The 131,454-nt window shown below is 47.6% G+C and overlaps 2 protein-coding genes and 1 long non-coding RNA gene across 8 annotated transcripts; 1 reads left to right on the top strand and 2 right to left on the bottom strand.

Moving 5' to 3' along the window:
- Positions 1-3,646: 3,646 nt before the first annotated feature.
- On the bottom strand, positions 3,647-4,965 carry LOC125128181 (histone H1.10). The gene has a single exon (XM_047782313.1). It carries the CDS (start codon positions 4,672-4,674, stop codon positions 4,030-4,032), a length of 645 nt encoding a protein of 214 aa, XP_047638269.1. The 5' UTR covers positions 4,675-4,965; the 3' UTR covers positions 3,647-4,029.
- A 165-nt stretch (positions 4,966-5,130) lies between these two features.
- On the top strand, positions 5,131-23,051 carry LOC125128199 (uncharacterized). 4 transcript variants are annotated; one of them, XR_007135174.1, is made up of 5 exons: positions 5,483-5,617; positions 10,241-10,322; positions 20,621-20,746; positions 21,580-21,716; positions 22,737-23,051. It is a non-coding gene; the product is annotated as an uncharacterized LOC125128199 (long non-coding RNA). The 4 variants fall into 4 exon arrangements; XR_007135171.1 differs by lacking the exons at positions 5,483-5,617; positions 10,241-10,322 and adding an exon at positions 5,131-5,270 and having other exon boundaries at positions 22,737-22,958; XR_007135168.1 differs by lacking the exon at positions 10,241-10,322 and having other exon boundaries at positions 5,495-5,617; positions 22,737-22,958.
- RAB7A (RAB7A, member RAS oncogene family) lies at positions 20,576-92,882 on the bottom strand. Of its 3 annotated transcripts, XM_047782336.1 has the most exons (7): positions 92,662-92,882; positions 53,487-53,568; positions 42,163-42,223; positions 39,331-39,457; positions 26,825-27,043; positions 25,433-25,561; positions 20,576-21,989 (listed from the first exon to the last, which is right to left on the bottom strand). In XM_047782336.1, the coding sequence occupies exons 3-7, from the start codon at positions 42,213-42,215 to the stop codon at positions 21,894-21,896; spliced, it is 624 nt and encodes a 207-aa protein (XP_047638292.1). In that variant the 5' UTR covers positions 42,216-42,223; positions 53,487-53,568; positions 92,662-92,882; the 3' UTR covers positions 20,576-21,893. The 3 variants fall into 3 exon arrangements, with proteins under 3 accessions (XP_047638292.1, XP_047638283.1, XP_047638300.1); XM_047782327.1 differs by lacking the exon at positions 53,487-53,568; XM_047782344.1 differs by lacking the exons at positions 42,163-42,223; positions 53,487-53,568.
- Positions 92,883-131,454: the final 38,572 nt, after the last annotated feature.

Below are 131,454 nucleotides of genomic sequence, written 5' to 3' on the forward strand. Positions count from 1 at the left end.
GACACCTCATCCTATGGGTGGCTACGGCTGCCCGGCCTGGAAAAGGGCCTTGGCAGTGTCTGCAGAGTTGTCTGGGGCCTGGGAGGAGGAGGATCTAGGAAGCTGGAAGGCAGACCCGAGATCCTGAAGAGGGTCATAAGGAGGCAGGGACCCAGTCCTGTGAGGAGGAGAGAGTGCCGCACCCAGAGGGGGTATGGGCTGGAGGCAGGAAACCTGGAGACCCTGCTGGAGGCAGTATGTACAGACACCCCTGGTCAGCAGATGAGTAAAAGAAATCTTTCCTGCATCTCATTATAGATGAGGAGACTGAGGCTTGGGGAGAACAGTCTTACTCTGGACAAAAGACCATTTTGCAGCCAGGCCCAAAACCCAGCAGGCCCCCCACTCAACCTCAAGCCTGATCAGTGGGTGCAGGCCTGGGCTGTTTCTATGCCCCTATTTTACAGACAAGCAAATTCACCTAGTCCTTTGCCTCCTTGCTGCACTGGGGTCACCTCCCCCAAGAAGCCTTCTTCCTGGGTTTTGCAGAGTCACATGCCTTCAACATTCACCTAGAATTGAGGTTCCCTGAAGCCAAGTCTAAGAGACACAGTAAGGAATGGTGGATCCTGGGCTCCACAGCTCTGTGGGAGCTGAGTGTTGTGCTAGTGTAGAAAATACACATCCTGCATCAATAGGATGAGCTCCTCCCTGGGCTATCTGGAGACTGAGATGCCTGAAAGCCTTCCTCAGAGTGCCTGGCACAGTGAGTGTTCATGTTATGACTTCAGGATGCAGAAATCCAGCATGGAGGTACACCTTGGCTGAAGGGTCTGGGTGAGAAAGTTGGGAAGTGGAGGGGAGGGGCCCATGTGGGACCCTCGGAGAGTGGTTTTGAGGAAGAGCAATTTGAAGGGATGACAAGGTCCAGGATGTGGGCAGGTGAGGATAAAGTGAGTCAAAGGAGTGGGAGACCAGATTGCAAGTGAAAGCAACCCTAGTCAAGCTAACTTATATAAAAGGCAAGTGTCAACTCACAGGACAGCAGGTCTGACCAGCTTCAGCCATGGCTGGATCCAGACTCCATTAATGCTTAGGTATCTGTCCATTTCATGGCTCCAACTTTCTCTCTCTCTCTCTTTTTTTTTTTTTTTGTCTTTTTGCTATTTCTTTGGGCCGCTCCCGCAGCATATGGAGGTTCCCAGGCTAGGGGTCGAATCAGAGCCGTAGCCCCTGGCCTACGCCAGAGCCACAGCAATGCAGGATCCGAGCCGCGTCTGCAACCTACACCACAGCTCACGGCAACGCCGGATCCTTAACCCACTGAGCAAGGCCAGGGATAGAACCTGCAACCTCATGGTTCCTAGTCGGATTCGTTAACCACTGCGCCATGACGGGAACTCCCAACTTTCTCTCTCTTGGCTCCTTTTTCAGGTTGGCTCTCCCTGTGTGTGGACAATGATGGCCAGGGGTAGCTTGGCCCCAGGTTCCTACCCTGAGTGATCCTGGGAGAGGGAGCACCTCTTTCTCACTAGTTCCAGGAAGTCCCAGGGTTGACTCATTAAACCCACTGGGGTGAAGAACCCATTTCTGACCCAATCATTGCGGCAGAGTGAACAGACTGAACACTCTTTGGCCAGTCTTTGGTCACATGACTACCCCCCAGGACTGGAAGGGTCAGACCCCCAAAGCCTTGTGGCCTGAGAGGAGGGGAAGTTGTGTCCCCGAAAGAAAATTAATGTGGTTTTGATTATCAGAAGAATGGCAGTGCTCCATGCTGCCACAGAGGAGCCTTAGTGTGGAGAAGGCAGCAAGCAGGAACCAAGTCTTCCAAGAATGGAGGGGGTGACAAGAGAGAGGCAGGGGCAGCAGCAATCAAGTGGGAGGCTGTGGAGAGAGCCAGATGGTGTGAGTAGCAAAGGATGGATTTTGGTGGGAAATCTGGAAAGAGAGTGTGGAATAAGAGCAACCTGAAGGGCACTCTGGAGCCTTAGAGCTAACAAGGTGTCCTCAAGGTCAGAGTCAGCAGGGGCGGGAGGCTTGGTCATGGAGGGCTCTGGGAAGGGGAAGCAGAAGCACTGCTTCACTCAGTAGGAAGAGCTGGACAGGACAGAGCACTGTCCAAGTGCCCAGGTCCCTGCAGCACCTTCCCAACCCCACCCTCCCGCTTGGAATCTCAAGGCCACCAAGGAGAGGGTCACACAGCCAAGCTCCAGGACCCCAACCTGGATGCCTGATTTTCTGGTTTAGGGAAGGACAGTGGAGTCAGGACTATCTAGCTAGTTAGGTGCACCATCCCCCAGAATCCTGAGGAAGCTGAGGCTTCTCAAGGCTGCCAGCTGCTGGTGGCCTACTGGCTGGCTCTGCAGACAGCTTGGGACTGGCCTGGGCTGACATGATGGCCCTGCAGTAGGGCACTGGGCACACTGCCCCCAATCAAAACTGCAAAGTAGTTGAGGCTGTTACTGATGAGCAAATGGCCAGCACAAGGACTGGCAGGGTGGGTGAGCCCCCGGAAATCAGAACAGCCACTACCAAGTTTAGCATTCTCCCTTTCCTCTTATGCAGGTCAGGTCAGGGACCCATCTGGCTTTCAAGTGTCTCTCAACTTCTGTCAAGAGTCAATGATGTGGTGCCTCTATGCCTTGTCCTCCCCTCCTCCCTGGGCTGGGCGGGGCAGGCACCTCCCTGGGCTGGGCAGGGCAGGCACCTGTGCAGGTTTTGCCCACTGCTGTGTCCTCTGGGCCCAGGATGGGAAGGGGCAGTAACACGTTGGCACCTGGCCCTGCAGTCCCCTGCCACAGGAAGCAGTGGAGACTTTAAGAGGGACTGGCTGGCCACTTGCCCAGTGGGGGGGGGGGGGTCTGCTCTATTACCCCCCCACCCCCCCCACGAGTTGTCACAGGCAGGGTAGTGGCTGCCAGGCTTCAGTAAGGGGCACTTGCTGGCCAGAGGCGCTTCTCCAGTGGAGAGCCCCTGCCGCTCTCATCTAACCCCAACCCAGGCTTGCTTAGACTGGTCTGTACAAATGCACTATTCTAGAACGTTCCCTGGCTTCCCACCTCCACGGCTCTTCCTGTTTTGCAGGGTTGTCTCTTCATAGGAACGTTTAAGAACCAGACCTCAGAACTACTGCCCAATTGGACAAACAACTATTCCATATGCTGGACACAAGGGGGTTTGGGGGCCCTCGGCTGAGGGTCATTCCTGCCAATTTGCCTATAACCCTCGGAGTCCTGTGTGCACTGCAGATTAGCTCAGGGAGGGCCAGAACCTTGCTCATACCACACATCGGGACTGTGGTGGGTGAGCCAGAGCCAGGCTCCACTGTCCCTGTCACATCAACACGAGGTCTGATTTCTGAGTCACTAAGCTCTGTAAAGGCCCAGCTTGTGGCAACTTTGGGAGAGCTGAGCTGCCCTGCTCCACAGATCCTGCAAAGCCATTGCTCCCCACCCCCCAGGTGGTGGACCCGCCTGCCCATCTATCGAAGTATTGCACCTCCCAGACGCTCCTTTCGGGACCAGTCGGCCCGCTCTTCTCCCGGAACCCAGGTCTGAATTTCTGACGCATCGGCGGTGCCGGGGACCTCGGGAACCCACCCATGTAGCCCAAACCCCGCGGCGGCCGCGCCCAACCCCACTCCACTCGAAGAAAACAAGAGCGGTTCAAAGGTTTAAACAATTTATTGTGCCCCAAAAAAGGCGACAGGAGAAAAGAAAGCGCCGCGCGGCCCCGCGCCGAGTGCTTGTCGCGCGCCGGAAGGCGGGGAGGGCATGGGCTGGAAGGGCTGCGCGGCCAACGCGTAAGGCCGGGGCGGGCTGACGCGGCCGGCCATTGGCGCCCGGGGGCTGGTAACCATGGCGACAGGCGTTGCCAAGGGCGAGAGCCAATAGGGGAGTCGCCAGGGCCGTTTCAAAAATCTAGAGCTAACAACAACAACAAAAAAAAAGCTCTCACGCGGGGGATGGGCGGGCCGGCGCTGGCCCGGGCCCCCAGCAAAACCTACGTGCGCTCTGGGTGGAAAAGCGAGGCCCGAGGCCCCAGGGCTCACTTGCGGCCCTTGGGCACTTTGGGGACGCTGGGCTTGGCCGCCTTCTTCACCTTCTTGCCTCCCGCGGCCGCCGCCTTCTTGGCCTTGCTGCTGCTTTTGTCCTTCTTGGAGGAGGCGCCCTTTTTGTGCGAGCGCTTCTCGGGCTGCGGGCCCTTGGCGGGCTTCTTGTCCGCGCGCCGCGGGGCGGCCGCGCTCGGGGCTGTTTTCTTGGCCTTGTGAGCGGCAGGCGCCGGGGCGGTGGCGGGCGCCGGGGCTCCGCGCCGATCGCCGCCGCCCTCCAGCTTCTTGCGGTTGAGCTTGAAGGAGCCGTTGGCACCGGTGCCCTTCACCTGCAGCAGCGTGTCGTTCTGCACCAACGCCTTGATGGAGTACTTGAGGTAGGTGCGCCCGTTCTGCTGGTCGAACCACGCCACCTTCTTGGCCTCCGCGTAGATCTTGGCCAGCGACGAACCGTTGCGCTCGCCCAGCCGACGGATGGTCTCCACCACTAGCTGGCTGTACTTGCCGGGCTGGTTCTTCTTCTTGCTATTCTTTCTCTTCTTGGAGGGGGACAGCGCCGCCGAGCCGCCGGCCTTGGCCGCCTTCTTGGCTGCCCCCTCGGCGGTCGTCAGTGGTAGGGCCTCCTCGAGCTCCACAGACATGGTGGCGAGCGGGTTGGTGGCGGGCGGGGCGCGGAAGCCCGGAGGCCGCGCCGGGAAAAGAAAGGCAAGGGGCCGCGGGGGCGCCGGGGGGCTGGGGGCGCGCGGCGGCTCCAGGCGGGAGCGGCCGCGGCCGGGCCTGGGGCCGGGCGGCAGGGCTGGGGTGGGGGCCGGGCCGGCCGGAGCGGGGGTCCCGGGTTGGGACCGGGCCGAGACCGGCGCGAAGGCGGCCGGAGCGGGGCGGGAGAAAAAAAGACTGTTAACGGAGCGGAAAAGTCTGCCGAGCGAGCTCTGCTGCCGCCACCGCCGACTCCTCCGCCGGAGCTTGCTGGGCTTGCGCGCTCTGCTCTGGCGGGGAGGGCGCCCCGCTCAGCTTTTATGGCTCCACGGCGGACCACGTTGAGAACAACAACAGCCTGGTCCGGGGCCAGCGCCAACTTGTGCTTCTTGGAGCCCCTTCCCCGGCCGCTGGCTTCTCAAACAACGCCTCCCCCGCGCCGCCGCGCCCGCCGCGGTGCGCCCAGGACAGGGCCCGAGCTCGAGGCGCAGCGGAGAGACGGCTTGCGCCCAGGGAGCGCTCGGCAGAGGGGAACTGAGGGGTGAGCCCTAGGCTGCCGGAGCACGAGAGGAGGGGGGCACCCACTTTCAGGGCGAATAGCGCGGGCCCCGCGGCAAGCCCCGCGGTCCAGAGCTCGGCGGACGGCAGCCAAGAGTGCGCCACAGGTCCCCAAGCCCAGACCGCGTCCAGGGGGCCCCGGGCCTGCCTGCTGGACGCGCTTTAATTTGTTCGAACTAACACAGGGCACGCCCTCGCGCGGTGGACTGGGGCAGTGTGGAGGGAGCTGGGACGTCTAGGAGGGCGGTCTCCGCCCGAGTCCTAGGGGAGAACGGATGCAGGCGCCCTCCGTCCGCGCGCCTCCAGTCTTGTTAGGCCTCGGGGGCCTGGGTACGTTGTGGGAAGAAGCGGGGAGGACCGCAGGTGCTTCTCTTGGGACTTAGCTGTCCCGTCCCCCCACCTCCTGGCCGCTGGCGCCGCTGATGCTACAAGTGCCCCATTGTGTGGTGTGTAAGTAGCTTCCACCATTCCCCCTAAAGCCAAATGGCGGCCTCTGGGTGAGCGAGGGGAAGGCTGCGGCCCCCAGAACTGTTCCCGGAGAGGATGGGGGAGGGGAACTGCTCCCGTTCTGGGCCACACCCCTCTCCCTCTTGGGGAACGCAGTTGAGAGCTGGGGTCTCCTCTCTGGGTACCAGGCTAAGTCTTCCGCGCAGGCTTGTGCAAATCTGGTGGTCCTGCCACTGGATCCAGTATTGGCGGTGAGGAGGAAGTGCTGGACCGTCTTTCTCGTAGCCAGAGGAGCCTCTACTCGGAGAGCTGAGACCGCAGGGACCAGCTTCCGGAGGAGGGCGGATCCCTCTGGAGTGGTGATTTAGGCCCAAATCTTGGGGCCATGGCAAGGGCGACAATAAACAGTGCGCCGAGGCCCAAGCATAGAGTGGATTAGGGCTCTGAGGGTGAGAAGAGCTGGAGGCGGTGAAGTCCAATAAAGGGGAATGCGTTTCCGGCTTCTGGCCCCGCTGGCCCTGCTGAGCGTCACAGCAGTTGCCTGACTCCCTTTTCCCCTACGAAGGGCTAGGGAATAAGGCCCCAGGAGAGGAGGAAATTGAGGCTAGAAAGGTGAGGCTGGTGAGGGTTTTGAGAGAGTCACAGAAGGGCTTTGCGCCCCCCGGGGAGCAGAGCCTACACCCTGTAGGAGAGGGAGGATGGATCGCAGCCTGGGTTCCTGCAGGGAAGGCCAAGCCCTCTCCCAGGAAGGAGGACCCCTCAGTGGCTGTCCTGGCAGGGCCTGGAAAATCTGGAGGGCTTGAGATCTCAGCCCAGGTGACAAAAGACCATCTGAATTTCCTAACAGTGAGGGGGATGGCTCTTTGAGAGCTGAGCCCTGGGGGGCACTGGAGAGCAGAGGGAAGATGCATGGTATGTACAGCCTGGGGCCCAAGGAGAGAGAAGCAGCAAGATATAGTTGCTGTGCCCCCCAGGGGGGGGTCTGCTCCTAGGAGTGGGCAACAGGTGGACCAAGTTACATAGAGGTGGAGCAGGGATGGGGTTCCAGGTTGGGTCTCTGCAAGATCAAAGGGAGAGTAGAGGATGATGTTCCCAAGGGCACCTGGTATTGAAACCTGTCCTGCCACCCTGGGGGAGCAGGTCGCTGGAAATGTGAATCTGGAGCTGGCCGCAGCAGCAGGTTGGGTGAGAGGGGGAGAAGGTGGACGTGGGAGTGGCAGAAAAGAAGGCTGACCCTTTGGAGACTGAGGAAGAACGGTCAGAGAGGAAGGGGTAGACCAGGCATGGCTGGTGTCGTGGAAGTCGAGGAGGAGAGAGTTTCAAGAAAGAAGGGCTCGTCTGTCACATACAGCCCACTCAGAAAGCTGGTTGATCCTCAGGGCAGACTGGCCAGCTTCCAGCTTCTGAGACACTCTGCCTGTCTCACCCAGGGCCCAGGGTTTTACACAAATCTACATTGTTCCAGGATTAAAAAATCGGGCCATTTCAGATTAAAATGCAGTCTAGATTTCAGATTTCCCTTTAGAAAATCTCATTCAACCTGGGTGGAGCGCAGAAGGGGCGGGGCCTAAGTAGCAGGCCCTGCAGCTGATCAGGGGCTGGAGCTGCTGGTCATAGGCAATCATGGAGCCGGGGGACAGCTCTCCGCCTGGGGAAGGCCTGGCTGTACCTGGGAGAGAAGAGCTCAGAAGAGGTGGAGTCCGCACCAGCCCTGGGGGGCTCCTTGGCCTGCCAGCGGTGGTGGTGGGAGCTGCCTGTGGCTCTGTGGCCTGGGGCTCAGGGAGACTCGCTCTAGGCTTTGGGGGCTGTTTGGGACCAAGTGATTTCGTGCCACTGGTCTCATTATACAGATGAGGAGACAGCCTGGAGGGGCAAGTAGTGGCTTTGTCTAGTTCTCCAGGACTCTAGCATGGGGTCCTGAGGCCTTAAGGGATGCCCCTGAGGCACACACTCCCAGTTAGGCCCCCTGCCACCTTCTAAGGACGCCACATGTAGGGGAGGCCTTGTGTGGCCAATGGAAACATGACGAAAAAGGCACATCTGGAATCGGTCAGGGCCTGACAGAGAGGGACAGTTCTTCCCCAGGGCCGGGAGGGCAGACCCTGGGCCAGTCCTCTCTCCCTCAGCCAGCTTCTCCAGTCCTGGGGCTCCAAATACCATCCATACACTGGTGACGCCCCACCCTCTCTCTTGACTGGCAGATGCCATTCCCCTTTCCAATGGGGTGTCTAAAAAGTGCCTGGGACTTCCACAGATGATTTGAGCCAGAAAGCACAGGTTCCTGCCTGATTTCTGCTTCCCTCTCCCTGCTCTTCCAGCCACTTCTCCCCAAGCCTCCGGCCTCTCGGCACAGCAGTGGAGTGCTGCCACACTGGCCTTTTTTGCTCCTCACACACACCAGGGCTGCCACCTGAGTCTGTGGTCTGGCTCCTTTTACTCAGGAGCCTCCAGGCCGTGGGGCCCAGAGACCACCCTGGGATTCCTGTCCCATCACCCTGCTTTCTTTTCTTCATAGCACCCATCATCATCTCATCCTACTTTGCCAAGCGCAGAGCTGGGTCTGCCTTGCTCCCTTGCCAGCCCCCAACCCTGAGTACCCTGCTCAGCAACCGCAGGGAGGGAGCCTGGGAGTCAGGATCTCCTGGTTTGCCTTGGACTCTGGCTTTCCCACAAATGCCCTGGGCTCTGAGCAGACTCAGTGTGACCCTCTGTAAAATGAGTGTGTGCACAAAAGGGCAGACGAGGCACCTGTAATCTGGCGGGAAAGCCCTGGGATGGAGGCTGAGAGGGGCTGTGGGGTCACTAGCCCCTTGTGTGAGAAAGGCCCAGTTGGCTCCCGGCTGCTGGGGTAACAGTTAAGGAGGCCAAAGGGTCTGTCTCTCCAGAATCTGTTTTAAACAGAGGCTGGCACCAGCCTTGGCCTGAGCTCGGAAGAGGAGGCAGGCCCAGTTTGAGGGTTAAAATGTAAATAAGAGGCATTAAGTGTTTTTCAGTATTTAAGGGAAGACAAAGGGGAATTCACTAGACGGAGACTGTGGGAAAGGTTGCCTTTAAGATGCAAATGTGTATTGTGAAGCCGTGAATGGGGACTTGGGAGGGCCTCTGGCCCCTCGCCCCCCGCCCCCCCATCCCAGGACCTGCGGCAGCTCCGAGGGGCGGGGGTCTGACGAGCCAAGATCAAAGGAGTGGACGAGTTGTTGCTGAGGCAGAGCGGTGGTGGAACTCGGGCTGAGATGCCCTGCGCAGCTGGGACGTGGGCTGAAATGCCCTGCGTTCCAGGGGTCCGCGGAGGGAGACTGGAGGCCCCGCCCACCTGCCCTTCCCTGTGGGGTCCCCCACGCAGTCTGTGCGCAGGCGCCTCCAGTGCTGCTGGTGCTTCAGCGGTTGGTAAAGAACAGACTTAAGTGCTTCTGGGTGCGGAAGGACCGGGCCTCAGCGGGACTTGCCACGGCCTAGTGCTAAGTGCTGGGGACCACGGCTTAGGACCGTGGGTAACAATCCCCAGCCTAGAGGTGGGCCGGCCACGCTGAGAGCAGGTGCCATTCATAGATCGGAACCATCTCTTTGGATGTGAGCAGGTAGTGCATCTCCAGCGAGGGTCCTACCACCTGCCTCTGCCTTCTCCCAGAGCTGGGGTGGCAGGCTCTAGGCAGAGCAGAGGCCCTGCGCTCGGTGAGTCATGCTGCCCTTCTCCAGGCCTTTTAGTTTCCATTCCTTTCATTCTTTAAAAGCCAGGTCGTTTTTTCTCCAGAAAGTTACTCCTAGGAGGATGTCAAATGGAGACAAAGCCCCCACCTTGGCCCCGGGTGGCTCACTTGGTGGGAGCTGCGTGATGCTAACTCTGGACACCCTGGCCACGTCCAGATGGCCTGTCCTTCTGAACAGCTGTAGCAGGGCTGTTGCTCAGGTTAATTCGCTGACAGGAATGGTGGCAGGATTCACTCTGTGCCCTCCAATTGGGCTGCCTGCCTCCCCGTACTCCTACCAGTGCTCATCCCACCAGGTTTTGTCACTGCACCTGTGCTCTCCCCCCTTTCAGGTGCTGCCATCACTCTCCCCTCAGTGACCTGGCTGCCGCCTGAGGCGGCTGACCCCTCATCTTTTCTGAGCTTCAGTTACCAGCCTTTTGGGGGTTCAAAGGGCCGTGGCTTCCTGCCCCCTTCACAGTCTGGCTCTGCGGCTCTAACCTCACTTCCCAACAGAAGCCTCCAGCTCAGATGCCTGGGCCAGGTGTGGGGGGTTGGGACGCAAGGTGCTGTCCTCCAGTAACTGCTTTGCGATGAGGGGAACAGTGGATGTTAGTGGCACTGGGGGCTGGGGGGGGGGCAATTTTCTCAGACAGGGAGCTAGTGACTCTTGTAGCCCAAGAGAAGCTGTCTCCTGGGCCCAGGGCTGGCCTGCCCATGTGCCTGGGGAGGGAGCTGGTGGGGTGTGTGTGTGGGGGGTGGCAAGGCCAGAACTGTCTCCAGCCTCAGGCTGTGGTAGAGCTTGACATCTCTTCTCCAGAAGCCCCCGGGAGCCTGGGAGGGGCCTGGTGACCAGAACAAAACCTGACAGAGAAGCCATCTTCCAGTGTCCTGCAGGGCAGGTGGGTAGCCGCCTGCAGGCCAAGGAATCTTGGCTTTATCTCCCTTTCTCACAAGCAGCCTCAGTTTGTGGGGATGTTCTTCCTGGGGAGGGATGGAAAGCCATAGAGGGATCAAGAGCAGCCTGCCCGCCTGCCAGGAACCCAGCGATCCTGGGGGCCTGAGCTGCGTGTTCACCTCCACCATCCTGATGAGGAAACGGAGGCTGCAGAGAGATTAAGGTTCCCAGTGAAAAAGTCCACAAAGCATTTGCTGTTTGTGTCATTTCAACGAACCACCCCCACGTTCCTGTCCTTCATTTTATACCAGTTACCACTTTCTGAGACCTGTGTCATGCCTGTCGCCTCCACTAGAGCAGGGACCCTGTCTAACCCACTGCCGCACAGGGCTTGGCACATAGTAGGCCCTCAATAAATATTTGTTGAATGAATGAAATGGGAGTCAAACCCAGGCCAGGCTTGGCCAGTGCTAGCCCCCCCTGCACCTGGGAGCCTTCTGGGCCTGGGCTCTCTGGAGCTGGCCTCAGAGTGGTTGCTCGCCTAGTCCTGGGGGTCCGGAAATTCTAGTCAGGAATGAAATATCCGCTACCCCGGAAACCCCCTCCTGAGAAGAGGCCTGTTCTGCTCACCAAATGCCTCTATCTGGCACCTGGTGGGCTGGGCCCTGTTGCTGTCCCCCCTTCCTGGGCCCCTCCTTCCTCCCCTTTGAAGATGTGAACTGAGTTCTGGGCCTCTCTTGCTCCAGACCCCCCAGGGCTCCAGGATGGGCCTTCAGCATCCAGGTCCTGCTGACCTCTTCGACTTTATCTCCTGTTGCTCCTGCCCCCGACCCCGCCAGGCACCCCCATGCTGCCCTCATGCACCCACCCACCCCTGGCGCCTGATTCCATCAAGCCCCCTCAGTCCTGTCATCCTGATTCCTTTTCTCATAAGTCTGCTCTTAACTAAATTGTCCCTTATTTTAATACCTGTCCCCCACTCCCAAGACCTTGTCTGTTTTGTGTAGCATCGAATGATGAGAATCTAGAAGCGAATCTAACTCCTGCACCCTTGTCAGGACTCAATTATATTTGTGAAGAGGGGGAACCACCAAACCAGCACCTAATCTAGCACCTGACATAAATGGCGCTCCAAAATGAGCTCCCTTCCTTTATTTGGATATTCCTGAAAACAGTGGCCCTGGAGGTACGCTTTGGGGCTGTCGATAGGTGACCTGGCAAGGATCCTTAGACCCAGGCCTGGGGTCCCATCTGGCCTGCCCCTGACACATGGAGAAACCAAGATCCAGAGAAGAGGCAGTTCCCCCCACTGTGTATGGATTGCGCTCCAAGTCTGATTCCCAGTCCAGTGCTCCTGACCCCTCATCTGTCCAGTTAGCCAGGCATGGGGAAGGGACAGCAAGGCCACGGCCAAGCACCAGCCTTGTCTGGGTGCAGAAAACCACCCATCAGAAGACTGTCCACTTGGTCCAGGGCCCCACAGCCATGCTTCCGTGCTGCTGGACAGCCAGAGGGACTGAGTGCTGGTCTGTCAACCGCATTCTGCACCTGCTCATTTGGCACCATCTGCCCCAGAAGATAAGAAAGCCTGAGTGGGTCTCCCCTGTTGCCAGATCTTCACAAAAGCGGAAGTTTTTTTGAAGTCCCCATTGGACCCACCCATTCCTCCTCAAACAGAAGTATGATGGCCCGCTCCCGTCACACTTAGAATAAAATCCAAATGACTCCCCACATTCCCAGCTGTTTTCCTGTCCCCCCAAGTGCTGGCCCACTCCCCCAGTGCCCTTTTGCTGCTGTTCCCTCTCTTTGCAAATTCATAGGTCTGGTCCTTAGTCACGGTAATTCCATCTCCTCTGGGAAGCCTCCCAAGTAGGGTTACCCCACCCCCACCTTTCACCATCACTTTTGCATGTTTTCCTTCAAAGCACTTATCCCTACTTGTGTTTTTGCACTTATATCCTAGTTTCTCCTCCCCACCCGAAGTCAGCTTGTCTGCCTGTGGGTCTCTGAGTTGCCTGTACTTGGCACACAGTAGATGCTCAATAAACATTTGTTTGAATGATCGAGTTAGAAATGGGGTACAGAGATTCGGCCGGGTCTCTGCCCAAAGGAGCAGTCGTGGCTGCCTCCCGCGACTTCCGCGACTTCCGTTCCCAGTGGAGCAGCAAGCATTTCAGTCAAAGACAGACTAGCCCCTGCCCCCACCACCACCCCCAGCTCTGCTCATGGACAGACTCCAGAGGAGGTGGTCTTGGGGTCAGCTTTCCGTCCTGGGAGCGGGGACGGGCAGGACAAAATTTCAGTCCTAGGGTGAGGAACGACCAAGACCCAAGTCAGTCGCCCTGGGGACCTAACGGGAAAGGCCCCCCGGGTTGTACTGGAGGGACGGTCGTCTCTGCCTCAGCGCCAGCAGGAGCAGCTGCGGCGGGATCGCAGGCGGGCGTTGGGCGCGCGGCCGCCCGAGGCCCCGCCCCGTCTCCACGGAGACCGCGCGCGCCTGCCTCCCAACCGCCAACCGCTGCGGGGCCCCGAGGAGCGCGTTTACACGCCTGCCCGGCCCAGGGAGGAAGGGCCGTGGGGCCTCTGCTTAACGTGGGGCGTCTTAGGCGCGATGCTGGGGGCCGGGTTTGGGGAAGCAACCGTCCCAAGCCTTGAGTTAGGCCCCTTGGGTGCCGTCGCCTTGGCCCAGAGCCCCCTGATGACTTGCCCCGCGGGTCCGCGCTGAAGGAGGCTCAGGTCTGAGGTGGACCGTCCTCCCCCAAGGGAGGTCTTCCTGCTTTGGGGATTAGATACCCCCACATCCTGGCCAGGCTGTCGCAGAAGCTCTCTGCCAGGCTTTCTGCCCCGGAGGCTCAAAGAACATCCTCAATCCTTGTGTTCCCTCCCTCCTCAGGCCAGGTCACCTCGAAGCCTGCCGAGGAGACCCCTGCACAGATTATCCGATGTCCACGGACAGATGTGGGTCGGGCTGACGTGAAAGCTGGCTTTGGCCAAGTGACAGCTGGTACCACTTGACTTGCCACAGCACAAACCAGCAGAGCTGGCTTCTAGAGGTGACCTTTTGTCTGGTTCTCACTGACTTCCTGCTGGGCCTTCAAGTCCTGTGCAGTTGGCACCTGCTGGGCTGTGGGTCTCAGGAATCCAGGCCACCAGCCCCTCTGCTTAACTCGGTCACCGGGGAGCAGAGCTTCCCAGACTTACCAGATCATAAAACCACCACCACAGTCCCTACCTTGGTGCTTTTCCTGTCCATCCTGCCTGTTCCTCTGTCTGGGATGCTTTGATACTCACATTTTGTCCTAGGAAAGCCAAAAAATAACCAAACAAAAGAGAAGACACAAGCATTGATTTTGTCTGTACCAGGGTCCACAAAGTCACAGTGCTACCTGGCCAGGTAGAAAAGGTAAATGAAGAGGTGGTTTGTGAGGGACTGGTAATGGGATACTGAGAGCAGCCCCCACTGCTATGCCAGGCATATGGTAGGCCCAGGGCTATAGGACACTCTGAAGAGAAGTGGAAAATGACGGTTTTCTGGGTTTTTGTTTTGTTTTGTTTTCTTGTCTTTTGACTTCTTTAGGGCCACACCCGCAGCATATGGAGGTTCCCAGGCTAGGGGTCTAATCAGAGCTGTTGCTGCCAGCCTATGCCACAGCCACAGCAATGCCAGATCTGAGCCACGTCTGCAACCTACACCACAGCTCAGGGCAACACTGGATCCTTAACCCACTGAGCAAGGCCAGGGATCGAACCCGCAACCTCATGGTTCCTAGTCGAATTCGTTTCCGCTGCGCCATGACGGGAACTCTGAATGATGTTTTTTAGTATGTAATCTCTTGTTCTGTTCTTTAACCATTGGGGTATTCAAAATTCAGATTAAAAAAAAAAATTGCAAGGAATGAAACAAAGCATTTATGCAGCTCAGGGTTGGCCTGCCCAGTTAGCAATCCTGGACCTGAGTGCACTTTCAGTCCTGTCTGCCTAGGGTTTGATGGGAAATCCACTAAGCCTGCTGTGTGTGCACCCCCTGGACACCCTGCTCTGCTTGTGGCTGGTGCCACAGAGGCTCACTGGCTGGCTGTGACCCTCGCAGCCTTCTCCCAGCTTGTCCATGACCCAGCACTCTGCTCTGGCGCTCTGCTCTGGTCAGCTCAGGGTTCCATTGTTCTGGGGAGCCCACACCCCCTCTGGATCCAGGTGTGGCTTCCTCCAGGGGCCACATTCCTATGCACACAATAACGGGAGTGAGAAGAACAGATCGAAGACTTCAGACCTTGACTAAGAAAGGCCAGTGCTTGGAGTTCCCGTCGTGGCACAGTGGTTAACGAATCCGACTAGGAACCATGAGGTTGCGAGTTCAATCCCTGGCCTTGCTCAGCGGGTTGAGGATCCAGCATTGCTGTGGTGTAGGTTGGAGACGTAGCTCGGATCCAGCGTTGCTGTGGCTCTGGCGTAGGCCGGTGGCTACGGCTCTGATTGGATCCCTAGCCTGGGAATCTCCATATGCCGAGGAAGCAGCCCTAGAAAAGGCAAAAAGACAAAAAAAAAAAGAAGACAAGGCTTGCTCTGTTCCCCTTTCCTAGAACACATAAAGCAGAAATAGAACCAAGTCTCTGGGCCTTCTAATACTTGTCTCTTGCCAATCTGTCATCTTGCAGGGCTGTGGGCGCGGGGATACAGTGAGTCTAGCTTCTTTCCCAGTTCTGTAAGGAGCCTCAAGCCAAAGGCCTCTGCTATCGGGCGCAATGCAGAGTGTTGGTCCTCGTCCTAAACTACACACGCAGTCACCCGGTGAGCTTTAAAAAGTAGCAGGGAGTTCCCGTCGTGGCGCAGTGGTTAATGAATCCGACTAGGAACCATGAGGTTGCGGGTTCGGTCCCTGCCCTTGCTCAGTGGGTTAACCATCCGGCATTGCCGTGAGCTGTAGTGTAGGTTGCAGACGCAGCTCGGATCTGGCATTGCTCTGGCTGTGGTGTAGGCCGGTGACTACAGATCCGATTCGACCCCTAGCCTGGGAAACTCCATATGCCGTGGGAGCGGCCCAAAGAAATAGCAAAAAGACAAAAAAAAAAAAAAAAACAGTAGCGGGCCTGCTCCCGAACCATTACTCCATAGCACTAAAGGTAGGGCCCAGGCCTGAGGGGTTTTTTTCTGACAGCTGTACTGAGGTAGAGTTGACAGGCATGAGGATTTCCATCTGGCTCCCCTGGAGAGTGGAAATGGTGCCCTGTGGCCCAAGGGCTCCCAGTGGTGGTCAGCATGCTTCGATGGTTATGTATGTTAAGAAATGATCACCACAGTAAGTGTAGTTAACATCTGTCACCATACAGAGCTACAAAAAAGTTTTTTCTTCTCTCAGTGAAATGGTAGGTGATCCATTAAAATGCATTTCACCTGTAACCTGCCTTGATTCATCAAGCTCGTTGAACTGTTGTTACAAGGAGACTTGCCAGTCCTCCAAACAGCAGGGGTTGTTTTCCAGAACCTTGGGAGTCAGCTACCTCTAAGTGAGCTGATCTGGTTAAGGCTGGATAGGACCCTGACCCTCCGAATGGGCATGTGCCAGTGGGTGACCTTTGAGCCTGAGGAGGCCCGAAGCTTAATTCCACCTGTGCAGAACTGCAGTTATTGCACCTTTTCCCAATCACCTTGTCCCATGCACCCACGCCCCCACAGGCCCACCCCGTCCCATAAATCCCTGAGCCCCCGGCCTGAGGGAGGTCATTTTGTGGTTTGTTGTTCTTTTTGCTTGATATGTTGCAAACCCAGCATCTCACCGTTTGGCTTGTGGCGCATCAGGTAAGATACCTTCATTCGGTAACATTAGCAACTTTCAAATATACGATACAGTATTATTAGCTATAAGTCACCACACTGTATGTTACATTTCCAGGGCCAGTTTTGTAATTGGATGTTCTTCACTCTTTTTTTTTTTTTTTGTCTTTTCTAGGGCCACTCCCGCGGCATATGGGGTTCCCAGGCTAGGGGTCCAATCAGAGCTGTTGCTGCCGGCCTACGCCAGAGCCACAGCAACACCAGATCCGAGCCTCGTCTGCTACCTACACAACAGCTCACGGCAATGCCAGATCCTTAACCCACTGAGTGAGGCCAGGGATCGAACCCACAAACTCATGGTTCCTAGTCGGATTCGTTAACCACTGAGTCACGACGGGAACTCCGATGTTCTTCTCTTTTGACTCACTTCACCCATTTTATCCCTCACCCCTACCTCTGGCAGCCACCAATCTGTCCTTAGAATCTATGAGTTTGGTTTATTTATTTTTACTGTACTTTTTAGGGCCACAACTGTGGCTAAGGGTTGAATCTGAGCTGCAGCTGCTGGCCTATGCCACAGCAAGGCCAGGGAATGAACCCACATCCTCATGGATACTACTTAGGTTTGTAACCTCTGCGCCACAATGGGCACCTCCTTGGTTTATTTAGTTTTAGATTCCATGTCTTTCTCTGACTTCTCTTAGCATCCTGTCCTAAAGTTTGTCCCTGTTATCATAAATGTCAGGATTTTTTTGTTTATGGCAGTATATATGTACCACACCTTTATCCATTCCTCTGTCTATGGGCACTGAGGTTGCTTCCACGTCTTTGGCTCTTGTAAATGGTGCTGCAATGAACATGGGGGTGTAGATATCTTTTTGAGTTGTTTTCATTTCTTTTGGATAAATACTGAGTAGTAAAATTGCTGGATCAGTTGGCAGTTCTGTTTTTTTTTGGGGGGGCCACACCCGCAGCATATGGATGTTCCTGGGTCATCCATTCTGAGCGGCAGCTGCAGCAGTGCTGAATCCTTAATCTGCTGTGCCACAGTAGGAACTCCTGTTCTATTTTTAACTTTTCTGTTCTACTTTTTCACAAATGCTTTCCTCAAGGGATGGGTTAGAAGAGATGGCAGCGAGGAAGCTGCTCTGCTATGTAGGAAACCCGACCCAGAGCAGGCTGACTGCACGGTTCAGCATTGGGTTCCTCAGGAACTGCAGCACATGTTGAGTAGCTCTACTTTTTTTTGAGGAACCTCCAGATTCCCATTCCCACCAACAGTGCACAACGGTTCCTTTTTCTCCTCCTCCTCATCACTTGTTGTTTCTTATCCTTGATAAACCACCACTGTACCAAGTGTGAAGTGACACCTGTTGTGGTTTGATGTGTGTTTCCTGATGGTGAGTGAGCACCTTTCCCTGTAGGTGCAGATTGTGTGTCTTCTTTGGGAAAACGTTTATTCAGGTCCTTTGCCCTTTTTTAAAAAAAAGTTGGATCATTTGTCTGCTATTGAGTTGTATGAGTTCTTTATATATTTTGGTTATTAAGCCCTTATCAGCCCATTTAGTAGGTTGCCGTTTGTTCCTGGTTTCCTCTGCAGGAGATTTTTTTAGTTTGAATTTTTTTCAGGTGCTTTTTCTGCAACTGAGATGGTCAGGTTGGTTTTTGTCATTCTGTAAATGCAGTGTATGGATAGACTCTCCTCTGTCGAGTCATCCTTGCAACCCAGAAATACAGTCCACTTGGCCATAGTGTGTAATAAGCTTCAGTGGTCCCCTTGTTTCTGCGGAAAACAGCCAGAGAATCAAGGACACGTGGGATGTGGTGATCCAGGATGACCAGGACTGACCCCCTCAGGACAAGGAGCGAGAGGCCCTGAGGGTCCTTTCCAGGATCAGAGGGAGGACTGGAGAGAGCCAGGGTACTTTTCCAACTGACAGCCACACTCAGAAGCAACAGATACAAACCCGACTGTGGCCACCACCACGTCAGTCACCAGACCCTCCCAGGGGGTCTTTTCTTCCCCAGCCAGGCGTTTATTACACCCTTAAGTGTCCCCCCCGGCCCCCGGCGCAGAGTAGGCAGGACCTGTGCACCTGGGGCCTAGACCAGAACCTGTGGGCACCCACCCTGCGGCCCCACTTCTCCTGGAGACTCAGTAAATGGGGCACCTTTGGCCCCGAAGCACCAACTGAGGCAGGACTCTAGTCAGAGGGAGGCATGTGGTGGGCCGTGCTGACACTGGCAAGGTGGAAGCTGGTGGCGGAAGGAATGGACTGAGCCCCCAGCAGAGCTGCCCTGGGAGCCAGGCAGGCAGGTGTGAAACACAGTAGGTCCTCAGCTAGCGATCAGTGTGGGCAGCTGGAAAACAGCTTTGTGTGGTGTCTTCCAGTTAAATGCTGGTGGGATGTGTGCCGGGAAACTGGCAGGACCGAAGCCTAGTGGTGGTGGGGGCAACAGTATGTACCTAAGACCGAATTTTTTAAGGCAACATCTTCTCTCGGGAACCAACAGGGAGCCTTACACATAGTGTAGCCTATAAAATAGCTAGAAACATTTTTACACCAGTTCAATGCTGGCTGCACACTGAAATCATCTGGAGAGGTTTTAAAAGGCAGCTGGGCCCCTAGCCTAGCACCGTAAAGCCTAGTATGTGTGTGTGTGTGGCGGGGGGGATGTTCAGGCCCTCAGCTGATTCCAATACACAACAGGCTTGAGAGAAAGGGCACTTGTGCCAACCCAACTTGAGGCAAGTGCTTAACTTGTTTCAATCTCTCACAGAGGATAGTTAATAGAAGATTTTTAAGGCCTAAAACAAGTCAGCAAAGGGAAACCTGACATTATCCATTTCTAAGAAATAGCATGTAGACAGGATATGCTGGGTGCTGAACTGGGTCCCCTCTGAACACACGCGTTGGAGTGTTAACCTCTGTCCTAAGACTGGGACTGTCAAGAGGCATGCTAATGGTATGGCTGGTGTCCTCCAAGAAGAAATTAGGACAAGGTGGCATGGAAGGAACAACTGTGTGAGGATGCAGGGGAGAGGGCCATCTACAAGCCGAGAAGAGCAGCCCCAGAAAGAGCCATTCTGCTTTCATCTTGGACTTCTAGCCTCCAGAGCTAGAACGTGCAGTTTAAACTGCCCAGGCTTTGGTGAGCGTAATAGCTGCCCTAGCAAAGGAGCAGGACGCATCCCAGAAATCACCCCAGAGGGCAGGCCTGTCGGGCAGGGTCAGAGTCAGCCTCATGATCAAGCTCAGGGTGTGGCAGGTCCACAGTCATGTCACGATGGAGGGAAGAGTGAGGACAAGGATTCAGTCAGGATTCAGGTCAATTTTAATGATGATTTCAGGGTTGGGGTGGCTCAAAGTATGGAGGAGGGTCTGTGTCCAAAGGCTGGTTAAGATCAGAATTAAGGTGGAGTTCCTGTCATGGCTCAGCGGTAAGCAATCTGACCGGTGTCCATGAGGATGTGGGTTTGATCCCTGGCCTGCTCAGTGGGTTAAGGATCTAGCGTTGCCATGAGCTGTGGTGCAGATTGCAGATGTGGCTCAAATCCCAAGTGGCTCTGGTGTATGCTGGCAGCTGCAGCTCCAATTTGATCCCTAGCCCAGGAACTTCCATGTGCTGTAGGTGTGGCCCTAAAACCACACACACAAAATAATCAGGATTAAGGTAAAGCTATGAATAGGTCAGGAGTTCCCGTCGTGGCTCAGTGGTTAGCGAATCCGACTAGGAACCATGAGGTTGAGGATTCGATCCCTGGCCTTGCTCAGTGGGTTAAGGATCTGGCATTGCCGTGAGCTGTGGTGGAGGTTGCAGATGCGGCTCGGATCCCTTGTTGCTGTGGCTCTGGCGTAGGCCAGTGGCTACAACTCCAATTAGACCCCTAGCCTGGGAATCTCCATATGCCACAGGAGCGGCCCTAGACGACAAAAAAAAAAAAAAAAAAAAGAATAGGTCACTGTCAGCAGAAAATGTGCAGGATCACTATGAAGAGAAAGTAATTTTGTCAGTGTCAAGGTGTGAAGAGTTAGAGCAGTGGTCAAGGTCAAATTCAAAACAAAGGCTACAATCAGACTTAGGATTCATAACAAAACTAATTCAAATTCACTTCAAAGTTGGGCTGGTTCAAGGTAAGATTATTAGTGTCAGGAAGAGGTAAGAATTGCAAAGAATTAAGGTAAAGTTCAAGGTCAGGTCAAATCTGAGGCTAAGACATGGTCAGAACATTGGTTGGCATGAGGATGAAAGTCACCAGAGGTCTGAACAAGGCCAGGGTCAAAGGGCAGTTCAAAATCAGGACAATTGTCAGTGACAGGATGATAGCCTCAAGGTGAAATACAGATGCCGGCTCAACATGACAAGGGTCAGTGTTTGGTTTGGGGACTCTTGCTTGATGAAAGGCACTGGCTAGGACTCCTTAACGAGGTCTCTCCTGAGCCACAGTCTGGAGGAAGGAAAAAAGGGCGAAGACAGACCATCTTGTTCTTGTTACATTTTATTGGCATCACGTTCATCTCTTTACAGAAGAACCTGGCCCACACCCTTGAATGCAGGCCCATGGAGAAGGGACGTGCTCCGTTAAGCAAGCTACAACGCAGGGGCGGATCCCAGGGAGGCCAGAACTGCCCGGCTCCACACCAAAGAAACAGGGTAATCCTGGCGGGCAATACTGGGAGGCGGTGGGGAAAAGAAGGGTTTGCTAACCTAAGGACCACAACCCTGAAAGGAGCGCCTTCTAGAACAAAGGTAAGATCACCAGGACAGATCTGTTAGGACTTTCCTTTCCCGCTTGTAGGTGGGACACTGATCTAATAGGGGAGTTTCAAAGCGTGGAGCAGGGTGGGGAAAAAGGAAAAACAGGAGTTTTAAGTTCCAAAACAAACAACAGTCATTTCTCCATTGCACACACACTGTATTATGCAAATCAACCTTGTGGAAAATTTAGATACAGAAGGAACTGGACAGTTTTCCCCCTGGAGAGATGAAAAGCTTTTTGGCTCTTAAGTCTTTGATAAAAGGCGTACATAATTCTCATGTCTACTGTACAGAATACTGCCTCCAGCTGGATTTCTGAATTCGGAGTTGCTAAACACTCTGTAATCCAGACAGGGCTCAACCCTCCATCTTTACACCTGCATTACAGGACTTAAACACATAATCCAAGAATTTCTTACACTAATTTATACATTTTAATTGGTTGCATATATTAACATGTACTATAAGGTTCTTTTCTAAGAAGCATTACATAATAAATGGATACTGTAAAAAGATCTGATTAGTTAAAAGTAACAAGCATTAACAGATACATACAAAACTCAGCCTGACAGACTGGGTGTGAGCCTGTAATGAGCATGGGGCACCAGCCTTCCCAAGTGGAGCCTTCACAGGAGGGGACGGGTGGGGGTAAAAAGACCACAAGACGGTTAAAAAAATCAGGTAACTAATTAGACACAGATTAACTGTAAACAGTTCTCTCTCTCCAGTGGACAAAAAGGAAGCTTCTGATGCCGACTCCACACCGGAGGGGTTTCTACACCTGGCCCATCCTGCTGCCACAAGAGGGCTGCTGTGGGGACGCTGATGGAGCCGCCTCGGGCCTGTGCCGTGGAGTCTGTGTCAGGTATGTATGTGTATGTGTGTGTGTGTGTGTGTGTGTGTGCAGGTTGAGGGTGTAGTAGGGTGGGGTTTCTCTTGGCAGCTGGAAAGGAGAGATGAGTCTGGGGAAGGAGGGCGTGTGGTGGAAGGCCTAAGTGTGTTCTTGGATCGTGAAGGACTCTGTGCTCTGCTCACTGTCGCTTCAGCAACTGCAGCTTTCCGCCGGGGGCTTGGCCCGGTCGTTCTTGTCCAGTTTGATGGGTTCAGGGAATTCATTGTAGAGCTCCACCTCCGTCTCCTGGGCAGGGGAAAGACCGTTGATTACTCAGGGCATGTGGGCAGCAGCAGCGGAGAGCCTGGCTATCAGGCCTGAGCTGGGCAGAGTGGGGAGGGGGCGGGGGCAGGCCCAGCAGCGAAGAGGGGGCTCTGGCAGAAGGTGCTCAACCCGAAAAGGCCAAGCACGAGGAAGAGGGAAGTTCTGCAGCAAGAGCAGGAAGGACGGAGCCGAGGTGCCCTGCGTCAGAGCATCCTGGCTGCCAGGGGATGACCAGAGGTTCTGCCGACATGTAGAGTCAGAGGTCCACGGGCAACGTGGGCCAGGGTCAAGTGCTCGCTGCCCTCTCAGTCTCCTTATTTTTCTGGACTTAGGGTCTTTTTCTTGCAAAGGTTTAGGAGGATCTGTCCCCAGCGCTGCACACGGAGCCCAGCCAGGCACAGACCCTCCACCCATACCCAGCATCTGCTAGGGCTGTGGCTGGCGCCGTCACTTGTGCTCAAGCAGCGTGTTTCCTCTGAGGAACAGCTTTCTACTTCCTGGTGTGGAAAACTGAGCACCTACCTGTGTGTCAGGAGCCATTCAAGGATTTGGAGAGAGAGCAGGGAGTGCTTGTAGTCACCTAAAGTTGGTCCATTCATAACTGCCTGACAAACCTCTAGGCCTACGTATTAAAAGCTCTACTGGGGTCGACCCCGGAGCGTCCAGTCCATGCTTTCTAGTATGGTCACAAAGTCCGTGAAGAGAATAATCACCACCATCTCCTTACAGGATGTTTACAGCGCCCCCAAAACACAATCTGACCTACTGGCAGCCATTGGCGACCTGAACCCTCTGCAAACACTTTGCTCAATGGAGACGGAATTTGGTGGCACCTCAATGATGGACTACTGGCTGCTAGAAAGGAGAAAAAAATAAGCCTTGCTTCAGCCACCCAGTCTGTGGTCTCGGTTATGGCATCCAGAGCACATGAATACAACTGTCATAATACAATTATTGTCAGACTCTCAATAAGCTTGTGTCTTGGGGGAGGGTGAGGAAGGAAAAAATTGTAACTGGAATAAAACTCTTGGTCTAAATGGAAAATGCACCACAATAGCCAACCAAAAATTATAAAACCAGCGAGGGGCGGCTGGCCTTCCCAGAGGTCAGAGTACACGGGAAAGGGGAGGGTAGACAAAAAAGAGACCCCAATGTACCAGAGTATTGGCTACAAAAAAGGCAGGTAAAGTCTAGAAATTTAAAAAGGCATTCCATTTTTTTCTATGGCCAAAGGAGTTGGGGGGATCACTGCATTGCAGGTGAAGTTAATTTCAATTCATCAGTGCTTGCAAGAACAGGGCAGCCCAGCTGTAGCAGAGAAAACCCACCAGGGGGCGGTGTCAGGACCGCCCCAGGGGAGGCCTACTGCTTGCTAGCAGGGCAGGAAAAAAGAACCCCATGCTGGTAGGAAGTGAAGTATTACTGTCCCAGGGGAAAACACTGGCACCCTCCATTAAAAATACACATGTCTTGGAGTTGTCCTGGTGGCACAATGGGTTAACGACCTAGTGCTGTCACGGCTGTGGCATAGATCCCTGGCTCAGGAACTTGGGCATGCAGTGGCCAAACTAACAATCTACAAAAACTGGCTCGCAGACTTTTGCTGTCCCTTGGTATATTTTTCTTTCAGAGAAACTCCAGCAGTGATGCAGGGAGCCCCCAGTCCTTGGATCCACCCATTCCGACAGGTCCAGATGCCCTGTCAGCTGAGCACCACAGCCTGGGCAAACTTGCTGCCAAGAGCCAGCGACCTGCAGGGCCCTTCTCACTTACCATTTACTCCCCTGAGCTTTGTACCCCCACAGACACTGATGAGGCCTGGAATATGCCTGTACTCACCGGCCCCAATAGAGCGGCTGAACCAAAAAGCCTTCAATTAACACATACCAACAAGAGATCACTTACTTGGCGGTGGCAGGGGGGAGGCGGTTTATAGCTGAAGAAACAAGAAAATGCAGGCAAACTTTATCCAAGGACTAGAATTACTCAAGCTCTGGGTTAACTTTCTGGGGATCATTCAGGACAACTGAGAGTCAGTATACCTCATTTCACCTCCATTAACACCCGAAGGTTAGCAGGAGGGGCAGGGGCTCAGATATGATAAAAACTAGATCCAGCTTCCTTTTCCATTAAGTGGCTTCAGCGACCTCTAAAAATGGCTCACTATTCACTTGACCCAAAAACCCCACAAAATCATTCAAATCTTCGTAATCACTTTAGAAACACTTGTGAAACTGCCCAGGCCATTAAGGGTATGAAAAGCCACCAAACATCTCAGAGCTGTCACTTTACAGAAGCAGTGTGTGCCGTTCCATATTTTTTTGTCTTTTTAGGGACACACCTGCAGCATATGAAGGTTCCCAGGCTAGGGGACTAATCGGAGCTGTTGCTGCTGGCCTACGCCACAGTCACATCAACTTGGGATCTGAGCCGAGTTTGCGACCTACACCACAGCTCACAGCAACGCTGGATCCTTAACTCACTGAGCGAGGCCAGGGATTGAACCTACAATCTCATGGTTACTAGTTGGATTCGCTTCTGCTGTGCCATGATGGGAACTCCCCCATTCTGTCTTAACAGTGGTGGAGGTGGGAGGCCAAACAGTAGCACAGGACACAGGGTCAGTGGACTAAAGGAAGTGCTGAATTTTTTTTTTTCTTTGCTTTTTTAGGGCCATACATGCTGGCCTATACCACAGCCACAGCAACACAGGATCTGAGCCTCCTATGCAACCTACACCACAGCTCATAGCAACACCAGGTCCTTAACCCACTGAACAAGGCCAGGGATCAAACCCTATTCCTCATGGATACTAGTTGAGTTCATAACCTGTTGAGCTGCAGTGGGAACTCTGGAAGTGCTGAATTTTAATTGCGCAAACTCCAGAATGAGAAGAGCGCTGAACCTCAAGGCTCGGGTGTGCACTCTCCAGTCACTGAGCACATGCAGGGCAACAAAGCCACCCAGAAGCACCCCCCCTCCCCCGCCAACCCCACTGACACAGAGAAAGAGCACCCTGTTCTAAACCAGAAGAACAAGATATCCCGAAGAAACTGAAGAGACAAAAACTTAGAGCCTGGGAATAAATTCTGCAAAAAATAAATGCAAATAAAAGTAACAGTAACAGACAAAACCCCAACCAGATCCAATGAGAGGCAGTAGAGTTGGGACTGGAATTCAAGTTCCCTCCCTAACCAGGAAAAGGAAGCTAAAGAGGGCCCTCTAGAGGCCCGACTTCAACAGCTGCAAAGGTGCCAGTCAGACAAGGGCAGCCTTAGCTGACCTTCCCATTGCTCTCCACCACTGAAGTTACTGACCAACAAATGGCCTTCCTGAAAGCTTTAGCAGAACATGTCATTACCGTCCCAGATAATGACAGCTAGGAGAGAAGGGTAAGGACAAGACAGGCAGGGGCTGAGACCCACCTGCTTCAGCGCATTCCGAGCGATCGTCTGGAAGGCCTGCTCCACATTGATGGCCTCCTTGGCGCTGGTCTCAAAGTAAGGAATGTTGTTTTTGCTGTAGCACCAGGCCTGCGCCCGCTTCGTGGCCACCTAGAAGGAGAGGCATGTGTGCTCAAGACAGGGCTGCCCGGCATGGCTGCTATCCTGCCCAGAAGGGCCGTGATCCCCGTCCACAGGAGATGCTGGCTATGTGCCCACCGCCACCCTGGCTACAGCCACAGCTCCCAGTAAACACGCAGCAGCCCATGAAGAAAAGCCTCATCTCCTGTGGAACCTTGGGGGTCCGCAGCTTGGGAAACACCTGGAGGCTTGGTTGTCAGGCCTGAAGCCCTTTCCCTGTCACCACCCGTTATATCACCTGTGCCACATCCCCAAGGGCCCAAATCCTGCAGCTCCCACCCCACCTCCAACCCATTCTCCGCATGAAAGGAGAACTAGGTTACTGAGGGAAGATGGGAAAGCCGAGCTCTAATTAAGACATACTCTCTGTCCCCAGGGAGATGCTACTTGAAGGTAAACCAGAGCAATCCTACTCAAAACCTCAGGGACCTTTTGTATGCGTGGAGACCTAGGCAGGCTCTGAAGACAACAATATCTAAACCCCTCCTGGGGATGGGGGAACGAGGTGCAGAGGCACAGGCAGTAGGTCAGAGTCAGCCAGGGACAGTGTGGGGATGTAAGCCGGTCTCCTGGCCCTGGTCCTCAGAGGCAGCTGGCGTGGAGGCAGTGCACCCCCAGCACTCCGGGCTCGGCATAGAACGTGCCAAACTCACAAAGCCCCTCAGAAGCAGGTGGCTCTCAAAGAACACGAAAGTGACAGTGGTCCCCAGAATGTTCCTCCTGGCCAGCAGCTCCCAGCACCATCTCCAGGTCAGAAGACTCTGGCCAGATGACAGAGCCCACTCGAGAAGCATCCCCCACTTAGCAATTGTGACGTGGACTGCAGATCAGGTCTGCCTCTAAGTTCCAGAGACTGAATCCCACATGGCCTTAAGTCACGTCACTTCCCTTAGGCCAGGAGGGACAGCCAGCATGGGCAAGTCCAGAATGGACTCGCCCCTCTGTGGGCATAACTTGAAAGGGAATGCCACTGCACCCCCCTGCCAGGGGGCCAAGGCCTTTCCAAGATAAGGAAGCCTGGGGCTGGGCAGGCAGGTAACAAGGTGGTGGTCCCGCCCCTGCCCCACAAGGGGGCGCACCCAGCCCAACAGATCCTTGAGGCACCTGGCTTTTTGCTAAGGAAATCTAAAAACTTTACCAGTCACCCAAAAAGTAGCTGCCACTTTTTAAAGAAAGCCTTTTCACGATTTAGGGGCTATAATCTAAATGCCTTCCACCACCTTCAGCACTCACCTGTCTGTTTTCGAGGTCGATCTTGTTTCCCAACACAACAAAGGGGAAGTTTTCGGGATCCCGGGGACTGGCCTGGATGAGAAACTCATCTCTCCAGCTATCCAGGGTTTTGAATGTGTTGGGGGCAGTCACATCAAACACCAGAACGCAGCAGTCTGCGCCTCTGTAGAAGGCCACGCCAAGAGACTGGAACCGTTCCTGTCCGGCTGTGTCCCAGATCTGGGGAGACAAAAGGCTTATTCGTGGGGCATGTGGGAAAACTCGGCATTCCAGGGACCAGCACTTTGGGATTCGGGAAGCGGATGTCAGCACCAGCCTGTCCGAAATACCCGACCAACAGCAGGTATGTGTGCCTGAGCCCCTGCCTCACCGCCCCCCGACCCCCAAGTCTGGAGGTGCTGGAAGAGTTTTCATCTTGATCCAGGTGGTCACATGGGTGGATATTTATGTAAAATCTGCACTATAAACAAGATGTACCCCATGGCAACTTTCTGGGGGTGATGAAAATATGGAGAAGGGATTATTCACTGAATTGTACATTTAAATCTATGTATTTTACTGTATATAAAGCTGACCTGTTAAAGAAAATCAGTGTGTTTTATCTACATTACACCTCAAATAACAAAACAAAAGTGCCAAGAGAGACAGATACAGACAGACAGACAGAGATAAGCACAAACACACAGGTAAGAGACGGACATGGGGAGAGGTAGAGACAGGGACACACAAAGAGACAGAGAGAGAGACCTAAATACACAGAGACGGGGAGACAGTAAGGGGAAAAAGGCAAGGAGATCACCACAGAGCAGATGAAGGTAACTTCTGACCAAAGGAGCCCCAGGTGCTGCTGACCAGCTCAAGGAACTCCCATCATTCGTTGTCATTCAAGGTTCAAGAGCAAGGGTGGATTTCATCAATGCCCCAGATCCCAACAGTACCCAGTCGGCCTGGAGAGATGGCCAATGTTCCCAGGAAGGTTCCCAGAGCCCATCAACAGTGAGCCATAGGGTCTGAGGCTGAGGGCAGTATCTTCCAGCCGATAGGGTCTTCAACTGTAGATCCAGTGTCCATTTGCAGGAAACCACTGGGCTTGAGAACTACACAAGAATCTGGACCATTCTCATAACCCAAATAAACTCCACCTTTAATGTCCAGATCAGCAGCCAACTATCCAAAGGCCCAAGGTTTAGACCAAAATGGACTGCAGATTGCGCAGCTACACTTGAACCTCCAGAACCATGTTCTGCAAAAGGAGGGCTGCACTCCTCTGGGAAGCCCCTCTCAGGCAGCCAGCCCTGCCTCCCAAGACCCAGAGCACTTGGGGACACGTTAGCTGCCCACCCTGGCCACACACAGACTGACCTTCCAGTTCAGGCAGAAAGAACCTCATCGTACAAAAGGAGGCCATGGCGCTGGGTCAGAGGGTGTGTATACGGAGCAGGGCAGGAAGTCCAACAGGGCTGTGCTACAGGGGTGACATTTCCCTGTTACCAAGCTCATGACGCCTAAAGCCCACAACACCTCCCAAGATGCTCTCCAGGAGTCCTGAGACGGTGCGCTAACCCAGAAGGCTGGTCTGTCCTTGGGGACTGGTTCAAACAGCACCATGGCAAACGGGCACAGAGCCCAAACATAAGTGCCATCTGGAAAGCTGGGAGTGGCAGCTTCCGAAGCCCTAAAGGCAGTTCCAATAAAGCAGACAGACCACATGGGCCAAGCTACACTCAGAGTGCATGCTGGGAGGGGCTGTGTGTCACTGCCCTCTGAGGAGGGCAGTGCTGAGAAGGCCACTGAGCCTTTCTCTCCAGCGCACGTGACCTTCCACACTCAGCGCATGGCGACATGGCCAATGCTGGGTCACACACTTGGTAGCAGGGAGCCAGCCCCTGGCAGCCCATACCCTTTCAGGGAAATACTGACCAATACATGCTCCAAGTGCTCTGGGAAGGACCTCCCCAGTGGCCATGGGAAGTCAGCCTGCAGGAGTGGAGTCAAGAGCTGCTGTGAATGCCCACATGTGGCAGAAGTGCCGAGACCCCAGGTAAAGGAAGCAGCCCCTAGGAACCAGGGGAAGTGACTGCAGGGTGATGGGCAACACAAGAAAATGCAGCCCAGGCGCAGCAGGCACTTACACTGCCCGGCTCCCACAATGAGCAAAGTACCCATATGCAAGCAAAACAGGGTGTCTAGGGACAGAGGACCAGGGGTGGGTATGCCGTGCCAATCACTATGCGCTCTTCTTCTCAGAGTCCTACACTGAATACCTGTCTCCAAGTGGAAGGATGAGCCTATGAGCCTTTTCTCATTAAAGAGGACTGAGGCGGAGGGGTCAAGAACTCTGTCAGACAGTAAAATGCAAATATACAACCATTCCCGCAAAAAAGAATGTAACAAAGAAAAATTTTAAAACAGAATTTACATATAGACATGGACAAAATTTTTAAAAAGTTTTTTTTCCATTAGGAAAGCAACATTGTTGAGTTCCTTGGTGGCGCAGTAAATTAATGATCTAGTATTGGCACGGCAGTGCTGCTGTGATGTAGGTTCAATTCCTGGCCTGGTTCCATATGTCACAGGTGCAGCCCAAAAGTAAATTAATATTTTTTAAAAAGAAATGTAACACTGTTACTATATAGACATCCGGATAAGTAAAGCAAAGGCCCCCAAAGCCCTGAAACACTTGGCCTCCTCCCACACTGGGACCATCTTCATTTGCTCATGTCCTAGCTTAGGTATCCGTGCTGCAGGGGGGGACTGAGGTGAAATCCTACAGTTGCCCCACAAAACACAACTGGCAACGCCTCACATGTGTACTACTGCCCAATGACTCAGCAAACCACTTCATTCTTTTTTTAAAAATACACGGCTAGGAGTTCCCTTTCGGTCTAGCCAGTTAATGACCCAGCATTGTCTCTGTTGTGGCTCAAGTGGCTGGTGTGGCACAGGTTTGATCCCTGGCCTGGGAACTTCTGCATGCTGTGAGGATGGCCAAAACAAATAAAAAAACCCGCTGCTGCCAGTTTTTCATAGTTACAATCAACTCAGCACCAAACATTATCACAAAGGACCTTCCCCGTATTTCAGATTGCTTTTTTTTTAAGGGCATATGGAGGTTCCCAGGCTTAGGGGTCCAATCGGAGCTATAGCTGCTGGCTTTTACCACAGCTACAGCAACATCAGATCCAAGCCACATCTGCATCTGCGACCTACACTACAGCTCACGGCAGCGCCGGATCCTTAACCCACTGAGAGAGGCCAGGGATGGAACCCACAGCCTCATGGTTCCTAGTCAGATCCGTTTCTGCTGCACAAAGACGAGAATTCCCAGATTGCTTCTTTAGGACAGGATCCCAAGAGCAGAATTATTTAAGAACTTTATTATTCCTGGGTGAAACCAAAAAGTTTTGGAACTGAGATACAGAGAAGTCAAAGTAAGGAATTAAAAGTTGAAATTGGCAAGTTTTCAAAGTTAACTTAAAACTTAGAATAGTCCTGTGGCTGTGATCTTTCAAATTTTGGATATTTTAATTGAAGTATTTTATTTTCTAAATTCAAAATACACCCATATATTTATCTATCCACAACTCCAACATGACAAATATTACCCTACAAAAACGTATCACCTCTACAAATAACAAATCCTGGAGAGGGTGTACAGAAAAGGGAACCCTCCTACACTGTTGGTGGGAATGGAAATGGTATAGCCACGATGGAAAACAGTATGGAGGTTCCTCAGAAAACTAAATATAAAGCTATCTTAGAATCCAGCAATCCACACTCCTGGGCATATATCCGGACAAAACTATAATTCAAAAAGATACATGCATCCATATGTTCACAGCAGCACTTTATTCACAAGAGCCATGTCATGGAAGCAATCCAAATGTCCATCAACAGATGAATGGATTAAGAAGATGTGGTACACATACAGAATACTACTCAGCCATAAAAAAGAACAAAACAGTGCCATTTGCGGCAACATGGATGAAACTAGAGATTCTGGCAACATGGATGGAACTAGAGATTCTCATACTAAGTGAAGTAAGTCTGAAGGAGAAAGACAAATACCATATCAATTATATGTGGAATCTAAAATAGGGTGCAAATGAACCTATCTACAAAACAGAAATAGACTCAAAGCCCTCAAGAACAGATTTGTGGTTGCCAAGGAGGAGGGACCCCAAGCCCAGGAAATTCCATATGCCACAACTGCAGCCCGAAAAAGAGAAAAAAAAAATTCCTTACATTGTTCAGGAAGAAGCTAGAAATCAATCAATATTAATTAAACATTAGATGGAGTAAAGTGTGCATAAAAAATTTAAAGGTAGCTCATGAAGCCATAGTAATTTAAACAGTATGATGTTACAGAGATCCACATATCAATGAACAGACAGCACAGAAAGGGCACAACTAGCTGGACAGTGGGTAGGTGGGAAGTGGCTTTGCAGAAGAATGGGGAAAGGAGGGGCTGGGCATATAGAGGCCTGGGTTTCCCTTTGGTGGGGCGCAGCCAGAGGGTTCAAGACCTAGATGGAAAAACAAAATGAAAATCTTTAAAATGAGAATACTTTTTTTTTTTTAATTTAACTGTAGGCATTTAAAATTAAGAAAGCAGGAGTTCCCACTGTGGCTCAGGGGTAATGAAGCATATCCATTAGGATGAGGGTTCAATCCCTGGCCTCATTCAGTGGGTTAAGGATCGGGTGCTGCCGTGAGCTGTGTGTGGTGTAGGTTGAAGATGCAGCTCGGATCCTGTGTTGCTGTGTGTTGTAGGCTGGTAGCTACAGCTCCAATTCAGCCCCTAGCCTGGGAACTTCCTTGTGCCAAAGGTGCAGCCCTAAAAAGACAAAACAATAACAAATAAAATAGAGAAAGCCCAAATCTTAAAAGATTAAAGACTGATTACAGTAAATATCTGAATAACGTGATTCCATATAACTACAAGACACTAAGAGAAAATGCTTGTAACAATGCATAAGAGTATCTAGTCAGCACATGACCCAGCAGACAGCTAGGTGGAAGACCTTAACAGGCAAGTCTCAGAAGAAACCTTAAGGTCCAGTGGCCTGACTACAGGGAATTGCAAATTCATTTTTATTTTTTTCTTCTTTTTATTTTTTTGTCTTTTTAGGGTCCCACCTGTGGCACATGGAGGTTCCCAGGCTAGGGGACTAATCGGACCTGTAGCTGCTGGCCTACACCACAGCTGAAGCAACGCCGGATCCTTAACCCATTGAGCAAGGCCAGGGATTGAACCCACAACCTCAGGGTTCCTAGTCTGATTCGTTTCCGCTGCACCACGACGGGAACTCTGGGAATTGCAAATTTAAAAGGCTGACAAACTCAAGTTTTGGTTGGAAGTGTAGACTTTCAAACTGATGGTGGGAATATATCAGTCCAACCTTTCTATTATTAGTGATGATTTTTTTGTCTTTTTACGGCCACACCCACAGCATATGGAAGTTCCCAGGCTACGGACTGAATCGGGGCTGCAGCTGTCGGCTTACAACACAGCAACAGCAACGCAGGATCCAAGCCATGTCTGCATCCTAAACCACAGCTCATAGCACCCTGACCCACTTGAGTGAGGCTGGGATCAAACCCCCATCCTCATAGATAACTAGTCGGTTTATTAACTGGCTGAGCCACAATGGGAACTCCAACATACTCTTAATATTAGGATTATAATTCTACAAAGAGATCCATGCATACAATTAAATTAATCTCAGTTTATCTTCCTATCCCAAACCTTTCCAAATGAAATCACCTTCCCTCTGCCTGGAGTACATCTTTAGAATTCCTGCCAGTGGAGCTCAGGGATGTAGGTACTTTCCTTCTTGGAGGAGGGTATTTCCAGTGGGGACGGGACACTAAGGTGACAATTATCTCAGATTCTCATCATCATCCTCTCTGCTGCTCCTTTCCAGGTCATGTTTCCTTTGTCCTCAAGTTTATCTTTCTCTCTCTCTCTCTCTCTTTTTTTTTTTTTTGGCTTTTTAGGGCCACACCCATGGCATATGGAGATTCCCAGGCTAGGGGTCGAATTGGAGTTGCAGCCTCCAGCCTACACCATAGCCACAGCAACATGGAATCTGAGGCAGCAGAAACTTTCCTTTTTTTTTTTTTTTTTTGTCTTTTCTAGGGCTGCACCCGTGGCATATGGAGGTTCCCAGGCTAGGGGTCTAATTGGAGCTGTAGCTGCTGGCCAACACCAGAGCCACAGCAATGGGTGATCCGAGCTGCAAATGCGATCTACACCACAGCTCACAGCTATGCCAGATCCTTAACCCACTGAGCGAGGCCAGGTATTGAACCCACAAACTCATGGTTCCTAGTCAAATTTGTTAACCACTGAGCCACGACGGGAACTCCCCTCCTTTTTTTTTTTTTTTTTTTTGTGTCTGTGCCTGAGGGATATAGAACTTCCTGAGTCAGGGATTGAACCCACACCACAGCAGCAACCCAAGCTGCTGCAGTGACAACACCAGATCCTTAACCCAATGAGCCACAAGAAAACCTCCACATGGAGCTCCCGTCACGGCACAGCAGAAATGAATCCAACTAGAAACCATGAGGTTTCAGGTTCGATCCCTGGCCTTGTTCAGTGGGTTATGGATCCGGCGTTGCCGTGAGCCGTGGTGTAGGTTGCAGACGTGGCTCGGATCCAGCATTGCTGTGGCTCTGGCGTAGGCTGGCAGCAACAGCTCAGATTAGACCCCTAGCCTGGGAACCTCCATGTGCCTCAGGTGCGGCCCTAAAAGGACAAAAGACCAAAAAAAAAGGAAAAGAAAAAAAAAAAGAAAACCTGCACAACTGCTCACTTAAACTGTAGGTGCTATGGATCTTGGAAGTGTGGATCCCAAAGACATTCATTCCTCTCCCTTCTTCTGAAGGACAAGCAGAGGCTCTCCAAGGGAGGCCAGCCTGCCAGAATCCTGAGACAGAGCCAGGATGGCCTCAGAGGGATTGCCCAGCCTCAGTCAGCTTCCTGACCTAGAGAGCTGACAGCCAGATGGTACCAGAACCCCAAGCAGCAATGACCCATCACCCGTCACAGCTAAAGGACAAGGCTGGCTTCTTGGTGGGCCCAGCTAGTGTGCTTCCCTGGGTTGTCTCCATAACCACAGCCATCGGCTCCTGGACAGATCACATCACATTTCCAACATGTTACTGGCCTTGTTCAACTGAGCGGGTATGTTCACCAACTTGTGGGAAAATGACTCCATTCCTGTGTCCTGTTTCTAGACTTTTAACATCTCTGAGTGGCTGGGCCATGGCCCTATGGCTATTTGTGATTTGCCAGGGAGGGCCAGCCATTGCTGACAGCTCAGTGTTGGCCCGGACGGTGTATCTGCCGCAGATCCTGTTGTGTACCCTTCGATACTGCAGTGCCTACCTGGGACGTTCAAGCATGAGGGGTGAAGCAGCTCGAGGGGGAGCCTCTGGGATGCTGGCAGCATTCTCTTTCCTTTTTTTTTTCTTTTTTTTTTAGGGCCACACGTGTAGCACACAGAGGTTCCCAAGCTAGGGGTTGCATCAGAGCTGCAGCTGCTGGCCTGCACCACAGCCACAGCAACGCCAGATCCAAGCCACATCTGTGACCTACACCACAGCTCACGGCAACGTCAGATCCTCAACCCACTGAATGAGGAGGCCAGGGATCGAACCCACAACCTCATAGATTCTACCTAGTCGTGTTCGTTAACTACTGAGCCATGAAGGGAATTCCCAAGTTTGTCTCTTTAAAAAAATTTCATCTTGATTTTTCTAGACTTCTTTGTTTTTCTTGGGATTTGGGCTTCCTGAATCTATGGATTGGTGCCACATCAATTCTGGAAAATTTTCAGCAAATATTATTTTTGATCTATCCACCTGTCTGAGACTGAGGCAATGTAGTTCCTCTTTCTTCCTCTTTTCCATTTCCCAACATTCTCCTCCTTTCAGCACTCTTCTGGTGCAGCCCAACTGCTGCTAAAAACATTCTCTAAATTTACAAGTGCTGGTCAGGGCATTTCATTTTTAGAAGTTCTAAAAAAAAAAATATATATATATATATATATATATATATATATAGGAGTTCCCGTCGTGGTGCAGTGGTTAACGAATCTGACTAGGAACCATGAGGTTGCGGGTTCGGTCCCTGCCCTTGCTCAGTGGGTTAACGATCCGGCGTTGCCGTGAGCTGTGGTGTAGGTTGCAGACGGGGTTCGGATCCCACGTTGCTGTGGCTCTGGCGTAGGCTGGTGGCTACAGCTCCAATTAGACCCCTAGCCTGGGAACCTCCATATGCCGAGGGAGCGGCCTAAGAAATAGCAAAAAGACAAAAAAAAAAAAAAAGATGAACCAAAAAAAGTTCTACTGACCCACGCCACCTGCTTAGTTTTGTCTCTGCAGATACATAAGACTGCTTTATTTCTTTAAATACAAAACCCACTCTGAATTGCCAGGGAGGTTTGCACTGGTTCCTGCCTTGCTGTCTGACTTGAATTATCTTTTACTTGCAAGCTGCTAAAAGCCTGTGAAACACAGGTGAGGATTCCTCACGATCTAGGATGATGATGCCTTTGTCAGCGATGATGGTCTTCCTGTAACTTGAGTCTTTTAAACTGGCCGTGGAAGGAGAGAGGCAGCCTTTCCAACCTGAGGACCACGGTCTTTCATACACTTTCCAGACTGCGCTTGGCACCGTGGACTCCCCAGAGGTCCCAGCCTGAAGTACATGTGGGGTCTTTTAGAAGCAAGGCCCCGTGCCAGACGGGGCCAGGTCTTGCTTCTACCTCTGCCCACGTGGCTTACCAGAAGCCCACCGTAGTCCACCTGGCTCTCCTGCTACAGGAAGTAGCTCTGTCCAGCAGGGGTGGGGGGTGGGGGAAGAACTCATGCCATCCAGGCCACATTCGACCCAGCACCAAAGACATACCCCAATCCCCTCAGCTTTCTGTCGCTGCCGAGAACTCATCTGTCTGACTGCTGTCCCTTTATCTGTCTTTGCTCTCCACTTGCCTTAGGATTCTGATTTCTGGTGCTCCATAATTTTGAGTTTTCTTTGTGGTAATTGGCTCAGCTCTTAATGTTGAAGTTTACTGTTTTCTTCAGCTGTGTCTAATCTGCCATTTCACTCTTTGGTTTATTTCAATGACTGTTTTTTCACTTCCTAAAAGTTCTAAGTGTTCCATATCCTCATTTTTCACAGCGTCCCTTTCCATTACAGTTTCCATTCCTTTTGAAGAGATCGCTAGTCATCGTGAACATTTTCTGCAGTACATTATTTCCTCATGTGCCTATGAGCTCATCCTCTGCCCAGAAGCTGTAGAGCTCTCTACAGAGTGGCCTTCTCTTTATTTCTGCCAGGATGGCAGAGGCCTATGACATACAGAGTATAATGCGGGAGCCCACATACAAGCACGGTGGGACCCACAGTCTCCAAGCAGGAGACCAAGCGGCAAAGCCGGTACTTCACACACCAGCTTGGCCACTTACTCAGGCTGAGGTTTTAGTCATACTTCAGGCTGCCAGGTGACTATGTGTCTTGACATCCAGGGGGCTTGCAGTTCTACCACCCACCCCCACCAACTCGGGCTGTTCACATCTCTTGTTCATGATGGTTGACAGCGCTCTAGGCCACTTTGTTTGTTTGTTTGTTGTCTTTTTAGGCCCACACCTGAGGCATATGGAAGATCCCAGGCTAGGGGTTGAATGTGACCTGTAGCTGCTGGCCTCCACCACAGCCACAGCAACGTGGGATCCAAGCCACATTTGCGACCTACACCATGGCTCACAGCAACGTCAGATCCTTAACCCACTGAACAAGGCCAGGGATCAAACTTGAGTCCTTATGGATACTAGTTGAGTTTGTTACCAATGAGCCACAATGGGAACTCCCTCTAGCTCCTGTTTTATTTATTTATTCATTTATTTATATTTTAGGGCCACACCCACAGCATATGGAGGTTCCCAGGCTAGGGGTCTAATTGGAGCTGTAGCCGACAGCCTACGCCACAACAACGCAGGATCCGAGACGTTTCTGGAACTTACACCACAGCTCACAACACCAGATCCTTAACCCACTGAGTGAGGCCAGGGATTGAACCTGCAACCTCAAAGTTCCTAGTCGGATTCGTTTCCACTGCGCTACGACAGTACCTCTTAGCCCCTGTTTTAAATCCACAAATCACCAAGGCAGGGGCCTGAGCTTATCACTGGCATTCAGGTCCCTATCCTTTCCTATTATCTACAAATTTCCTTCTTTCAAACTTGGCTTATTTAAACTGTAGTTACACACACACAGATTATTAAAATATAGACGACTTTAGAATATTTTACTAGTTTCAGATATGTATCAAGATTTTTTTCTTTTTAGGGCCACACTCGAGGCATATGGAGGTTCCCAGCCTAGGGGTCAAATTGGAGTTGTAGCCGCCAGCCTACGCCAGAGCCACAGCAACACAGGATTTGAGCCGTGTCCGCAACCTACACCACAGCTCACAGCAATGCCAGATCCTTAACCCACTGAAAGAGGCCAGGGATGGAACCAGAATCCTCTTGGATGCTAGTCGGGTTCATTACCACTGAGCCATAATGGGAACTAAACATAGAATTGCCATATGATCTAGCAATCCCACTCCTGGGCCTGTATCTAGAGAAAACTGTAATTGGAAAAGATCCATGCACTCCCGTGTTCAGCACTATTCACAATAGCCAAGACATGAAAACAACCTAAATGTCCATCAATAGAGCCATGGATAGAAGAGATATGATATATATACACGATGTAATACACGATGTACATATACATGATGTAGCCACGAAAAAGAAGGCAATAGTGCCATTCACAGCAACATGGATGGACCTGGAGATTATCATACTAAGTGAAGTAAGTCAGAAAGGGAATGAGAAATATCATATGATATCACTTATATGTGGAATCTAAAAAAATGACACAAATGAACCTATTTACAAAACAAAATAGATAATCTACAAGGATCTACTGTATGGCACAGCAAACTCAGTAACTTGTAAAAATCTATATGGGAAAAGAATCTGAAAAGGAATGGATATATGTATAAGTGTAACTGAATCACTCTGCTGTACACCTGAAACTAACAACACTGTAAATTTTGAAAAAAAAATATTTTCCCCCTTTTTAGGGTTGAACCTGTGGCATATGGAACCTCCCAGGCTAAGGGTACAATTGGAGCTTCAGATGTCAGTCTACGCCACTGCCACAGCAATGCCAGATCCAAGCCATGCCTGCAACCTACACCACAGCTTGTGGCAACATCAGATCTCTAAGCCACTGAGCAGTACCAGGGATCAAACCCACATCTTATGGATACCAGTCAGGCTCATTACTGCTGAGCCTCAATGGGAACTCCCGAAAACATTTTTTTTAAAACGACACAAAGTTATTACAATACTATTGGCTATAGCTCCTATACTGCACATTTTATAACTGGATGTTTGTACCTCTTAGTCCCCTTGACCTATTTTTGCCCACCCCCAGTTAAGGAGTGAACACCACTGGGAATGGGGGGTCGGGGAGACCCGCCTCAGCTCCATCCTACAGGAGTAAGGTTAGGTATCAAGAAGCCTCATTCTCTGGGAGCATGACATAGCTCAAGGTCAACACATGTAAAAACTTGCACCTGTGACCTGTGCCAATCAAACATTTTGGCCAGCCTGGGGCTTGCTAGGATACCAATGGAGAAGAACCCACTTTTCTCCAGCACAGAAAGGAGGGAACACTGCTGTGGAGATAGGAGCTCCCAAAACAAAATCTGGTCTGAACGTTGGAGACTCTGGGATGAGTACAGATGTGAAAAGAGGGCCTTGATGGAAGCTGAGCCGCACAGACAGTTTTGTAAGAGCAGCATATGACAGGGAAGGACTGGGAGGAGATGAAAAAGTGAAGAAGAATTTGTGGCCAGAATGTGAAGGCTTTCAAAGAGCCATGTGAAGGAATCTGTTTTTATCCTAACTGTTGAAAGGGAGGCCCTTGAAAGCAAATTAAGCCAATATATGAAAAAACCAGAATGGCTTAACACAACTTTGGGGGATATAGACAGGACGGCTTATAAGAAACCAGAAAAGTTGGAAAACTACTTTAATGACTGCTGTAAGAACCCAGGAAAGACACAAAGATTTTTTTGGCCTAAAGCATGAGGCAAGGATATTAAGAAAGAGATGAGTTAGGCATTTTTGGAGACATAAGACAGGAATCTGCAGGATGCCACTTAGCACAAAACAACAACAGAAAACCAAAACAACAACAAAAAACAGAAAGACCAGACAAATCTGAACTTTGGAAAAAACAATGAAAAAATTTTACTATGTCTCATGCAAATTTGGGGACTAACTTGTTATCTTTCTTATATTTTATTTGGCAACCCTACCTCTAAGCCAATTACCCATGACTAAAGAACAGAGAAGGGAACAGGCAGGCACAGGAGAAAGGGTCAAGGCTGCAGGACCTGGGCATAGCTGGCCAAGCTGAGACCAGCGCTTACCTGCATTGTGACTAGTCTGTCGTCCACCATCACCTCCTTCGTCAGGAAGTCTGCTCCTATTGTCGCTTTGTACTGATTACTGAACTTCTTGTTCACATACTGGTTCATGAGTGAAGTCTTACCAACTCTGAAATTGGAGAAAAACCAGTTTCAGTCAACTAAGAAGAAACCCGCCTGTCTCAGGGGAACAAGGCCCTGCCCTGTCCCTACTCACTCCCCAGGATCACTCATTTGACCATGTGCTTTCTCCTGGGGCAAAAACACAAGGGTACAGACGTAGAAAAGCTGCTTGTGAGCTGTGGTTCAGCTGGTAGAGCTCAGTGTTATTATTTCTTTCCTTACAGAAGGATGGAAACAAATACTCTCCTCCTAAAAGAAGTGTCAGCAATAAGATCACCCCACTGCCCAAAAATACCTCAGCTGTCCTGGGTGTCTCTCCATTTAGTGCTTGGTGTTCAGTCCAAGAAAATCACAGCCAGAGGAAGCCACTGGCTTCGAGCAGACATACACCGCAGTCGGCCAGTCACTGCTTCAAAGTTCAAAACCCGAAGCAGAAAAAGGACCAATGTTCCATCAAACCAAAATCTACCTCAAAGTATGCTCCTCCAGAGATATTTTCCAGTAAGAAAACCCAACAAGAGAGACAGATAATGTGTGGTTTTTTTTTTAGTGATGAGGTAGTTAGGACAGGCTGACAATAATGCAAGCCTTCCTCACAGCCAAGAATACCTATTTTTCCACAAAGGAACATATTCATCTCATAGGCAGAGGACCTGGAAGTTCAGACACTGCGTTAGGCAGTGTTCTCCACCCCAGGCCACCTGTCCCTGAATTTCTAGGGGAAGAAGTCAGGAAATCTGTAATCAAACAAGGACCTGGAGATCTGTCTCAGGCAAGTTTGGGTAACATAGGCCTAAAATCAAGGCTTTTTTCCCCCCCTGGCCACACCCACAGCATATGGAAGTTCCCGGGCCAGGGATCAAATCTGTGCCACAGCAGTGACCTGAGCTGCTGCAGTGACAACGCCAAATCCTTAACATGCCTAAAAGCAGTCCTTTCAATTCTGACAGCATACCAGTATCACCCAGTGTGTGTGTGTGGGGGGGGGGGGGGGGGAATAGGGGGAGAGGGAGGGAGAATGTGTGTGTGTTTAAGCATTGCCAACTAGGTCCCACCCACTGGTCTGGGCAAATAATAATTTTTAATAGGCTCCTGAGGGGATTAAAAAAGCCAGCCAGGGCAGAAAAATCACTGACTTTTCCAAAGAACTTTGGAACAAGGAGGCATATCTGCACATAATACTTTAGTTTAAAAAATATGTAACCTTCAGTTGATTTAAGCTTTCACTTCAAATGCTCAGTCTGAAAAACAACCCCCTAGATTCTTAACAGCAACAAAAGAACGAGTTAGTTACTCAATCAATGACAGATCCAGGACTAGTTCCAGACTCTTAAACCAGACACAGCAGTAGTAGGACACGGGCACATGCCACTTGAGTGAGCTCTGTAGAAACTGTTTCTCGGAGTTCCCACTGTGGCACAGTGGTTAACGAATCCGACTAGGAATCATGAAGTTGCGGGTTCGTTCCCTGGCCTCGCTCAGTGGGTTAAGGATCCGGTGTTGCCGTGAGCTGTGGTGTAGGTCACAGACGCAGCTCGGATCTGGCATTGCTGTGGCTGTGGTATAGGCTGGTGGCTACAGCTCCGATTCGACCCCTAGCCTGGGAACCTCCATATGCTGTGGGAAGTAGCCCTAGAAAAGGCAAAAAAGGCAAAAAGACAAAAAAAGAAACTGTTTCTCACAGATTGAAAGTCTGTGGCAACCCTGTGCAGAGCAAGTCTGTCAGTGCTATTTTCCCAATAGCATCTGCTCATACCATGTCTGTGTCACACTTTGGTAATTCTCACTATAGCTGAAAATTTTCCGTTATTATTATATTTGTTAGGATGATCTGTGATCAGTGATCTTTAATGTTACTACTGTAAAAAGATTAAGACCCACTGAAGGCTTAAATAATGGTTAGCATTTTCTAACAGTAAAGCATTTTAAAATTAAGGGTGTGCATTGTTATCTTAGACTTAAAGCTACACTTAATAGACTATAATACAATGTAAACATGAATTTTATATGCCCTGGGAAACCAAACAGTTCATGTGACTCACTTTATCACAACATTCACTTTAGGCGGTGGTCTAGAACCAAACCTACAGTAATTCTAAGGTCCACCTGTACTGCACAGTGTGTCCCAAACCGCCTCTCATAGGCATGATGCCAATGGCAACAAATCTACACAAAAAGGACTCTCGCATTTCCTATGTGGCTCAGTGGGTTAAGGACCCGATGTGATTTCTGTGAGGATGAGAGTTTGATCCCTGGCCTCACTCAGCACTGCCACAAGCTTAGGTGCAGGTCACAGACACGGCTGGGATCCCGCATTGCTGTGGCTGTGGCATGGGCCAGCAGCTTGCAGCTCTGATTCAGCCCCTAGCCTATATGCTGCAGGCAGGTGTGGCCCTAAAAAGAAAAACAAAAAACAAACAAACAAAACAAAACAAAACAAACAAAAAAAGGACTACCTATTCCAAGCAGCTCGGGAAAAGGAATCCCATGAAACTATTATTAGCTGAGTTCAAACAGCCGCCCTTCTCCCCACATCACAGCACACACTGGGAAACAAAGGGCTAAGTAACCGGGGATCACTCAGAGAGATGGGCCCTAAAGGCACCTATCAGAGACGGGAACAGAAGATGTTGGCATGGTAGGCATGGGCTCTGGGGAGTGACGATTAAACCCAGGGCAGTCTGTTAGCTCAAGTTTAGGAGGAACACTTACCCAGAATCTCCCAGGATGATAACCTTCAGCAACACTTTCTTCCTAGAGGTCATCCTTCAAACTAGGAGAAAGGAGAAGGCATGTGAGCAGGAGGGGGAACCACCTCCCTTGGCAGCAAGAGCTTGGCCACACAGCGCAGCAGGACCACCTGCCCCAGGGAGTCTGGGGGAATGACCCCTGCATGGATGCTGGGTGGCTCTGGGGCAACACTACCCACACGCAACAGCTCCGACCCGCTTTGTTCAGGCCTCTGCTCAGACATTACTCCTTGGGTGATGGCCTCACCTAGAGCAGCACATATCTCTTTGGAAAGCTCCCACAGCTCCCCAGGAGGGACACATCCAGCACAAGAGCCACAGGTTCCATGACACCCAGGCCTGCACCCGTCAGATGCAATGCCAACCAGGAGACATCTCACCCGGGACAGAGGGTACAGTCTGCCTTTAACGCCATTCGCAGGGAAAACAGCTAGAGTTAACCAAAGGTCAAGTTCTCACTCCATCTTTACTCACACGTATTGTTTACTAATGGTGTTACTGAGTCAAAAGTATAAATATTTTGACAACTTTTGCTAATTCACTCTTTCCTGAAGGATTTCCAAATTTATACCGAAACTATGTTAGAGCCATTAGCAGCATATAGGATAGGATCTAAACAAGAAAACTGACAGTTTTACTGAAGCAAAGAAAATCTGAATAAATGAAGCAATATCTCCAAAAGGAAGCCTTAATGGAAAAATAAGAATTCTTCCCTACTTCAACAATTCCAAAGACTTTTTGGAATTTGATGAAGTAATAACTTTATTCATAAAAAAATTGCACATGAGTCCCTCCCAGAAGAGTAATGACGAGAGGACTTGCCTAATAGTCTCAGAAAGAATATTATAAAAATAGTATTAACAGTGTGGGATGGAATGGGACTAAACAAGAGACTCCAGAAATGAACAATTTAGGCATATACAGCATAATAAAAATTGGCAGAAAAAGGATGGACAATTCACTAAGTACTGAGAGAGCCAGGATAATTTTGGTGAGAATTAAGATCCCTATACCTCAGCTTACAAAGCAAATTCCCAAAGAAGTAAAGATTTAAATGTAAAAAATGCCTATGTATAAAGATGAAAGAAATACATACAGTATTAGGTTTTTCCTGGGTGGGAGGATTACAAATAATTTTCCTTTTTAATATTCACTATGATCTTTCCAGGAGCATGTTACCTTTAAACTCAAAAAGCTATTTGCAGGAGTTCCCGTCATGGCTCAGTGGGTTAGGAACCAACCAGCATCCATGAGGACATGGGTTTGATCTCTGGCCTCATTCAGTGGGTTAAAAATCCATCATTGCCGTGAGCTATGGTATAGGTCACAAATCCAGCTCATATCTGGTATTGCTGTGACTGTGGCTGGCAGCTGTAGCTTGGATTCGACCCCTAGCCTGGGAAATTCCATATGCCACGGGCATAGCCCCAAAAGACACACACACACACACACACACACACACACACACACACATACACACACACAAAGCTATTTCCATCTTGGAGGAAAATATTCACCTGTTGATTTTTCAAGTTATTTTCTGATTACAAAAACCTTCCTTGTTCACCACGACTGCACCTAAGTGCAGACTTTCATCTTCACATAGTGCTTGCTAAACATTCAAGGGTGCAGCAGATGGTACTCAACAGCCAACCCAAAGAAATCCCACATCTTGCTTCACCAGGACACTTGTTAATGTCTTAAAACTGGAAAAGCTAAGAGCTATGTTTTTGTACTTAATGTTCTTCAGGATCAAGAATGGGACACTTGTTTCTAGAAAAGAGATAAGAAAAATACAAAACCAAACCCGGAATAGAACTTCTGCCACAAGAAGTAGTGGCTTTAAAATCCTCACTGGCATTTTCTGCTTTCTGTTACTCATTTGCATAACCATCTTCCTAGATTTCTCAAGACTGGAATTACTTTTAGAAATCCTACAAAAAGTTAGAAATTTCTAACTGGAAAACCGTTCTCTAACACACAGACCACTTCCTTTTAGAGGAGAAACTGAAGCAGGCAGAAAGAACGGAAGAAAGTTGTATGAGATCCCCGATCTGTGGCTTGGAAATGAACATTTTTTCTTTTTGGTCTTTTTAGGGCCACACCCAGGCTAGGGGTCCAATCAGAGCTATAGCCGCTGGCCTACACACACAGCTCATGGCAATGCCGGATCCTTAACCTATTGAACAAGGACAGGGATCGCACCTGTGTCCTCAGGGATACCAGTCAGGTTTGTTAACCGCTGAGCCACTTCAGGAAGTCCTGGAAATGAACATTTTCAATAACATCCATTAATCCATGAATATCTCCCAAAGCCTTTCTAGAAGAAGGAATATTCAAAATACACTTCCTTCCTTCTACTATCAAACTAAACTTGATCGGTGTGCTTTGCAGTGAGTTCATGGAAGAACAAGCGTTTTTTTAAGAGCAAACACCAGCTATTCCATATGCGGAATCAACTTTCTCCCTCAAGTATAGTGTTTCTCATGTAATAAATCAAAAAGCTAGAATTTTCCCTATTAGCCTGAGGACTCTCAGTCAGCAGATGAGGAGACAGACGCTCGCAGGTGATGACGGGGGTTTCTAACAACTGGAGCCCAGGACTGATCACAAAGACTTTCATCTCAGCTACCACATGGGGCTGATCACCAGGATCAAAACAGCTCTCCATGCTTCACAACAGCCCAGAGGGTGAGCCTGGTGCCTGGACGGAGACTGGCACGAGCAGCTAAGAGGCTGAGTCAGGACGGGGGTTCCTAACTCGGCTTTCCTACTTGTGTGCACCTGTGAATCCCCCATAATAAAAAATGCAAATGCAATTCATACTTTTAATGAACTAGGAAAATCTGTAATTATCTTGGGTTACCTGTGACAGTCAGCCTCTGGTTGGAGCGCAAGCAAGAGCATCAGTTTTGCCACCATGGCAATCTGAGGTTAGAAATATCTAGCACAGATCTTCTAAACAGGAGGCCTAAGTAAAAATTATGTTAGGGTTTTGATAAGGACAGGTAACTTCTTTTAAGATGAGTTTGAGAGAGAAAGAGATAACACCAACATGAACTTGGATTTCTGTCCCAGAGGAGCTTAAGTTAGAAGGAAGGAGAAAAACTAGAATATGACCAGAATTTTCAACAATTAACACCCTCCTGCCAGCTCCAATTCCAGCAGCCTAAAGGCAATTTGCAAGCGTTCTAGCGTAGCAGGAAACAGCCACAAAATGTCACTGGGTGAATAAAAAATGACATTACCTCCAAGCCCAGGGGGTGGAAGGAAGTAATGCTGGTTACAGAAGGTGGGTTGGCTTGAGGGGCCCAAGGAACACAGATCACCATCAGTGAAGGAAGACTAGTTATCCAGAGGCTTAACCTCACACAGACCACGTGATGTATGCACCTCTCCTCACCAACTGCTTCTCTGGAAAGCTGTGTGTGCCTGCCCTCCAGGCCTGCCCTCGTCTCATCTGGGGACCCAGGACTGTTAGGACAACTTAGTGCTAAGGTGAGGTGGTTTAAGGGTGGCCAGTGAGTCTGTGAGGATGAGAGTTGAAGTATGGCTACTTAGTAATCCAAGTGTTAGCAAATCTAGGAAATATTCTACAAGAAAGAGAAAAAAAAGGATGGGTGTGACAGACTGGCTTAGGTTAAAAATAAAAATGGTGGAGTTCCCACTATGGCACAATGGAATTAGCAGCATCTCTACAGAGCCAGGATGCAGGTTTGATCCCCAGCACAGCACAGTGGGTTAAGGATCTGTCATTGCTACAGCTGCAGCTCAGATCTGATCCCTGGCCCGGGAACTCCCTATACAGTGGGGTGGCCAAAAATAAAAACGGCTTTCAAGTTCTAAGCCCAGGGCTAAGGCAAGAACAAGTATCAGTGAATAATGTTTTGAATCTACAGAATTAAAACTGCTTCCTTTTTTTGTTTTTTAGGGCCGCACCCATAGCATATAGAGGTCTAATTAGTCTACAACTGCTGGCCCACACCACAGCCACAGCAATGCCAGATGGAAGCTGTGTCTGCAACCTACACCACAGCTCACAGAAACACAGGATCCTTAAACCCACTGAAAGAAGCCAGGGATCAAACTGGCAACCTCATGGTTCTTAATTGGATTTGTTTCCGCTGTGCCATAACAGGAACTCCTAAAATTGCTTTCATTATTCTGCTTGCCTGTAGGTCACTGGCCTGGCCTGGAGCACCTTCCACTGCCCAGTTCCTAATTCCCTTTCCTTCAACACAGCTGCTGCGGGATACCCCTAAGACCTTAAATCCAGGTTCTGACCTCCCAGGGCACGAGGGTCTATGCCTAGTTGTTTGTCACTCCCTTCAAGTTAAACGCTGCTTTGCTGAGGAGCTTCCCCTGACCTCCCTAGGGCCCAAGATAGACCTAAGCCTTTGTCCACTAGTTCCCACTACACTCTCCTACACTGCCTAGGGCAGCTGGGCTCTACAAGGCCCCTGGTGGATGACATGAACCTTCAAGGGTGTCCTTCCAACGACACGGAAGCCTGCAGGCAGTGCACACCTGGACAACAGGCACCCCCCTCGGCCTCTGTCCCAAGAGGGGCTCGCTGCCGGCTAATGGCCCTCTACCAGAGCGCCCTTTCCACTATGCTATCTATCCAGCGTCCGTTTTTTTCCCAAGACACTGGAATTAACAACTCAAAAGGCATGGTCAGCTAATAATCTATATGCCAGTGTGCTCCAAGTAAGACTTTTACTATCATACCAGCAGACAAGATGCCGGGCTGCTACTCCATTTATACCTACCACCCCTGGGGGAATCTCAGTAGGAAAAAGTTATCAGAAGCCTTCAAAAAGACACTTGGAGGGTCCAGGGGACAGGGACAAACCCTCCTTCATTACACAATAAAAATATCTAGTGAGAGAGGCACATTAAGGAGTTGCCCAAACACCTTAAAATATTAACTACTGTGATCAAGACATATTAAATTGATTTTTTTTCTTTTCCTTTCTTGGCCTTACCCACAGCATGTGGACGTTCCCAGACCAGGGATCAAATCCAAGCTGTAGCTCTGACCACGCTAGATCCTTAACCTACTGCACTACGCCAGGAATTGAACCCACCTCCACTGTGCCATAGCAGGAATTACGAGACATATTAAATCAATTTTAAGGGTAATTAATTAACTTAGTTGGGAGGGTTAGGGAAGGATTCCTCGGGGAAGAAGTGACTAAACCTGGATCTGCCAAGACTTCACTGGCAGAAAGAGCACCATAAGCAAAGGTCTTGCTGCAGGAAGAAAGGAACAGCTGGAGATCCCCAGCCAAATCACATGGGCCTGGAAGGCCACAGCAGGGCCCTTACACCAGAGCAATGAGAAGCCCACCCTTTAAGGTTTTTACATAGCAGTGCCCATATTGTGAAGCCATCTACCTACCTACCACCACAGGTGGGGGGCCCTACGGTGAACACTGAAGAGGCTGCTGTAAACAGCAGGTAAGGAGGCTGCAGAGCAGTAGGGAAAGTGAGGGAGGCGGAAGCACTCACAGGGTCTCACATAAAGGGGGTGGCTTAAGCTCCTGGCTTTGGGAGAATGCTGGAAATGAGGAGGGTGGCAAGGAAGACACCCATTTTCATGTGTAATGCAACCAAGAGGATCTTAAGTCAGGGAACCCTGAAAAAGAGCCAGGTGTTTTTTGGAAGGAAATTGATTTAGACATGCTAAGTGTGAAGTGACCTTGACACACAGAAAAGATGGTCTTTTTTTTTTTTTTTTTTGGCTTTTTAGGGCCGCACCTGTGGCATATGGAGGTTCGCAGGCTAGGGGTTGAATCGGAGCTGCAGCTGCCGTCCACACCAGATCCAAGCCATATCATGGCAATACCGGCTCCTTAACCCACTGACTGAGACCAGGGGTCCAGCCTGCATCCTCATGGATACTAGCCGGGTTTGTTACTGCTAAGCCACAATAGGAACTCCCAGAAGAGATGGTCTTTAGTCAATTAAGTATGTGGTTTGGCTAATGCTCTTTAAATTGTAAATATATAATTGAGAGGACACACATAGATCAAAACACAGATGTGATAAAGGATCTGAGTAACAGCTATCTTTCACTGTAGGGAAAGCTCACTATAAGCAGAGTTACTGTGGGTAGAGCTAAGCTGTGACCAACCTGGAATGGACTCTGCCCAAAGAGGGTGCCCACACCAGGGACACAGATGACTGGGAGTTAGTGAGCTGGGCCTGGGGAATTTCTTGCCCTGCTAAATCGGTCTGTACTCTGGAAAGTTCAGGAGCCCCTGCTTTAAGTGACACAAGGACCTGGTAAGAAACATATTTTGAGATGCACATTCACACATTTCCATGTCAGAGTTTGCAGGGATTTCCAAGACAGGGAAAACTTGAGCTCAGCTGAATTTTATATTTTCCTCTTTCCCCCAGTACCAGAGGACCTGGAGCAACCCTGCAATCAGACATGTTTTTACAAGACAAGGTGGTACTTAGTTGTTACCGGAGCTCAGATTTGAGGACCCAGCCTACAGCCTGTGCTGAAATGGGCACAGCGCCCACAGCAGCTGGAGGGCCCCACTTTCCAGAGATGGGCTGTGTGATAAGACAGTCCTCACACAGGGCAGAGTGAACACAGGACCTGAGGTGTAAGGGGACAGGCAAGAGAGAGAACAACCAGCAGAAGTGCCCATCGTTTCCAGAAGCAAAACTGAAGAGCTATACACGCCATGCCTCAGAACGGGCATGTTCTGTAGTTCCCGTCATGGCACAGTGGAAATGAATCTGACTAGTATCCACGAGGATGTGGGTTTGACCCCTGGCTTCACTCAGTGGGTTGGAGATCTGGCGTTGCTGTGAGCTGTGGTGTAGGCCAGCAGCTGTAGCTCTGATTCAACCCCTAGCCTGGGAACCTCCATACGACACAGGTTCGAAAAGGGCCATCCCCTCTGCTATGCTTCATTCAATCATATTTAGACACATCCAATCACATGTTCCTATTCTCTTCAGGAACAATTGTCACTAACCATGGCCTAAGTGTGGTTCAGACACCTGCTGAGTGTCCATTAAGTGTCAGGTGCTGGGTTGGATATTGGGGTTGACCTACAGAAAACTACAAACACTTTTTGTTTCAAAAGAAGGCCATCATAATTCCCTGCAAAATGAACAAAGCATTCTGTTTTGCAGCTTTCAAATATTAAACTGGAAAGCTCATGGGCCAAACAGCTGGCTATTTCACAACTTCTTACTGGACAAGGGGTTCTATGTCTTTGTATAAACAGTGAGCCCAAGTACAGCACAAAATGAATGCACCAACACTCAACCATACTGGGTGCTCCCAAGTCACTACTGCACTAGGAGAGGCATCTCTTCCACAGCCCCGGCCTGCACACATACCCCGGTATTATCTCCCTCTGTGTAGTGCTGCACTTTCAGAGGCCACCCAACTTCTCAACTCCTCTCCATGCAATGTGACTTCTAGTTCTCTGAACTTCCTGGTTGCCTAGCTCTGACTGGATCAGACTCACTAGCCTGCCTCTCAGTTCAAGTACCATCCATTACTTACACGTGTCAATGTCATAAGAATGTCACCAAAGGACAAGGATGACTGATGGAGAATTTTACAAACCTCTAAAAACTCACTCAGCTGTGCAGTTCTTAATTCCACTCGTAGGTACTATTAGCCTTAGGAGCCACTATGATTGTCCAAGAAGTGTCCTAACATTGGGATGTCTTCACAATAAAGCCAACCCTGGCTAGTCTAGACACCCAAACAGGGGTGATATTAACAATGGCTTGTGGCCCTCAAGAAGCCACAGTATAAAAACAAATAGACACAGGAATTTCCATCAAGGCTCAGTGGTTAATGAATCTGACTAGGAACCATGAGATTGTGGGTTCGATCCCTGGCCTCACTCAGTGGGTTAAGGATCCGGTGTTGCCGTGAGCTGTGGTGTAGGTCACAGACTCAGCTTGGATCCTGCGTTGCTGTGGCTGTGGCACAGGCTGGTGGCTACAGCTCCTATTAGACCCCTAGCCTGGGAACCTCTATATGTCGTGGGTACAGCCCTGGAAAAGATAAATACATACCTACAGACAGACAGACGCAGTATATTCATGGTATTAAAAACTCACTAGGACAGAGAAACAATTAGGGGAAAAATCTTAAAAGGCCTTGGGGTCAGGGGGTGGGGGGATGTACTTGGGTTGTGGGATGGAAATCCTGTGAAACTGGATTGTGATGATCATTACACAACTACAGATGTGATAAATTCATTTGAGTAATAAAAAATTAAATTAAATTTAAAAAATTTTAAATAATAATAAATAAATAAATAAAAAGGCCTTGGGGTCAGAAGAGAGATGCAATAATGAAAAATAGTCGAGAAAGACTGGTCTAAACCTGTGCTGTTCTACACAGCAGTTATTAGCCACAGCTGGAAACTTAAATGAAACCAAATGAAATCAAATACAGTCCCTCAGCCACACTAACTGAATGGCTAGCACCTTCCACACTGCACGGTGTGGATATAGAACATTTCTATCCTCACACAAAGGTGTATTCTATGGTGCTGGTCTAAATAATCTGGAGGATTCTACTAGAACAGATGGTCCTCAAACATCTCCAACATTTGGACGCAGCTACAATATGCGAGTCCCAGGCCAGGGATCAACCCCATGCCACTGAAGTGACCTGAACCACAGCAGTGAAAATGCCAGATCCTTAATCCACTGAGCCACATGGGAACTCCTATTATTCATTTTTGTTACTAATCATTCAATCCATCTTCTTTCACTCTTGAAAACACAGTAAAGATTCTAGTTCTTCAAGGGCAAACCTGATGTATTAGTTAACATTTGAATTTTTCATTAGGATACTACAAGAAGATACTGGCTGCATCCTAACTACGTCAAAATATTTGTAACACTGGTCCAAGCAGACCAGGAGTGTCCAAACACTGTATTAGGTCCTTTGTAACCCAAGAGATGGAGGTTCGGTTAATGGTTTCAAAACAGTGAACATCAGCAACATTAAGGACCAGAAACACATCACACTGATTAACGGGAATGGTTTTGACAGATTCCTTGCCTTAGGAAGGTAAAATTACAAAAATGTCACTCAAATCTTAAAAGCCTTCTCTGATGAGGTATGGAAGTCTGACAGTGGTAGATAGTCTCACAAGGTCCTGTTTCGGAAATGAATGCAGTTTTGTCAGTACTCAAGTACTCCTTTAAGAAACATGGTGAAGTGAGGTATTTCACATGGCTAGATTTACACTCCCAAACAATTTCTTCCTGATCACTTCCCAAATCAAGATGCCAAAATAAAAGAAATCCAGTCAGGCAAGTAATCTGTCTCCACACTTGGAATTTTTTTAAAGCTCAAAGCAAGTACAGCACAGAATGCAAACAACAGTATCATGCCTGCTGAGGTTAGATGACAAGAAGTCAACTCCCACTACTCATGCGATGCCCCACCCTGAGCTCCCCCACAGGGAAACCCAGGTGCTGCGGGAGGTACCATCACTAAGGAAAAGGAGGAAAGAGGTCAAACAGGCAGATGAAGAGCCAGGGACCTTTCCCCCTAAACAGAGGAAGGCTGGAAACCAGGTGAACACAGGCACAGCCAGAGGCCACAGGAGGGTGGCCCTCCAGTCCCCATGTTACACAAGCAGTGGCCAAAGGCCAGGCTGAGAGATTGAGGCTGCTGCTGTAGCACCACCTCTCCAGCACTCCTCATCTTCTTCAACAACAAGCCCCAACCTGGACTTTCCCTGCAGGGGGGCCAACCTGCTCAACATGTAACTAGAGGGCAGAAAGGCTGCTGGCTCTCAGGGAACTTTAATTCCAAAGATGTCCCAGGTGAAGACTGGTTTGTTTCTTCTAAAAAATGAATGTCTGATTTCAACTTTTGCTCAGGTCACACCACCTCAATCTCTCTCTCTCTCCAAAGAATAAAATCAAGGGAATAAGATCAAAGAGCACTCACCTCTGACACTGCAACAGGGACGGAGGAGTTACCCAAGGGGGAATACAAGTTAGAGCAGCAAACTCTTGCCCAACATTTAAGGGTTTACAGGCATCTGTCTAAATCTTAGTATTGCTTCCAAGCTAGATACTAGGAATACAAGAATACCAGGAGCCTGCTATCTATTCAAGGACTGTCATCCTCAGGACAGATACCTGAAGCAGAAAATTGGTCAGATTTTATTTTTATTTTTTTTTTTGCTTTTTAGGGCTGCATGTGCGGCATACAGAGGTTCCCAGGCTAGGGGTCAAATCAGAGCTACAGCTGCCGGCCTACGCCACAGCCACAGCAGCACGGGATCTGAGCCGCATCTATACCACAGCTCATGGCAAGGCCAGATCCTCAACCCACTGAGCAAGGTCCAGGATTGAACCCACAACCTCATGGTTCCTAGTCGGATTCATTTCCTCTGTGCCACAACAGAAAATCCCCAAGTACATCAGCTTTAACATAACAACTACATTTCATACCATGTCATCGAAGTCTACTGAGCTTAATATGTAAGTACTGGGGCTCCAATTCACAAAGTCTTCCCACCAGAAATGTTTTTAAACAAGTGTTCAAAACCTTCAATGTGAAGAAAAAAATGTAAAGAGAACGGCATTATATAAGTGCCATATTCTGTACGGACACTTGCAATTAAAGAGTATGGGATGCCTCCAATGGGAAACAACAAATTTCTTAGACTCTGAACTCTAAGAGTACTTTCTTCTGGGCTATTTCGCTCTTGGGTTTCATTGCTTTTGACCAGCTGGATGTTGCAGAGGTGATGGCAGGACAAATGAATTCTATCTGGACAAACTGCTGTAGAAAAGCCAGTTTTGTGTGCATTTGCATGTTCTTTCAACATTACTCACCAACTAGACCAACCAGTACATCTGTTCTTCGTATTTTTTTTGAACTGGTTGGGTACTTCCCCCTGCTTTCCTCAATTAATGGAGTTAAACAAAATCTTTGACGTGCTCGTTTCACATTTAAATGAGTCATGATCTACCTTTTCTTGAAAATTATCTTTTAACAATACCTGTCACCTAGATTTAACAGCCAACATTTCCAACGTTTTAAACATTGTGGTTCATCTTCAGAGGCAGAGTGCAGGATTCAGAACTTGAAGACTGACAGCTTCCTAACAGGCTGCAGCTGTCACACAAAGGCCAGTCAGAATGCTATGGCTTCAGGGGTGATCCCAATAATTTTCCCTATAGGGCTCAGATCTGCCTGCAGTCAGATGCCAGGGCTTGAGATCTAAAGGCTCTAGTTCACGTCAGCGCTCCGAAACATACCAGTTGTGCAAGCTGAGATCAGTAATTTGTTCTCCTTGGCCCTTATACTGAATTCCCAAATCTGAAGAAGGCAGATGTGTTCCTGTGAGGATGAGAAAGAACATGTGGAGGAGCCAGAGAGCAATGACTGGTACATCAAGTGGTTGCTTATTATTGTTAAGCTCGGTGCCTATACTTCCCAAATTCCTGAAGCCACAATTGGCTCCTGGTGAAATGGAATGAGCCCCTTATTAATCCAGCACAACATTCTCCAACTCAGTGTGCTATGGCACTCTTTGTCCTCTGACCAGTAAAATCTCAGAACCTTTTTTTTTGTCTTTTAGGGCCACACCTGCAGCATATGGAACTTGCCAGGTTAGGGGTCCGATCAGAGCTGCAGCTGCTAGCCTACACCACAGCCACAGCAACATAGGATCCGAACCATGTCTGCAACCTACACTACAGCTCATGGGCACGCTGGATCCTTAACCCACTGAGCGAGGCCAGGGATCAAATCCTCATCCTCATGGATGCTAGTTGGGTTCTCTAACTGCTGAGCCACAATGGGAACTCCCTCCAAACCTATTTTAGCCTCCACCCTTCCTGCTGAGATGAGCCCCACAACTGAGTGAATCTTCCACCAAATATAGAGCCTAAAATTAAGACATACTCTTTCTTGGAGTTCCTGTTGTGGCTCAGTGGTTAAAGAACCTGACTAGTATCCATGAGGATGCAGGTTTGAAGTCTGGCCTTGCTTAGTGGGTTAAGGATCTGGTGTGGCTGTGAGTTATGGTGTATGTTGCAGACATGGCTCGGATCCCATGTTGCTGTGGCTGTTTGTGTAGGCCAGCAGCGACAACTCTGATTTGACCTCTAGCCTGGGCACTTCCACATGCTGCAAGTGAGGCCCTAAGAAGCAAAAAAAAAAAAAAAAAAAGGCAAAAGAAATGAGCTTCTACAGCAAACACAGCCCCCGGGGGCACCAATAAGCCTTAGTCAGTCCCCCTTTGCTGGAGCACAAATGGCAAATACGGGAGTTTAAACATACCCCCAAATGTGCATCGACTGATGAACACAGAACAAGTTACAAGTAAGCAATGTATTTGGTCCCTCTGGGACTAAAATATCAAAGACGGAGAGGAGATGCGAAACCCTAAGATGTCCCACTGTCACAGTGCTGGGTGGCAGGGAAGTGCTGTGAGCGCCTTGGTTTCACGTGCATCCCTACCCCTGGAGCAGCAGCTCCTCTAGCCACAGCTTTCCCACTTTTCCAACTCAGTCCCTTTCCAGCACTCCAGACAGTTCTAACTCTTGCCAGTTACATGGTTTTAAGTGGAATGACCTTCCTGCCCTTCTCACCATCTGATTCTCACACTCACTCACCTCTCCTGCCTAAGCAACGTCTTCTAAAATAAAGGAGAGCTCCCGCTGCAACACAATGGGATCAGGGGCATCTCTGCAGTGCCAGGACACAAATTTGATCCCTGGCCTGGCGTGGTGTGTTAAAGGATCTGATATTGCTGAAGCCAAGGCATAGGCTGAAAGTGTGGTTCAGATCTGAGCCCTGGCCTGGGAACTCCATATGCCATGGGCTGGCCAAAAAACAAAAATAAGTAAATAAAAATAAATAAATATAATAAAATGAAGAAGGCTCTAGGTTTTCAGTTGGCCACTCTACCTAGACATACACAAATGCAAAAATTTCACATGAACTCTGATGTGCTCCATGGAACACAGGGGCTTAAACACTGACAGCCTCAGTATACAACAAACACTTGCCTCCAGAGAACAGGATCTAGCCAGTTGTTTAAAAAGTTTCAAATCAAGGAAACTAAATCACCAGCTGTAGCATAAAGAAGGATATACCAAGAAGCACTGGGTAAACCCTGTCAGAGGAAACAGAAGACAGGTCATTCAGCTGAGCAGTTAAGTCTAAGACAACTCAATGTACCAAGAGTCCTTTCTGCAGTCATGACTTTAGAAGTTACCAAAAATGTTACAAAGTGTAAATTCTGATGAGCAAGATTATTTCATTAAAAAGTGAATGTTTCGGAGTTCCCGTCGTGGCGCAGTGGTTAATGAATCCGACTAGGAACCATGAGGTTGTAGGTTCGGTCCCTGCCCTTGCTCAGTGGGTTAACGATCCAACGTTGCCGTGAGCTGTGGTGTAGGTCGCAGACGCGGCTTGGATCCCGTGTTGCTGTGGCTCTGGCGTAGGCTGGCAGCTACAGCTCCGATTCGACCCCTAGCGTGGGAATCTCCATGTGCCATGGGAGTGGCCCAAGAAATGGCAAAAAGACAAAAAAATTAAATAAAAAAAAAAAAGAATGTTTCACATAATTCCTCACCTTAAAGTCCATAATTAGAGTAAAACAATTAGTGCCGGTTACCTTTTTTTTTTTTTTGTCTTTTGTCTTTTTAGGGCCGCACCCTCAGCATATAGAGGCTCCCAGGCTAGGGGTCTAATCGGAGCTACAGCTGCCAGCCTGCACCACAACCACAGCAACGCCAGATCCGAGCCACATCTGCGACCTACACCACAGCTCACAGCAACGCCAGATCCTTAACCCACTGAGCGAGGCCAGGGATTGAACCTGTGTCCTCAGGGATGCTAGTCAGGTTCATTAACCACTCAGCCACTACAGGAACTCCTTCAATTTCTTTTAATAACCCATAATGGAAAAGAATATCTATGTGTGTATAACTGAATCACCTTGCTGTACACATGAAGCCAACACATTTTAAAATTAAAAAAAAAAAAAAAGAGTAGAAGGAATACAGAGGAAATGCTTGAAATGACTTAAAGAAACATCTTGCAACTCAATGAAAACAAAGTCAGGTAAAGATCATCAATGATGCTGACAGCACATAAGTAAAATGTGGGTGGGGAACTAAAGATCCATGTGGTACCAAACTATCACCCACAAGTAACTTCCTAGTCACAGAGGTAAGGAGAGAAGAGCAGTAATACAGCTGTGGCCATCTTAATAAAGTGATTAAACTTATCTTCACTGATAAGATGATCAGACATTACAAAGTAGTCTTGTCAAAAACGTGTAACTGTTACTCAAGCTTTCAGATCCAGCTTCCAGTTCACAAGAAACACTTTCAACACCAAAGGATACAGCCAGCCAAACCTAAGAGGTGGGACATTGTGTTAAGACAAGTAGCTTCATCTTTTCACAGTTAAAGGTAATCACACAAAAGGGAGAAGAGACCACATTCGAGATGGAAAGACTCAGGGCTTTATGGGTGAAGTACCATGATGTCTAATATACTTCATATCTGTTCAACCAAATACGCAGATAAAGCAAATAGATGAAATGTTAACTGATAAAATTTGGTAGAAGTGTGCGTTTATGTACTGTAGGATTTTAGTGACTTTTCATGTTTGGAACTTTTCATATTAGAGCATTTTACAAAGAGCCAGCTATTCCACATTAGAGGAGCAGCCTCGGGAGGCAGTGCAGTTAGGCCCGCTCTCTGATCAGGTCATAACCTGCTTAAACAGCTTCTGATACTCGCCCTCCAAACCCCTCACCAGCACCATGGATGTCAGGCCTATCAAGGAAAACCAACCTAAGAAATGTCTCAAACGGGAGTTCCCATCATGGCTCAGTGGTTAACGAATCCGACTAGGAACCACGAGGTTGCAGGTTTGATCCCTGGCCTCGCTCAGTGGCTTAGGGATCCAGCATTGCCATGAGCTATGGTGTAGGTTGCAGACGTGGCTTGGATCTTGAGTTGCTGTGGCTATGGCGTAGGCTGGCAGCTACAGCTCCGATTAGACCCCTAGCCTGGGAATCTCCGTATGCTGTGGGTGCAGCCCTAGAAAAAGACAAAAGACAAAAAAAAAAAAAAAAAAAGGACATGTCTCAAACAGAACTTTCCAAAGTACTTCAGGTGTGCTCCACCAGTAAACACCTCCTCTCTAGCCAAGAAGGTCCTCGCTACCATTTTTTAACTATTTTTTCTTTTTGTCTTTCTAGGCTGCACCCCTGGCATATGGAGGTTCCCAGCCTAGAGGTCCAATTGGAGCTGTAGCTGCCTGCCTACACCAGAGCCACAGCAACTCGGGATCTGAGCCGCATCTGCGACCCACACCACAGGCCCACAGCAACGGTGGATCCTCAACTCACTGAGTGAGGCCAGGGATGGAACCTGCATCTTCATGAATGCTAGTTGGGTTCGTTAACCCCTGAGCCACGATGGGAACTCCGCTACCATTTTTAATTTAAGTAGTCCTTCCTGGAGTTCCCCGCACAGCAGAAATGAATCTGACTAGGAACCATTAGATTGCAGGTTGGATCCCTAGCCTTGCTCAGGGGGTTAAGGATCCAGTACTGCCGTGAGCTGTGGCATAAGTCACAGACATGGCTTGGATCTGGTGTTGCTATGACTGTGGCATAGGCCAGCAGCTGCAGCTCCAATTGGACCCCTAGCCTGGGAAGCTCCATATGCTGCGGGTGCGACCCTAAAAAGCAAAAAATAAACAAAGTAATCCTTCCTGACACTATATAATTCTCTCTTGTTTCTGCTTTTACTTATTCTGCCTTTTTTTGGCCGTGCCCACAGCATGTGGAAATTCTCAGGCCAGGGACTAGACCCACACCACAGCAGAGACACGGGCCTCTGCAGGACAACGCCAGATCCTTAACATGCTGCACTAAAATGAAACCCCTTTTTGTTTTTGGAGAAGTGTGTTTGAGACTTCAGAAAGTTAAGAAAACACGCAGGGTGGGGGTGGAGGGTTGTAATAAGGAATAAATGACGTGGCCTACTTAGTTTACTGAGGAAAAGGGCTTGAAAGGAAATGAACATCAGTAAACACTATAATTTCTGGGGAAAACTGAGCAGAAACCCTTCAAGGTTCCACTTTCCCTTCTCCTGTCCCATCCTTTAGCCTTTTTCATCTTTAATCTCCACACAGCAAAGCCACTTGTGGCCTAGGACACACCAACTCACTACTTTTAGCTAGGCATTGCCAAGAGGACTGCCCTCCTTCAAATTTATATCAGCATGAAGTTATGGAAAGTATTCTTATTCCATTATAATTTATATTCCATTATAATTTATATATTATAATGTATGTGGTAAAGTATCCAGAACATAAAATTTACCATTTTAACCATTTTTAAGTGTATCGTCAGTGGCATTAAGTACCACGAAATTTATTTTCAACAATGCGGTTTAAATCTCACTGAAGGTGCCAAGTGCAGGGGAGGGCAATGGTTAGTTAGGCACAGGCCCCATGATTCCTGCACAGTAAGACACAATGTCTGCCCATGAGGACAATGCCACAGGCTGACAGGCGTCAATAGAAGTGAAAATACTAAGTGCCTGACTGCTTTTCAGTAATGCCTAAAAGAGTGACTCACTCAGATTACTAGTTCAGTGTCCTGAGTTCTGTATAGTCTGACCCTATCCATGTAATTTAACTTAAAATCAAGTCATTTTTTATTTTTATCTTTGGCCATGCCTAAGGCCAAACAAACAAATTAAGATTATCGGTTGACCGCTGTCACTCTGGGGTAGAAGTGCCTCCTTTTTCCAGAATAGGGATCTACTGTGTAGAACCAAGTCATGAAGATCTAAATAAAGGACTGCCAGCTCAGAGGTCAGGTCATGCCAATATGGACAGACAGGCCTTGGTGTGCACAGCCTGTTCCGAGGCTGGAGACGGGGGAACAGATGCATTTCTCAAGCACCTGCATGGGGCCAAAAGCTAGAATGCAAAGAAATCTGAGCCAGGCTCCATTCCCAGCTCATTTTAATGGGACACTTTGTAAGTGAAAAGTTATGTGCTGTGTAATAAGTACACAGTCAAGACTTTTTCCTAAAAACAGGATATGAGGAAATAAACAGACATCGATGTTATATACACATCTATAAAACCTGCCATCTTTGAAGTTTTAAAATAGCAAGCATATATTACCTTTGTAATTAAAAGAAACTCTTAACACAAAGGGAGTGGGGAGTGATAGGAATTTCCACATCTGCACCTCAATATTCTTCCTCATCTGCAGGAGAGACTTAGGGTTGTAGGGAGGATTCCAGAGGGAAGTAAATAAACAATAAAACACCAGCTATGATGGAAAAAATAAAAATCATTAAAAAAATAAACAACAAAACCCTTATAAACAAAACCCTTAAAAAAAAAACAAAAAAAAAAACAGGCATGCACCTCTCCCAAAGTCGCTATGGGGTGGGCAGGAGAGAGTGATGAGATTTTGCCTTGCTCCCCCTACAAAGAGGATTATACTAGAAAAGATTTCAAAGTTACCATCAGTTGCATATGTGCGACCAAGTGTTTCCTTGCAGCTCTCACTAGCCTTTCGTTTTTATATCTCACTTGTGTTACAGTTGCTGAATGAACTTCTCCATGCTCATTCAAAGGTTGAACAATCAAAAGTGTGCTGGCCAGGTGATGGTACTGACCTTGCCCATCAGAGCACACCCTGCCTTCCACCAGATCCAGTGAAGACTGAGACAGGAGAAAACCTTCAGGTAGTGAATTCTCTGACTCAGCCTTCTGGTCTAGTCAGGCCTCCAGGGACTGGATGAGGGCAATCTCTTTGCTTGCTCTACAACACTCAGTGTTAACCCCATCTAAACCAAGGGTGCTTTAGGCAAACACCTGGGCATCCCTGGCTGGGTTAGGCTGATACAAAGCCAACCATGCACCAGGGCAGACAGGAAACAGTCGGCCGACTGCCCTGCCCAGGCGCCCATCCAGCTCTTCAGGCTGAGGACCAAGTGCCAAAGAGCAGACTAAGGTTTCAAAATACCTTGCTTCCATTCCAAAGGCAACGAAATATCCTCGGTCATCACTGACGTGTAGGTTTAAAGGGACTCAAACTGTGCCTACAAGATTTTGACAAAATAATCACATGGCTCACAAGATCACTGATGCACAGCTTGCTTCGGATAAATTTAGGACTATCACTGCTGAATAGTAACTAAAGGTGGAAACATACCAGTATCACACTGAAATGGAAAGGGCCGAACATTCCTTAACTACGAGGCTAGGTCCCTGAGCTTTTCCACCATCCCACACTGAGCTGCTGAGCACCCTTCCAGGTGGTGAAACAGTCAATTTAATTTCATTCTCTTTAGGCAGGACAGCTGCTTTAGAATAGAGGTCCTCCATTCCCCTGCTGCTGTTTACCAGCCTTGATGTAACTATGAAATCACATTTCAAGGTCAGAGACCTGTCAGATGGTTTTATTTAGGAGACGAATTTGTTCAAAATAAGATACTGATCTTAATTTCCTCATGTGTAAGACCATCGCACTGTGGTACCACCATTATCTATTTCCAGAACTTTTTCATCAGGGCAAACAAATTCTGCTATGCAGATTAAGCAATAACTCCCCATTTCCTCCCGCAGCCCATGGTAATCTCTAGTCCACTTTCTGCCTCTGAAATTGCCTTTTCTAAATAGCTCTTTTAAGTAGGATCGTCCAGGAGTTCTCGTTGTGGTTCAGCAGGTTAAGAACCTGATTAATATCCATGAGGATGCTGGTTCAACCCCTGGCCTCACTCTGTGGGTCAAGGATCCAGCGTTGCAGTGACCTGTGGCGTAGGTTGTGGATGTAATACAGATCCCAAGTTACTGTGGCTGTGGCAGGCAGCTGCAGCTCTGATTCAACCCCTGGCCTGGGAACTTCCATATGCTGCAGATGTGGCCCTGAAAAAAAGAAAAAGAAAGTGATTGTCTAATATTTGTTTCTTCCAGTCTGGCTTACCTCACTTGGCATGTTTTCAAGGTTCACCCATGTTGCAGCCCACATCAGAACTTCACCCCATTAGATGGTAAACAATGTACCACTGTGTGGATATACCATATCTGCTTATCCATTTATCAGCTGGTGAGTTCTCTCTACCTTTGGACCGCTGTGAATAATTCTGCTGTGAGCAACAGTGTTATGAGTATCCGTTAGATAACAAACTTTGTGGGTATACAACTCAGTGTCAGGACATGTGGTAATGCTGTTTAACATTCTAAGGAACATAGCCCCAGCACCATTTTACATTCCTACCAGCAATACACAAAGTTCCCAATTTCTCTACATCCTCGCCAACATCTATTTTTTGCATCTTTAAAAATAAGCCATCACAGTCTATGTGTAGTATGTCACTGTTGATTTAAGTTTCCCTAACAACCAGTGATGCCAAATACTTTTTGTATATGGATCAGCCATTTGCATATCGTCTGCGGAGAAATGTCTATTTGGGTCCTAAGCCCATCTTTATTTGTTCCTTTTTTTTAGGGCTGCACCCACAGCATATGAAGGTTCTCAGGCTAGGGGTCAAATCAGAGATGCAGCCGCTGGCCTACACTGCAGCCACAGCAATGCCAGATCCAAGCCACATCTGTGACCTACACCACAGCTGATGGCAATGCCAGATCCTTAACCCACTGAGCAAGGCTAGAGATCAAACCTGCATCTTCATGGATACTAGTCAGATTCGTTTCCACTGAGCCACGACGGGAACTCATCTTTATTCAAATTGCTTGTTTTCTGTTGTCAAATTGGAGGGGTTTTAAATATGCATTCTGAATATTAAACCTTATGATTTAAAGTGTCTTCTCCCATTCTGTGGGTCGTCCTTTTACTCTTTTTTTTTTTTTTTTTGGCCGTGCACATGGCATATGGCAGTTCCTGGGCCAGGGATTGAACCTGTGCCTCAGTTGCAACCCAAGCTGCTCCACTGACAATGCCAATCCTTAACCCACTGCCCCACAAGGGAACTCTGTCTTTTTACTCTCAATAGCATCCTTAGAAACACAAATTTTTAGTTTGGATGAAGTCCAATTTATATATTCTGTTGTTGTTGCCTGTGCCTTTGGTGTCACAAGCACAGAATCACTGCCAAACCCAATGTCATGTTTTTCCCTGTTTTCTTCTGCGACTTTTATAGTTTTAACTATAGATTAGGTCTTTTGATTGAGATGACTGATTAGTTTTGATTTATTTTTTGTATATGGTGACAGGTCAGGGTCCAAATTCTTCTTCAGGGTAGATGTTTTCTCAGCACCATTACCATTTGTTGAAGACACTGTCCTTTCACCACTGAATGTATTTAGCACCTTTATGAAATTCAATTCACCATGTATGTGAAAGTTAATCTCTGGGCTCTCTACTCTGTTCCACTGGTTTACATGTGTATCCTTAAGGCAGAACTATAGTTTTGATCCCTGTAGCTCTGTAGTTAAGTTTTAAAATCACAAAGTGGGAGAGCTCCAATCTTGTGCTTTCAAAATTATTTTGACTATTCAGGGCCCCACAATTTTCTCTGTGAATTTTAGGATGGGTTTTTCTACTTCTGCAGAAAGCATCACTGGGGTTTTGGTAAGGACTGCACTGTATCTGTATACGGCTTTGGGCAGTGTTTTCTCATTCATGAATGTTAGCTGTCTCTCCATTTGCTTACATTGTCTTCAATTCCTCTCGGCAATGTTTTAGAGTTTTTAGCTTACAAGCCTTTCTCATCTGCATTAAATCTACTCCTAGTTATTTTATTCTGTTTGATACTACTGTACACAGAATTGTTTCCTTGCTTTCATTTTTGGAATGTTCATTTTTAGTACACAGAACTACAGCTGGTTTTTGGGTGTTCATTTTCTATCCTGAAACTCTGTTTATTAGCTCTAACAGGTTTTAAATTTTTATAAAATTTTTTGATATGAAATCTTTAGAGTACTGTACATACAAGATAATGGATATACTCTTTCCTTTCCAATCTGGATGTCTTTTTTCTTGCAGAGCTGCTCTGGCTAGAACTTCCAGGGCTGATCGGAACATAAGTGGTAAAGTGGGCACCCTTGTTTTGCTCCTTACCTTACAAACAAAATTATTAGTCTTTCACCACTGAGTATTAACGTTCACTGTGGGTTTTCCACATACGGCTTTTATTAAGTTGAGGTAATTTCCTTTTATTTCCAGTGTTTTGAATGTTTTCCTCATGAAAGGGTATTGAATTGTGTCAAAGGCTATTTCTGCATCAATTGAGATGATATTTTTTTTCCCCTTTCATCCTGTTAATATGGTGTATTAATGATCACTGTTTGGCTGTGGAACCATCCTTGCATTCCAGGAATAAACTTCGCTTGGTCACGGTATATAATCCTTTTACTATGCTGCTAAATTTGATCTGCTGGTACTTTCTTGAGGATTTTACATCATTGTTCATAATGGAAAATGATCTGTAGTTTTCACTTTTTTAGTGTTTGTTTGGCTTTAGTATTGCAACAATGCTGGCTTCATAGAATAAGTTAAGAAAGGCACCCCCCTTCTTGATTTTTGGGAAGAATGTGAGAACGATTGGTATTAGTTCTTTAAATGTTTGTTAGAATTCACCAGTGAAGCCATTAAGTCCAGGGCTTTGCTTTGTTGAGAGGTTTTTGATAATGAAATTCAATCTCCCAGCTTGACAACAAGTTATGATGCTATTTGCTATTTAGTTTTGGCAGTTTGCATGCTTCTTGGAATTTGTCAATCTCATCCAGGCTATCCAATTTGTTGGCATAGAAATGTTCATAGGATTCTCTCATAATTCTTTTTTTATAGAATGGGCAGTAACATCCCTTCTTTCTTTTTTTTTTTAATGGCTGTACCCACAGCATATGAAGTTCCTGAGCCGGGGATCAGATCTGAGCCATAGTTGCTAGCTACACCACAGATGTGGCGATGCTGGATCATTTAACCCACTGTGTCAGACCAGGGATCCTGGCCCACTGTGCCAGTCCACAGTGTCCTGGTGCTGCAGAGACACTGCCAATCCCATTACACCACGGCAGGAACTCCTGTGTATTTACTTTTTTTTTTTTGTCTTTTTGTTGTTGTTGTTGTTGCTATTTCTTGGGCCACTCCCGAGGCATATGGAGGTTCCCAGGCTAGGGGTCCAATCGGAGCTGTAGCCACCGGCCTACGCCAGAGCCACAGCAAAACGGGATCCAAGCCGCGTCTGCAACCTACACCACAGCTCACGGCAACGCCGGATCGTTAACCCACTGAGCAAGGGCAGGGACCGAACCCGCAACCTCATGGTTCCTAGTCGGATTCGTTAACCACTGCGCCACGACGGGAACTCCCTGTGTATTTACTTTTACCAAAGACCTTCACTTGCTCACAGGCTTTGGGTTACTGTCCAGTGTCTTTCATTTCAACTGGCAGGATGCCCTGCATTACAGGCAGGTCTGGTGGCAAAGACCTTCCTCAGTCTTGGCTTCTCTGGGAAGCTTTCAGTTTCGCCCTCATCTCTGAGGGACAGTTTTGTTAGAGAAAAGATTCTTGGTTGACAGCTTTTTTTCCTTCAACATTTTGAATTCATCAACCCAAGCCATCTGGCCTCCAAGGTCATGAGAAATTTACTGATAATCATTATTTGATATTTTCCTCATTTTTCCTTGAAATAAAAATATAGTTAGTATTATTAGTATAGTTAGCACAGTTAGTATACCTCAGGTATACAGCAGGCATACCTCAGATATTGTGAGCAATCTTGATTCCATACTACTGCAATAAAGTGAATACCACAATAAATGAAGTCAACATGAACTTTTTGGTGCATATAAAAGTTAAGTTTACAGGAGTTCCCACTGTGGCACAATGGGATTAGCAGCATCTTTGCAGCACTAGGACACAGGTCCCCAGCCTAGCACAATGGGTTAAAGGATCCAGCATTGCTACAGCTGCAGCAAGATCACAGCTGTGGCTCAGATCTGATCCCTGACCCAGGAACTCCATATGCCATGGGGCAGCCAAAAAAGAAGAAAAAAAAGTTACATTTGCACTATACTGTAATCTATTAAATGTGCAATTAACACCATGAAGCATTATGTCTAAGAACATGTACCTGCCTTAATTTAAAAATATTTTAGCAGTTCCCATCGTGGCTCAGCGGGAATCAGACTAGGAACCATGAGGTTGCAGGTTCGATCCCTGGCTTCGTTCAGTGGGTTAAGGATCTGGCGTTGCTGTGAGCTGTGGCTGTGGCGTAGGCTGGCAGCTGCAGCTCTGATTAGACACCTAGCCTGGGAACCTCCACATGCTGCAGGTGAGGCCCTGAAAAGCAAAAAAAAAAAGAAAAAGAAAATAATAGTAACAAAAATTAAAATATTTTATTACTAGAGTTTCCATCGTGGCTCAGTGGTTAATGAACCCAACTAGTACGCACAAGGACATGGGTTTGATCCCTGGCCTCACTCAGTGGGTCAGGGATCCAGTGTTGTCACGAGCTGTGTGGTTTAGGGCACAGACACGACTCAGATCCTATGTGGCTGCAGCTGTGGTCTAGGCCGGCAGCTGTAGCTCCGATTATACCCCTAGCCTGGGAACCTCCATATGCCACAGGTTTGGCCCTAAAAATTGAAAAAAAAAAATTACTAGATATACTAACCATCATCTGAGCACTCAGCAAATCATAATCATTTTGCAACACTAACAGGGATTACTGATCACAGATCACCGTAACAAATACAATAATAATGAAAAGTTTGAGGAGTTCCTGTTGTGGCACAGTGGAAATGAATCCGACTAGGAACCCTGAGGTTGCAGGTTCAATCCCTGTCTCACTCGGTGGATTAAGGATCCGGCGCTGCCAAGCTGTGGTGTAGGTTGCAGACGCGGCTCGGATCCCGCGTTGCTGTGGCTCTAGCGTAGGCCAGTGGCTACAGCTCCGATTGGACCCCTAGCCTGGGAACCTCCATATGCCGTGGGTGCGGCCCTTAAATAACAAAAGACCAAAAAAAAAAAAGTTTGAAATATTTCAAGAATTACCAAAATGTGGCCCAGAGACTTGAATTGAGCAAACACTATTGGAAAAATGGCACCCACAGACTTGCTCGACAGAGGGTTGCCACAAACCTTCAAATTTTTTTTTTTTTTTTGTCTTTTTGCTATTTCTTGGGCCGCTCCCGTGGCATATGGAGGTTCCCAGGCTAGGGGTCCAATCGGAGCTGTAGCCACTGGCCTACGGTAGAGCCACAGCAACGCGGGATCCGAGCCACGTCTGCAACCTACACCACAGCTCACGGCAACGCCGGATCGTTAACCCACTGAGCAAGGGCAGGGACCGAACCCGCAACCTCATGGTTCCTAGTCGGATTCGTTAACCACTGCGCCACGACGGGAACTCCTCAAACCTTCAATTTGTACAAAAGCACATTATCTTTTTTTTTTTTTTTAATGGCCACACCAGTGGCATATGGAAGTTCCAGGCCAGGGACTGAATCTGAGTCACAGCTGTGGCCTAGGCTGAACCTTTAACCCACAGAGTAGGGCTGGGAATTGAACCCGAGCCTCTGCAGACCCAAGCCACTGCAGCTGGATTCTTAACCCACTTTGTCACAGTGGGAACTCCAAATGCATGTTACATTTAAAGCTCAAAAAAGCAACTGCAATAAAACAAGGTAGCTAATAAGCACAGTTAGCAATGGTAGTAATTGTAGTTAGTATGAGTTAGCATAGTTAGTATTGTTAGCATAGTTATTTAGCACTGTTAGTATCATTAGTATTAGCACTGCTGTTTGGTGCTGTCTGTAAGTATAGTTAGCAGTGTTAGTTAATATCATCAGGCAGCACAGTAGAGGTGCAGGGCGGTTTTATATCACCAAACATCATAAAATTCTCCCAGGCAACTGGCTGGAAGAGACCCGATGGACCATGGACAGGACCACGGCCACAGACAGAGGCCTGGGGCACATGTGCTGCTAGTCTTAGCCCTTCAGCTTTGCCACCAGGAGGGGACTGAATCGGGGACTCAGAGCCAGGAAACCTCCTGAGGACAAAATGAGCGTGAAACTGCAGGCTTGGGCCTCGGCACAGGGCTCATGGGCAGAGAAGCCTCTGATCCCCAGCAGCTCTCGGCCAGAGGAGGACCAGGAGTCAGGGAAGAAGGCCAAAGACCTGCCAGGCCCCCGCCCAGCCCAGAGGCGAGGACCACCGCCTCCAGCCCCCTGGGGCCTCCCCTCCAACCACAGCACCAGCAGCAACAAGGGAGCCTCACAAAAACCAGAGGGTCGACCTGCTGGTGGGACCCCAGCCTGGTCCTCAGGGGGTGTGGGAAATCCCCCAACTTTATCTGAAAGCATCTGTGCTTCAGGCTGCTCAGCAAGAAGTGTCACAATCAAGTGAGCCCCGTGTGGTCCTTGTTGGATGGCAAGGAGGGCCACGCCACACTCCCTGCATTGAGTGCAAAGCAGGAGGATGCTGAGCCCAGAGCCTGGCTGCAGTGCAGGAGGTGGGCCAGGGCTGGACACCACGGCTGTGGGCAGGAGCAGTGCAGGAAGGTCACGCTGTGTATGCAGGGAAGCCTGGGCAAGGGGACTTGGCCCAGTGGACAAGGGGGGTGTTCTCTGCACGGAATTCAAAGCAGGAGGATGTCTGGCACCTGCCAGGCCTTCAGACGCATCATATCCAGCAGCCTGGTGAGCAGGGGACAAGAGGAGAGGCCGCCCTGGCTGCAGGTCCGGCCCTTGGGTCCCACCTGGTGCAACTTCAGAGACTGGAGGTCTTTCCCGGGGCACCTCCCCCAACTGCTCTTCTTCTATGTGGGGGAGGGGAAGGGTTTTTTTGGTCTTTTTGCCATTTCTTGGGCCACTCCTTCGGCATATGGAGGTTCCCAGGCTAGGGGTCTAATCGGAGCTATAGCTGTCAGCCTACGCCAGAGCCACAGCAACGAGGGATCTGAGCCGCGTCTGCAACCTACACCACAGCTCAAGGAAATGCCGGATCCTTAACCCACTGAGCAAAGCCAGGGACTAAACCCGCAACCTCATGGTTCCTAGTCAGATTTGTTAACCACTGAGCCACGACGGGAATTCCTCGGTTCTTCCAAATCTTGACAAGAACTTGGTGCTCCAGAAAGCTGCACCCAGAAGCTCTGTCCTGCATCCTCCACACAAAGGATCAGGGCTGTGCGTTCCAGTCTGAGAAGCACGGGGACACCGTATTTGGAGTCACCAGAACAACCAAACAGAATGACGACTGAGAAGAACTGTCCCACTACCTCCCAACAGTCCCCACATGTGGTTCTGAAGGGAAAAAGCTGAGCCACACTCAGGACAGACGTGCACACCCTGGATACTGCCCACCCACACTCATGCCCCCTAAAATCATCAGAGAGGCCGAGGGGAACTGGTGTCCTGCAGCCTGAGTTAATGATGACCAAGAGTCCATGACAGGATAGCAAACCCCCACAAGGTAGCCTGTGTGGGGTTAGAGGAGAGGAGATGGTCCCCCAGGGAGGCTTGGGGGTCACTTCCTGTGCAGCCGGCCTGAGTATCATGCAGAAGTCAGGCCTTTCCACTGTGACAGCTCCTCTGTATTACAGTGGCATGGAGCCATCCCTCTAAGAGGTCTGACAGAGGCCTGGCTATTCAGCAGCTTGAGGTTCTTGGGGAGCCTGACATCCCAGATGTGCAGAGGCAAGAATGATGATGACAGACAGCAGTGCAGAGGGATGGAGAGGATGTTGGAAAGGTGCCCTCTAGAGCTCCCACTGTGGGAGTTCCCGTCGTGGCGCAGTGGTTAACGAACCCGACTAGGAACCATGGGGTTGCGGGTTCAGTCCCTGCCCTTGCTCAGTGGGTTAACGATCCGGCGTTGCCGTGAGCTGTGGTGTAGGTTGCAGACACAGCTCGGATCCAGCATTGCTGTGGCTCTGGCGTAGGCTGGCGGCTACAGCTCAGATTAGACCCCTAGCCTGGGAACCTCCATATGCCACATGAGCGGCCCAAGAAATAGCAAAAAGACAAAAAAATTTAAAAAATTTAAAAAAAATAAAAAATAAAAAAATAGAGTTCCTACTGTGGTGCAATGGGATGAACGGTATCTCTGCAGCACCAAGACACAGGTTCAATCCCTGCCCTAGCATAGTGGGTTAAAAGATCCAGCATTCGGCGCTGCCATGAGCTGTTGCGTAGGTCACAGACGCGGCTCGGATCCCACATTGCTGTGGCTCTGCTGTAGGCTGGCGGCTACAGCTCTGATTCGACCCCTAGCCTGGGAACCTCCATATGCCGCATGAGTGGCCCAAGAAATAGCAAAAAGACAAAAAAAAATAAATAAAAAGATCTGGCATTGCCACAGTTGCAGTGTAGGTTGAAGCTGTGGCTCAGATCTGATCCCTGGTCTGGGAACTCCATATGCCTCGGGAAGGCCAAAACAGATAGAAATAAAGAAAAATAAAGAGTAAGTTCCAGAATCCTAAGGACACGGTATTTCCACTTTCGGTGGTGAATCTGTGTTTCAGGTGTCCATCCAGAGTGTTTGCATGGGCTCCTGGAAAGTGTGAGTGAGGCCCGTGCCCCTGTGAGCATAGCCTTTCAAGGCAGTGAGCCTGCCCAGGTCCACATCTGACCAGGTAGAGGCTTCTCCACATGGGAGCAGCGCCAGGGAAGCAAGAGGACTGGGATAGGGTGGAGGGGGTCTTAACTGCACCCCCTTTAGCAACCCAGTTTTTTGTTTTTTGGGTTTTTTTACCCTAAGCAAGCTGATTTATGATCAATCAGTGCTATTCTTCTTGAAATCCATCCACAGCCCTCATCCCCTCTAGGGCAAGTCTGGGTTTCTTACTGGGCTTTCTGAACCCCTGGAGAACTTCACCACCACCCCACCTTGCACTTGACTCACAATGACCACTGTTTTCCACAGATACACTACATGTATGGTTTTCTCCCAGGGAGCCTGCACACCAGGTACTTGGCCGAGCACCACTGGGCTCCCGGGACGAATCAGGCATAGATCCCGCCTGGAGAGCTCACAGTCCAGAGGGAAAGTGAGACAGGGACCTGCTAGAGTAATCACCTGTGCACAGGGACAAAGGTGGACAAACAGCACAGTGCCTGCTCACCTGAGCTGTTTAAAGGAAAAGAAGTCCAGCTGGGCCCTGATGCCTAAGTCTGTACACAGGAAATGGAGAGCGGCACCTGGGCAGCATCCGATGGTGTTGGGCACCATCGGACAGAAATAGGACACTTCCAGGACCCCACCCACACACACACTCAAGCATGGTGCTCTGCATCTCCACTTAAACACCCTCTGTCAGGGCCTGGAAGCCATAAGCTCTGACAACAGACCCTCTGCTCACAGGACTATCCTATGAGCCCTGGTCCTTGGCTGGAGGTACCCCGGCTGCCTCTGGTTGCCCTCACTAGTCCAAGCTCTAACAGGAAAGTCTAATCCATTTACACTCAGGCTGTGTCCATCTCTCCACTCCCTTCTCTTTCTGTTCCTCACACCAAATAATTTCAACTCTTAACTTTCAACTTGCTGATTTCACTCTTCTGCCTGCTCTCATCTGCTGTTATACCTGTCTATCAACACTGTACTTTTCTGTTCCAGAATGTTCTGGTTCCTTGTTATCATCATTCTTTCTTGATACCCTTATTTTGTTCAGACACTGTATCTCCATTTCTTTCACTTCTTTGCCCATGGTTTCCTCTGTCTTCTTGAGCACATTGAAGACAGTGCATTGAATATCTCTGACTAGTAATCCCAATATCGGCACTTCCTCTGGGTGCTTTCTGTCAAATTCTTTTTGTCCTGTGAATGGGCTTCACATTCCTGTTTCTTTGTATGTTCTGTCATTTTGTTAGCTGCACTTATGGCATGCCTAACTGGCCAGGGATTGAACCTGCACCACAGGAGCAACCGGCCATAGCAGTTACAAGGCTGGATCCTTAACCCACTGAACCACCAGGGAACGCCTAAATTTTGTTGTTGAGAAATGGACATCCTGAGTATTAAATGCGGTCTTCTGGAAAACTGGCTCTCTCAGTCCTCAAGGACTGATGACTGCTGAGAGCTACAACTGTGTACCTATGAACGAACGCACTGCTGGCTGAAGAAAGACAGCAGCCTGCCTCTGCATCACACCACGCATCTAATCAGGCTCTGGCATTCAGAACAGGTGATGCCAACCACGCCTTCCAGCTCAGGGGGTGGAGGACCGGCCCCTAATACTCCTACTCTATCGCTTTGCATAACATCACTGTGGTCTGCAGTCTTTTTTTTTTTTTTTAAGTAGTCTTTTAAGTGTCAGTGACCCAGTCCAATGTTTAGACCCTGACCAAACACATCTGAGCCTTTCACTCGCTAATTCTCTCAGCAGAAACTGCCAAGCACATGCATATTCTTTAAACATTAGGTATGATCTGTTGTCCAGTTTTGCTAAAGGATCAGGATGAGTCACTCTTCCTTAAACATAACTTCTTCTTTAGACCTCCTGTGACCACAGAAAACTAACCGCAAGGAAGGATTCAATACATGGCAGAAGGCAAAGACAGCTAAATCTAATAGCAAAGACAGAAAACATTAAACCAGTGGCTCCTGGGTTTAAGCACGGTTCAAGATACTAGAAGTGGAATGTAGTATTAAGAGGTGGCTGACAAGGATCATGGCAACGAATCTACTGCAAGAGCCTTTATTCTGGGGACGACTTCCCATGTTGCGAGGCTGCAGCTGGAACTAACAATTCAACTCTGCCCAACATACATCAGTAACTTGAATATTTGCTAGACTATTCAGCTTACTTTGCCTTAACAGAAGCATCTTTCTGGAAGCACCTATAAGAAAAATACCACAAGGCTCTATGCATTTTAGATGCACTCAGCTCTCACTCCAGAAACCTCTGAAACATGTTTTGTTTTGTTTTGTAAGGTCCACACCTGTGGCATATGGAAGTTCCCAGGATATGGGCTGAATCAGAGCAGCAGCTGCTGGCCTATGCCACAGTCACAGCCATATCAGATCCCAGCCGCATCTGCAACCTATACCACAGCTCAGAGCAACATAGGGTCCTTAACCCACTGAGGAAGGCCAGGGATCGAACCCACATCCTCATGGATAGTGGTCAGGTTTGTTATCACTGAACCACAATGGGAACTCCTGAAACATAACTCTTTTTGAGGGCCATTAATGTGTATCTATAGGGTAAGTAGGTGCTACAGTGTTTGAAATATTCCTGTTCCAACAGTTAGCAATTTCCACCAAACAAGTTCTTCCTCCGTTAAAAGCCAAACTACATCAACCCCTGACCCGTCAGGAGCCACGAGTGTGACACCGTTCCTGAAGGGCAGCAACAGGGGAAGTTGAAAATGTCTCCATCACCGGAAGCTGATGCACACCAGGGGACATGCCACGCCACACTGGTACCACCCAAGCAACTCTGGTTCCTCCTTCTCCCCAGGAGCCGTCCGCCCTGCCTCCTCTCTCAGGGCTTTGCCACACTTGCCCACACCCACCGCATCTGTGCAAAGCCTGTCAAACAGGCTTCCCTGCCTTTAGGGCCATGGTCATCATCTAGGACCAGGCCTGGACACAATCACACTGAGCTATTTCAGTTGTAAATCCTCTCAAGCAGAATAAACTCTCCCTGATATTTTCTTGTCATTTCCTTTTAAATGTGTAAATTCAGATAGACTATCATGACAAAATGAGGTTAATGTGAAAATGAAATACCACAAAAAGACTGTAGCCACATCACAGTACTTTCCACCTGGGCTCTCAAATAACAACATATCTGAAAAATGTAAAGTCCACCATACCTGAAACCACGTGGGCAGCACTGCTCCCCACGCCAGCTCCCTCACTGTGCTCAGTCCCACCTCTCACCTCAATTCCAAAGCCAACCACCATCACAAATGAATCATGTTGAGATGGGGACAGCCTGCATCCAGGGCCTGCCACACTGACAGATTTTCAAGGTCAGAGGCCCACTCTCTCCTCCCGATGCATCTCTCTCAGCCAAAAGCTCAGGAAAGGAAAAACTCTGCCCTACTGCAAAATGCACATTCAAAATACATAAATACAAACCAGGCCAACGTATATTAATGAACATTCTAAATTTTAATTAGTTTTTTTTAAAGAAGGGTACAGAACTATGCCCCTATTGTGATTATTAGGTTGAATCCTAAGAAATGTCACTTTTGTAGGTCAACACCAAGCAAATAGAGTGTCCACTGTTATCTCTAGGTAGGAGGGATGGGGGGAGGGGGACAAGAGACTTGTTTTCAAGGTTTCCTCCTGGATTGATTAAGCCTTTTGTTATCCATTCGCAAGAAAGTGAACACCTGTCCAGAAGCCTACTATCAAACCTTTCAGCATCCCTTTTGTCCCTAGTTCCTCATGTGTCATTCAGCCACAAGGACGGGAACCACCTTACTCCCCTGGCATCTCCCTGCCGAGCCCTCAGCACAATAAAGCCTCGGAGGGCTCGCATGTCTGACTCCACGCCACACCTGCTGCCTCGCAGGAAGGACAGGGCTCCCCACCGCAGGGATGAAGGCAAAACCCACCGTGACACTCAGATTCTGACACGCATTCTGATTCTGGCCTGCACACAGCTACCAGTGAAGTTTTTTAGTTAATGTGCACATTGCCTGCCCAGGGAGCGGATACTTTACAGGACCAGCCAACACCAGCTTCTCCTTACCCACCCCAATCCCCCCTGGAAATCTTTCCAACACAGCCTCACCTCACCTCTCCCAGGCTAAACGAAAGAGCCAGGCCACAGAGCTGCACCCTTCACAGAGATGGTGGAGACTCAACAACACAGAAGACTGCCATTCGGCAGCAGCGTCTGGACAGTCACATGTGAACAAGTCATATAACAACATGTGGAAATGACTAGCTATACCTTTAAAGGATAACAAGCAAGAGAAAAAAGGCAAGGATTGGTTGACCCGCTATACTTTTTTCTGTTGAAAAGGTAATTGTTTTTGACAATTCAGATGTTAACATTTCCTCAAAAGCCCTGAAAATAAAGACTGGCCCAACAGTCTAGTCTTTATCTGTAAAAATTAATTCCCCCCCTCTATCTCTTACAATTAATAAATAACAAAAAACTTTTTTTTTTTTTTAGGGCCACTCCTGCAGCATTTGAAACTTCCCAGGCTAGGGGTCCAATCAGAGCTGCAGTCACTGGCCTATGTCACAGCCACAGCCACACCAGATCCGACCTGTGTCTGTGACCTATTCCACGGCTCACAGCAACGCAGATACTTAACCCAGTGAGCAAGGCCAGGGGTCAAACACGAATCCTCATGAATACTACTCAGGTTCTTAACTGGCCGACCCATGACAGGAACTCCAAAAAGAAACATTTCTAACACATGCCAAGTCTGGCCCACGCCTATGTAATCTGCTATGATTACATAATCTCCAGAGGTATGACAAAGAAATCTTGTTTGTCAACATTAGACAAGAGCAGTTAGGAATAAAAACCCATCTAGATAGCAGATTAAGAAGTAATTGTATGTACTAATATCACAAGAAAAAACCAAAGACGACAAAACATGAAATGCTTGGGGAGTTCCCATCGTGGCACAGCGGGAATGAATCCGACTAGGAACCATGAGCTGGCGGGTTCAATCTCTGGCCTCGCTCAATGGGTTAAGTATCCGGCGTTGCCATGAGCTGTGGTGTAAGTCGCAGACGCGGCTGGGATCTGGCATTGCTGTGGCTCTGGCATAGGCAGGCAGCAACAGCTCCAATTCGTCCCCTAGCCTGGGAACCTCCATGTGCCGAGGGTGTGGCCCTAGAAAGACAAAAAGACAAAAAAAAATTTTAATTTAAAAAAAAAAAAAAAAAAGAAAGGCTTGGGAGTTCCCACCATGGTGCAGTGGGTTAAGAATCTGACTGTAGCAGCTTGGGTCACTGCTAGAGGTGTGGGTTGGATCCCCGGCCCAGCATAATGGGTTAAAAGATCCTGCATTGCTGCAACTGTGGTGTAAGTCACAGCTATGCCTCAATTCAATCCCTGGCCTAGAACTTTCATATGTTGGGGGTGCAGCCATTAAAAAAACAAAAACAAAAACATGAAATGCTTTTAAAAGCATCATGAACATAATTTAAAACATAATACCTGCTTTCCCAAGTCTCTTTTCAATACATCACACAGGGCAACCAGGATATAAGGATTAAAAGATGTGCACTACTGCCCCAGCAAACCCAAGGGTCCTTGAGGGTCAGGAAGCAGGGTGTACAAGCCTGGGAGGCATGGCAGGTGCTCAGTAAGACCTGCAGACTGAGTGAGTGAGGGTGTGGGTTTGTCCAGATACATGGGGGGGCGGGGGGCGGGAAGGAGCCTCTTCCCTCTACCAGGCTGTCTCAGGAAAAGGCTTCTTCTAAATTTCCTGATAAATGATGTCAGACAAGTTGATCTGGAAACAGGACAGGAGCAGGAGGAGCACCAATTTAATCAGAAGCAAACATGTCTTTGAGCATAACTTCAACAGAGTTCTACAAAGACGGAAAACTGCCCAGCTCATCAAAATACATTATGAAGCAGAGCAGCAAATAAGCCAGTGGCACTGTCCCAGAGACAAAGGATGAACAGATGTGTTTTTAAAAGGCACATGTAGGTGGAAAATTAGTGTGTGTGATTAAAAAAACTTTATAGTCAGTGAGGAAAGGATGACAACATAGTGAAATACTGGGGCAGCTATGCATATAGGAAAAGATTCTGACAACACATCACGGAGAATTCCTTGCTAAGCACTAGGAAAAAACACTGCTTTTATTGTCCTAGGGATGGGACATGATATGAAACCCAGAAAACAAAACAAATGGACAGATGTGACTACAGAAAAGATTTTATACTAGAAAAACAGCACTAACCAAACCATGCCAAGAGAAACAAGTCAGAAACACTGCAACATGAAAAAGGGGCAACATTCTTACCACATAAAAAATATTCTTACTATGTAAGAAACACTCTTTTTTTTTTTTTTTTTTTGCTTTTTAGGGCCATACCCGGAGCATATGGAAGTTTCCAGGCTAGGGGATAAATTGGAGCTGCAACTGCCGAACTACCCAAACTACACCACAGCCACAGCAACGCAGGATCTGAGCCACATCTGTGACCTACACCACAGCTCACAGCAATGCTGGATCCTTAACCCACTGAACAAAGCCAGAGATTGAACATTCATCCTCATGGATACTAAGTCAAGTTCATAACCCCCTGAGCCACAATAGGAACTCCAAAACATTCTTGCTATGTATTAAAAAAAAAAAAATTCAACTATAATGGAAAAAATAAAAATCATTAAAAAAAAACCCTCCCCTGGGCTTTAGAGAACAAAAGCCCATTGACAAAAGAAAAACAAATGGTTAATCTTTTTTAAAAAGTTGAATCCATTTAACAAGGAAATAGGAATGTTAAATAATGAGGCACCACTTAAAATCTCCCCACAAAGAAAACTAGTAATTGGCAATTATTTATATAAAAAGAATTTCCAAATGACAAATATCGAGTGCACAACCTTCTTGGAGGCAGTGTAATAATGAATACCAAACCTCTAAGTATGTATAACCACTATATCTTAAGTAAATAAATAACCAGAGACATAGACAAACATTAAATAATTTTGTTAAAAACTTGGAAGTAACTGATATGTTCATTCAGAGGTCAGTTAAACTTTGGCAGCAGTATTCAGCAGCCATTGTAAACAATGTACTGACAAGCACAGATGTCTAGTACACAGACAGAAATTTTTAAAAGCAAGCTACAGAAATATGTACTGTACGATCCCCTTTAACTATAACAATGTAAATCTGGACATACAGTCACCAAATTACATGGAAGGATGGTAGAGAATTCTTCACTTGAAGACTTCCACACTGCTTCTGTAGTTCAGAAACAAGTTCATTCTAGGAAAAAGCTAAGCATTTAGCACTGAGGTCACCCTTGCCCCTCAGAAAGAAGTGAATGAGCAGGACTCCACACAGGGTACAGCTTTTCCAACGGCTGAAGGGTCCTTTGGGTTTTGATGGGGTCACCTTGCCAGTTAGGATATTGCTAAAGCCACGGCCATACAACCAAGAGCCAAAGCAAGTTAAAACAGGAAGGATCTTGTGGTCAGTTAAACTACAAGTGGTTGCCCTTATCCTTGGGAGATAGGTTCCAAGACCCCACTGGATGCCTGAAGCCACAGACAATAAGTACTGAACCCTATACCCACTATAAAGTTTAACTCTCTCTCAAAACACCTGACTGTGCTGTGCTCACCCTTCCTCTTCCTGTGATGCAAGATGATCAAATGCGTACATGACACAAGGAAATAAGGAGGAGGGACTAGACATTGCAACAGTTAGGCTACCAATGACCTGATGACATGTCAGACGGATGACATCTGCTTCGGGGGACCCAGGATCCTGGAGCCACAACAAGGTCGATGCCTGATGTATGGAGAAGAGCATGTGGACCATAAGGCTGGGGATCCCAGGCAGAAGGACCAAGGCAGCAGGAGATTTCGTCATACTACTCAGAACAGCACACGATTCAAAAATCACCAACTGTTTGCTTTTGTAATTTTCTATTTAGTATTTTTGGACCATGGTCGACCACAGGTAACTGAAACCACAAATGTGAACCTAGGGATAAGAGGGGCTGCTGTAGCCTCACTTTTTTTTTTAAGGCTGCACCTGAGGCATATGAAAGTTCTCAGGCTAGGAGCCAAATCAGAGCTGCAGCTGCCAGCCTACACCACAACCACAGCAACGCCAGATCCAAGATGCATCTATGACCTATACCACAGCTCATGGCAACACTGGATCCTTAACCCACTGAGCGAGGTCAGGGATCAAACCCACATCCTCATGGATATTATTCAGGTTTATTACCACAGAGCAACAATGGGAACTTCCTGTACTCTCATTTTTCAGAGGTAGAAACTGAAGCTGAGGAACTACCTTGAAAACCCTCCTGTGGCCCTGCTTATGGAAGCTGCCACAGTCCCACAGGATCTGGTCCACCAATTTCAAACAATGTGGAGAATTTACAGGTGTTTCTTTTCTCAACCTGGGAACCAAACACAGGTAGGTAGGGGTGTGTGTGTGTGTGTGTGTGTTTCTTTTCTCAACCTGGGAACCAAACACAGGTAGGTAGGGGTGTGTGTGTGTGTGTGTGTGTGTGTGTGTTTCTTTTCTCAACCTGGGAACCAAACACAGGTAGGTAGGGGTGTGTGTGTGTGTGTGTGTGTGTGTGTGTGTCAAAAGCCACTTGGGGAATGTATTTTTAGTTCTTTCAAAATGGTTACATTTTGGGGGCAAACACATATATTAATCTAGGATCTACCCTAAGACCCTCTCCTTAAGCATGAAAACATCTACAGAACATGTTTAAGTCACTATATAAAATATGGGTGGCAGGGATTCAGTGAAAGGTGAGAATACGACAAGCCCAAGTGGCCAGGAAGAGCTTAAGAAACGAAGCTAGTGGTACCCAGTTAGGCAGGATGCAGACAGACTAAAGAAGCAGGGGATCACATGTGATCAGGAAAAGGCTGGTAAAGCAGGTCAGGGCAACATGGGCTTTGCAGCCAAGGGACAAAGTCAGGGAGACAAGCTGGAGACAGTCTGTGCAGGGTCCCACGCAGGGCAGTGGAAACACAGGCTCTCTGGCTGGGTGGGAGCAGGACTAAGGACCACTTTAGGACTACTCAGGAGACTTTAAGAAGGGAGGTGGGGTGCCGGAAATGTGGAGGGCAAGTGAGGACTCGTGCAAACATTCCTTCCACACCTACCGCATGTGAAGGACACTGCAAGGCACAAGGACAGGTCCCCACATAAGATTTCTTAGGATAGGAAAGTGGTTTGTGAATGAACACCATGGACTACTTGGTATCCTTTTTAGCATTTAAATTACCAGCTGACTGGAATCAGAATCTAAAAACAAGGCATTCCTCCCCCCAATGGCTATGACCTACCTAAGCCAGCCAGTGTAAAACTAGGACCACAGCCCAGATATTTCCAGTCAAATGTCTCCTGATTCCTTGTGTAGTGTGACTCACTCTAGCCAGTGAACTGTGAGCAGAAGTGACATGTCATTAATGGGTTGAAACATTAACGGCAGAGCAAGACCCTCCAATAATTCTCCTTTACTTTGCCAAGAGAGCCACCAGTATCCCAGATTGTGGCTGCTGCTTCAGCTGGAGTAAGAATGATGCAGAGCCCCTGGGAAGAATCCATGCTGCTCGAGCAGAAAATAAACCTCTGTTGTTTTTGGCCTTTTTGAGGTTATTTGTTACTACAGAATAAAAGCCAATTCAGTTTGATGCTGCTTGAAAACTCACTACCTGGAAAAGAAACAGGATAGTCAAAGCATTTCTCTTGCTTTTTTTTGGCCACATCTGCAGAATGTGGAGGTTCCCGGGCCAGGGATCGAACCCATGCCACAGCAGCAACCTAAGCCAATGCAGTGACAACACCGGATCCTTAACCTGCTGAACCACCAGGGAACTCTCAAAACATCCCTCTTTTATTTTTATTTTGCTTTATAGGGCCGCACCTACGACATAAGGAAGTTTCCAGTCTAGCAGTCGAATCAGAGCTGCAGCTGCAGGTCTATGCCACAGCCATGCCAGCCTGACCCACTGAGTTAGGCCAGGGATGGAACCTGCATCCTCATGGATACTAATTGGATTCGTTTTTGCTGTGCCACAACAGGAACTCCCAGCATCCCTCTTTAAAAAAAAAAAAAAAAAAAAAAAACTTTAAAAACCCCGCTTAATAAATAAGAGTTCTCTGGTTCCTCCACAGAAGATGCCATTCTTCTCACCACTCTCAGGCTTAAAGACACATATGCCAACTTGGAACATGGAGTGTGGGGCCTCCCTGATACTAAGCATGCTCTTCCAGGCTGTTCTTTCCTCTGAAAAAAAAGATATCAACAACTCACATGCTTAGTTTGAACTCGGAGGTAAACCATAATCAAGGTAAACATTCCCAAACTATAACACAACATTGTAAACTATATGTCAATTAAAAAATGAAAAAAAGACGGGAGTTCCTGTCGTGGCTCAGTGGTTAATGAATCCGACTAGGAACCACGAGGTTGCAGGTTCGATCCCTGGCCTCACTCAGTGGGTTAAGGATCCGGCATTGCCGTGAGCTGTGGTGTAGGTTGCAGACGCGGCTCGGATCCCGCGTTGCTGTGGCTCTGGTGTGGGCCAGCAGCTATAGCTCTGATTGGACCCCTGACCTGGGAATCCCCATGTGCCGCAGGAGCGGCCCTAGAAAAGGCAAAAAGACAAAAAATAAAACAAAACAAAATAAACAAAAAAAAGAAAGAAAAAAACCTCTACCCAGAAAGAATATCATTTAAAATAGAAGAAAAAATAAAGAATTTCTGCAATAAACAAAAACTAAAAGAGCACAACAATACTAAACCCATGCCAAAAGAAATACTGAAAGGGCTTCTCTAAATAAAAAAGAATTAAAAAGAAATAGGATGGAGAAAATCACAACTGGAAAGCAATCACTTAAGCTAGCATACAGAACTTTTTTTTTTTTTTTGTCTTTTTGTCTTTTTTCTTGAGCTGCTCCCTCGGCATATGGAGGTTCCCAGGCTAGGGGTCTAATCGGAGCTGTAGCTGCCAGCCTACGCCAGAGCCACAGCAACGAGGGATCTGAGCCGCGTCTGCAACCTACACCACAGCTCACTGCAACGCCGGATCGTTAACCCACTGAGCAAGGGCAGGGACCGAACCCGCAACCTCATGGTTCCTAGTTGGATTCGTTAACCACTGTGCCACGACGGAAACTCCCAATAGTCAAAACCTTTGATTCCAATGCTAGATAATCTCAGGCATTTATCCAATAAAACACTGTCTATAAACTGGAAAAAAGCAGCCCACATGGTCTGGCTGGCTAAAGAAAAACATTTTCTCCATCCCATCGCCCAAACCAGTTCTTAACTTTAACCTGTGTTAAAGGCATTTTTGAGGAAGTACCTCTTTGAAGGTTTACGCATACCATCAATATTTCAGTCTTAGCCCCACTAATCTCTTACTGTGTGTTTAAATAAGTTATCACATCCAAATCATTCCTCATCCATAACTAGGATATCATCAGTCTTAATAGGCTTGTGAGGCTCAAGTGAAAGGATTATGCCCTAATCTAGCCCCATCTAGTGAAGTACCACTTGATTAAACATCAACCCTTCAACATGGCCCCAGGGTGCCTCCCCCCACCTCACTCCAATCTGGCCCCCCTACATACAGCCACTCCCAAACTGAGAAACCACATCCCTCCATCTCCCCACCTCCATGATCTGCCTATGCCATTCCCTCCAACTATAATGGCTTCCCCAAGTCTCCCCTCAGCGCCCATCTAATAAACCCATCACTGAACACTTCTAGTATTTTCTTTTTCTTTCTTTCTTTTTTTTTTTTTGTCTTTTTGTCTTTTCAGGGCTGCACCCTTGGCATATGGAGGTTCCCAGGCTAGGGGTCTAATCAGAGCTACAGCTGCCAGCCTACACCACAGCCATAGCAATGCCAGATCCGAGCCACGTCTGCGAACTACACCACAGCTCACGGCAATACCAGATCCTTAACCCACTGAGAGAGGCCAGGGATCGGACCCATATCCTCATGGATGCTAGTCGGGTTCATTAACCACTGAAGCAGACAGTATCTCCTCTTTAAGCTATTTTTATGATTCTCATCTGCCTTCCTTTTATAATTATCCTTAAATTTCCAGTGCTCTCTGATACTCTTCACAGCTGTCAGCAGTGTCTTCCCATAGTAGACAATAAAAATGTGTCAGATGAACACAATTTATCATTCAGAAAATTTATCATTCAGGAAAACTACCCATATCAATCACTGGCCCAGAAGCATAACTATAAAAATACTTTTAAGTTTACTGAGTAGTATTTTAAGATCCATCCTAGGATAGTGATTCATCCCTGCCCTCAAGAAGATTGGAGTAAAGGAGGGGCAAAGTCATATAACATAATTCCAGTCAAAACAAGGTCAACTGTGGGTACATAGTTCCAGACCACTCGGCCAGAAAGCTACTAGTCAGATACCAACTACTAAGTGGTCAGGCAGAACAGACCTATTTCTAGCATGTGTATGAGGAAATCCAGTATTTTAAGGATGCAAGTGTCAGACCAAAGAATTTCAATGAAAGCACTGTTTAAAGGACTACAATTATACCCCACATATGACACTTTTAAGCCAATTCCACCACCAGAGTAAGTCTAGACTATAAATGCAAAAACTAGGAGTTCCTGCTGTGGTGCAATGGGATTGGCAGTGTCTCTGCATCACCAGGACACAGTTTCAAACCCTGGCCGGGCACAGTGAGTTAAAGGATTCAATGTTGCAGCAAGTGTGGTGTAGGTTGCAACTGTGGCCTGGATTTGATCCCATGGCCTGGGAACTCCATATGCCAAGAGGTGGCCAAAGAAAAAAACAAAAACAGAAAGAAAGAGGAGTTCCCATTGTGGCCCAGTGGTTAATGAACCAGACTAGTACCCATGAGGACACGGGTTCAAATCCCTGGCCTTGCTCAATAGGTTAAGGATCTGGCTTTGCCATGAGCTGTGGTGTAGGCTGCAGATGCAGCTTGGATCCCAGAGTCACTGTGGCTGGTGTGTAGGACAGAGGCTATAGCTCTGACTGGACCTCTCGCCTGGGACCCTCCATATGGTGCCGGTGAGGCCCTAAAAAGACAAAAGGAAGGAAGGAAAAGGAAAGGAAAGAAAAGAACGAACCTAACTCTTAAGGGCAACTAGGGAGGGCTAACTACTCACTAGAATGAAGACATTCTGCTTTTCTTTTTTTTTTCCAGGACCACATCTCGGGCATATGGAAGTTCCCAGGCTAGGGGTTGAATTGGAGCTGCAGCTGCAGGCCTACACCACAGCAATGCCAGATCCAAGATGCACCTATGACCTAAGCTGCAGCTCATGGCAACGCTGGATCCTTAACCCACTGAACAAGGCCAGGGATCAAACCCAAATCTTCACGGACACTGATCAGGTTTTTAACCCACAAAGGGAACTCCATTCTCCTTTACTAAGCCCAACGGATCTAAGAAGAATTTGTAAGAGGCAGTCTCAAGAACTGCCTGTGCTGGCACTGGAATGGGGCACTATGCTAGTGCCACAGGGCAAAACGTAAAAGACAATCATGAGCAAAGACATGGAATATTTGGAACCTTCACATTCAGCTGGGAGGACTGCAAACTGGTACCACTGTGGAAAACTGGCAGTGTCTATCAAAGTGTTGCAGATACCGTTATGGCCTGAATTGCCCTGTCCAATTCATGTTGAAGCCCTAACACTGTATCTCAAAACATGACTATATTTGGAGATGGGACCTTTAAAGGGGTGATTAAGGTTAAACAGGGTCCCGGGGCGGGGGGTACCTAATTAATCTGCCTGATGTCCTTTTAAGAGGAGATGAAGACACAGACGCCTACAGAGGAAGGACCATGCGAGAACAGAGGAAGAAGACAGCCACCTACAAGCCAATGAGAGAAAAGCGACTAAAGAAAACAACCCTGCCAACACCTCGAGTTCCAAAATTACGAGAAAATAAATTTCAGTCATTTCAGCCACCCAATCTGTGGTATTCGTTATAGCAGCTCTAGCAGTGTACAGATACATACTCTAAAACTCAGCCTTCCCACTCCACAAGGAAAATGTAGGCACCATGATCAGAACACAGACCCAAAAGGAATTCCCTGGTGGCCTACTGCTTAATGATTCTATGGCTCTGGTTTGATTCCTGGCCCCAGAACTTCCATATGCCAGCCAAACAAAACAAACACATTTATTTTTTTGTTCTGTCTTTTCTTTCTTTTTTGTTTTAAGGCCGCTCCTGTGGCATATGGAAGTTCCCAGGCTAGGGGTCGAATTGGAGCTTTGGATGCCAGCCTACACCACAGCCACAACACCACCAGATCCAAGCTTCATCTGCAACTGACAGCAGCACAGCAATTGTGGATCCTTCACCCACTGAGCAGAGCCAGGAACCGAACTCACATCCTCATGGATACCAGTTGGATTCTTAATCTGATGAGCCACAACTGGAACTCAAACACATTTTTTTTTAATAATTTTTTTTATTTTCCCACTGTATAGCAAGGGGGTCAGGTTATCCTTACATGTATACATTACAATTATATTTTTCCCCCACCCTTTCTTCTGTTGCAACATGAGTATCTAGACAAAGTTCTCAATGCTACTCAGCAGGATCTCCTTGTAAATCTATTCTAAATTGTGTCTGATAAGCCCAAGCTCCCGATCCCTCCCACTCCCTCCCCCTCCCCCTCCCATCAGGCAGCTACAAGTCTCTTCTCCAAGTCCATGATTTTCTTTTCTGAGGAGATGTTCATTTGTGCTGGATATTAGATTCCAGTTATAAGTGATATCATATGGCATTTGTCTTTGTCTTTCTGGCTCATTTCACTCAGGATGAGAGTCTCTAGCTCCATCCGTGTTGCTGCAAATGGCATTATGTCATTCTTTTTTATGGCTGAGTAGTATTCCATTGTGTATATATACCACATCTTCCGAATCCAATCATCTGTCGATGGACATTTGGGTTGTTTCCATGTCCTGGCTATTGTGAATAGTGCTGCAATGAACATGCGGGTGCACGTGTCTCTTTTAAGTAGAGTTTTGTCCGGATAGATGCCCAAGAGTGGAATTGCAGGGTCATATGGAAGTTCTATGTATAGATTTCTAAGGTATCTCCAAACTGTTCTCCATAGTGGCTGTACCAGTTTACATTCCCACCAACAGTGCAGGAGGGTTCCCTTTTCTCCACAGCCCCTCCAGCACTTGTTATTTGTGGATTTATTAATGATGGCCATTCTGACTGGTGTGAGGTGATCAAACACATTTTTTAAAAAAGGGAGTCTCTCATGGCATAGTGGGTTAAGATGTGGCATTGTCACTGCAGCAGCTCAGGTTGGATTCCTGGCCTGGGAACTTTCATATGCAGTGGGCATGGCAAAGAAAAAAGACAGACCCAAGAATATTCATACAGCATTTTTTGGGCCACACTGACGACATGTGGAAGTTCCTGGGGCAGAACTGAACCTACGCCACAGCAGTGACAATACTGAGTTCTTAACCTGCTAGGCCACCAGGGAACTCTGCACACAGCATTATCTTTAACAACCACAAACCACAAGTTACCCGAATGCCCATCAATGAATTAATAAACACCTATGGCATACCACATAATGAAATACTCATAAGCAATGAAAAGATAAGTTACAACTGCACCCCACACAAAATCTCAGAAGCAACACTGAATCAATGAAACAAATACCAAAGGTTGTATAGTTTATGATGGCATTTATACTAAGTCCAAATCAGATAAAATTGAATTATGGTGTTAAAAATCAGCAGGAGGAAGGAATTCCCTTGTGGTGCAGCAAGTTAAGGATCCAGCTTTGTCACTGCAGCAACATGGGTTGCTGCTGAGGCACAGGTTCGATTCCTGGCCCAGGAACTTTTGAATGATGCGGGTGCAACCAAAAAAAAAAAAAAGTATACACTCATAAAAATAAAATAACCAGGAGTCCCCGCTGTGGTGCTGTGGATTAAAAATCTGACTGCAGCAGCTCAGGCTCAGGTTGACACAGAGGCGCAGGTTTGATCCCCAGCCTGGCAGAGTGCATTGAAGACTCTAGTGTTGTGGCGACTTCAGTTCAGATTCAGTCCCTGACCTGGCAATGTCCATATGTTGCATGTATGCCCATATGCTGTATGTGTGGCCATTAAAATTTTTTTTTAATAAGATAACCAATTAACACTTTTGTTTTTCCTCTGGGTAAGTGAACTGAATTTTTTTTTTACTTATGTATTTTCTCACTTTTTTTTTTTTTGAAAGAAATGACTTGTTTAATAATCAGCAAAAGAGGAGTTCCCACTGTGGTGCAGTGAGTTAAGAACCTGACTGCAGCATCTCAGGTTGCTGCAGAGGTGTGGGTTCTATCCTCAGCCTGGCACAGTGGGTTAAAGGATCTGGCATTGTTCCAGCTGTGGTGTAGGTCAAAGCTGTGGCTCAGATTCAATCCCTGGCTCAGGAACTTCCATATGCTGTGGGTACAGCCGTAAAAATAAAATTTAAAAAAAATTTAAAAACAAACATAATAATCAGCAAAAGAGATATTTTAAATGAATGATAGTGTAAGACAGACACATTGTTAAAAGGAGTCAAATGCTGAGGGCTTTACAGCAAACACAAATAATCAAAAAGGCAGGCTGGTGCACCAGAAAGAGTGAGCTATGTTTTTGCAGACCCAGGTCAGCACTCTAGCAATTGAGCCACCTGAGCACAGGCTCAGCTCCCTCAGGCAGAAATACAGAAATGGCCACCCTCTGAGCCTGCAGGGCTGCTATGAGAACCAACCGAAATCCTATGTAAACTGTAAGCACTACACAAACACAAAAACATTCAAAGACAAGCACTACGTAGGAAGGTTTTTACAAAACATCAATGCTCTTTAACAACTGTGCACTGAATGGCACAGGTCAGAGGACTCTGGAGTGGCTCTCACCTGTGGGCTGCCCCAGTGATTAGTTATTTCTGGGGCCCCCCAGACCTGTCAGTACACAGAGCATTGTTGGCAGACTGACTAAATGACAAATGTACGAGGCACTATTTTTCATAATGTCTATGCTCTTACAACTGAGTTTTTTGAAAAGTTAATTCACAGAAGCTTTGTTGTGTACTTTCAAACAACTCAAATAGAAATAATTTTTTACAATTAGAACTGCACACAATAAAGAAAAAAAAAAGAACTGCATAAAAAGCTTGGAAACAAATGAGGTAACTATTTACTCCACAGTGTGATTTTTAAAGGGTTCCCTAACTGAGCCGGGCAACCCGGGAAAGCCAGAACTAAGAAGCAAGCAAGCATCTACACCTGAGAAGGTATGGAGACCAGAAATGCTCCTCAGGGCGCCTCGCAAAGGGCACACAAGCAAATCCACTTGAGAGCCAAGTCAGGTGGCAGGTCTCCCTCAACACGCTTCCCCAGATGTCTCCGTACTGACGCAAGCAGCCCTAGGCGACCAGGACGCGGAAGAGATGATAAGTCAATTCGATCCCCACGGCAGTGATGACATCACCAAAACAGCCCCGGCAAGGTTTGAGATCCCTGCACTAAGAACTGCATCTTTGGGCAAAGGAACAAGACCGATGCTGCATGTCACCACTGGGAGCAACTCTCAAGCTCTCTTCCACCCCCACGGAGACATTCTGCAAGTAGCTATTCTTAAATTTGTTTTTGCAATCACAGCCTGAAGTACTAAAATTGAAACTAGTCAGAGACGGTGCTAAAAAAGCCTGTTCTGATTTCACCCACCGAATCACTTTTACCTTTGAATCACAAATCACACTGACCACAACCACCATTAAGAAGTTTTAAAACATTAATTCGAACCATTTTTTCTGTGTTTAATGCCATATGTGAGAAGGAAAAAGCAGAAAATAGAAGATGCGAGAGCAAATAACTGAAGAGATCAAAAGTTGCAGCCAACTGCAGAGAAGCACGTTAACAGATACACATCTGATAAGAGAGGAATGAATGCCTCAAGTACAATGGCCACCTCATGAGGGAGAGAAGGGTGGGCAGAAAGCAGTCGCTGCACCATGGGGAGGGGGGGTTAATTCCTAGAGCTTCAGGCACCTTCAGAGGAAGACATCAGTACCAAGGGGAAACACTATTTTTGGCCTTACTCGGGAGGACTCCTGACTTCCTCTGAAAACCCTGCTTACAAAGCCCATCCACTATCTGGACAAATTCTTCTCAGCCATATTTGAATTATGTAGATGGAAAGTTAGACAATCTATGACAGAAGTAATGTTAAACACTTATGTCAAATCTCAGGAACAGTGCATAAAACAACTGTCACACGTGTGTGGGCTGGGTTTGCCACACCTTTGCGTAGAAAGGCTAACGCCAAGTACAAGGGCAAAATGTTATTAGTGCAGATCCTTTTGGAAATTTACTGAAAACGAATCACCTTTTGCTTTACTTGTTGGTTGGGTCAGGAATCGGATTCAAAGTCACATTTAACTTGTAGTTCCCGTCGTGGCACAGTGGAAACGAATCTGACCAGGAACCATAAAGTTGAGGGTTCGATCTCTGGCCTTGCTCAGTGGGTTGCCATGAGCTGTGGTGTAGGTCACAGACACGGCTCAGATCTGGCACTGCTGTGGCTCTGGCATAGACCAGCAGCTACAAGTTCCGATTAGACCCCAGCCTGGGAACCTAAATATGCTGTGGGTGCGGCCCTAAAATGACAAAAGACAAAAAAAGTAAAAACAAAAAATAAGAAAAAGCCACACTTGTAGTTCCCGTCGTGGCTCAGTGGGGAATACGACTAGGAACCATGAGGTTTCGGGTTCGATCCCTGGCCTCACTCAGTGGGTTAAGGATCCGGCGTTGCCGTGACCTGTGGTGTAGGTCGCAGACTCAGCTCAGATCCCTGTTGCTGTAGCTCTGGCGTAGGCCGGTGGCTACAGCTCCGATTACACCCCTAGCCTGGGAACCTCCATGTGCCATTGGAGTGGCCCAAAAAATGGCAAAAAGACCAAAAAAAAAAAAAAAAGCCACACTTAACTATAAGGCTATGCTCTTTATTATGGGGTTTGGCGGGGGTGGGGGGGTAGACCCAGTTGGCACCAGAAAAAAAATTCTGCCCCAGGTGGTCAGTAACAATTACCTGGAGGAATGTACTACTAAACTATTTTTAGTGTCTTCTACATTCCACTCTACCCTTCTGTTAACTCGTACAATTCTACCACAAATGCAAAATGCACATCCCCTCTTAAAGAAGGGGAAGCCAGGGGACTTGTGGGAGATGGGGTGGCCAAGGGTTTTACTAGGATGATACTGGTACTAAGACTGGGTGGCACTAATTAAACTCTGTCAGCTATAGAAAAATTTTCACCAGCATGCCAAACATGCCTTTGCTCAGAGAGCTCTGCAACAGCCAACATCTGCAAGCACACCAACTCCCTCTTGAGTGAACAACAAAAATGCCCCTAGGGCAAAAGGAGAAACAAGTTTAGAGTTGAAGGTTACTCTTCAAAAAAAAAAAGCACAATCCGGAGTTCCCATAGTAGCTCAGTGGTTAACGAATCCGACTAGGAACCATGAAGTTGTGGGTTCGATCTCTGGCCTCGCTCAGTGGGTTAAGGATCTGGCATTGCCATGAGCTGTGGTGTAGGTTGCAGACGAGGCTCGGATCCCGCGTTGCTGTGGCTCTGGCGTAGGCCGGTGGCTACAGCTCCAATTCGACCCTTAGCCTGGGAACCTCCATATGCCGCAGGAGCGGCACTAGAAAAGGCAAAAAGACAAAAGACCAAAAAAAAAAAAAAGCACAATCCATTAGAAATCGTGATATCCTCTACAAACTCCCTTCAAAGCAATCTGTGCAAACACTGTTGTTAAAATGAACAAAGCCTTCAAGTTGGCCATAACACTATGCGCTGTCTGGGCTGTTTGGATTACTACTGATGCACTCACTGGTTGAGATGAGAAATAACTCCTCCTTACAAAAAAGTCTCAAGGTGTACAGCCAAGCCATTCCACAAGAGAATTCCTAGCCATGATCACTTACCATTTCTACATTACTTGAGGAAAGGAACCATGCCTATGTATGTGAGTCAATACGCCCAATGCCTGATACACAGTAGATACTCAAAACATTTCATGAATAAATGAAAAGCTACTTATCAGCAAACCAAAAAGTTACTCATCAGCATCAGGTACCACCTCACACCTGTCAGAATGGCCATCATTAATAAGTCCACAAATAACAAATGCTTGAGAGGATGTGGAGAAAAAGGAGCCCTCCTGCACTGTTGGTGGGAATGTCAATTGGTACAACCACTATGGAAAACAGTATGGAGGTACCTCAGAAAACTAAATACAGAACTACCACATGACCCAGCAATCCCACTCTTGGGCACACATCTGGACAAAACTTTCTTTCAAAAAGACACGTGCACCCGCTTGTTCACTGCAGCACTATTCACAAGAGCCAAGACATGGAAGCAACCTAAATGTTCCCTGACAGATGACTGGATTAAGATGTAGTATATATACACAATGAAATACTACTCAGCCATAAAAAAGAACAAAATAATGCCATTTGCAGCAACACGGATGGAACTAGAGACTCTCATACTAAGTGAAGTCAGAAGGAGAAAGACAGGAGTTCCCGTCGTGGTGCAGTGGTTAACGAATCCGACTAGGAACCATGAGGTTGCGGGTTCGGTCCCTGCCCTTGCTCAGTGGGTTAACGATCCGGCGTTGCCGTGAGCTGTGGTGTAGGTTGCAGATACGGCTCGGATCCCACGTTGCTATGGCTCTGGCATAGGCCAGTGGCTACAGCTCCGATTCGACCCCTAGCCTGGGAACCTCCATATGCCGTGGGAGCGGCCCAAGAAATAGAAAAAAAAAAAAAAGAAAGAAAGAGAAAGACAAATACCACATATCACTCATATCTGGAATCTAATATACGGCACAAATGAACCTTTCCACAGAAAAGAAACTCATGGACTTGGAGAACAGACTTCTGATTGCCAAGGGGGAGAGGGAAGAAGTGGGATGGACTGGGAATCTGGAGTTAATAGATGCAAACTATTGCATTTGGAATGGATAAGCAATGAGACCCTGCTGTATAGCACCAGGAACTATATCCAGTCACTAGTGATGAAGCATGATGGGGAATGACGCGAGAAAAAGAATACACACGTGTGTGTGGGTCGCTTTGTTGTACAGTAGAAAATTGACAGAACACTGTAAACCCGCTATAATGGAAAAAATAAAAATCATTTTAAAAAATTACTCATCATTTGCTCCTCTTACACAAACATTAAGGATACCACACTTACTACTCATTTACATATACCAGGACAAGTAACAAAATCTAAAAGGAAAAAAAAAAAGACATCAGACTACAGCAGAGGAGTCAGGACAAGTTATCTTCATAAGTACTCCAAACTCACGTTCCAGTTCTTAGACTCAAACATGAACAAACTCTCCTAAGTCTGAAGAGAGAAACACACTAACAGGAGACTTTATTAATCCCTGGATGAGAAGTCATGAGGCTCATCAGCTGCTTGTCACAAGTCAGAGACAAGAGCTTGTTCTTTGGGAATCCAAAGATGCAGTATTTCAACAGCAAAGAACCAACTGGCTGGACCCCCAAGTACGAAGGTTTAGGAAAGGTTCACATGGCAGTACTGCCAGCCTACTCACTTGACAAAATACATAGGTGACAAAAATCTTCAAACCTTAGTCAAGTACTTTGCTAGAGTTCTAGAGCTCCCACTTTATTGGTGCTACACTACCAAAAAAAGATGTGTTAGAAAACACAACTGCAAACGCAGTATGTTATGGTTTTAAGGCAGAACTAATATCACCAGGGATGGCTTCCAAAGTGACATCACTAGAAAGAGAGACAGATACCAAGCGGCAAAAGATAAATCACAACCTGCAGGGGCATCTGAAAGCAGTACAATCCAGAGGCAAGTTAACAGTGCTCTATAGTCTAACTGCCCGGAATAAAATCTCTGCTAAGTTATTAACTGTGCGACCTTGGACAAACGACTTAACCTCTCTGATCTCCGGTTTCCCTATCTACAAATGTGTACAGCAATGTTACTTCAGAAGGTTGTTCTGAGAATTAAATACAATAATCTATGCAAAGGTCTTGCCACGCTGCCCAACACACAATAAGCGCTCCAATGTTTGATACTGTCATTTTCATTTTCCCAATTTTATGAACCCTTCCTTGCGAATCCAGTCCGAACTGAGAACATTACGAGAGCCCCGACGCAGTCCGAACACAGACACAGCTCTGTAGCCAACCACCATCTCACCTTAAGTTTAGAAACTCTCTCAGGCTTCACCATAACGCGTTTACGACAAAAGCTCCCCGTCGCCAGAGACAGAGGCGCCGGAGGCCAGGACGGGACACGTGACCCAACTCCCCGTGGACTCAGTGGCCATCAGGGAGCCTCTCTCCCTCGAGCGGCCGCTCGGCCGGACCGCGGGCACTCGGCTCGGGCCTGGCACCAGGGCCGGGTGGGCGGCGCCCCCGCCTAAGACAGGCCGAGCCCCGCCCTCCCATCTCCGCCCGGCGCCCAGTCCGTGCAGCCCTCGCGGTATCCCGGCCGGACGCCACCGGGAAACGGGCGTGCGCGGCCACCGGCCTAGGGTCGCGGCCGAGAGAGGTCACACCCGGCGACCTCTGACCTCCCCACGGGCGGGCACGGCCGGCTTGTAACCGGCCCCGGGCGATGCGGAGCTCCCCCGTGGACTTGAATTGGACCCGAGCCCACCGGAGAGGCGGACGACGCGCGCCGGCAACCAAGGCGCCGGAAGGGGGATGGGGCCCGGCCTCCGCTTACCGCGGCCGCTCCGCTGGGCTCCGGGCCAGGCGTGTCGGTAGGGGTCTGCCGGGGAGGAGACGCAGGGAAGATGAGGGCGGAAGAAAGTCCAAGTTCCGATTGCAGCGAGATCCTCAGCCTGTCCAAGCTTCCAGCGCCGCCACCGCCGCCGCCTCGGGCTTTATGGCCAAGACTCGGGCTCCGCTCCCACTTCCGCCACCGCCGCCGCCCCAAGCGGAAGTACCTGTCACGAGACGCTTGACGCCAGGGGTGCGGGGGAGCGGCCCCGCCTCAAACGTGCGTCACGTTCCACCGCCTCTGGGCCCTGGCCTGGGTCACGTGGCACAAACATGTCTGCCCCCAGTGGCTGCGGCCATCTTTGAGGCTCGGCCAGCAGCAGGGTGCCGCCATGTTGGACCCACCTAATGATCCCTTGGCCACTGAACTTAGTACCGAAAGATAAGCAAAAAAACTGCGCTGTGGAGCCTGAGGAGGGTGGGACACCATACCAAGCAGTAGCTCCATCTCAACACATTAAGATCTACCCAGAACTTTCCCTCCATTTTTTTTCTTTTTTGGCCCCACCCATGGCTTGCAGAAGTTCCTGGGCCAGGATAGGAACCCAGGCCACAGCGGCGACCCCAGCCACAGCAATGACATTGCTGGACCCTTAGCCAGCTGTGCCACTAGAGAACTCCTACCTCCATTTTCAATGTGCTCTTCTCATGGCCTTTTCCTTTGTTCATGCAAACTTCATTCTTTTGGTTGCTAAGCCCAAAAGCTTTGGAATCATTCTTGATTCCTGTAGTGGGTTGAATAGCCAAAATATATGTCCACATCCTGGGACCTGCGGCATGACCTGATTTGGGGGGGGGTAGTATTTAAAGGTGTAATTAAGGATCTGAGATTTCCCTGGATTACCCAAGTAGAACCTAAATCCAATGACAAGTGTCCTTATAAGAGATGCATGAAACACAGAAGTCCATGTGAAGATGGAATCAGAGACTGGAGTGAGTAGCCACAACCCAAATTATGCCAACAGCAACCCTGTAAGCTGAAAGAGGAAAAGGAAAAATGAAAAACAAAACAAACAAACAAAAACCCCGCAGAAATCAAAAGCAGGGGTGCGCCTTGATTTTGGACTTTTGCATTTGAAAGAATACATTTTTGTTGTTTTAAGCACCAAGCTGGTGGTGATTTGTTACAGCAGTGGTAGAAAAATTCAGGTCCCTCTGTCTCCACCCCTCATCCATAGCCTTTAAAACATAACCAGAATGTGACTTCCTATTACCTCTGCCATGACCACCTGGTCTGAATCTCTCATCATTTCTCACCTGGACTATGGTAACAACCTTGGTTTCTTGCTCCCACCTCATTCCCTATCTAGTCTCAACACAGCAGCCAGAGTAATTCTATTAAAAATGTTAAACCAGGGGAGTTTCTATCGTGGCTCAGTGGTTAACAAATCTGACTAGCATTCCTGAGGACACAGGTTCAATACTTGGCCTTGCTCAGTGGGTTAAGGATCTGGCGTTGCCATGAACTGTGGTGTAGGGTGCAGATGCGGCTCGGATCCTGTGTTGCTGTGGCTGTGGCATAGGCTGGCAGCTGCAGCTCTGATTTGACCCCTAGCCTAGGAACCTCCATATGCCGTGGGTGTGGCCCTAAAAAGAAAAACAACAACAACAACAAAAAAAACCAAGGAGTTCCCGTTGTGGCTCAGCAGGTTAAGAACCCTACTAGTATCTATGAAGATGCACTGGCTTCACTCAGTGTGTTAAGGATCCAATGTTTCTGGGAGCTGTGGTATAGGTCACAGATGCAACTCAGATCCCGAGTTGCTGTGGTTGTGGTGTAGGGCAGTGGCTATAGCTCTAATTCGACCCCTAGCCAGGGATCTTCCATATGCCACAGGTGTGGCCCTAAAAAGAAAAAGAAAAAAAAAAAAAGTCAAATCATGATCTCCTGCTCAAACTATTTCCATTAAGTCAGAATAAAAACTAAAGGAAAGGTCCCATCCCATCTGGCCCCTAAATACTCCTCAAACCTCACCTCCCTCTAATGTCCCCTCTGATTAGTCTTCGTGTAGTCTTTGTAGCTTCCAGTTTAAGAGGAGAAGGCACACATTTACGATTGTATTTCTACCTGGACAGCTCTGGCCACTCCCTCACTTTCCTTAGGTTTTTTACCTTTTTCCTTTTTGTCTTTTTTGGTCATTTTTTAGGGCCGCAGCCGTGGCATATGGAGGTTCCCAGGCTAGGGTTCTAATCAGAGCTGTAGCGGCCAGCCTACACCACAGCCACAGCAACGCCGGATCCAAGCTGCGTCTGCAACCTACACAACAGCTCGAGGCAACACTGGATCCTTGACCCACTGAGCGAGGCCAGGGATTGAATCTGCAACCTCTTGGTTCCTAGTCGGACTTGTTTCTGCTGCACCACGATGGGAACTCCAGGTTTTGACTTAAATGTCATCTTCTCAGTGAGAATGGTCTTCCCTATTTAAAAACAAAGTTCCCCTTCCTATCACCCTGGATACAGGACACTCACTTACTATCTCCCTTCCTGCTTTCTTGCTTTCTATATTGCCTATTTATTTGCTTATTGTCCATCCTCCCACTAGAACGGCAGTTCCATAAGCATGGAGATTTTGTTGGTTTCACTCACTGCCATATACTTGATTCCTAGAACAGTGCTGGCACACAGGAGGTGCTCACTGAGTTCAATTTATAATATATTCAGGGGAATAGGAATTGGAAATGGCCCCAGAAACCAAGAATTATGGTAATTCCACCCCATTCTGCAGCCATCCAAAATGCTTGGCTTGGAGTTCTCACTGTGGTACAGTGAGTTAGGGACCTGGGGTGTCTCTGCGGCAGCAGGGGTTCAATCCCTGGTCCCACATAGTGGTTTAAGGATCTGGCATTGCCATAGCTGTGGTGTAGGTTGCAGTTGTGGCTTGAATTTGATGGTGGGCCCGGGAATTCCCATATGCCATGGGTGTGGCAAAACCAACCAACCAACCAAACAAAAAAAACAAAAACAAAACAAACAACCTCCAAATGCTAGGCTTAAAAATAAAGAAACAACTAGAGAACACAGGAAAAGAGCACAAAAATAGAGACTTGTGAAGCCCCAGCTTTCCAAGAAGCAGACTGAAATGGCTATTCAGATGCAAACATGGACTATTTCTTATGAAAAAAGAGAGAGTTCTCCTTGTGGCTCAGCCAAAACATATCTGAGGTGCAGGTTCAATACCTGGGCTCCCTCAGTGAGTTAAGAATCTGGTGTTGCCCTGAGCAGTAGTGTAGGCCAGCAGCTACTGTAGCTCTGATTTGACCCCTAGCCTGGGAACTTCCATAGGCTGTGCATGTGGCCCTAAAAAGCAAAAAAAAAAAAAAGAAAGAAAAAAGAAAAAGAGGAAATGACAACTCAGAAGAAACACATCAGCCAAGCAAGTGGAGTCAGGAACTACATAGAATCATTCCCAAGGAGCAGAACTGGACCCTTATCAGAGAACTGACAACATGTGCCTCCCTGGATTTCAGAATTGCTGTGACCCACTGGTAGCTGTTTTCCTCTTTTTGAACACAAGTCTTTTCTGGTTATCTTATACTTGTCAACTCTGTTTGTTGGGTCCTTGCAGAGCAGAAAACATGTCTTAGCCCAAAGGTCTACAGGTCAAGAGGAACAGTACTCAAGAAGCTGTTCTTGAGGAATCACAGGGGCTTATCTTCTGAGTGGTGTCATTTGCACCTAGACCTGATTAATATGCCAAGATCCATGATGAACCAATGGTGTGTTGGGATGAGACCTTTAGAGTCTTTGGGAGGAGGTGAGCATATTTTGCACACAGGAAAACAGAAGTAATATGTGTCCAGAAGGTAGGTGATGGTAGGTTAAAGAACATGGTAAATTCTTGGTTTCTTCTTCCTTTGAAATGTGGACTTCCCTTCCTTTTGAATTTGGGTTGGCCTTACTTACCTGTTTGAGAATGTCACAGAAGTGATATCCTGTGACTTCCACTGCTAAATCATGAGAAGCCTTACACCTTTCTCCTAGAACTCTTGAGATGCTCAGGCAGTAGAAGCCTCAGAAGCCAGCCTCCAGGCCATAAGAACCCCAAATCATGTGCAAGTATTCTTATCAGCAGCCTCGGCTGGGCCCCCAGTAGGCAACCAGCATCAACTGCCAGCCACATAATTGAGTTATTTGAGATCTCCAGCCATAAACTTCAAATGACTGCAGCCCCAACTAAAAACTGACTGCACTCACGCAATAGGCTCAAGTGAGAACTAGCCAACCTACAGAACTAAGAAATGCTGATAAATTTTTTGTTTTAAACCACTACATTTTGGGCTGCTTTGTTACACAGCAATAGATAACCATAATAGAGCCTGTACAGAATGAAGGAGAAGGGAATAGTTCTCGAAAAGACCTTTAGTAAAACAGGTTTGATGGTTGTGTGTGGCAGGGGAGATCTCACAGAATTGTCAGTTAAGGGAATGACATGAACACAGCTGTTTTAGAACCCTCTAGTAACTTGGTGTCCTGATGAAGGGGATAGGGGAGGAAGCCTAAGCTGGAGCTGCATGTCAGGCTGGGTGGGAAGGGAATGACAGGGATTCATTCACTCCCTCACTCATTCAAAAGAAATCAGTCTACAGCTTCCAGGACAGCCCTAGGGACACAGAGATGAACTAGCCCAAGTCCCCATGCTCTGGGAGTGCCAGTGTGTGCGTGCATGCATGTATGTGGTAGAGAAACACCCACAAAAAGACAACCACACATCACAGTGGATCTTCCTCCTGCTCTTCCCACAACTAGCCACAGGTGGCTTTCCAGAGCTTCTGGCAACAAGGCTGTACAGCTGCCCTCTGCCCACAGTAGTGCTTTCACAGACCAGCACTGGGGCCAGTAACTGTCATTTCTGGGTCTTTTCTGGGGTGGAAGGAGGCAGGCCTGTTGGAAGAAAGAGACTTTTTTTCTGATGGAGAAAGAATAAGACAGGCCTAGAATTGCTGGGGGACTTCCTGTCCCCTGGAGAGTCCAGCCTGCCCAGGTGTGGAGCTGAAGTGACAACAGAAAACAGGAGTTCCCGCTGTGGTGCTGCGGTTAACAAATCCAACTAGGAACCATGAGGTTGTGGGTTCGATCCCTGGCCTTGCTCAGTGGGTCAAGGATCCGGCATTGCCATGAGCTGTGGTGTAGGTTGCAGACGTGGCTGCGATCCCGTAATGCTGTGGCTGTGGTATAGGCTGGCGGCTACAGCTCTGATTAGACCCCTAGCCTGGGAACCTCCATATGCCACGGGAAGCGGTCCTAGAAAAGGCAAAAAGACCAAAAAAAAAAAAACCAAACCAGAAAAAAAGAGGTGGCAAGGGATGCATGTAAGGGCTAAAATCTGGGGCACTGGCATCTAATGATGCCTCACCACTTGCTTAACAGAGATTCCCGGTCTTGCCCAGAGGCTGATCCCAGGAGCTGAGCAGCTGCAGGCCAAGGTCTGACCTGCCTGGACTCAGAGGGTCTGGCTCCCCTAGGGCCTGCATGTAAGTCAGAGGACAGAATTCAAAAGCCTGGGCCTCCCCATGGGTAACCACTGGCCAGCAGGAAGCAGGAGCGAAAAGGGGCCAAGGGTGGAATCTCGGCTTTCACCTTCCTGGTGGGCTGCTCCCCAAGGGCTCCCTGGGACATCTCATAGAACTGGACATCTCAGGGACTACGTCTGTCAGAGTTCGCAAATAAAAATTCTCGTACTATAACAGTATTTGTGTTTGTCTGGACTTCACATGGATGGGCTTCCCGTCTTGGCCTGGCAGCCTATCCAGACCCACGGCTGCTGTGCTTGCTGGGCGTCTGTGGGCCCTTACATCCTGCGTTCCTGCCCCTGTTGCCAGGACGCGGAACACTGCGATAAAGTGGCAGCATGTGAAGCTGGATCTCAGACTCTGTTTCTAGGGAGCTGAGGTAAGATAGGGCAGTTCAAATAGATCTTTGTCACCCACATCCAAAGATGCCCTGGTGACAACTCAGTCTCAGCTTCCTCTTCTGTGGAATGAGGATGACAATTCCTGCCCCACTCACAGCTCAGGATGGAGAAGCAGGTAAGTCACTTAAGAAGGGCAAGGTGTTAACTTCAGTCACCACAAAGGAGCTGCCCCACCACCAAGTCAAAGAGCTGGGACATGGGACGGGGGCAGGGGCTGTGCCTTCAAGGCTGTGTCCCTCCAACTTTCTCTCCATGGGACATGTCTCTGGGGGCATCAGACCACACGCTGCAGATTAACAAGCACTGTGGGGACCGGGCCCTGATTCCATCCAGCCCTTCTTCCCATGCTGCTAATGAAGGCCTCCTACATTTCCCTCCTGACAACACCATGGGGTGCACACTGCCTTACTCCAACTAACATGTGCCCCTCCCCATGTGCCCCTTCCATCGCCTCGAAACAGCCTTCAACGCTTTACATCATCTGGCTTTTGTATCCGTCATTTATGTATTCATTCAACAATTGTGGCCTGGGAGTTCCCATCGTGGTGCGGTGGAAACGAATCTGACTAGTATCCATAAGGATGTGGGTTCGATCACTGGCTCTGGGATCTGGCATTGCCTTGAGCTGTGGTGTAGGTTGCAGACATGGCTCGGATCCTGCGTTGCTGTAGCTGTGGTGTAGGCCAGCAGCTGTGGATCTGGTTTGACCCCTAACCTAGGAACTTCCATATGCCATGGGTGTGACCCTAAAAAAAAAAAAAAAGAAAAGAAAAAAGGTAGCCTGAGCAATTACTATGGGGTGGGCCCTCTTCTGAGGCATTGGAGAGAGAGGAGAATAAGAGAGACAAAAACCCCTGCTCCCTTGGATCTCACATCCCAGAGGGAGACTCAGAACATACACCATACAAATAAATGAGATTGCACTGTATTAGATGGCCATAAGTATGATGGAGAAAAACAAAGCAGGGAAGTAGGGTGGTGATTGACCTTATCTCCCAGCCCTGGCCTCTGGTCAGTGCATTCCTGCCACAACCGCCTGCTTCCTGCTTCCACATCACCTGCCAGTCCTGGCCCGCCTTCTAGTTCCTCCCAGACAGCCCTGGCCCCCATCCAAAGATCTGCCCCAGCCAGATCCTTCTTACCTCTGAATCTTAACTCAAATGATAGTAGAGGAGGCCCTCCTGGGTTGACATAAGCTTGTTACATTGTTACATTTTCTCCACATCACCTCCCTGAGAAAGGATTCTCTGTAATTATTCCTCTCCTTGTTCCAGGGAGAAATTCTCCCTCCTCTTAGACTTCCCAATACACAAGAGCAGAGACCTTGGCTGCCTGATTTGCCAATTACCTGGACATGACAAATACTCAGAAAATACGCACTGAGCAACTGATTGTTTCACTGCTCTCCCATCCCCTGACTTCTCTCCTCTCACATAAAGAACTCCCCCTTTTCCTTCAAGACCCGTCTAGCAAGAACACATCAGTATTGGAGTTGCCGTTGTGGCTCAGCGGGTTAAGAACCTGACCAGTATCCATGAGGTTGTGGATTCTTCGATCCCTGGCCTCACTCAGTGAGTTAAGGATCTGCCGTTGCCATGAGCTGTGGTGTAGGTCACAGATGTGGCTCAAATCTGGAGTTGCTGTGGCCGTGGCGTAGCCTGGCAGCTGCAGCTCTGAATTGACCCCTAGCCTGGGAGCTTCCATAAGCCGTGGGTGCAGCCCTAAAAAAAAAAAAAAGAAAAGAAAAAAAAAGAAAGGAAAAGAAAATAATACATCAGTATTGATATACACCGGCACAGGGCTATTGTACAGAAGGGAACCTGACCTGCTATTAACACACAGACCTCCAAATGAGTCAGAAGTCAAAACAAAAGCAAGTAGCTCTCCTCCATACACTGCTGTGGGGACTGGGCTTGCTCTGGCTTGCAACAGCACCATTCCCAAGGGGCTTGTCATTGTCCATAGAGCTGATAGCAGGGGAAAGGCTCTGGAGACACACATCTGCTTCTTTAATGCCTTGGTGTGGAAGTGACACATGTCCCTTTGCCCACATTACTTTGGCAAGAGCTAGTGATACTGCATACCTGAATGCAAGGGGACCTATGAGATGGGACCCAGGTGAGACGACAGCTGTGTGCTACAGAAAAGGGGGCTAACACTTCCATGGGTAGCTTTCTACCTCTACCACAAATATAGCAGCACAGGAAACAGGGGACTAGGGTGGCCCAGGAGAAACACCTGAGGTAGCTTGGGTGACAAGGTAGTCAAAGAGGGCTTCCCAGAGGAGGCAGTGCTATGGTGACTCATAAAGGCTGATTAAGAGCCTGTGGGGCCAAGGAAGAGGGTTATTGCCAGGGAGGGACGGTTATGTGCAAAGGTCGAAAAGAGGGAGCAAGTCATAACTGATTCCAGAAATTCCTGATGGCCTAGTCTTCCTGGAGAACAAAGTTAGCAGAAAGGAAGCAGGAGCAGGAAGGAAACCTACGCAGAAAGACCAGGTCCTGGTGTCGTGAATGCCTTTGATCCAGATGTTAATGGTGCCTTTTCCCATTTCCCCAGTATTGACAATCAAGATCCAAAATTGAGGGCAGAGTGTGGAGCACATCACACTGAAAGATGGTTAGGACATCTGCTAAGATTGGGGCAAGAAAAGGTCCTGCCTGGGCACACAGAGAAGCGGCAGGACTGGCCCCACAGCATGCACTCCCTCCTCCCACATCCCCACAGGAGCAGAGGTGGGGACTGGGGAGAGAGGGAATTCTGGGCATCCTGGGCTCATCAAGGTGAAGGGTTCTAGGAGAGTCTCTTAAAGCCAGGGAGGGGAGCAGCACTGGTGAACATCTCCTTTCCCAGGGGAACCTCCAAGGCGGCAGCAGATGTTTCAGTCATGGGCAGGGACAGGAGGAGACTTAGAGGTGGCTGCACGGCCTTTCCCAAAGTCAAGGCACTGAGCCACTGTACTAACTCAACTGCTGCAAAACTGCACAGCTCACAACTTACCACCATAAACCCACAGCCATTATGATCTCAGGACTCCTGCGGGCCAGGTCAGACTGAAGAGTGTGAATGTGACTTATCTTGTCTCTGAAGGCTGGGATTCAGCTGAGAGGCTCACAGGCTGGGAGCTGGACTGTCCTAAAGGCCTGCCTGGGACTGGAGGATCTGTGTGCAGGGTGCTGACAGAGCAGCTCCTTTCCAGAGAGCTGCAGGAGCACCCATGTGACAGGGAGCAGGTCTCCTGAGAAAACAACCTATAGGACCAAGCGAGGCACTGGAACGTCGGACTTGACTCAGAAGTTTTGCCTCATCACCTCTACAGAGCTCAGCTGGTCAGTCAGCTCTGATTCTGTGCAAGTGGACTTCAAAGAACACCAGGTCAAGGGATCAGCCAGAAGGGCTGCCAGAGACCAGGCACCTCAGGAGGATTAGGAGTGCCCCCTCCACAGCAGCCCGGAGTTCAAATCAGAGTCAGCCCTCCCCTGTCATGACTGAGCTGTGAGTAGACACAGGAGCCGGGTGGGTAATTCACACACCCTGTGGAAGGCAGGCCCCAGAGGATGCTGGTGGGCAAGTAGCACAGCCAGGGACACAGCCACGGCCTGTGGCACTTGTCTAAAGGATGACCCTTTCCCACTGCTCTCCACAGTCACCTTTGTCATCAATCAGATGACTATATTTATGGGTCTATTTCTAGACTCTGTCCTGTCCCATTGATCTGCTTGCCCGTCTTTATGCCAATACCACAATGGATTAATTACGATACTTACATAGTAGTCCTGATATCTGGCAGTGTAAGTCTTCTAACTTTTTCCCTCTGCTCCTGGATTGCTAGTCCTTTGCACTTCCAGATGAATTTTTAAAAATTTTTCCTTTTTTTTTTTTTTGTCTTTTTAGGGCCGCACTCACGGCATATGGAAGTTTCCAGGCTAGGGGTCAAATCGGAGCTACAACTGTTGGCCTATGCCACAGGCACAGCAACTTGGGATCCGAGCCACATCTGCAACCTACAACACAGCACACAGCAATGCTGGATCCTTAACCCACTGAGCAAGGCCAGGGATCGAACCTGCATCCTCAAAGATACTAGTTAGATTTGTTTCTGCTGAGTCATGACGGGAACTCCTCCAAATGAATTTTAGAATCAATCTATCAATTTCCACAAAAAGATTCTGCTAGAATACACACTGGAATTGCATGGCATTTGTAATCCACTTGGGGAGAATTTTTTTGAGTTATAATACTCATTTGAATACTTTTCCCTATGTATGTTACACTTCAAAATATTTCACGTCTGGGAGTTCCTATTGTGGCTCAGTGATAATGAACCCAATAGGATCCATGAGGATGTGGGTTTGATCCCTGGCAACGCTCAGTGGCTTAGGGATCCGGTGATGCCATGAGCTGTGGTGTAGGTCACAGATATGACTTGGATCCAGCGTTGCTGTGGCTGTGGTGTAGGCCAGCAGCTGTAGCTCCAATTCGACCCCTAGTCTGGGAACCTCCATATGCCGCAGGTGAGGCCCTAAAAAAAAAGACAAAAGACCAAAAAAAAAATTCATGTCATTAATAAATCTACTACCCAGATCACATTTCACATGTATATTATAAGACACTGAGATTAACATTAAATTTTCAAAAAAAATTTGAATTTTTTTCCAGAGGGGTTCAGGGAGCAGGGCTCTTTCCAATTCCATTGTTTACATACCACCTTCATTATTTTTTGATATGTCCCATGCCATCAATACTGACATTTATGATGAGTTCCCTGGTGGCCTAACAGTTAAGGATTTGGTGTTGTCACTGCTGTGGCTCAGCTTCAGTCCTTGGCCTGGGAATGTCCACATGCCTTGGGCACGGACAAAAAAAATATGTGTGTGTGTGTTGCTCTTTATTGAAAGGGAATTTATTTAAAATTTTTTAATTTTTTAAAAGAAAATTTAAATATCACCATCATAAGGGGATAATGAGTCTCTCATGACTTATATGAGACATAACTGGAAAATAAGCATAATAAAATGAGCACTGTGGAATTATAGCTAGCTACTCTCTCTTGGAAGCTTTGGGAAGGACACCTGCTCTCTCTTTGTTCAAAAAAGGCGTTTGCAAGTGTCAGAGAAATGTGAACGATACAAGGCTATCATACATTGAATTTCTCCCTGAGGTAATCAGGAAGATTGGAAAATAACTGAAAATGGAATACTGTCACTTTTGGGGGGAGCTAATTGTAAATTCACATGGGGTTGTAAGAAATAATCCAGAGAAATTGCTTGTACACTTTAGTCAATTTCCCCCCAGTGGTAACATTCTGCAAAAGCTACAGCATGTCAGTGTGAGGACAGTGACGCTGACCTTATTCAGAGGGCCTCAGTGTTCTTTGTACTCCTTTCTTTGGGGGGGGGCAGTGCGAGTGCACGTACATGTGCACATGCCAAGTGCTGTGCAACTCGATCCCTCGTGTGGGTTTGTGTGCCCACCACCACAGGCTGTGTGCTTTTAAAACATCCTCACTCAGGAAGCTTGGCTGACGAGGCAGCTGCCATCAACCCGCAGGTCACCTGCTGCTAGGTCCCAGGGGTGGATGAGGGAGCTCCTGCTCCGCCTCTCACAGGCCTCCACCCAGATGCTATCTCCATTCGTGTTTCCTGAGACAAAGGCTGTCACCTGGTCTCAACAACCCCAGTGAGGCAGAAAGGAAGAATCAACTATGTTCCTCAAAGGCGGAGAATCTGAGCATTAAGGAACAGCATTGAAAACGTGGGCAGTGTTTGAATATTAATGACTTTAAACACACCAGTTACACATTTCTCTCTCACTGAGTGCCCTGGTGAACACTTAAAAAGCCAGGTCTGGAGTTCCGTCGTGGCTCAGTGGTTAACAAACCCGACTAGGAACCATGAGGTTGCGGGTTCGATCCCTGGCCCCTCTCAGTAGGTTAGGGATCTGGCGTTGCTGAGAGCTGTGGTGTAGGTTGCAGATGCGGCTCGGATCCCCGCGTTGCTGTGGCTCTGGCATAGGCCGGTGGCTACAGCTCCGATTCGACCCCTAGACTGGGAATCTCCATATGCCATGGGAGTGGCCCAAGAAATGGCAAAAAGACAAAATAAATACATAAATAAAATAAAATAAAAGGCTAGGTCTTTAAAATCCATTCTTGGAAGAAACAAGGCAAATAGAACACAAACAGCTATGTAAAACTTTCATATGTTTATAGGGACCCCCTGGTTTTTAAAAGCTTGCTTTATGCCACTTTGCTTTTATGAAAGACCAATGTTAGCACCTGTTCTCACTTGCCAAAGAAAATCTTTTTTTTTTTTTTGCTATTTTTTGGGCTGCACCCATAGCATATGGAAGTTCCCAGGCTAGGGGTCCAATCAGAGCTACAGCTGCCAGCCACAGCCATAGCCACAGCAACGCAGATTCAAGCCAGATTGTCAGCCCACTGAATGAGGCCAGGGATCAAACCTGAGTCCTCATGGATGCTAGTCGGGTTTGTTTCCACTGCATCACAACAGGAACTCTACCCACCAAAGGAAATCTAAAGAGGATCTTCACTTTTACAAAAAAAGGCAAAAAGCGAAAACAGGGTTGAGAATTTGTTTTTGCAGCAAGTGTTACAGGGGTAGTGTACACCGTGAGCAGCAAGAACAGCCCCACCAAGTCCCCTCCCCAGGAACTACACTCAGCATCACAATGTCAAGCAGCCAGAGCTTTGAACTACATCTGTGAGCATCTTATCCTCATTCATTTTGTGCACCCATGAGCAAGAGGTGTCCTTAGGTCACTGCTTCATCACGTTAGGTCTGCCCTCTGGGCTTCTGAAAGGTTTCTTAGGGATGCTTTACTTCTGGAGAGTGGGGGGAAAAAAAAATGCAGGAGTTCCCGTCGTGGCGCAGTGGTTAACGAATCCGACTAGGAACCATGAGGTTGTGGGTTCGATCCCTGCCCTTGGTCAGTGGGTTAACTATCTGGCGTTGCCGTGAGCTGTGGTGTAGGTTGCAGACGTGGCTTGGATCCCGCGTTGCTGTGGCTCTGGCATAGGCTGGCAGCTACAGCTCCGATTCGACCCCTAGCCTAGGAACCTCCATATGCCGCGGGAACGGCCCAAGAAATGGCAAAAAGACAAAAAAAAAAAATGCAGGCACTGTGGGATACTTTCCCTTCTCCAGGTTCTTTGGAGATAGCTCAAGCATGGGACAGTTATTTTGGTCATCTCTCTCTGCCCTTTCATTAAACCAGGCAGCATTCTCTACCCATTTGGCCTCTGAATCCTCTCCTGGATTCATCCCTCCTTCCATGCTAACCCCTGGCTTTTGTGTTCCACATGGCACCACCACTCTACCCTCCTTCTGGACCCGGCCTCTACCTTCAGCCAATTTCTGCCAGAGGGATCTTTATCTTCAGCGTTCCAGTGGAACTCAATAATTAAACATTGAGCTAACAACGGTATTCAAAACAGAGACTCCAAAGAACTAACTCTTCTGTTCTTTCCTCGCTAGGCTTTGTCCAAATGCAGATGGAATTTTAATGCAATAATAATAATAATAGGGAGTTCCCGTTGTGGCTCAGTGGTTAACAAACCTGACTAGTAACCATGAGATTTCGGGTTCAACCCCTGGCCTTGCTCAGTGGGTTAAGGATCCGGCATTGCCGTGAGCTGCGGTGTAGGTCGCAGACATGGTTCGGATCCTGCATTCCTGTGGCTGTGGTGTAGGCCAGCAACTACAGCTCCGATTCGACCAATAGCCTGGGAACCTCCATATGCTGAGGGTGCAGCCCTAAAAAGACAAATAATAATAATAATATAATACAACTTTTATATGCTTATCTTACCTAAGGTTATACCAAATGCATTTATTACCAAAGAGTCCCTAAGCATCCTAAAATTAGCTATCACTTTCAACTTTCACTTTCTCCCTAATTATAAAAACAACACATATTCATTATTGACCATTTTAGAAAAATCAGGAATTTGAGTAGGAAAATAAGACATCAACAATCATCCCACCTAGAGATAACAGGTAAAATAATAGTGGTGTACATTGCGGGTTTTTTTAACACACTGTATTAGTTAACTTCAGAAAGTAACAGAATTACCTTCAAACTTAGCACTTGTTATCTCCTGGTTTGTGTGGGTCAGGAATCCAGGAGTTACTGAGCTGTGTGTATCTGACTGCAGTTGGCATGTGTGCTAAAACTCTGGTCAACTCGAGGCCAACTCTTGTGGTTGCAGGGGCTGCAGGTCTGCGATGGCTGGCATCTGGGACAGCAGTTCCTCTCCACATGGGATCTCCATGGAGCTTCTCAGGATGTTGAGCTACCTCTGCAGAGGCAGGGATGCGTGTGAGAGGAAGGGCAATGGAGAGGTCCAGTGTGGATGCCACCATCTTTTATAACCTAATATCAAAAGTGACACTCCATCACTGCTGCTGTATTGTGAATCACTAAATCTGATCCACAGCAAAGGGCAAGGGATACACAAAGGACTGAAAAGCTGCCTACCTAATGTCTGAATGAAATACTATTTTTTGTAATTTACTTGTTTACTTATTTGAGATATAGTTCTTTTTCCACAAAATTTATCATTCACCGATTTTATTTTATTTTATTTTATTTTTTGTCTTTTCAGGGCCGCATCTGCAGCAATATGGAGGTTCCCAGGCTAGGGATCGAATTGGAGCTGTAGCCACTAGCCTATACCAGAGCCACAGCGACTTGGGATCCAAGCCGCATCTGCGACCTACATCACAGCTCTCGGCAACTCTGGATCCTTAACCCACTGAGCGAGGCCAGGGGTTGAACTGGCAACCTCATGGTTCCTAGTTGGATTCATTTCCACTGTGTCATGACGGGAACTCACTCCACATTCACCAATTTTCAAGTGTACAATTCAGTGGGTTTTGGTATATTCACAGGCTGTGGAAATATCACCACTTATCCCAGAACAATTTTTCTTTCTTTTTTTTTTAAATCAAGAGAAGATTGTTTTATTAGAAAACTAAAAGTTGAAAAATCACAACTATAACAATTTACCAATACAACGTGTCAGTATCAAGCTGCAGTATCAAGCAGCCTATAATTCTACATATAAGAACAACCATTTATTTATTATAGTTGATTTACAATGTTCTATCAATTTCTGCTCTACAGCAAAGTGACCCAATTATACATATACATACATTCTTTTTCTCACATTATCCTCCATCATGTTCCATCACAAGTGACTGGATACAGTTCCCTGTACTGCACAGCAGGAACTCCTTGCCTATCCACTCCAAAGGCAATGGTTTGCATCTACCAATCCCAAACTCCCAGTCCACCCCATTCCCTCCCCATCCCCCTTGGCAACTGCAAGTCTGTTCTCCATGTCCTTGAGTTTGTTTCTTTTCTGTAGATAGGTTCATTTGTGCCACATTTTAGATTCCACATATAAGTGATATCATATGGTATTTGTCTTTCTCTTTCTGACTTACATAGTATGAAAATCTCTAGTTTCATCCATGTTGCTGCAAATAGCATTATTATTATTTTTTTTGTCTTTTTTGTCTTTTCTAGGGCTGCACTTGCGGCACATGGAGGTTCCCAGGCTAGGGGTCAAATAGGAGCTGTAGTCACCGGCCTACGCCAGAGCCACAGCAACGTGGGATCCGAGCCATGTCTGGGACCTACACCGCAGCTCACAGCAACACCAGATCCTTAACCCACTGAGCAAAGCCAGGGATCAAACCCGAAACCTCATGGTTCCTAGTCGGATTCGTTAACCACTGAGCCACAACGGGAACTCCTATTTTGTGTTTCTTCATGGCTGAGTAGCATTCCATTGTGTAGTTACACCACCTTTTCTTTCTTTTTTTTTTTTAAGGGCCACGCTAGCGGCATTATGGAATTTCCCAGGCTAGGAGTTGAATCAGAGCTACAGCTGACAGCCTATGCCACAGCAATGCGGGATCCAAGCCCCGTCTGTGACATACACCACAGCTCACAGCAACGCCAGATCCCCCACCTTCTAGGTGAGGCCAGGGATTGAACCAGCATCCTCCTCTTGGATACTATAGTCAGATTCATTTCTGCTGTGCCATAACAGGGACTCCCATGTGCCACATCTTCTTAATCCATTCATCTGTCAATGGACATTTTAGGTGGTTTTCATGCCTTGGCTATTGTGAATAGTGCTGCAATGAACACAGCACTATCTGCATGTATCTTTATCAATGAAAGTTCTGTCTGAATAGTTGCCCAGGAATGGGATTGCTAATACAAAAACAGACATACATACCAATGGAACAGAGTAGAGAACCCAGAAATAAACCCAGACACTTATGATCAATTAATCTTCAACAAAGGAGGGAAGAATATAAAATGGGAAAAAGACAGTCTTTTCAGCAAGTAGTGCTGGGAAAACTGGACAGCTGCATGTAAATCAATGAAACTGGAACACACCCTCACACCATGCACAAAAATAAACTCAAAATGGCTTAAAGACTTAAACATAAGACAAGACACCATAAAACCCCTAGAAGAGAACATAGCCAAAACATTCTGTGACACCAATCATAAAAAAGTTTTCTTAGGTCAGTATCCCAAGGCAATAGAAATTAAAATAAACCAATGGGACCTAATCGAACTTACAAGCTTCTGCACAGCAAAGGAAACTATTACAAAAAACAAAACAAAACAAAACAAAAACCTACGGAATGGGAGAAAATAGTTGCAAATGATGCAGCTGACGACAAGGGTTTAATCTCCAAAACATACAAACAACTTTTAAAACTCAACAACAAAAAAACAACTCAATTGAAAAATGGGCAGAAGACCTGAATAGACATTTCTCCAAAGAAGGCATATGGATTGGCCAACAGGCATATGAAAAAAAGCTCAACATCACCAATTATTAGAGAAATGCAAATCAAAATTATAATGATGTACCACCTCACACTGGTCAGAATGGCCATCATTAGTAACAAATAACAAATGCTGGAGAGGGTGTGGAGAAAAGGGAACCCTCCTACACTGTTGGTGGGAATGTAAACAGGTGTAACCACTATTTCGAATAGTATGGAGGTACCTCATAAAACTAAATATAGAACTACCATATGACCCAGAACATTTCCATCACCCCATAAAGAGATTCTGGGCTGTTAGCTCCCCATCCCCCTTCCCTTCTTCCCAGCCCCCAGAGACCACTGGTCTATGGGTTGCCTGTTCCAGGTGTTGGATAAATGCAATATGACATATATGTAGGCATACGAATTGCACAATTATCTGGCCTTTTGTTCTTCTCAGCAATGTTTTCAAGGTTCACACATACTGTAGTGTCATCTGGACTCATTCCTTTTTATAGCCAAAAGAGATTCTACTGTAAAGGTAGACACAGCTTGTTTATCCATTCACCAGTTGATGGATATTTGGATTGTTCTCTATTTTGGCTACTATGAATCATGCTGCCATTAATGCCCATGTAAATATTTCTGTGAAAATATTTTAAAAATTTTTTATTAATTACATTTATTTTTTATTAGGGTATAGTTGATTTACAGTATTCAGTCAGTATTCTGCTGTACAGTATAGTATATATATATATATATATATATATATATATATAGACACACACACATTCTCTTTTCATATTATCTTCCATTATGGTCTATCTCAAGAGCCTGGATATAGTTCCCTTTAATTCTCTTGACTAAAAATCTGGTTGAATTTTTTGAGGAACTGCTAAACTGTTTCCCAAAGCTGCTGTACCATTTTACATTCCCACCAGCAATGTATGAGAGTTCTGACTTCTCAATATCCTGGACAACACTTTTTTTTTTTTTTTTTGGTCTTTTTGCTATTTCTTGGGCCGCTCCTGCGGCATATGGAGGTTCCCAGGCTAGGGGTCAAATCGGAGCTGTGGCCGCCAGCCTACGCCAGAGCCACAGCAACCCAGGATCCGAGCTGCGTCTGCAACCTACACCACAGCTCACGGCAACGCCGGATCGTTAACCCACTGAGCAAGGGCAGGAACCGAACCCGCAACCTCATGGTTCCTAGTTGGATTCGTTAACCACTGCGCCACGATGGGAACTCCCTGGACAACACTTTTTATTGTTCATTTTTCTTTTCCTGTACTCATCCCATTGGACCTGAAGTGGTTTCTCATCGTGGTTTTGACTTGCATTTTCCTAATGACTAATGATGGATCTTTTTGTACACCTTCTTTGAAGAAATGTCCATTTAAATCCTTTGCCCATTTTTCAATTGGTTTTTGTATTTTTATCTTTTTAATTTTTTTAAAATTATTAAAGTAAAAGAATATTGATTTACAATATTCCTTTAATTTCTGTTGCACAGCAAAGTGACCCAGTCATACATATATGTACATGCTTTTGTTTTTCATACTATCTTCAGCATCTTCTTGCTTTTTAGGGCTGCACTGTGGTATATGGAGGTTCCCAGGCTAGGGGTCAAATTGGAGCTACAGCTGCTGGCCTACGCCACAGCCACTGCAACACAGGATCCGAGCCGCATCTGTGACCTACACCACAGCTCACAGCAACACTGGATCCTTAACCCACTGAGCGAGGCCAGGTACGAACCCGTATCCTCTTGGATACTAGTTGGGTTCGATAACCACTGGGGCAAGACGGGAAGTACCAAGTTTGAAAATTTTAAGTCCAGTATATATTTTTCTTTGGTTGCCTCTGGATTACACATCACAGCTAAGAAACCATTGTGTACTCTAAGGTCATAAATATTTACATCTGTTTTCATTTTTCTTTCTTGGCTGTGTCCCTGGCATGAGGAAGTTCTCAGTTCAGGGATCGAACCCACAGAGGTGACCTGGGCCACAACAGTGTCAACACTGGATACTTAACCATCTGCTCTACATTAGGGTGTGGGATTTCTTCAATTGCTTTTTCTGTACCTACTGAGGTAGATGCTCATGTATTTTTTCCATTTTGTTTTATTAATATGGTACATTACATTTACTGATTTTCATATGTTTAACCAGCTTTGCATTCTGAGATAAAGCTGAGTTGGTCATGGTGCATCATCCTTTTTATATGCTACTGGGTTCGATTTGCTAGTATTTTATTAAGGACGTTTATATCTACAATCACAAAAGATACTGGTATGTAGTTTTCTTTTTCTTTTCTTTCTTTCTTTTTTTAAGGGCTGCACCTGTGGCATATGGAAGTTCCCAGGCTAAGGGTTGAATCGAAAACCTCCATATGCTGCGGGTGCGGCCCTAAAAATACAGAAAATAAAAAGACAAAAAAAGTAAAATAAAATACATCAGTGCGCAGAGTTCCCACTGTTGCTCAGTGGGTTATGAACCTGACTAGTATCCATGAGGACTCAGGTTCAATACTTGGCCTCTGCTCATTAGCTTAATGATCCAGCATGCCACGAGCTGTGGTGTAGGTTTCAGATGCAGCTTGGATCCTGCGTTGCTGTGGCTGTGGTGTAGGCTGGCAGCTACAGCTCCGATTTAGCCCCTAGCCTGGGAACTTCATGTGCCAAAGGTGCGGCCCTAAAAAGAAAAAGAAAAAAAATAATTGAAGGTGCAACTCTAGAAATAAAATTTTTTGTCATCATTGTTTTTTTATTTTCTCTCTTTAGGGCCACACCTATGGCATATGGAGTTTCCCAGGTTAGGGGTCCAATCAGAGCTGTAGCCACCAGCCAATGCCAGAGCCATAGCAACTCGGGATCCAAGCTGCATCTGCAATCACCACCACAGCTCATGGCAATGCCGGATCCTTAACCCACTGAGCAAGGCCAGGGACCAAATCCGAATCCTCATGGATGCTAATTGGGTTTGTTAACCGCTGAGCCACGACGGGCGCTCCTAGAAATAAGATTTTATCCCACCCCAAGGGTCTGCTGTCATTACTGCTTCTTATAGTAGCTGTCTGTTAACTATCCTGAACTAATTCTACAGTGCCTGTATTCTTTGGTCTCTACTCAGTTAGCTTAGTAGTCAGCTATTGGGAGGACAAAGATTTCTTTAAACATCTGAACAGAAAATTCCCACGTGGTACGGCAGATTAAGGATCTGGAGTTGCTGCAGCTGTTGCACAGGTCCTGGCTGCAGCAAGGGTTTGATTCCTGATCCCTGCCTGAGAACTTCCACATGCCCAAGTGTGGCCGAGAAAAAAAAAATGTCTGGAACAAATAAGTCTCCCAATCTTTGCCAAAGGGCTCTGAGTGTAAGGACAGGTTTTCAGTGCACAGACAGGCAGTTCACAGCTCCATCTTAGTCTCAATTTCCTGCTTGTACAGTGCTTCAAAGTCTCAATTCTTTTCTGCACAAGTGCTCACCCCAGGCACATAGACCCAGACATGTGCCTGACCTTCTCGATTCCCCAGAATATGTCAAGCTTTCAAAGCCCTTATGGATATCTATTCCCTAACTTTTCCTTTTACGTTTTTGTTTTATTTATTTATTTATTTATTTTCTGTCTTTTAGCTATTTCTTGGGCCGCTCCCCATGGCATATGGAGGTTCCTAGGCTAGGGGTCCAATCGGAGCTGCAACCGCCGGCCTAGGCCAGAGCCACAGCAACTCAGAATCCGAGCCGCGTCTGCAACCTACACCACAGCTCACGGCAACGCCGGATTGTTAACCCACTGAGCAAGGGCAGGGACCGAACCCGCAACCTCATGGTTCCTAGTTGGATTTGTTAACCACTGCGCCACAACGGGAACTCCTATTTTATTTATTTTTTAGGTCTATTGATTGACCCAAGTCTTATCTGCTGCCTCTAACAATCACATAGTTAAACACTTGCCTGTAACTGTTTGTCTGTTTGTTTTAATGTCCCCCTAGAGAGAAGACTTTTCACACTGGGCGAGCTCCAAGTCAGGCCAAATACAAAACCCAGGTAACTTGCAACTTTCAGGAAACTACCAGACAGTTCAAGCAATGGCAGCCATGTGAGAATGCCCTCCTCAGGTAGCAGTTATGCTGCACCAGAATTGCAGGCTATTTGGTGTTTTTTTTTGGTCTTTTTAGGGCTGCACCTGAGGCATATGGAGGTTCCCAGGCTAGGGGTCAAATAGGTCTGTAGCCACTGGCCTATACCACAGCCATGGCAATGCCAGATTCTTAACCCACTGATCGAGGCCAGAAATCAAACCTAGGTCTTCATGAACACTAGTCAGATTCCTTTCCACTGAGCCACAATGGGAACTCCAGCAGGCTGTTATTTTTGAAGGTACTGTGAACCTGGACAATAGAGGATGAGCCTAGGGCAAGTTTTAGGGCCACACCAGTGGCAAATATAAGTTCCCAGGCCTACACTACAGCCACAGCAATGCCGGATCTGAGCCTTGGCTGCGACCTTCACCACAGCTCACAGCAACACCATCTATGACCCACTGATTGAGGCCAGGAATCAAAGCCACATCCTTATGGATACTATTCAGATTCGTTTCCACTGTGCCACAATGGGAACTCTCTGTTCACCTATTCTTAAATAAATGTTTTTTTTCTTTTTGGCTTTTTAGGGCTGAACCCGCGGCATATGGAGATTCCCAGGCTAGGGGTCCAATTGGAGCTACAGCTGCAGGCCTACACCAAGCCACAGCAATGCAGGATCCGAGCAGAGTCTGTGACCTACACCACAGCTCACAGCAATGCCAGATCCTTAACCTGCTGATCGAGGCCAGGGATAGAACCTGCAGCCTCATTGTTCCTAGTCGGATTTGTTTCCACTGCCCCACGACAGGAACTCCTGAATAAATGTTCTTTAGGTGGTGTCAAGACTGGCTAATTTCCATACTTGTCAGAACGTGGACTCGGACAATTTCTGCCAATATCCTGTTTGATTTTATGGAGGAGATATCCTCATAATCCTTTTTTTGTTTGTCTTTTTGTTGTTGTTGTTGTTGCTATTTCTTGGGCCGCTCCCGAGGCATATGGAGGTTCCCAGGCTAGGGGTCCAATCGGAGCTGTAGCCACCAGCCTACGCCAGAGCCACAGCAACGCAGGATCCGAGCCGCGTCTGCAACCTACACCACAGCTCACGGCAACGCCGGATCGTCAACCCACTGAGCAAGGGCAGGGACCGAACCCGCAACCTCATGGTTCCTAGTCGGATTCGTTAACCACTGCGCCATGACGGGAACTCCCCTCATAATCCTTATACCTCGATTTTCATTGTTCTCACTCACACCTAGTTGTGTTTAAACTTGAAGATAAACCTTGAACTTTTTCAAATATGACTGATTACTTCAAAGTGTGATCTTCTGGAAGTTCCTACTGTGGCACAGTGGGTTAAAAATCTGACCTGCAGGAGTTCCTGTCGTGGCTCACCAGTAAGGAACTCAACTGGTATCCATGAGGATGTAGGTTCAATCCCTGGCCTTGCTCAGTGGGTTAAGGATTCAGTGGTGCTGTGAGCTGTGGTGAAGGTCACAGACACAGCTCAGATCCCACAGTGTTACTGTGGCTGTGGTGCAGGCTGGCAGCTGCAGCTCTGATTTGACCCCTAGCTTGGGAACTTCCATATGCCTTGGGTGAGGCCCTAAAAAGCCAAAAAAAAAAAAAAAAAAAAAAAAATAGAATCTGACCACAGTGCACTAGATTTAAAAGGATCTGATCCTGGGCCTGGGAACTTTCATGTGCCTTGGGTACGGCCATAAAAAAAAGAAACAGTTTGATTTTTTCTCATGAATGATGAGAATCCCATTGTATGAATAAATTACTGTTTATTTAACAACCACCTCCCACTGGTAGACATTAGGCAGAGGAAGGCTCCTGGGACACGCAGGAGCCAGCTTGTACTGACGCTGAAGAGCTATTGTGTGCATCTTTTCTTTTCAGTAAAGTTCCATTGGCAGCTTGAAGTCAGCCACACTGGAAATGCTTACACCATAGAAACTGGCAAAATTACAAAACATTTCCCTCCCCCTAACCCCAATACATGGCTACTAAACACTTACCTGCACATCACTGTGTGCAGGCATAAATGACAAAGAGCCATAACATGACCACATTTTACTAATTTGTGTATCCTTAAGACTCAGCAGGAGGCCAAGCACACAGTAGGTGATCAGAATATTTTTTTCTCTTTTTGTGTACACACTTCCTGACATAGCTGGACTCCCAGTCTGAGTGCTGCTTTATAATCTTTCTTGATTTAACACAACTTCAAAGCATATTATACACTGATACATAATCATCATTATTGTAATGGCTGCAATTTTCCTTTGACTGAATGAAATAATTCCCCCCCCTTTTTTTTTCCTTTCTAGGGCCACGCTCATGGCATATGGAGGTTCCCAGGCTAGGGGTCTAATCAGAGCTGTAGCCACTGGCTTACGCTACAGCCACAACAACATGAGATCTGAGCCACGTCTGCGACCTACACACCACAGCTCATGGCCATGCCAGATCCTTAATCCACTGAGCAAGGTCAGGGATCGAACCCAAGTCCTCATGGATACTAGTCGGGTTTGCTAACAACTGAGCCATGACAGGAAATCCAAAACAATGATTTAATCCCTCCCATGTTGATTTATTAGTTATTTTATTTTATTTTATTTTATTTTTTTGTCTTTTTTGCTATTTCTTGGGCCGCTCCTGCGGCATATGGAGGTTCCCAGGCTAGGGGTCTAATCGGAGCTGTGGCCGCCAGCCTACGCCAGAGCCACAGCAACGCAGGATCCAAGCTGCATCTGCGACCTACACCACAGCTCACAGCAACGCTGGATCGTTAACCCACTGAGCAAGGCCAGGGACCGAACCCGCAACCTCATGGTTCCTAGTCGGATTCGTTAACCACTGCGCCACGACGGGAACTCCTATTAGTTTTTTTCTGATATTTCACAGTGATGGACAACTCAGTCTAATTAGCTTTTTTTTTTCTTTTCTTTTTAGGGCTGCACCTGCAGCATATGGAAGTTCCCAGGCTAGGGCTCAAATCAGAGCTGCAGCTCCCAGCCTATACCACAGCCATAGCAATAAAAATGCAGAATCTGGGCTGCATCTGTGACCTACACCACAGCTCATGGCAACACAGGATCCTTAACCCACTGAGCAAGGCCAGGGATTGAACCCAAATCCTCATGGATACTAGTCGGATTTGTTTCCACTGTGCCACAATGGGAACTCCCAATTAGGTGTTTCTTGTTGCAAACTCCTTTAAAGCTGGGAACAGTCTGCCTTACCAAAAGAGTAAGGTACCTGAGACAGAGTAACAAATACATATGACCTCCTACATCATTAATTCTTTTACATAGAGAGCGTCTCTTCTGGGCTCAACTCCCCATTACAGGGACTCAGGAAGAACACTTGCCTGCACCAGACATTCGCAAACAGGTCCTCCATTTAGAACTTTAATGCTGTCTCCCAATTTAGTTGTACCTGCAAGACAGAGGTGCTCATCACATAATTACACAGTTCTAAACCAAGAACAATCAGGTTGTACTTTCAGCTACTCTAACAGGAAATCCAAACACACGTGCACTTGACAGAAGTTTCTTTCTCCTCTATTTACAGTATCAGGGAGCCAGGCTCCAAATATATTGCTGCTCAGTTGTCCCTGGTATGCCCTGATCGGTGCAGCCAATATGGCTCACTGCCTATTGTAAATAAGAAAAATCCCTCTTCCCTACAATTGCACATATCACTTGGTCCCACATCTTATAAGCCAGACTGAATTACATGGCACACATAGCTGCAAGGGAGTCTGGGAAATGTATTACACGATCTGGTTGACTATATCTCCAGCTAAACACTGAGGGTCATGATAATATGAAAAGTATAGAATTGATTTGGGGCAAAATTAGCCTTCTCTCCAACAGTTTTTAATATATTTTAAAAAATAAATTAATAGTTCATGTTCTATAGATTTCTATATTCTAAGTTTTTCTATTTATTTGGAAAACATGCCAGTTATACTGCATCATCACTTTTTATGTTAAAAGTATTAGGTTGGTAAGGTTAAACTTTTAAACTGTACTAGAAAATCTGCTACCATTTCAGTCTTTTTTTTAATATGTCAGGAACTAAAAGGCATTGGCCCAGACCTTGCTCAGCTACATAAACAAAGACAGATGAGACCTAGTCTATGCCTTCTTAGTTGAGTGTGAGACAAACACATAAATAAATCATTAGAGAAGGAATACACAAAAAGCTAGAAATGGCTAGAATAAGACTTTTTGCAGGAGAAAGCCTCTTAGAAGAGGAAATCCAAATTCATCCAGAAAAAATAACAAGAAAGAACATTCCAGACAAAGGGAACATCTTGAGTGAGGCACTGAATGTTAGTGCTATAAACACAGGGTGGAGGAGTGGCTGGAGAGGCAGATGCGGTAGGTATGGTGAACTAGCTCTCATCATCCATTTCAACCTCCTGGTGTGCCTTCACATGCTGCTGAGGCCAGAAACCTGAAAACAACATTCTCTGGCTTCCTTGTAGCCAGAATTCTGGCTAAGAGTTAGCTCCACCAGTTAAACGCAGGGATGCAGCTGGGAGGGAGGCAGGGGTCATGTTTTTGTTTCCTTGGTTGCTTCTTCTGGCTAGCACAGCCTTTATGGTCAGGCAGACACTAGGTTTCAGCAGCAATTCAGCTTTGTGGGAACTAAAAGATTAGAGAGTGTTGCAGCCGTGGCAAAGACTCCCTTGTATCTGGATCACAGCTCCAGTGACAGCCTCCTGACCCTTTCCTGATGGTGGGAGAGGCTGCAGCTCCATTGGTACGCCAGTTCTGCTATGTTGTTCTGGATACTTTCTTAGAGGCCCACTGAGAGCCATTCCCCTAGGCCCCCCAACAACTCTGTAAGCATCTAATGCCTTAGATTAAATTCCTCATTAAAATTGCTAGAATGGCTTGTTTCCTGTAACTGAACCCAGATTAATGCAGAGGCTATGCAGTTAAAACTGACTGACTAGTCAGCTGCATTCTACCTAAAATGTGGCTCAAGTTCAGGCTCTGGCTTACAATTGGAAACCCTTTCGCTGTTATGCCCAAGAAGCAACATGAACACCTGCTACAAAAAAGCTCCCAGGGCTGGCCTGCCTCAGTGGAGAACAGGCCACTTCTGAGTGCAACTTGGGACAATCACAAACACTGCCTTTAGTCTAGGGATCCTGCTTATGACAGATCTATCCTCCCTTCCACACCCAAAGATAAGGGCTGTATAAGCCTGGCCATGATTCAGGCCAACAAAGCATCTGCATGAATGAGTTAAAATACCCATCATAGAGATTTGGGACCTCTTTCATTTCCCTGCAAACAAAGCCTTGGAGGTTAAATCCAGGACTCTGGGGAGAGCTGGGTAGGTGTACTGGTGGTGGTGCGGAAATAGAGAGGAGATATCCACCTCTGTATCAATCACCCCACTGTGGTATACACATGAACATATAAAATTCTAATTACCAGCTACTTATTTTGAGGTAAAGAAGGAAAATATCCATGTGAAACAAACCCAATTCCATGAGAAGTATTTCTTCAGGACCTGTTTAAAAGGCAAACCAATTAGGGGGACTTATTAGGTAAATAATAGTAGGAATGGCATGAAGATATGGCCAAAACCATGCAGGTGGCATGCCAATTCCTTAGATTTGGAAATCCCACCACAAGGCGACATTTAGTCCTTGTTACAACTATAGAAGTCAGAAAGTGAGTCAGTAAACTGAATGACCTGTCAGTGTCGCATGGCTGTGAGTAGTTAGTGACAACACTGGAACTCATTCCTGGCTGGTATTGTCTTTGCTCCATTCCCACCTTATTTGTCATATACAGACTCTGAAAACCACCAGTGAGAATAACTTTGGAGAAGTGAGAAACTCTTCCAGCCCACTTCCTCCTGATGGCTGTGGTCATCCACCAGGTCCCGGTTCCCCTCTGATGGGCCTGCTATGTTGCAGAGAGAGCTCAGATATGCCATGTCTTTGGCTTGGACATCCAAGCTGCCTGCCTCCTCCAGGGTGCAGGCTGGAAGGAAGGGGCAGAGAAGGAGGGGCCTGTGTGGGTCTCTGAAGCTGCCCCTGGCCTCCTCTCCAGGCTGTAGTTAATATCCCAGGAAAACAAGAAAGTGCAGCTAGGATGGAGTGGGGGTTGAGATGCTGCCTAGGCAGAGGCTGAGAGCTCCTTCTCAAAAGCCAATTAATGACTCATGAGGTCCAGGACTCTGGGTCAGAGCTGTTTGAGGCAGTAAGGTCCAAGCCAGCCCTCTTGAGGAGCTGGCCACCTGTGTGCCTCCTGGAGTGTCAGCTGGGGGCCCTCAGAGGCCAACAGCAGCAAAGAAGGTCTTTTAGGCATGGCTGTAGCTCATTACTTTTCTCCAACTCAGACAACTTCCACTTCATCTGTTTTGGATTCTAAAACATTGTGAGAACCACTACCCTAGCACCTCTTAGCCTCAGGTTTGAAGAACTGTGCGCACGGCCTCCTTCAGCCTTTGGCACTGCAGATGTCCAAGGCAGAAATGGCTGGGATGGAGGAGGAGACTGATGGCAAGTGATGACCAAGGGGGTAACATGCTTATCCCACTATTCCTGCTTTCTGTGAGGACTTCTTTTTTTTTTTTTTTTGGCCATACCCATGGCTTGTGGAAGCACCCAGGCCAGGGACCAGTATGTAAGAATTTTCCTTGTTTTTTAGGGATGATTGATATTCAACTGTATGGCGAGATAATGTTTTCCATTCATCATCCACTGATGGATATTTGGTTGTTTCCGTCTTTTGGCTACTATAAATAATACTGCTATGAACATTGGTGTACAAATACCTGCTTTCAGTTCCTTTAGGAATATGCCCAGATATGGAACTGATAGATCATAAGACAATTCTAAGTTTATGTATTTATTTTGGGGGGCGCTGTGCCCTAGGGATGCAAAAGTTCCCAGGCCAGAGATCAAACCCACACCACAGGAGGAACCTGAGCCACTGCAGTGACAATGCCAGATCCTTAACCCACTGAGCCACAGGGGAACTCCTTGTTGAATTTTTTTTTTTAGGGACAATGGAGGTTCCCAGGCTAGGGGTTGAATCGGAGCTACAGCCACACAACAGCCACAACATCGGATCTGAGCCTTGTCTTCGACCTACACCACAGCTCACGGCAACACCGGATCCTTAATCCACCGAGTAAGGACAGGGATTGAACCTGCAATCTCATGGTTCCTAGTCAGATTCATTTCTGCTGTGCCACAACAGCAACTCCCGTTTAATTTTTTGAGGAACTTACAGGCTGCTTTCCACAGCAGACACACCACTTTACATTCCCATCAGCAGTGCATAAGGGTTCCAATTTCCAGTTTTTGATCATACCTAATCGGTGTGAGGTGTTCTGTCATTGTGGTTTTGATTTGTATTCCTTAATGATTAGTAATGTTGAGCATCTTGTGTTTACTGGCCATTTGGATAACTTCTTTGGTGAAATATCTTTTCAGGTTCTTTGCCTATTCATTTTATAATTCATTTTTTAAAAATTGTGGTAAAATATACATAACAAAATTAGCCATTGTTAGTGATTTTTTTAGTGTCCATTAAGTACATTCATATGGTTTTGGAACTTTCACCCATTTTTGAATTGGGTTGTTTAGTTACTGCTGAATTTTAAGAGTTGTTTATATACTCTGGGCATTATTAGATATGTGATAAGCAAATGTTCAGATATATGATTTTTAAATATTTTCTCCCATTGTATAGGTTGCCTTTTTATTCTGTTGATTGTATTCTTTGATGCACAAACATTTAAAATTTTGATGTCGAATTTGCCTATTGCTTCTGTCGTTGCCTGTTTTTTTGGTGTCACATCTACAAAATCACTGCCAAATTCTGTGTCATAAAGCTTCTGTCCTATGTTTTGTTCTAAGAGTTTTATAGTTTTAGCTCTTACGTTTACACAGACTGCAGATATTATAACTTAATTTTTTAAATGTTTTTTTCCAAAAAAAATTCCATCATGTCATAAATTTGCAGAGGTTTTCATCTCACTCACATTCAAGACCATTACTTTACCCTAGCCAACAGTGGTCTATATGATCCGACTCACACTGCTGCAATTTCACTTCCTCCAGGTGCACTGGCCACACCCCTGCTCCCTAAATATGCAGAGCCCATTCCCACCACAGGGCATTTATACATGCTGTTCCTCCTCCCTGGAGCCCACTTCCCTTCAGATCCCTGAATACACGTACCCTTCTCAACAAGGCTGTTCCTGACTTTATCTCAAGTGCCATCTCTATCTCTATCCCTTAACTGCACTTTTACCTTCTTATTAGCATTTATCACTCCCTGACGCATTACATACTGTTTCTCCCTTGTGTTCCCCAGAACATAAATTCTAGGAAAGCAAAGGTCAAGCATACAAGATGCTCAGAATAAAGCTTTAAGTGGTGGCCAATGGATGAGAGCTTTCTAGATCATATCCTTAAAAATGAGGTGCACCTGCTTTCTCCCTCCCTCCTTCCACTGGCTGTAACTGGATGTAGTGGCAACCAGTTTTAGATTATTTAGATGATGGTAACTCCTTAGAGATAATGAAGCAACAAGAGAGATAGAACTTGGGTGCCTGATGTTTTCATGAAACAGGGAGGGCTACTGATAAAGCGTGGGTTTTTCCCCTTTGAGGAAGAGCACACAGTGTTGGAAAGAGGGCACTGCATGCGACTGATGGATGAAGGCAGCTCCACAGGCATCTGCCACACCATGCCTGAGAAGACACACAGGACATTTCACTAGGAAAGATCAATGGGAACATGGATCTCTCGGGCTACATCCCCAACCTCAGCCATCTGAAGGGTCTGGGACACTCCCAGGTATTTCCTTTAAGGCGAATGTGGTTCATTAGAGAAAGAGCCCTTGGGGGTGCCTTCTTGTTTTTCATAAAGAAAGTTTTCTCTAGATTTTTTAAAAGTTGTCATTTGTTACTTTCATTCCGTGTCCTCTCGATGTCGTCAGACCAGGTTGCTATAGACAGCCTGCACGTGGGTACCAGAGGGGTTATCCTCCTCGGCCAGCTTCATCCTGTTGCGTAAACTGTGCTCCTCACTGCTCTCCTCGGCCAGTGGAGCTCCCTCCCCCATCACTGTGGCCTGGCCTGGTCCAGCTGGACTCAAAATTCCTACTCACTCTGTGGCCATAACTTTCAGGTCCCTGTTATCCTGCCTGAAGTCATCTTGTGACCCTGAGGTAACAAAAAGCATGAGAACAAAAATCGCAGTGTAAGGATGACTGAGCAAAAGCCTAACAGTATTTCAGCTCCTAATGTCTTCATGGATTGAGTGTACTTTTCAGAACTTCTGGATCCATAAGAAAAGGGAAATCTATGTTTGGCTAAGGCACTATAGGTTGTATTTTCTATGAAAAGGTAAGAGTCTGCGTTCTTGATGGCACCATGAGACAGCCACACTAGCATAAATCTAAACTTCTCTTACAAAAGAGAAAAATGAAGCCCTAATTTGTCACTTGTAGCAGAGACAAATAAATACATGCATTATTCTTGGGTCCTGGTTAAGAAAGAAGAGTCATGCTTTGGAAATGCTGAGTCTGAGGTGGTGGCAGGACAGAAAATCACAGAGAACAAGGAGAGCAGGAAGTGTGGGTCTGGACCCTGGGGAAAGATCGGGGCTAGAAATGAACTGGTCATACAAAGTTCAGGGTGCACAGTTTTTTTTTTTTTGGTCTTTTTAGGGCCCCACCAGTGGCATATGGAAGGTCCAAGGCCAGGGGTCAAATCAGAGATGTAGCTGCTGGCCTATGCCACAGCACACTTAGGATACGAGCCACGTCTGCAATCTACATCACAGCTCATGGCAACGCTGGATCCTTAACCCACTGAGCAAGGTCAGGGATCACCTTGTGGACACTAGTCGGGTTCGTTAACCACTTAGACATGATGGGAACTCCCAGTGTGCACACTTTTCAAGTCCCTCACTGACGGTCCTGGATGGGACATCAACATACTCTGTACAACTATGAGAATAAGACCAAGGGATCAGACATGGACTTCAAATGAGGAAAGACCTCCTGCCCATTAGAGCCTTCCACAAAGGAACAGGGCCCCTGTGAGTCAGGGAGCACTTTGCTCCTTGAGCAATGCAGGCAGAGACAGGACCCTGGAGAGGGAGGGAGACCTCCAGAGCACCAGGAAGTGGGATTCGAAGACTGTTAAAGATCTTTCAAACCTTGAACTGCTCATTATTCTAAGCATCTGATTTGGTTCTGAAGTGTGACATTGTCAGTCTTGAAGAAAGGATCCACCCAACAGTGAGACCATGTTTCCACAGTGCCTCACTACCCATCCTGCCCTGATGCCATGGCCTTTCAAGGAAGTCAGGGGCTGTTTGGATGGTACCGAATTTCATAAAAAGTCTCAGATGTTTCTATTAGATAATTATTAGATAACTGTTAAACTAAGTTTATTTTTAATTCAATCTAATCTTTTTTGGGGGCCACGCCCACAGCTTGTGGAAGTTCCCATGCCAGGTATCAAACTTGTGCTACAACTAAGGCAAATGCTGTGACAACACTGGATCCTTAATCTGCTCCATTGTAAGTGAACTCCTAGACTAAGGTTTTTATTTAACTATATACTAGTGTTTTTTTCTCCATAATTATAAAACTGATACATGCACATAACAAAAAACACTTCAAGAAAATACCAAGGAAGGGGGAAATATGTAATTCTACCACCCAGAAACAACCATGATTGGCATTTTTTTTTTTTTGTCGTTTTAGGGCCACACAGGCAGCATATGGAGGTTCCCAGGCTAGGGGTGGAATCTAGGCTGCAGGTGCCAGCCTAAATCCAGCCACAGCAAGGCCAGATCCAGGCCGAGTCTGCAACCTACACCATAGCTCATGGCAATACTGGATCCTTTCACCCACTAAGCAAGGCCAGGGATCCAACCCGAGTCCTCATAGATACCAGTTGGATTCATTACTGCTGAGCCACACAGGAACTCCATGATAGCATGTTTGATATAAAAATATCGTCTTTTTTGTGGGCAAAAATTTTTCCTCAAAATTGTTTTCCATTTTACATGCTATTTTAATGTGTTTTTTAAACTTATTTTGACATAAACAGAAAAGTTGCAAAGATAGTAAAAACAATCCCCATGTACCCTTCACCCCGATGTACTGCCTCTTAAAAATTAATTGCAGGGAGTTCTCATGTGGTACAGTTGTCACTGCAGTGGGGGTGGGTGGGCAGGGTCGGTCTGATGCTTTGGTGACAGATTCAATCCCTGGCCAGGGAACTTCCATATGCCTTGGGTGCAGCCAAAAAAAAAAAAAAAATCAATTGAACACTATGAACATTTTTTCATGTCCACAGACACCATGGCCAACATTTATTACTGGCCAGGTGAGCCTTTTATCCACCATGACTCTGCTATCCCCACAATAACCCCTTAAGATGAATACCATAATTTCCCACGCCTCACATATGAATAAATCAGGCCTTAGACGCTTCCAAAATGTCACTTCACAATCCTTTGTTATGGATCTTTGATTCCTATATTTGTGCACCTACTCCTTAGGTTTTCGATGCCATCTCTAAGTAAGATTATCCACAAAATTCCCCCAAGCCTGCTGGCAGGGCTGAAGGGAGGTCCACAATCACCACAGCACCTTAAACCCATGTCCCATCACCAAGCTACGCCATGGCCCATAATGCACAATGACTGACTACATTTAAAATCTTATAGTGATCTTGTAAACAGCTTAATGTTTCATTTATGATTCAAAATTACTTCATCAAGTTTAAAGATGTAAATCATACTCTCCTCTCTGCAACCCTACTGGATATTAGTTCATGTAAAAATGTGTGTTCATCCTATGTTCACAGAGTTATTCACAGTAGCAAACAGTAGAAGCAAACCAGGTGTCTACGAACAGATGAATAAAATGCGGTGTCAGGGTGGAAAAATTTTCCTTCTATTTTTCTAATTTCTTTGGCTAGTCTAATGGTTAAATTGTCATAAAAAAGATTAATAGGCAAGGAACCAACTTAATTTCATATGTATGGGAGCCCTATAAAAATAAGAAGGTAGGTAGTCAGGCAAGTGAGGCTTATCTGCCCTCCTGAGCTGAGGGAAGGGATGGGGCTGGAGCTTCAGAGGGGAGGAGGGCCACTCACAGGAGGAGAAGAGCAGGGCAGAGGCTTGGTGATTAGATGTTTGTCCTGCCATGCAAGTAAGTCTTTTATTTTATTTTATTTTGATTATTTTTTTTTTGTCTTTTTGCTATTTCTTTGGGCCGCTCCTGCGGCATATGGAGGTTCCCAGGCTAGGGGTCGAATCGGAGCTGGAGCCGCCGGCCTACGCCAGAGCCACAGCAACGCGGGATCCGAGCCGCGTCTGCAACCTACACCACAGCTCACGGCAACGCCAGATCGTTAACCCACTGAGCAAGGGCAGGGACCGAACCTGCAACCTCATGGTTCCTAGTCGGATTCGTTAACCACTGCACCACGACGGGAACTCCCCAAGTAAGTCTTTTAGATAGAAAAGTTTCTCTCTGGTAATTGCTTTTTCTGGTCTGGTCCTTATTTAAATTCTTTTAGGCAGTTAAGGGAGAGCTACAGGCTTTCCCTCATATCGCTGGATACTGACTGCCTTTGGCTCAGAGCAACCCGTGTGCCAAGTTGGCACACTTGGGGTGGCTATTCCGCTACCCTTCAGGGCTCGTGAAAACCACAGAACATCAACCTGCCTTGAAAAAGAAAGGAGCGTGCTACAGCGCGAGTGAACCTTGAAGACTTTATGCTCAGTGATGCACACCAGTCACAAAAGGACAAACACTCCAGGCCTCCTGTATGAGGAAAGAACGGTGGTTGCCAGGGACTGGGGAGGGACAAATGTGGAGGTACCCTTTCAAGGGTACAGAGCTTCGGTCTTCGGCAAAATGAACTTATATAGAGCCTGATCACAGAGCAACGCGATGTATTTAATGCTACTGAACTGCACACTCGAAAGCGACTAAGATGGTTAAGTTCCACGCTGTGTGTATATCACCGATATTAAGTGTTTTTTAAACTTACACAGGACGTGTTTCACATTAAATAAGCAAAGGGCCTCCGACCCGGCGCTGAGCCTCAGGGAGGCACCCGACTCTGTGCTCAGAGGCAGCCCGCTCCGCCGCCCCACCTCCCGGCAGGCCTCCTGGGTTAAGCGTCACTCTGAGGCGACCCCGCGGCTGGAGAAGAAAACCTGCGAACCTGGAGCCCCGCACTGAGCCTTACACACGTCGTTCCCAATGGAACGTTTCGGGATTTGCGTCTTCGCTCGAGGAGACCGAGGCCCCGTGAGTCTTAAAGGAAAACACCAAGCCCGCAACAGTGGCTTCTCCATACACTTCCTGGGCTCGGCTTCTCACTCTGTACCTTTCGCGGCAGGTCACGCCTCAGAAAGGAGGGACATAGCTCAGACCCCGGGTCACTGCTGACTTCGCGGCCCAGCGAGGCGCTCTGAGGGCGGGGGAGCCGGGTGGGGAGGGAAACACGCCGCCGCTCACTTTCATTTCCGGCCGCCCAGCCAACGCCTCCATCTTGTGCCTTCTGCCGCTTACTGACAACAAAGGCGCCGGGAAACTCCGCGGAAGCCGTCTTTGGCTAGAAGCCTGCTGCAAGCCCTGCGCCAGGATCGCCGCGTGTCCCAGAAACAGAACAGCTTCTCAGCGTTCCGAACCGCCCCATAGGCAGCCGCCATTTTGTACGGCAAACCCCTCTATTTCCGCGACCGGCCGCTGACGTAACTGGCGAGGTGCAAGCCAACAAAGGCCGCGCTCGTGCCCTCTGGCGGAGGTACAGGAGCAGCATCGCCAGCTTTGACCTGCGGGGGGATTCTGCTTCCGGGTCTTCTCGGGGGGCGTGGCCCGGACATGTGAGCCGAGCTGGGGCGCAGCTGCGGTGGCCTGGGAACGTGTGTATTGGCATTGGCGCGGGCGCTGTGTGCTGAGCCAGCATGGCTTGATGGGCTCGGTGATCTGTTAGTCACCGCGTCGGAAAGGCCCATGCTGTTGTTGCCATTTACAGATGAGAAAACAGCGTCCACCTTGCCCTCCCCATTCAACCTTAGTGGAGATGGCCCGGAGGTCCCTCCTTTATATAAAATGGGGTAACGTTATCTAATGGGCAGGGCAATTGCAAGGACTGAATTTTCCAATCACAGTATCTCCTCAAATCTCCGTTTCTTACCCACTCGTAATAGTAAGAACAGCAACCCCTTACAGCATGTGTACCACTTGGTCTACAACCCTATGAGGCTCGTTTTACAGGTGAGGACAGGGAGGAAGGCTCAAAGTCCCCCAATAGCTGGTATTGGGGGCAGTTTGGGGTGAGAGATTGACTAACTGTAACTGCTACACATTCTCCCTGTCAGGTGTGTGCAAAAAAGGTGGTAAAGTAACGGAGCCCAACCCTCATAGTTGTTGCAGCCTCACTGGGGCTTCTAAGGCCAGGCCCCTCAGGGGAGGAAAGAGATGAGGTAGGGAAGAAGAGGGGGAGTACCAGAGGGAATGGGCTAGAGGCACGGAGAAGCATCTTTGTCCCTTCTGCACCAAAAGTGAGGAAATGGCTTTCAGCCTGAAAAATGGGAATCTGGGATGATAGTAATGATGATAATTGCTACAACACACTGAGCAGTTACCACAGCTACCACAGTAAGCCTTAATCCAGCCTCAAAAATGGAGACAACTTGGGAAAAGTAGGTTCCTTATCCTTGACAGTCTTTTACTTACCTATGAAGCTAGGGCAGAGAGGATCCCTGTCCTGGCCACCTAGCCAAGTTGTTATGAGCATAGAGTTTTAGTGTTCTCTTTGCCATCTGATGTGGCTTTTGAGGGAAGATGCTGTTGGCAAGGCTGGGGAAAACAGGCGCTGTGATACCTATAGGTGGAAATGTATGTTTTTACACCTCATTGGAAGCCAAGCTGGCAATATCTGTTAACACAGAACTAAGGCCTAGGAAGTTATCTTACAGGTGTATTGCCCCATATGGACAAAAAGACAACCCAGCATTTTTTGAATACCCAAAGCCTGGAAGCAATCAATAGGGAACTGGTTTGTTAAAAAGCATGACACATTCATGTAAGAGAGCACAGTGCTCTTACAGCATGATCACCTAATTCACCTACAACTGTCACTGTTTGGCTGCAGATAATAAAATACTCTTCTATTGTGGTTTAAATAAACAAGTGTCACTCTACCTCATTCAATAAGTAGTCCAAGGATGGGCAGATCTGAGGCTTGTATGGGCATGATGTGCCATCAGGGACACAGATTCTTTTAACATTTTAAAAAGTTTTTCCTGGAGTTCCCGTCATGGCGCAGTGGTTAACAAATCCCACTAGGAACCATGAGGTTGCGGGTTCGGTCCCTGCCCTTGCTCAGTGGGTTAAGGATCCGGCATTGCCCTGAGCTGTGGTGTAGGTCGCAGACATGGCTCAGATCCCGAGTTGCTGTGGCTCTGGCATAGGCCGGTGGCTACAGCTCTGATTAGACCCCTAGCCTGGGAACCTCCATATGCTGCAGGAGTGGCCCAAGAAATGGCAAAAAGACAAAAATAAATAAATAAAAATAAAAAGTTTTTCTTATTGTGAATGATCGTATCCTGATAACTACACACACATATATACATATAAATATACATACATGCATGGAACATAAGTGTTCAAATTAGTAAATTACTGTAATATGAATATCTATATGACCACTACTTAGGTAAAGAAAGGGAATGCTGGGAGTTCCCATTGTGATTCAGTGGCAATGAACTCAGCTTGTAACCATGAGGATGAAGGTTCGATCCCTGGCCTCCTCATTCAGTGGGTTAAGGATCTGACGTTGCCGTGAGCTGTGGTGTAGGTCACAGATGTGGCTTGGATCTGGCGTTGCTGTGGCTGTGGTGCAGGCCAGCAGCTGCAGCTCTGATGCAACCCCTAGCTTGGGAACCTCTGTGTGCTACACGTGTGGCCCTAAAAAAAAAAGAAAAAAAAAAGGAAAGAGAATGCTGCCAGCATCCCAGAGGCTCCCCCTCGAGCTGCTTCACCCCTCATGCTTGAACGTCCCAGGTAGGCACTGCAGTATCGAAGGGTACACAACAGGATCTGCGGCAGATACACCGTCCGGGCCAACACTGAGCTGTCAGCAATGGCTGGCCCTCCCTGGCAAATCACAAATAGCCATAGGGCCATGGCCCAGCCACTCAGAGATGTTAAAAGTCTAGAAACAGGACACAGGAATGGAGTCATTTTCCCACAAGTTGGTGAACATACCCGCTCAGTTGAACAAGGCCAGTAACATGTTGGAAATGTGATGTGATCTGTCCAGGAGCCGATGGCTGTGGTTATGGAGACAACCCAGGGAAGCACACTAGCTGGGCCCACCAAGAAGCCAGCCTTGTCCTTTAGCTGTGACGGGTGATGGGTCATTGCTGCTTGGGGTTCTGGTACCATCTGGCTGTCAGCTCTCTAGGTCAGGAAGCTGACTGAGGCTGGGCAATCCCTCTGAGGCCATCCTGGCTCTGTCTCAGGATTCTGGCAGGCTGGCCTCCCTTGGAGAGCCTCTGCTTGTCCTTCAGAAGAAGGGAGAGGAATGAATGTCTTTGGGATCCACACTTCCAAGATCCATAGCACCTACAGTTTAAGTGAGCAGTTGTGCAGGTTTTCTTTTTTTTTTTCTTTTCCTTTTTTTTTGGTCTTTTGTCCTTTTAGGGCCGCACCTGAGGCACATGGAGGTTCCCAGGCTAGGGGTCTAATCTGAGCTGTTGCTGCCAGCCTACGCCAGAGCCACAGCAATGCTGGATCCGAGCCACGTCTGCAACCTACACCACGGCTCACGGCAACGCCGGATCCATAACCCACTGAACAAGGCCAGGGATCGAACCTGAAACCTCATGGTTTCTAGTTGGATTCATTTCTGCTGTGCCATGACGGGAGCTCCATGTGGAGGTTTTCTTGTGGCTCATTGGGTTAAGGATCTGGTGTTGTCACTGCAGCAGCTTGGGTTGCTGCTGTGGTGTGGGTTCAATCCCTGACTCAGGAAGTTCTATATCCCTCAGGCACAGACACAAAAAAAAAAAAAAAAAAAGGAGGGGAGTTCCCATCGTGGTGCAGCAGAAAGGAATCCAACTAGGAACCATGAGGTTTTGAGTTCAAACCCTGGCCTTGCTCAGTGAGTTAAGGATCCCGCATTGCCTTGAGCTGTGGTGTAGGTCACAGACATGGTTCAGATCCAGCATTGCTGCAGCTGTGGAGTTGCAGCCCAGCAGCTGTAGCTCCGATTCCATCCCGAGCTTGGGAACTTCCATATACCTCGGATGTGGCCCTAAAAAGACAAAAAAAAAAAAAGTTAAAAAAAGAGGAGTTCCTGCTGTGGTGCAATGGGATTGGCAACCTCTGGGATGCCAATTTGATATCCTTTCTAGCTCAGTGGGTTAAAAATCCTGTGTTGCCACAGCTTCGGCTTAGGTTGCAACTGCAGCTCAGATCTGATGCCTAGCCCAGGAACTCCATATTCCCAGGGGCAGCCAAAAATGAAAAAAATAAAGTTGCAAAGTATTGATTTGAGGACTCTTTAAATAACATTACCTGCTTCAAACCACCATACCACAGACCATCTCCGATTCCATGTGTAGCTTCGTGTGTTTGGAATCTGGATGCATTTCAGGGCTGACAAGTCCGCTCCTTAAAGTGCTAGAATAGGAGTTTCCGCTGTGGTGCAAAGGATCCACAGCATCTCTGCAGGACCAGGAAGCAGGTTTGATTCCCGGCCTGACACAGTGGGTTTAGGATCTGGCCTTGCCACAGCTGTGGTGTAGGTCACAACTGTGGCTTGGATCTAATCCCTAGCCCAGCGGGAAATTCCATATGTTGCGGGGTG

Source organism: Phacochoerus africanus, chromosome 1, assembly GCF_016906955.1.
Source record: "Phacochoerus africanus isolate WHEZ1 chromosome 1, ROS_Pafr_v1, whole genome shotgun sequence".
Taxonomy (NCBI): domain Eukaryota; kingdom Metazoa; phylum Chordata; class Mammalia; order Artiodactyla; family Suidae; genus Phacochoerus; species Phacochoerus africanus.

Coding starts and splice junctions, on each gene's coding strand:
- LOC125128181 (XM_047782313.1), bottom strand. CDS start 4,674: ATGTCTGTGGAGCTCGAGGAGGCCCTACCACTGACGACCGCCGAGGGG.
- RAB7A (XM_047782327.1), bottom strand. CDS start 42,215: ATGACCTCTAGGAAGAAAGTGTTGCTGAAGGTTATCATCCTGGGAGAT. Junction 27,044..39,330: donor ACAGACTAGTCACAATGCAG/GTAAGCGCTGGT, acceptor TTGTCTCCCCAG/ATCTGGGACACAGCCGGACA. Junction 25,562..26,824: donor TCGACCTCGAAAACAGACAG/GTGAGTGCTGAA, acceptor CTCTCCTTCTAG/GTGGCCACGAAGCGGGCGCA.